The sequence below is a fragment of the Durio zibethinus genome, chromosome 10, assembly GCF_047325235.1.
Source record: "Durio zibethinus cultivar Kanyao isolate XHJ-2024 chromosome 10, ASM4732523v1, whole genome shotgun sequence".
Lineage (NCBI taxonomy): Eukaryota > Viridiplantae > Streptophyta > Magnoliopsida > Malvales > Malvaceae > Durio > Durio zibethinus.
The window spans coordinates 15,209,013-15,353,191 of record NC_143171.1 but is presented as its reverse complement, the minus strand read 5'-3'; the positions used below and the strand labels follow the sequence as shown (position 1 = coordinate 15,353,191).

The 144,179-nt window shown below is 40.1% G+C and overlaps 1 non-coding gene and 22 pseudogenes across 1 annotated transcript; 19 read left to right on the top strand and 4 right to left on the bottom strand.

Annotated features, from left to right (window-relative positions):
* Positions 1-1,294: 1,294 nt before the first annotated feature.
* Positions 1,295-3,064, top strand: LOC149516469 (18S ribosomal RNA; annotated as a pseudogene).
* Positions 3,065-3,346: 282 nt separating this feature from the next.
* LOC149516468 (5.8S ribosomal RNA) lies at positions 3,347-3,502 on the top strand (annotated as a pseudogene).
* Positions 3,503-19,822: 16,320 nt separating this feature from the next.
* LOC149516467 (18S ribosomal RNA) lies at positions 19,823-21,630 on the top strand (annotated as a pseudogene).
* Positions 21,631-21,920: 290 nt separating this feature from the next.
* LOC149516466 (5.8S ribosomal RNA) lies at positions 21,921-22,076 on the top strand (annotated as a pseudogene).
* Positions 22,077-30,046: 7,970 nt separating this feature from the next.
* On the bottom strand, positions 30,047-33,386 carry LOC149516465 (25S ribosomal RNA; annotated as a pseudogene).
* A 232-nt stretch (positions 33,387-33,618) lies between these two features.
* LOC149516464 (5.8S ribosomal RNA) lies at positions 33,619-33,774 on the bottom strand (annotated as a pseudogene).
* Positions 33,775-34,063: 289 nt separating this feature from the next.
* Positions 34,064-35,844, bottom strand: LOC149516463 (18S ribosomal RNA; annotated as a pseudogene).
* A 9,629-nt stretch (positions 35,845-45,473) lies between these two features.
* Positions 45,474-45,630, top strand: LOC149516462 (5.8S ribosomal RNA). Its single transcript, XR_016346028.1, has one exon. It is a non-coding gene; the product is annotated as a 5.8S ribosomal RNA (ribosomal RNA).
* Positions 45,631-45,861: 231 nt separating this feature from the next.
* On the top strand, positions 45,862-49,039 carry LOC149516461 (25S ribosomal RNA; annotated as a pseudogene).
* Positions 49,040-70,208: 21,169 nt separating this feature from the next.
* On the top strand, positions 70,209-72,025 carry LOC149516460 (18S ribosomal RNA; annotated as a pseudogene).
* A 290-nt stretch (positions 72,026-72,315) lies between these two features.
* Positions 72,316-72,471, top strand: LOC149516459 (5.8S ribosomal RNA; annotated as a pseudogene).
* A 231-nt stretch (positions 72,472-72,702) lies between these two features.
* LOC149516458 (25S ribosomal RNA) lies at positions 72,703-76,043 on the top strand (annotated as a pseudogene).
* Positions 75,028-85,527, bottom strand: LOC149516456 (uncharacterized; annotated as a pseudogene).
* Positions 83,934-85,448, top strand: LOC149516457 (25S ribosomal RNA; annotated as a pseudogene).
* Positions 85,528-87,795: 2,268 nt separating the features above from the next.
* Positions 87,796-89,265, top strand: LOC149516455 (25S ribosomal RNA; annotated as a pseudogene).
* Positions 89,266-115,255: 25,990 nt separating this feature from the next.
* On the top strand, positions 115,256-117,057 carry LOC149516454 (18S ribosomal RNA; annotated as a pseudogene).
* A 290-nt stretch (positions 117,058-117,347) lies between these two features.
* Positions 117,348-117,503, top strand: LOC149516453 (5.8S ribosomal RNA; annotated as a pseudogene).
* A 671-nt stretch (positions 117,504-118,174) lies between these two features.
* On the top strand, positions 118,175-118,329 carry LOC149516452 (5.8S ribosomal RNA; annotated as a pseudogene).
* Positions 118,330-118,540: 211 nt separating this feature from the next.
* Positions 118,541-121,662, top strand: LOC149516451 (25S ribosomal RNA; annotated as a pseudogene).
* An 11,321-nt stretch (positions 121,663-132,983) lies between these two features.
* LOC149516450 (18S ribosomal RNA) lies at positions 132,984-134,740 on the top strand (annotated as a pseudogene).
* Positions 134,741-135,016: 276 nt separating this feature from the next.
* Positions 135,017-135,173, top strand: LOC149516449 (5.8S ribosomal RNA; annotated as a pseudogene).
* A 166-nt stretch (positions 135,174-135,339) lies between these two features.
* On the top strand, positions 135,340-138,461 carry LOC149516448 (25S ribosomal RNA; annotated as a pseudogene).
* Positions 138,462-141,354: 2,893 nt separating this feature from the next.
* LOC149516447 (25S ribosomal RNA) lies at positions 141,355-142,402 on the top strand (annotated as a pseudogene).
* The last annotated feature ends 1,777 nt before the right edge of the window (positions 142,403-144,179 follow it).

The window sequence follows — 144,179 nt, the reverse complement described above, 5'->3', positions numbered from 1 at the left end:
ATGGAAAAGGCTCTAGAACTTACTAGTTATAGATGGTCAAAAAAAGTGCCTGAACTCTTCTAGACTTAATGGCTTAATAGAGAACCTAAAACTAGCATATCTTTAAAAAAGCCTTAGCCAACCTTGTTACAGCTTGAGCATGCTAGAACTGTCTAGAAGGCCCTTAATGGCCATATACTTGGATTCATTGTAACCATAAGTACCAAGGGTTCTCAAGTATAAATAAGAAAGCCTTTCCTTTATTTGTACATAAGTAATAACCAGGTGACAACATAAAGAAGCAAGAGTGTGAAGCAATAAGGACTTAGGCCTTGAGAGCTTTTGTAAAGAACACTTAAGGACCATGTTCCAATAGCAAGTGTACATACCACACCAAGTAAATAAACTACTCTTGTCTTAACCACTTCCTTCTTAGCTTTCTCTTAAACTCCTAAAAGGTTAGTCAAGTTCCAGCACAAGTGCATAGCACAGAGTTAGTTTAAAGGTTGACTTAGGCATACAGATGGTGGTTTTTTACCTATGGCCATACGGCAACTAGGTTTAAGCTCTTGGCCTATGACACATGTAGTTGATGCTGCCTAAGAACCAAGGAATATGTTCTTGAATTGGGCAACATCCCCTTGAGGTAGTGATAATAGAGTTTATGTGTGTGGTCTTAGCTAGACCAAACATCAAGGGTGTCATGCCATTGTTACCTATTGGATAGTAAAGGCAGTCTCATGGCCCTTGCTTGTGTTTTTCCCATGCCAAGCAATTATGGTATGTCCTCATACGTCAATTTCTCCACTCACTCATCAAGTAATTGATTGAGTGGGTTATAGACCGACGTGCATGGATGTTGCCAATGAGTGGTGCTATGATTGTGTGTATTGGTAAACTTCATGCTTGATGCATCAAACTATAGACCCTTCATCTTTTTTAATCTCTCTCCATGTGGTTATTGTACCTTAGGGGCACAATCAGGATCCTGTGTTGCATTGCTAAATCAATGGAAATAAGATATTTTTGCCATCCTTCTTCCATCTTATGTTTTTAAGGGCTACGAGTCGAACCTCAATTGTTCCTTGTATCCAAAGTGTGCCAACTAAACCTTCGTGGCTGTATTGGTGCACTAGTGTTTGATTGTGCTTTCAGATGTAAAATGTTTTATGGGCATAGTTTCTTGGCCTTTGTTTGTTCGATGTTATGCACTTTACATGCTCGACACATATGATGCTTGTGCTTTGTGTTGGCTATCTCTACCACTCAGTTGATGTGTTAAGGCCTATGTGGTGCCAACATTCTAAAAGAATGCTACCTGGTTGATCCTACTAGTAGTCATACGCTTGTCTCAAAGATTAAGCCATTCATGCATAAGTATGAACTAATTCAGACTGTGAAACTATGAATGGCTCATTAAATCAATTATAAATTATTTGATGGTATCTACTACTTGGATAATTGTAGTAATTCTAGAGCTAATACATGTAACAAACCCTAACGTTTGGAAAGGATGCATTTATTTGATAAATGGTTAACCTAGGCTTTGCCCATTGCTCTAATGATTCATGAAACTTAACGGATTAGACAACTTTGTGCCAATGATGCATCATTCAAATTTTTATCTTATCAAATTTTGATGGTAGGATAGTGGCCTACTATGGTGGTGACAAGTGATGGAGAATTAGGATTTGATTATGAAGAGAGAGCCTAAGAAATGGCTACCACATCCAAGGTAGTAAGCACGCAAATTACTCAATCTTGACATGGAGAGGTAATGATAATATATAACAATATTGGACTCTATGAATTTAGTGATTGGAATGAGTACAATCTAAATCCTTTAACAAGGATCCATTGAAGGGCAAGTCTAGTGCCCGTAGCCATGGTAATTCTAGCTCTAATAGCATATATTTAAGTTTTTGTAGTTAAAAAATTCATAGTTGGAACCAGGGTTAGGTCATCTAGTCTACCAGCGATGTGCTCTTGGCCTTAACTAGCTGGGTCATTCCTCTAGTGCTATTACTTTGAAGAAATTAGAGTTCTTAAAGCAGGCCTTTGCTTATATACATTAGCATAGGATAACATTATAGGATTTTAATCCTATTGTGTTGGCCTTCGAGATCGGAATAATGATTAATAAAGATAGTTAAGGGAATTTGTATTTCATAGTCAGAGGTGAAATTCTTGGATTTATGAAATGAACAACTATGAAAGCATTTGCCAAGTATGCTTTAGTAATCAAGAATGAAAGTTGGAAGCTCAAAGACGATCAGATACCATCCCATTCTCAACCTTAAATAATGCCAACCAGGGATAGACGGATGTTGCTTTTAGGACTCCATCGATTGGCACTTTTTAAGAAATCAAAGTTTGGGTTCCGAGGGGAGTTTCATCTCATGGTTGAAACTTAAAGGAATTGATAGAAGGGCACCATCAGAAGTGGAGCTTATAGTTTAATTTGACTCAGCATGGGAAAACTTACCAAGTCCAGACATAGCCAGGATTGATAGACTGAGAGCTCTTTCTTGATTTGAAAGCTTGTGGTGCATGGCCATTCTTAGTTGATGGAGTGAATTTTCTGGTTAATTTCATTAACGAATAAGAACTTAGCCTACTAACTAGCTACATAGAGGTGATCCTTCATGGCTAGCTTCTTAGAGGGACCATGGTAGCTTAGGATAAGGAAGTTTTAGGCAATAATAGGTTTGTGATGCCTTTAGATTTTTTGGGCCTCACACACCCTACACCGATGTATTCAATGAGTTTATAGCCTTGGCCAACAAGCACGAGTAATATTTGAAATGTCATCATGATAGGGATAGGTCATTGCAATTATTCATCTTCAATGAGTAATTTCATCTTCGTAAGCACGAGTCATCAGCTCACATTGACTATGTCTCTGCCTTTTGTACATATTGCCCATCCCTCTTATCGATTAAATGGTCTAGTGACGTGTTCAAATCATGTTGACATGGACGGTTTGCTACACACAACATTGTAAGAAGTCCTTTGAACCTTATCATTTAGAGGAAAAGAAAGTCATAACAAGGTTTTTATAGGTGAACTTATGGAAGGATCATTGTCAAAACCCACTCAACGAATAACACGCAAATGTGTTAATGAAACATTGAGGGAGGCTCCATGCCTCAAGCTCTTTTTAACCTCAGGTGGGTGCGACGGTCATTTCATTCTGCCTCATAAGAGAGCAAAACAATTTGTGTGATCGCCTATAGTTGAATAACAAACCCTCAACACAAATCATGCCAAGAAAGTGAAATGAAAAAGAGAAAGTGTGCCATCACCATCCCATTCGTGGTGCATGCACAGGTGCATCATGACTTATTTTTTCATGAAAAACCAAAATGACTCTTGGCAACTGATATATTAGCTCTCGCATCGATGAAGAATGTAATGACATATGATACTTAGTTTGAATTGCAGAATACCATAAACCATTAAGTATTTGAATGTAAGTTGAGCCCTAAGCCATTAGGCCAAGGGCATGCCTACTTAGGTGTCATGGATTGTTGCCCTTTGCAACCCCTCACCCATCAGTCTCCAGTGAGGGGGCAGAATATGGCTTTTCATGATCTCATCAGTCATGGTTGGCCTAAAAGTGAGTCCCTAACAATGATAACATCGTGACCGTCAGTGGTAAAGCTCCCAATATGCCTCATTTTTGGTGTGATGCATGCTCGTTGTCCATCTGGACCCCTTGCATTGCTCGATCGATGCTCACATCATGACCTCAAATTAGGTAAGATTACCCACTAAGTTTAAGCATATCAATAAGCAAAGGAAAAGAAACTTACTAGGATTCCCCTAGTAAGGTGAGTGAATTAAGAAGAGCCCAACTTAAGAATCTAGTGCCTTTGGCATCCGAATTATAGTTTGGAGAAGCGTCTTTAGTGGCAAATTGGGCCTAAGTCCCCTAGAAAGGGTTACCGAGACGGTGAGAGCCCTGTTGTGGCTGGAACCTCTCTGGCAACTACAGGGGTTTAGGTCTTTAGTGACATTTTTTATCATTTAGTGATGTTTATAAACGCCACTAAAAGATTTGCAATGTTTGCAAAAAATGCCACTAAGAGTGTCGGCTATACACATGTCGGGGAAAATAATGGCATTTTTTATAAAATGCTGCTATTTTGGCGGTGTTTATATATAGAAAATGTTACTTATTTAGTGGCGTTTGTATCAGAAAAATGTCGTTAATATGGTGGTGTTTATATCATAAGACGTCACTAAATTAGCAGCGTTTGTCAGGACAAATGCCTCTAAATTAGCGACGTTTTTTAATAAGAACCCTGCTACTTTTAGTGTCATTTTATGGTACAAACGCCACTAAATTTAGAATTTAGTGGCATTTTTGAACACGAACGCTGTGAAATTAAGAAATTTACTTTTTTTTTTAAATTTCTTTTAATATTTATTATTTTCATTAACAAAAAAAGTTAAAAGAAATAAAAATGAACTTAAATTCAAAAATTGAAATTAATAAATACTTAATTCACGTTCAAATATGCATGTAATTAACAAAAAGTTTAATAATTAGTATACAAACATCGCTAATTTAGTGACATTTTTTTTATAAGAACACTACTACTTTTAGTGGCGTTTTATGGTATAAATGCCACTAAATTTAGAATTTAGTGGCATTTTTGAACATGAACGCTGTGAAATTAAGAAATTTACTTTTTTTTAAAAAAATTATTTTAATATTTATTATTTTCATTAACAAAAAAAGTTAAAAGAAATAAAAATGAACTTAAAGTCAGAAATTGAAATTAATAAATACTTAATTCATGTTCAAATATACATGTAATTAACACAAAGTTTAATAATTAGTATACAAACATCGCTAATTTAGTGGTATTTTTTTATAACACTACTACTTTTAGTGGTGTTTTATGGTATAAATGCCACTAAATTTAGAATTTAGTGGCATTCTTGAACACGAATGCCGCGAAATTAAGAAATTTATTTTTTTAAAAAAAAATTCTTTAAATGTTTATTATTTTTATTAACAAAAAATGTTAAAAGAAATGAAACAAACTTAAATTTAGAAATTGAAATTAATAAATACTTAATTCACGTTAAAATATACATATAATTAACACAAATTTTAATAATTAGTATAATAACATTCAAATTTTTTGTACATTAACCAAAACATTTAAAATGTATGAAATTGATGACTGCATAGATTTGAAAGATTGCCATTTGATGAAGAAAATTTTTCACCTTGGTCACTAGCTTGCTCAAGAACCTACTGAATAATATCATACAAGTTTTAACACTTAATAATAAGCTATTTTTTATATTAAAATATATAAATATTTACTAAATATAATACCTGAGTTGGTGGAACACCGAGATTAGTTCTTGGAAATTATTGTTGCACAAAATTTATAAGATGATCGAATCAATCATGCAACTACTAAAATTTTGCATGCTTTTGGTCCATTCTAGCACATTTTTCTTTAATTTTGGCACGTTCCTGTTATCTTTCCTTCCATTTGCTGGAAATGTTGTTGCATAGTTTGCAACTCGTCTTTCAATATGGAAATGTCTTATGAAGAGTAGCTTGCTAAGAATGTACATTGCTGAGAGTTACATCCATAGTAGGTAGATGGTGTTGGACCCAATCCAAGGCCTCAGACTCGCCCATGCCTTTCTTTTCTAGCAACTTCTGTGAAAATCTGATTTTCCAATTCTTGCATGTTGATAGAACCATCAGATGCTACTTCAATCTCAGCAGCCATTTTCGCTTTCACTTTCTCCTGTAAATTAATCAAATAAAACTATCAAGTTTAACGATTAATTTAGAATATGTTAAAAAGAGTAAATATTTACTTTTTATTAAAATAGATGTTATAAATTACCATAATTTCTTGTGTTTCAACATTTAGGTAAGAGTCATCTTTTTTTGTGTGTGTTAAGCAAAAAAGTTCTACATGTCCAATTTTGCCACCCATCTCAATCTCTTATATAAAAATATATGTTATTGTTAAATACATATCAATTGCAACTTATTCATGCATATCAAGCTTGTCAATCAAGTTCAAAATTTCAAATAAGTTTAATATCATGTATTTAATCTATCAAAATTGTTAAAATAGAAATATAAATATAAAATTATATTTTGACCCTTTAACAATACAAAAGTCTTAAACAAATGTAAATAATAAAAGCATTTTGGCCTTTCACACATATCGATAATGGAAACCAAATTCAATTATTTGGATGAGTTTAATATCATAGATTGAAGCCATCCAAATTGTTAAAAGCCATCAAGAAGTTTAATTTGTATTTTTGCCTTTAAAAGGCAAAAATAGTCCCAAATAGATGTAAACGACAATTTTTTCACACATATTAACCATAGAAACCAAGTTCAATCATTCAAACAAGTTTAATATCATGTATTAAAGCTATTCAAATTGTTAAAATAGAACAATAACAACAATTTTGTATTTTTACCTATTAACGACACAAAAAGTCCTAAAAAAGACATAAACAATAACTTTTTCATACATATCAATCATGGAAACTAAGTTCAATACTTTGGATAAGTTTAATATCATGTATTGAAACTATTAAAACTATTAAAACAGAACAACAATTGTTAATTTGCATTTTTACCTTTTAACGGCACAAAAACTTCATTCATTTGAATAAGCTTAAAATCATAAACTTACTATTTCTTTTTGCTTTCTTGCAAAACTTTTTGATCCACTTGTGTGGCTATGTTTTTGTTGCTTTCTGCTACCAATCCCGATCTGTTCTCTTTCTTGTCGTAAAAAATAATTGTGTATATGGTAGAAATACAAATATTACCAACTTAAAGGATAAAACAATTTTATTATTTAAAACTAATATTAAAAGTTATAAATTAGTACCTCCAATTTTCTTGAGAACCAAAATCTAACTAATTGTTCATATTGCCACCTAATCACATTATGAGATAGATTTTCCATTGTGGCCCTATAGTAGTATTTCGATCGAAATACTTATTCTTCAAATTATGCTTATAGTCTTTCCATTTCTTTCCCAATGACTTAAGCACAAATGAAGTTGGTATTTCAAGTACAAATTTTGACTGTAATAATACAATAAGAAAAGTTTGAATCAATAAACTAATTGCAAAATAATTATATTTTTATATGTAATTAGTTATACTAATACCTCAATAAAAGTTTAAAGCATTAGCCTTAACTTCTATTGGAATTGTATGCCATGTTTCATAATGAATAGGCAATTTCATTCCATTACAGGCCATCATGCCTAGAAATCTAGCAATAGTTGAACCTCTTCACCAATTGGTTGCCTATCAAAGTTTGTAGACACTACATACGCTTTTTTAGAGGTAGTGCAGATAATTCCTTTAAAGTTGTCTGGCCTCTGGTCCTCTGTTGACCATTGTTATCAATTGTAAAAAAATAAAAAATCAATTTGTAAAATGCCAATACTTTAATCATTATAATCAAATTCTACATATAGGGTATACGATATTTGCATTCAAATTTGAAGCAGAATCAATTGATAGGATACTATGTAAACCTAGTCTTTCCATATTGCCAAATCCAATAGCAATTGAAGGTTAAAAGTGACTAAGTTAGAACTGATAGTACGTTCATTCCTCTTCAAAGGATTCAATCCATAGCCACTATCAACAGGTGCTGCGGATGGTTCTGAACTAATATCTCAGATATGTATTCCTTTCAATCAACTCCTCTGTAATGTAGCTTACCTACATCATAAAAGCGAATATATAAAAGATCTTAGTTTAGAACATATATAAAGACATTGAGAAGTTAAGAAATCATAACCAACAATATATAAAGAACATATCGATTTAATTAAATCAAAAGATAATATATGATTTACAATACAATAAATATACAATAGCGAATGTGACATTAATTACATGCAAACATTTATTACATTACGTCTTAAACACTCGAATTACAAAATATAGATGATCTATCATGGTTCATAAATGTTTTCATTAACATCTTTGTGAACCCACTGAGCAGAGGTACTGGAGATATTCTCATCCAAGTTTTGTTTAGCAAAAGGATAGCCTTCAGTTCCATGTTCAACATCATCTTTGGTATCTAACTCCATATCAAATAAGTCCTAGGTGTGTTTCAAAGAAAAACAAACTAACCCAATTTTGTGGGGTCTTCAGAATAAAAAACTTATTTGACTTGAGATGAAAAAACATATGGTTCATTGATGAGCTATTGTCCAACGTGAATTAATTGAAAAAAATTCACAAGTGTAAATCTAAACTAATCTTTCTTAATACCCTTCATATTATTCACAAAATCCTAATCACATCGAAATAAGACAACTTTCCACTTGCCATAATAATCCAACTTAATGATGTCAATAATCACACCATAATCGTCAACATTTCCCTCTAAAGGGTTTGTGTCCCTAGCACTAGCATAGTTAGTAGTTGATGAAGTAACAACAACTCCTGAATTTTGTGTACTTCTAAATCTCTCACGAGATTTAATGTGAAATGTATCATTTCACAATCCTATTCGGACCTTGTGAAAGACACTTCACCTCTTCACTAACAAGCCTTCCACTCCAAACGTATAAATGTGGAATAAATATATATATGTTATTAATGCTAGTTATACCATAAGCATTCTATGTATATTTCTCATAATGGGAAGTATGGCATTACTTACAGTTGCTTCTAACCATTCATGAAAGTTTTCAACAAACAACTTATTAAGCTCTCGAGGGTTTGATCGTCAATAATGTGCATAAGCTCTCAAATTATTTCTATGCTCACTACAAAGCATCATGATAAAGTATTAATAATAACAAAAAATACAATAAATTATGCTTAGTGGAAGGAATTATTTCCTTGCAAAAAACTTACGTGTGAAGCCAATTCAATTGAGTCAGATGGGAAAGAACATATCGATGTGCTTGTGCCCAAGATTTATCATCTAACTCCATCATTTTAGCTTTACCTATTGGTTGCCCAAAACTTTCAAAAAGATAACTATAGGCAAAGTCAATATGCTGCATACCAACACTTCTCGATGGTCTATTAAATCTCGTTTCAACATCTTTCAAATAATGAGAACAAAATATCATACTCTCTTTTGCTAAATATCCTTCAACAATAGAACCTTTCGGATAGCGTTTGTTGCGACAATAAGACTTTACCTCTCCAAAAACCTATGGCATAAAACATTTGTCATATATCTTTTTAAGTAAAGTGATATGATCAACACTAACAACCTAATCAAGCTATTAACAAATAATACCTTTTGATAGAATACATCCATCGATAATAAATCGATCCATTGACTTTTGCTTCATATGGAAGGTGGATAACTAAATGCATCATAATAGTGAAAAAGTTTGGAGGGAAAATATTCTCTAAATGGCATAAAGTAATCGCGACTCAATCTTTAAGTTTGTCAAGCTCTTCCATATTCAGACATTTCCCATATAGAGCTTTAAATATGTTACTCAATTCCATTACCAGAGAAGTGACTTGCTTTGACATTGATGAACGTAAAGCAATGGGAAGTAAGTCTTGCATCAAAATGTGATAATCATGTGACTCCAATCAAGAAAGTTTTCACTCTTTTAGATTCACACATCTTGATATATTTCATGCATAGCCATCCGAAACTTTCACTTTTTTCAAAACCTTGCAAAACATATCTTTCTCAGCTTTAGAAATCCAAAAACAAGTAGAAGGCAATTGATATTTGCCATTAGGAAGCAACTTCGAATGAAAGTCAAGGTGAATCGTCATATCAACTAAGTCAAGCCAACTCTTTAAGTCATCCTTTGATTTTTTATTCACATTGAGAATTGTCTTGATAAAATTTTCTCAAACATTCTTCTCTATGTGCATCAAATCAAGGTTATGATGTAATAAATTATATTCCCAATAAGGTAATTAAAAAAAGATACTTCTTTTTTTTTTGTAACTCAGACTCATTAGGGTCATTTTTTTCATCATCCTCCTCATCACTTTAAACATCAAGATCACCAACTTGAGTATCAGTATAACCAACTTACATAATATGAGGCCAGACACCTTCAAAGATGTCCTTCACTCTTTTCCTTGATAGAGTCCTTTTTCTATAAGTGAAATTGATATCTTTTGACTTTGACAAGATATTAGACTGACTAGTTGGTAAAGATGATCTCTTTAACTCTTTAGTTCAATCAAAAAGATGTTTTTGAAATCTAAATTAATGATTATGATCTAACCATCAATGATGTGCCATATAATAGAACTTCCTACCATTAGGTAACCACTTTGAACATGTCTACGTAGCACAACATGGACAAGCATAACGACCTTTTGTGCTTCAACCAGATAAATTTACATAAGTAGGAAAATCATTGATAGTCCATAATAAAGCAACACGCATATTGAAGTTTTCTTTTTTTAGTGCATCATAGGTCTTAACTCCTTCTCATAATTACTTGAACTCTTTAATAAGAGGTTGTAAGTAGATGTCTATATCATTACCTGAACCTTTTTCCCTAAGAATTATCATAGACAAGATAAATGACTATTGCTTCATGGCAATCCATGGTGGCAAATTGTACAAAATCAATACAACTGGATAAGTACTATAAAAAGTACTCATCATTTTAAATGGGTTGAATCCATCAGATGTTAGTCTAAGCATAATATTTTGAGGATCAGATGCAAAGTTTGGAAACCTTAAATAAAATTATTTTCATGCCAAAGAATCTGTAGGATGCCTTAATGATCCATCATCCATCAACTTCTCATGATGCCACCTCATTGAATCTACAATTTTGGAAGACATAAAAAGTCATTAAAGTCTTGGTATTAATGAAAAATAGCATAAAACCTTTACAGGCTTTTTTTTTGCATAGACCTCATCACCATCCTTGTTGAACCTTTCATTGGGATTTTTGTCCACGCAATGAGAAATACCACACAAATGATAAACATTTTTTATTTTTTTTATCACCCAAATACAATATGCAATCATTGGGACAACTATGAATTTTCTCATATCCGAGATCAAAATCTTTGATCATCTTTTTTTATTCCTTACAAGATTCAAGGATTTTTGCAAAAAGAAATATTTCTTGCATAAACTCTAATAATAAAGTCAAAGAGTTTCCCATCCATCCACATAAGCATTTCAAGTGAAAAAGACGAATACAAAAAGATAACCTTGAATGCTTTGATCCCTCATAAAGTTTTTCATTCATATCCTCAAGCAACCTATAAAACTTTGATGTTTCTTGTCTAGGTTGTTGGTCACCTACACCTATCCCATGTTCACCAAATTTATTCATTTCAACATTAAACTGATTAAATCCATCATTTTGGAGAGACAGATTATGAAAATGTTGGTTATGAATTTTAAAAGCATCTCACAACATGCCTTCAATGTCATATGCTATAAAAGGATCATGTTGATGTTGAGGAGCCCTTGAAATTTAAGAAACTCTAGTGGAAGACCTTGACGATATAGACTCTTCATGAAAATATCAATTAACATATCCCAAGATAAATCCAATACAAATTAAATGTTCAAAAACAACTTCACGCATTTGCCAATCGATATTAGCACACTTCACACATGGGCATAATATCATATTATCTTCACTTGTATTCTCAAATGCTAAATTAAGAAAATTTTCCCCTCCATCTTTGTACTCTTGACTTAATCTTGACTTTTGCATCCAACTCTTATCCATTTGGTACTTGCTACATTATCAGACCAAATTTATATAAATAATTTATATGAAAACAAACCTGTAAAATACTTAAGTTTACTACGTTTTAAACCAAAAATAATAACAAGACCAATACTTACAAAAGATTAAAACTCCTTATCATGAAGTATTTTCTCAGCTACCTGATATTAAGCATTTAAAACTTTATTGCTAACCTAGGCATTACCCCAGAGTATTTGTAGTTGGGGTTGAAATAAGGTAAAACTGGTTCAGAGGAAACCCAAAAAAAAAAAATGAAAATGAAAGGGAAAGGGAAGTGGATGATGGGCTCGAAATGGGTATTTGAGAAAGATGGGTTTTGGAGAAAAATTTTAAACTAAAAAGAATATTGCAAATTGTAAAAGCTGAAGGAATAGTAGAATAAGGAAAAGGCTAAAGTAAATAACTAAGGAATAGTCAAAATAGGGTTCTAAAAGATAAAGCTTGAATACTAAAAGCTGAAGGAAAGGGAAAGTAAATTATAATTGTCTAGAAATAAAAATAGTAGATTAATGAAGATGAAGTTTAAAGTTAGGGATTGGATGTGCTAAGTTTGGGGATAATTTTATTGGAGTTTGTAAGACACATACATATACATCGACAAATAGAGGTGTTTTCAACAAACAAATGCCTTCAATAATCTTTGTAAAATTATTTTGGGATTATTAAAGGCATTTTTTAGTAAAAACCCTTCAATAATATTTTATTAAAGGTATTTTTGGCAAAAAATGCCTTTATTTATTTTTTTATCAATGAAGGCGATTTTCTACCAAAAATGCCTTTGATGCTTGTCATAAATTTTGACTAGGAGATTATTGCAAGCATTTTTTACTACAAAATACCTTCACTAATTCTCTTAAATTTTTAATAGCTTATTTATTGAAGGCATTTTTTGCATAATACGCCTTCAATAATCCCTTAAATTTTAACTAGATAATTTTTGAAAGTGTTTTTTTGTATAAAAATCCTTAAATAATCTCATCTTCAATATTTTTTAAAAAAATTATTAGAGGCATTTTTTTTTTATAAAATGCCTTTAATAATCCTCGTAATATTTTTAGACAAGATTATTGAAGGTATTTTTGGCATAAAATGCCTTAAATAAACAAGGTATTGAAAAAATGGACTAGATTATTAAAGGTATTTTCTAAAAAAAAAAAAGCCTTCAATAATTTACTTTTAAAAACTTTTTTGGATTATTAAAGGTGTCTTTTAGTAAAAACGCCTTCAATAATCTCATAATAAAATTTTAAGGGTTTATTGAAGGTGTTTTTGACTACAAATGCCTTCACTAATTCCCTCAAATTTTTTGAAAGAATTTATTGAAGGTATTTTTTGCATAATATGCTTTCAATATTCCCTTTCATTTTTATCAGAAGAATATCAGTGAAGGCTTATTTCTACCAAAAATGCCTTCAATAATCCACTGAAAGTTTTTAAAAGAATTTATTGAAGGTATTTTTTGCATAATATGCCTTCAATAAATCCCTTCCATTTTTATTAGGGGAATATTAGTGAATGTTGATTTCTACCAAAAATGCCTTCAATAATCCACTAAAAATTCTTAAAGGAATTTATTAAAGGCATTTTTTGCATAATAAATCTTAAATAATCCCCTTAAATTTTAACGAGGAGATTTTTAAAGGTGTTTTTGACTAACAACGCCTTTAATAATCTCCTCTTCAAAATTTTAAAAAGAAATCATTTGAGGCATTTTGTTTATAAAACGCCTTTAATAATCTTCGTAATATTTTTGGATAGGATTATTGAAGGTGTTTTTAGCATAAAAGGCAATTAATAAGAAAGGTATTGAAAAAATGGATTGGATTATTGAAAGCATTTTTACTACAAGATGCCTTTAATAATCCAAAAAAAATTTAAAAAGTAAATTATTGAAGGCAATTTTTTTTTTTTTACAAAATGCCTTCAATAATTTGGTCCACTTTTCAATACCTTGTTTATTGAAGGCGTTTTCTAAAAAAATGCCTTTAATATTTTCTTTTTAAAAATTTTTTGGGAGTATTAAAGGCATCTTTTAGTAAAAACGCCTTCAATAAGCTCATGTCAAATTTTAAAAGGATTATTGAAGGCATTTTTGGCAAAAAAACACCTTCACTTATAATTTTTATATTAATTCCCCTATCTTGAACTTCGGAATCACAAATTGCTATCATAGAGAATGATTAAAAGCTACATTAATCAACCAAACCAAACCCCCAAAACACTTTTAGTTTGACTTTTGGTTTCTTTATCTCTATCGTCGCTGCCAACCTTCAATAACTCAATGCCGCACACTTTTTATTTATCGATATGTCCTTATTTTATTTATTTATGGTATTATTTATATTCTTCGATAGAGGTATTTTTTTCAATTCCTTACTATTTACATCTACATATATAATTTTATTCATCTCACCGTAACCTTTGTCATCCAAGCACCTTTCATTGCATGTATAGTGTTTCTGTGTAGTTTGGTTTAAATATTGTGGTTTGCTGAATGGTATTGTATGATATTGTTTTGCTTAATGGCATTGTATGGCATTGGTTTGTTGAATGGCTTTTTTGAATACATTATTGATCGGTTTGTTGAATGGTGTTTTTGTAGTACGATATTGATTGTATTTTATTACGTACAGTGTGAAATTTAGACAAATAGTTTAGTGTATTTCATATAATTATGATCAAAATCACAGGTATTACGGACTCCAAACAATATACTTCTTTTACTAAACATGCATAATACACATTTGTAGGCCAAAAAAAAAAGAGGAAGGGGATGAAATAAACAGATTAAAGTGAGTGACCTAAAAATTCATGTAGACTTTAATCAAAGTGGGCAGCTTATGTCTAATAGAATTGCCAAGTTGGCTACTCATATTGGTGCAGTCGTCTGTAGTAACATTTCAATTATGTACCATAATTGGCATTGAGTTCCTGATGATCTAAAGAATGGTATATGGGACTTGGTTGTGGTATGCTTATTCAACTATTTCATAAAATTTGTTAAATAATTATTTAATTGAAATTCAATGTGTTCATACTAATTGGGTTAAATTATTTAGGAATGGTTCGATGTCCCAATTCAGTGTAAAAAGCTTGTGTTGCAATCTGCTAAAAAAGCATTCAGAGATTTTAAAAGCAAATTGACAACCCAATATATTTTACTGCTCATTGATCAAGGTGATGTTTTAGCTGTTCCACCAACATCATATGCAAATGTTATAAGTGTTTAAGATTTAAGAAATTTTGTTCGAGATAGACTATCAGAAGATTTCTCAGTATGCAAACCCATTACAAAAAAAATTATTTATAAGATTTTATGCAATATATTTGATATCTTCATATGTGATTTACATAATTTCTTTCTTTTGTAGAAAATCAAAGAAAACTAAAAGAACATTCAGGCCAAACAAATATATCACCATCGGAAAGTGAGAAAGGGATATGCAAATGTCAAGTATGAGTTTGTAAGTATTCGTACACTTGTTTTATACTCATAAATGAATATTTATGAACATTCATTTCATAAATTTTGATTCTTATATTAAGGTAATTTATTATGAATTAATGAGCTCTGGCACTGAAGTTTCCAGATGAGATGTCTAGAAATAAGGACATCTAAGAAAGGATGAATCCTTTGTAGATGAAGTAACCAAAAATTGGTTAAAAAGATTGTATATAGAACTGCTCATTAAATCATGTATGATTGGCATTATGGTTGTATGCATGACTCTATACTAGCTTGTATAGATTTGTTATTATAGCCTATCTTATTATTGTCTTTCAAGATGATTATGCTATCAAAGTTAAATCTAGTGAACTGGAAGCCTAGTATGGTGAAGATCTATTGTATTTAGCATTAGGAGCTAAAGAAAGGCATGGTCAAGTTCATGGGGTTGGTAAATTTGTGTTGCCATCAAAGTTTTTTAGTAATCAACCCAAAACCTCTTGAATGACAAATGCACAATATAAAGCAATCATTGAGCAACAACAGCAATGACTTGATGACTAGGAGCAATGCCTCAATGACCAATAGTAAAGACTCACTGTTTTGGAGGCCATGTTGGCAGCAATGTAGCAGAGCATGCTTGTAGGCCAATCGGATAGCATCATCCACCTAGGATAAGCTTCCATTACAAGTTAGAGAGGGAACCCAACCTCCGCTACTAGCCATTAAGTATGATTTTGTTTATAAGTTTAATATTTATTTGTTTATTATATTTATTGATTTGGTTTTAATACTTATATTTCATTATATATTATAACAAGATGTTGGGACTAATTATTCACTTGATCATTTATTCAAAGAAAACTACATAACCATTAAGTCTGAGGATGGGTTATTTGATAAACCATCATTTTCTTACATTGGTGTGGATAAGGTTAAAGAATTTTGTGAACTAGATGAAATATTAGCTATTGATATTGTTGTTTATATGAGGTTAGCTTATAAATACAAATATGCAAACTTAATATGTATTAATCTATATTACAGTATATTACTAACTAGTATTATTGATTGTTATCATGCAACTTCCTATATAGAGAGGTCAAGGCGAGGCAAACAACCTACATATTTAGATTTGTTGACCCCAATTTCATTAGTGAGCAAAGTGGCACAGTCTCTTTTCATGCTAATCATGTGATTAAAATGCATGAAAAAATAGGTTGATTATTATTTGCTCCAGTATAATGCATAGTAAGTAATATTCATACAAATAATTATTCCAACCTTACCCGAATCTGATATGATGCCTAATCTGAGTATATCATTCTTATTATTTTGCAATTATCATTGGCAGCTAATTGTGATTCATACCAATTCCTTAATGCCATACATACTTAATTCTACTCAACCAACGGTGATGCCTAACCTCGAAATTAAAATTTTTATAAAAAGGTATTACATGTTATTATATTATATATCTTCTATTTCTTCATAAGTAATTTTATTTATGTATTAAGTAATTTTTTTTCAATTTAGGGTAATATCTGCATTTGATAATAAGGCAAAGATAAAATGAGTGTCATTACCAGTAAATGTGAAATTTATTCTTTTATGTTGAGTTTGTTTAGATAAATGTTTCCTAAACCCACTAAATTTAATTTTCAGTTTCCTTGTCAACCCGGATATATTGAATGTGGATATCATGTCCTTCATTTTATGAGATAGATAGTTTTATATGATTTTATGACCAAACCATTCAAGGTTAGTATAAATTTCATAAAGTCATTATATCTTCAAAAAAAAAAAAAAAGAAGCTAAATCATGTTCTCGTTTATTAACATTTACTTCTGATTTTTTTTAGTGAAAGAGTAAAGAAAGCTTCACGGTAGATGAACTTGATGAAGTTCGTATGGAGTGGTGTGAGTATGTATTACATTTATTGCTAAACTTTGAGGTTGGACATTGTTGGTTGAGTGTAAATATATAAGAATCATTTGTTATAATGTTTTTAACATGCCATGTTGAATGGATAATTTAAGTTCGTAGATTGGGGTATTGGTTTAATATTATTGATATATATTTGTTTTATATGAATACACACATATTGAGTAAAAATATTTGAGAAAAGTATATTTATATGGCAACATTATCTGTTTTAAATTTGGATGTGTGGTCAATTTATTGAAATATAACAATGTTCATAATGTAAAATCCAAAATTTAATTCGTAGTATCACATATATAAACCAAATGTTTTCTGGGCATAAACCTACAACTGACTTCAAATGTTTTATGGGCATAAACCTATAACTAACTTCACATATAAAATTAAACCAATTTTTTTATGGGATTACTAAAGGCGTTTTTAGCCAAAAATACCTTGAATAATCACTAACAAAATGTTATTAAAGGCAGTTTTGACCAAAATTACCTTTAATAATCCCTCATAAAAATTTATTAAAAGGATTATTGAAGGTGTTTTGGGCCAAAAACGCCTTTAAGAATTTGTTCCCAAATTTTTGTATTGATTATTGAAGGCGTTTTTGACCAAAACCACCTTCAATAATCCCTCATGAAAATTTATTGTGTGGATTATTAGAGGCGTTTTTGGCCAAAAACACCTTTAAGAATCTATTCTAAATTTTTTTTTCTGGATTATTAAAGGCATTTTTTGCTAGAAAATGCCTTGAATAATACCTTACAAATAATCCCTTCAAAACCTCAAAAAATACTAAAGAGAGGGATCGAACCTACGACCTTATAGTTAACAACTGTATAATCCTTAAAATTTGTAAGATATTTATTGATGGCATTTTTTACCAACAACGCCTTCAATAATCCTTTGTAATTTTTTAGCAAAATTATTTAAGGCATTTCTTGTAGAAAATACCCTCAATAATCGCTTATATTTTTTTATGAGGGGATTATTTAAGGCATTGTTTGCCAAAATGCCTTTAGTAAAGGTATATACATTACCTAAGTCTACGAGCCAAGGTTAAGGCTGGAGTGCAAGAGTACACTAGAGGTGAGTTGAATGGTGGCATAGATAAGGACGACTCATTAGAATGCTTTAGAAAGCCCCAGGATGTGGTATAGGCAATTAGGCACAAAAAGGCCTAAAACTACTTGGAGACAGGCCATGCACGCAGGCATGGAAGCTTTTAAATCAACTTGGAAACAAGCCAAGCATGTTGACATGGAAGAATCTAAAAAAGCTTGGAGGCAAGCCAAGTACATGAGCACTAAAGTTTTTAAAAGAGCTAGGCATGGGCACAATGATAGGGACTATAGCACCTAGATGAAGAAGCCTTTAAAAGACCCTAGTTGCAGGTAAAGTGGCACCCAGATGAAGAAGGCTCTAGAACTTGCTAGTTACAGACGCTCAGCAAAAGTGCCTGACCTTTTTTAGACCCAGGGGCTTGATAGGGAACCTAAAACTAGCATATCTTTAGAAAGGCCTTAGTTGACCTTGTTAAAGCCAGGGCATTCTAGAACTATCTAGAAGTCCTTTAATGGCCATACACTTGGAATCATTGTAACCACAAGTATCAATGGGGCTCAAATATAAATAGGAGAGCCTTTCCCTCATTTGTACATAAACAATAACCAAGTGACAATATAAAGAAGTAAGAGTGTGAAGTAATAGGGACTTAGGCCTTGAAAGCCTTTATAGAGAACAATTAGGGACCATGTTCTAAGAGCAAGTGTACATACCCCACCAAGTAAATAAACTACTCTTGCTTTAACCATTTCCTTCCTAGCTTTTTTCTAAACTCCTAAAAAGTTAGTCAAGTTCTAACATAAGTGCATAGCACAGTTGATTAGTGCACAGCTTAAAGTTAGTTTAAAGGCTGACTTAGGCATACAGATGGTAGTTTTTTACCTAAGGTCACAGGTACCTAGGTTTAAGCTCCTGGCCTATGACACATGCTATCGATGCTGTCAAGACCCAAGGAATATGTCCTTGAATTAGGCAATATCCCCATAGGGTGGTGATAGCAGAGTTTAAGTGTACGGTCTTGGCCAAACTAAGCATCAGTTATGTCATGCCATTATTGCCTATTGGATGGCTAGAGTAGTCTCGTGGCCCTTACTTATGTTTTTCCATGCCAAGCAATTATAATGTGGCCTCATACGTTATTTCCTCTGCTCACTTATCAAGTAATCAATTGAGTGGGTTTTGGACTAGTGTGTATGGATGCTGCCAATGAATGGTGCTATGATTGTGTGTGTTGGTAAACTTCATGCTTGATGCATCAAATTGTCAACCCTTCATCCTTTTCAATATCTTTCTATGTGGTCATCATACCCTAAAGGCGCAATTAAGATCCTGTGTTGCATAGCTAAATCGATGAAAACCAAATATCTTACCACCCCTCTTCCATCTTATGTCCTTAGAGGCTATGGGTCAAACCTCAATCGTGCCTCATATCCAAAGTGTGCCAACTAAACCTCTGTGGCTGCGTTGGTGCACTGGTGTTTGATTGCACTTTCAAATACAGAATGTTTTATGAGTGTAGTCTTTTAGCCCTTATTCATTTGATGCTATACATTTTACATGCTCGACACATACAATGCTTGTGCTTCGTGTTGGCTCTCTATGTTAAGGCCTATTGGTGCCAACATCCTGAAAGAATGCTACCTGTTTGATCCTGCTAGTAGTCATAAGCTTGTCTTAAAGATTAAGCCATGCATGTGTAAGTATAAACTAATTCAGACCATAAAACTATGAATGACTCATTAAATTAGCTATAGATTGTCTAATGGTATCTACTACTTGGATAACCATAGTAATTCTAGAGCTAATACATGCAACAAAACCTCAATTTTTAGAAAGGATGCATTTATTTGATAAGTGGTCAACGTGGGCTTTGCTCGTTGCTTTGATGATTCTTGATAACTCGATGGATTGCATAACCTTTGTGCTAACGATGTATCATTCAAATTTCTACCCTACCAACTTTCAATGGTAGGATAATGGCCTACTATAGTGGTGATAGGTGACGAAGAATTAGGATTTGATTATGGAAAGGAAGCTTAAGAAAGGGCTACCATTTCCAAGGTAGTAGGCATGCAAATTACTCAATTTTGACATGGGAAGGTAGTGATAATAAATAACAATACTGGGCTTTATGAGTCTAGTAATTGGAATGAGTACAATCTAAATCCCATAACAAAGATCCATTGAAGGGCAAGTCTAGTGCCAGCAACCATGGTAATTCTAGCTCTAATAGCATATATTTAAGTTGTTGTAGTTAAAAAGCTTATAGTTAGAACTAGGGTTGGGTCATCTAGTCCATCTCAAGGTAAGCATTAATTTACTATTCCTTACTGTCGGTGATGCGCTTTTGGCCTTAACTAGCTTGGTCATTCCTTTAACACTATTACTTTGAAGAAAATAGAATGCCTAAAGTAGGCCTATGCTTATATACATTAGCATAGGATATCATCATAGGATTTCAATCCTATTGTGTTACCTTCAAGATCAGAGTAATGATTAATAGAGATAGTCAGGGGCATTTGTATTTCATAGTTAGAAGTGAAATTCTTGGATTTATGAAAGACGAACAACTGTGAAAGCATTTGCCAAGTATGTTTTCATTAATCAAGAATGAAAGTTGGGGGCCTAAAAACAATTAGATACCATCCCATTCTTAACTTTAAACAATGCTAACCAGGGATAGATGAATGTTACTTTTAGGACTCCATTAGTTGGCACTTTATGAGAAATCAAAGCTTTTAGGGTCTAAGGGGAGTTTGGTCACAAGGTTGAAACTTAAAGGAATTGATAGAAGGGCACCATCAAAAGTGAAGCCTGCAATTTAATTTGGCTCAACATAAGGAAACTTACCAAGTCCAGACATAGTAAAGATTGACAGACTGAGAGCTCTTTCTTGATTCAAAGGGTGGTGGTGCATGATCGTTCTTAGTTGATGGAGTGATTTGTCTGGTTAATTTCATTAACGAATGAGAACTTAGCTTGCTAACTAGCTACATAGAGGTGATCTTTCATGGCTAGCTTCTTAGAGGGATTATGGCTGCTTAGGCTAAAAAAGTTTAAGGTAATAACAAGTATGTGATGCCTTTAGATGTTCTAGGTGACACATGCGCTACACTGATGTATTTAATGAATTTATAGCCTTGGCCGATAGGCCCAAGTAATATTTGAAATTTCATCATGATGGGGATGGATCATTGCAATTGTTCATCTTTAACAAGTAAAACCTAGTAAGTGTGAGACATCAGCTCACATTGACTATGTTTTCTACCCTTTATACATATCGCTCATCACTCTTACTGTTTAAATGATCTGGTGAAATGTTCGGATCACATTGACATGGATGGTTTATTGCCCAAATATTGCAAGAAGTCCACTAAACCTTATCATTTAGAGGAAAGAGAAGTCATAACAAGGTTTTTGTAGGTGAACTTACAGGAGGATCATTGTTAAAACCCATTCAATGAATGACATGCGAATGTGTTAGTGAAACATTAAGGGGGTGAGGGTGTCTCTGTACCCCTATCTCTTTTCGACCTTGAGTGGGTGCGATAGTCACTTCATTCTGCCTCCTAGATGAGCAAAACGATTCGTATTATCGTCCATGGCTGAATAACAAACCCTCGACACAAATTATGCTAAGAAAATAAAATAAAAAGAAGAAAGTGTGCCATCACCATCCAATTCATAATGCATGCATAGGTGCACTGCGACTTCTTTTTTCATGAAAAAGTAAAATGACTCTTGACAATACATATATTAGCTCTCGCATCGATGAAGAACATAACAACATGTAATACTTGGTGTGAATTAAAGAATACCATGAACCGTTGAGTCTTTAAATGTGAGTTATGCCCTAAGCCATCAGGCTAAGGGCACGCTTACCTAGGTGTCATGGATCATTGCCCTTTACAACCCCTTACCCATCGAGCTCCAGGTAAGGGGGTAAAAGATGGCTTCTTATGATCTCATCGGTCATGGTTGGCCTAAAAGTGAGTCCTCAGCAAAGATAACACTGTGATCATTAGTGGTAAAGCTCCAGTATGCCTCGTCTCTAGTGATGCATGCTCGTTATCCATCTTGACCCATACAGTGCTCGATCGATGCTCACATTATGACCTCAAGTTAGGCGAGATTACCCGCTGAGTTTAAACATATCAATAAGCAAAAGAAAAGAAACTTACCAGGATTCCCCCTAGTAAAGTGAGTGAATCAAGAAGAGCCAGGCTTGAGAATCTAGTGCCTCTAGCATTCGAATTATAGTTTGGAGAAGTAACTTTAGTGGCAAATTAGGCCCAAGTCCCTTAGAAAGGTTGCCAGAGAGGGTGAGAGCCCTATTATGCGTGGACCCTCTTGCACCATATGGTGCTTTTTGTGAGTTGACTTGTTTGGGAATGCATCCCCAATCAGGCGATAAATTCTATCTAAGGTTAAATATGAATTAGAGACCGATAGCAAATAAGTACAATAAGGGAAAGATGAAAAAAACTTTGAAAAAAGAGTCAAAAAGTGCTTGAAATTATGTCAAGAGAGAAGTGGATAGGGGCTGACGATACGTCTTGATTAGATGTGGAATGGCAAGAGCCAATTTGTCGATCAACTTAAGGCATGGATTGACGTGGGTCATGACAGTAGCCCAAGCCTGGGTGAAGATGCCCCAATTTGTCTGGGGTTGTAACTGTTTGTTTTTTAAATGTTAAAAAAATGAAAAAAATTAGGAAAGTTTGGGGTGGTTGAGTTTATTCAGGATTTATTTTGGCAATACAAAGTTAGGGTTAAAATCAAAGTCTAAAGTTTAAACTAAAATGAGGTTGAAACTCTTTTTGGTTTAGGGATCTCATAATTTAAACCCTATAAATATCCTATTAGATTCAACACAAAAGAATAATAAAAAAGAGTAAAGATATACACAACAAAAAAGCAGAAAGAAAGAGTAAACAAAAAAAATTAAGAGTTTTTTATAGTTTTTTCTAGTGTTTTGGGTTTAGATAATTAGGATTTTCTTTTGAGAGTTCTACGTTGGATAAAGGAGATGAGAGGAAACACAAAAGGAAAATATTCAACAACAAGTTTTCTTAGCAAAATTTTTGAGGGTTTCAGAGAAATAAGAAAGAAGACAAGGTAATTTCTATTTTTTCCTTCTTTATTTGTATATTTATGTATGTTACTTAGTTGTTTCTCTTTCTTCTTTATGTAAAATAAATTTTCATAATAAAATAAAAAGAACCTTACCAACATATTGGAGGGTTCAAATTTTCTAAAATGCCTTACCAACATATTGAAAGGCAATTGGATCTTTAAAATAAGGTTTTACCAACATATTGGAGAACCTTATTAATTTAAAAAAAATAAATTTTAAGAAAGAAATAGTTTTCAATAAAGCCCTACCAACATATTAGAAGGCAATTTGATTTTTAAGATAACGTTTTACCAACACATTGGAAAACCTTATGATTTTTAAATAAAAATTAATTTTTAGTGAAGAAAGAATTTTCATAAAATCCTACTAACATATTGGAGGATAATTTCTAGCAGAAAATCTTACCAATATATTGGAGGATATTTTTAAAAATAAAGATTTTTTTTAATTGGATTTTAAAAAAATTAAATGAGTTTAACGACAGAGCATCTTCAAAGCATGATAAATAGTCTTCTTGAATACTTTTGAGGTGAGGGAATGTTCTTGAATTATTACTAACATATTGGAGTAATTTAGGGATAATTGTTTATATTAAATTTCATGGTAAGTGTTTTAAGCTTTGGATAACATGAAATTAAACTAGTACCATCCTTTAGGTGGGCGATGTAGGGGTGCTATAACCTTTCTCACATGTAACCATACTCTCTAACCTAGTTATGGTTTTGTAGACATGAATGAATTAGGTGGTCAATCACACCTTAATAAAGGATTGGTGGTGACTCCTCTTATTAAGTCTAGCTATAGATTTTCATATCTATACATCATGACAATTTGGTGACTCCACTGGAGATGTCTAAGAGTCAGGCTAGTAAACTTGTGTTGTTGAAAGTCGAAGTTAAAATTAAGAAATTTTCTTTGAATGTTTTATCCGTTTCTAATTATCACATGTTTTGGCATTCACTTGCATTTATATAACATGAGCTCTACACCTGACCTCTATCTTTTAGGAGAGAGTAAAATACCTATGCTCTCATGAGATTTCATGTCTTTGCTCAGGCTAGCAAAACACTCTTAATCAAATTGAACCATATACATTTATAAGCTGTAATGGGCGAGAATTGGGGTGTCTTACTAGTTTATGATGGACAATGACATAAAGAACAATTTGAGAACCTTTAGATTTAATTGAACCACATATAGTTAACCTTAGAACCCTAACCCATAAGTAGAGCCATGTTTCCCTTTACCTTTTAGAATTAACCCGGAGTTTAGGAATCATGCTATTTTATTTGCTTCCTATGTGCTAATTAATTTGTTTCTTTGGTTCCATAATATTGAAACTAACCAATTTCTTTCCTTGTTTCTTTTCTTTGCATATTCATAAATCATGCATAAAGATAGCATATAAAAACCTACCCTAAAGTTATTTTCAACAAAACTTTCACTGAGTCCATAGATCATTTGGTTTGTGCCTCATCCACCTTTGCTGAATGTGAATCACCCAATGATCTAAAGATTAAGTTAGAAAAGGTTCAACAAAAGGAGGGAGATTGCTTACCACTAGACTATATCTCTACTTTACCAAAGGAAGTTCATTAAACCAAATAACTTGGAAGAGTTGTCAAAGATATGGAAGAGTATGGGTTAGTCTAGACAATGAACTTTTTGGGAAAAGTAAGGTTATATTGCATATCTCCTTTTAGTAGTAGTTGAAAATTCCCTCATTAGAGCAGTTGTGCAATTCGAGATCCTTCATATAGGTGCTTCATTTTAATAAGGTAGACATGACATCGACTATAGAAGAGTACTCTACATTGATGGGTTTGCATCTTCAATTGCCAGATAAGATATATGTTAGAAGATAGAAACTAGCATTTCATAAGAAATTAGTTGATCTCATGGGAGTTAAAAAAGAAGATATGAATGTACAAGTTCAAGAACAAAATAGTCATATCTGTCTGTCTTGGGAGGTTTTTCATGATTTCATCACAAAACATCTGAATGATGACCAAGGATTGGATATATTTGCTTTGACGATCGGTATGGTGGTTTTTCCCAGGATCCTAGGTCATATTGAGATATAAATGATTAATTTCTTCTAGCATATAGAAAAAGGTTGTAACCCTTCATCTGCAATTTTAGCATAAACAATTAGATCTATGAATTATTACCATCAAAAGGGGAAAGGACATTTTCTTGGATGTGTACCATTGCTATATTTATGGATGAAGATTCATTTTGAGTGCAAGAAGAATGCATTCTCAAAGTTTTACCTAATAATCGAACCCTAATCAAGGAGTCCAATGAAAGTGAGTGGCCGAAACACAAATCTAAAGAAGGATGGATGGTTTTATTACAAAGTTTTACTTGTACCCAAGTAAAATGGATGGTTACATGGATAAATTGTGAATCGATGTTGTATTAGTGTGAAGATGAGATGGGGTCCTACTTTTGGGTTTATAAAGAGCAATAAGTTATGCACTGCTCATGGTACGAAGACAATTTGGGGTTAAGCAATTTGTCCCTATGACATACAAACTCACTTAATCAAATTTTTTACATACTGAGCCAAAGATGCTGCAAAGGGTGGATAAGATGATTAAGGCTTGAAAGAATCCCAAGAGGGTAAGTCTTGAGTTTTTCACTAATAGGGTCACCCTAGGATTTGTGGTATAGAGGCAAAAAAATAGCAAAAAAGTTGTGTTCACTTCTAAAGATAATTGTCAGTTAATGGATTAGCATATTAAAAAGGTACCTTCAGAGTTGTAACTTACAAGAAAAGAGTTTGAGTATGAGAGAGACAAATTGAAACAAGAAATCCATAAACTCCAAGAAGAAAAAGAGAAAATGAAGGAAGAAGTAGTGAAGCAAGAGGCCAAGATGAAAAAGATCATCAAAGAATGAGAAACAACTATTAGTGACTTGTCAGAGCTACACCAAAAATGCAAGGGGCAAGGGCCTAAAAGATGGCTAAAAAACATGACACTACCTTGAATGAGTTGATGGAATCACATCGAGAACACAAAAGGTTACGCATCCAAGTAGCAGCCAAAAAGATAAAAATCATTGATTTGGGTTGTGAAAATGAAAGATTTAAGAGGGAATATTCTCATATGGAAGATGGCTACCCTGAAGCTTAAAAAAAGAATGAAGCATTCAAAGAATATATTTAGGTTTTGAAATAGAGATTGAATAAGCAAGGGAATCACATTGCCGCACTCATAAAGGAGCAAAATGAGTTATCATATCAAGTTTGGTGTGGCAAAAGGGAAAACTTAGGACGGCAAAGTTATATAAAACATCTTGTGATCTAGATAAGTATGGCAATGATCAATGTTGGGGACATGGCTGATGAGGTTAAAGTTCTTAAGGAAGTAATTGACCCAATAGGAAAGTATGGCCAACATTTGTTAAACTTCATTAAGGAGGCCAAAGACCAATAAGAACAAGTAAAATATCTTTTCAAATTAAGAATAATAGATTCTATGTAAACAAACTTTTGTGGAATAAATGAAAGTTTATTTTTTGTTAGAAATCCTTCAAGAGCAAATATCATCTCTCATGCATCATATCTTATACATTGCATTCATAATAAGTTTTTATTTTTCACATTAAGTCATAAACAAGTCCCTTAATTAACAATTGTGGTACTTAAGGTTCAAGGATAGCTCTACCATCCAAAAATCTCATTCATCACCAATACAATATAAGAGCTCGAGCTAGACTAATGAAATAAGAAAATTCCAATATTTTGAGAAGATAGAGAGAGCTTAAAAGAAGCTTGAAGAAGAGTTGAGTAAGATTTTGGAGGCCTTGAATAAATTGAAGAAGGGAAAGAGTATAGGAAAAAATACTAGCCAATAGAACCATCTATCATAAGATGTTGTTGATCATCTTTATCCTCTTAGTTATGGGTCGCATCAAGCCCAGTTCACACAAGATGCACCTCTTTAGCAGTTCATATGCCTTATAAGGTATACATACCTTGAAATGCCATCAGCTTCAAATCCAAGGCATTACTAGAGTTATATAAATCCTATCTTTACTGGGAAGGTAGTAGAACCAATCTAGGTCCCTGATTTGGATGATCCAAAAAAAAAAGAGAAGTTTAAAGCAAAAGTGGTCATGTTGCTGAAGGACTTAATAGTTGATAAGAAGATGAATATGCTTGAAGACAAGTTATGAGCAGCTTAGAGTATTGGTTTTTATGGTTTGTGGATGCTGCTGGGCTTTGTTTAGCTCCAAATGCCATTATTCCTTTAAAGTTCAAACTACCAGAGTTTGAAAAATATAATGGTACAAAGTGTCCAAAGACCCACATCACTATGTATTATCAAAAAATGGCTACTTATACTAATAATAAAAAGCTACTAATGCAAGTATTTCAAGATAACTTTACTAGTTCTATTGCTAGATGGTATGTCCAGCTAGATAGGAATAGCATTCATTCTTAAAGTGAGATGCCTAGCAATTCCATTAGTTAGTATTGGCATATAATAGATTTAGCTCCTTATCACCTTTTCATTCAGAATATGAAAAAAAATGTGACTGAATCATTTAAGAAGTATACTTAAAGGTGAAGAGACATAGCTACTCAAGTTCAGCTACCTCTGACTAAGAAAGAGACCACATTATTGTTTGTGAACATTTTAAAATCTTCCTATTATGAAAAGATGATAAGGAATGCAACAAAAAATTTTGCCAACATGGTGATCTCAAGTGAACTCATTGAAAATGCCATTAAGAATGGCAAGTTGGAATGAGGAGAAGTTTCCACAAAACAAGCATCGAGGAAAAAAAAGACTAAAGCTCAAGCTATAAGCTTTGAAAGACAACAGTTCAGGGGTTACCAACCCCATTCACCACAAGCCTACTCCACATACTACCTTGTTGTGAACCATACCTCACCTTACCCATACTAGCTAACCCTACAATCATCTTACCCACCAACATATCAACCTGCTTTTAGACCATAAGCTCCATACATAGTCCCAACACCTAACCTCTTACAAGACACTCAATTCATTTTACTAACCCAACAAGTGGTTCATGAGAGCCATAACATACCCAAGAAAAAAGTGTATTTAACCCAATCCCTATGACTTATACAAACTTATATCAAGAGCTCTATAACAACTATTTAATTACCTTTAATCGTCTAGAGCCATTTAAGCCCCTTTATACCAAATGGTATGATCCTACAACTCATTATGACTAACACTATGAAATTGTTGGTCATTACACTGAGAATTGCACCACCCTAAAGCATAAGGTGCAACAATTAATCAAAGCTGGAATGATAGCATAAAATGCAATGATTGATCAAATATGGAATGATAAATTTGGATACGGCATGGATGCCAAATGTTATCGGTAATCCATTACCCAATCATAATATAAATGCTCTGAATGAGAACTAGGCTCTAAGCAAGATGTTGACTAGCAATGAAGTTGTGCATTTGGGTTCTAAGCATGAGAGCTTACATATGATGTGGGTGGACATGGTGTTGGATTCTCACAAAGCCAGAATGAGATAATAACATGAGAATCGGGGCGTGCACCTTTATGAGCAAGGCAAGTTAGTGATTGAGACCTTGATGACTGTGGGTAGAGATAGGTGCTTGGGGCCAGCCTAAAAAATATGGAATGATGAGATGATAGGAGTTGCGTTTATCCCTATTGAGTTTGGGAATATTGTGTGTTACCCTACAGGGTCTGAACTAGGAAAAGCTCATGAGTATATACCTTGAAGGATTGATAATGATCTATTCATGGAAAAATGGACTCAAGAAAGGTTGACCTTGACTATGAGTGGTCTTGGTGCGACACAAATGTATGGTTTTGCTAAAGGAACGCATGGCTCATGACACTAGCCCAGGCCTAGAGGTTTTTTTTAAGTCAAAGAATAGCTCTAATTTTAGTAGAAAAGGGTCCAACTACCAGGAGGACCAAGACTTGAGGCCTATTAGAGGCCTAGGTCATAGGCACTAGCCTAAAACAATGGTATAGGCTGTGATCAAGACTCCAAAGGCTCAGGCACAGTGTACAAGTTTAGCAGAATTAACCCAGGCTCAAGTATAAGTGCTAGTGAATGATTTGTGGGCACACGGTCAAATGTAAGAGTGGTTACTGATGATTGAGGTGCCAATATACAATTAGACCTGGGTGCAATCATGCCTAAATGTAGTCTTAAGAAGATTAGATTTGTGGGCTTTTAGAAAGCCCGATACTATAGCATAATCTTTGACAAGCTAGAATTATGTTGAGCACTTGAGTTTTATAGGCTAACTTAGGTAAACAAAGTCAATTCCCTATCCTAGACCACACGGAGTATTGTTCAAGACCAAAGCCCATGAAACATGCATCATGCACCATTTGGTGTCGATGGTGATTAAAGGACAAATAAGTGCATTGGATAGGAGGGTCATGATACATATGCTGCACTTAGTGCCAACATCTACCAAAGAGGGGTTTGAGGCAACAACCTACATTAAAGGCTCGCTTATGCCAACAGTGGTTGAGATAGGTGCCTACTCTAAGTGCCAACATCTTGTGATGGTGTTAAAGGCAACATCCCAAACCAAAAGGCCAGCATCTGTTAAAAATGTTCAAGGCAACAATGGGCCAGCACTTACCGATGGTGTTGGATGCAATTGCCTACATGAACCAAGGGCTATAGGGAAAAAAATAAAATGAGAAAACTTCAATGGTTCTAGAAAGTAGGGACAAATTAAAGTAACAAAGGGCTGAATCTCTGTGGATCATGGCAGCAAGGCCTCTCTACCACTTACAATACCTTATCACATATTTAAGTCATCTACAAAGGATTTTACCCACCACTTAGTAGGAATTGAGCTCCAAAGAGGCCTGCATAGCTTGTTAGCCTCGGGAACTACACCTATGACATGTGCCCTTAAGGGTTATGGGCCTCTACTATAGGTTGGCAATTAAGTGACAAGTGTGTGCATTGCTTCTAGCCTAAATTCTGACTTATAGGTGTTTAGTCATAATCTAGCACACGATAGCTCTATGCCACTAGCTTTTCAACCAAACACATGACCAATTATGCGAATCAATTGTTCCTCTCGTACTAGGTTGAATTATTATTGCAATGCTACCATCAATAGGGTAAAACTAACTTATCTCATGATGGTCTAATCCCAGTTCATGTTCTTTATTGCTGGGTGAACAATCCGACACTTGGTGAATTCTATTTCACAATCATAAGAAGGCTAACATTGAAGAATAAAAAAGTAACATCACTATGAACGCTTGGTTACCATAAGCCACTTATCCTTATGGCAACTTTTCTGACACCTATAGCTTCAAATTTCAAAGGTCTAAATGATTACTAGGCCATGCTTTTATGGTTCATATTTGTACAAATTAGTATCAAATGAGCTTTTACCCTGTTGTTCCACACGAGATTTCTGTTTTTGTTGAGCTCATCTTTGGACACTTGTATTATCTTTTAATAAATATGTTGCCTTAGCCAAATTTCATACTTAACAATGTCTTCCACTTGGATTAATCGACTTAGGCCAACCTTGGGTCCAAAAGAAGGGGTCTTGCCCTGCCTTCAATTCACAGAATAAATAAAATAATGTTAAAAGTAGTGGTATTTCAATTCTTCTTGAAGGCTCCCACTTATCATACAACTCTTAAGTCATTTCACAAAGTCACACTAGAGTCAAGCTTAACAGTGTCTTTTCCTCACTAATTCTGTGAAACCTATTCTTTTGGCTGTGGTTTGTCTGGATAGTAGACAAGGACAATGGGAATCTTTTTAATCCATTCATGCGCATCACTAATTATATGACAAAACTTTTGGCTACCTTAAGAAAGTCATAGTTACTCTTACCATTTACCCGCACTTGGTTGAATTTCTTCACTTTGACATTCAGAGCATTGGGCAAAAATCAAATTATATGAGCATCCATAGAGACCATTGCAATGCTTTGTTTTAATTAAATAGTCATATTCCCCTTGTCTGTACCAATTTTGAGTCGATTATTTGTTGTCTGGGAAGGCCCATAAGGGAGCTGTTCTGAGTCCATCCCTCAGCTAGCACATGATGACCCACTCTCATCGTGAGAATAGATCGAATAGTGCATCGATAGTTGATGGGTTTAGGACTAGGACCCCCATGCTTAACCCTCAAAGCCAATCTTTTTCCTGAGGTTACGAATCCATTTTGCCAACTTCATTTGCTTACATTATTCCATCAATCAGAGGCTATTCACCTTGGAGACTTAATGTAATTATAAATATAACTGGGAATGGATGGCACTCAGTCTTTTGACTTTTTAAAGGCCACCAGGGTTGCACTAGATACGACATGATGTGCGATGCTATTCCAATTGCTAGAACCTACATTCAGTTGAGCCATTTCCAGGGTAGGTGGGCCATTAAATAGAAAAGATAACTCTTTTCGAGGCCCCTATTGACATCTTTGGACTCCCTAATGTTGCCATCAACCATTGCATCCTAGTTCAAAAATTTTAACTTGATTCCCTTTTTATGCATGCATTGGATACATTATTAGATGGGCTTTCCCCATCTCTTAGGATTGACTAACCTATGTGTAGGTGTCATACATATGGAACTTTTCCCCCCTTTGGCCTTTAAAGTTCTCATTTGAATATTTACTACTATCACTAAGATCTATACCAATGGTTGCTCCACCCGAGCTCGTGCCTTGGGCTTTATGACAATCATCATGCCCTCTTTCTCATCGAGGCCTAGACATTACCCTGACACTAGGTATGTGTAGCACGCTTAAGCACCATACATTTTTGGGACTAGTTGATTTGGTAGGTGAGTTGTTACACATTTTTTAGTAGATTTTGACTTCTATGACCACCATCCTACTATCTTAACAACCAACACCCTTTGAGGGTTTTAGGTTAGCATGCAGTTGGGCACCGTAACTTGATGTCCGATTTATGTTGTATCACCAGTTTTGGTTACCAAAAATGGCCCTCTTAGAGCTCTCTATTCTATGATGAGGCTTAATGAAGTAGCCATGCCATCTTACCTATTTAAAGTTTGAGGATAGGTCAAGGGCATTGCGCACTTGTTGCCTCTAATCATTGGCTTTACTCGATACAACTTACTAAGGGCTACAGCTATCTTGAGGAAAACTTCAGAGTGAACTTGCTACTAAATGATTCAATTAGTCTTTTACCCCAAATGATTTGCATGTTAGTATTGTTATGGGCCTCTATTAGAGTTTTTCCTAGCTTTGCTCTGCTCAAGCATAGTTTACCATTTTTGGGTCCTAATAGGCATGCTCACACTCAAACTCTTCTTAAAAGATCAAGGTCAGTCAGTGGTGCACCCATGAGGGATCCTGCCAATCAGCTTCCTTGCACTTTATGAGTTTTCTAGCCTATTGACTAATACACATGTTAGACTCTTTGGATTGTATTTCAAGACAGACCAAATGGGAAGCCCGTAGGTCAACATCAAGGTATGTCTCAACATTTAATGCTGCATTCTATGATCGTAGCAATGATGTTTCTGTAGGCCAATAAAAAGCCCAGCTTGGGTCACCACTATAACCTATTTCGATTCATGCCCTAAGTTGATCAATGGATAGGGTCTCCCTGTTCCACATCTAACTAGAGCACATAATTGGCCCCCATCTGCTTCTTTTCTGATAATTTCAAACACTTATTAATTCTCTTTTCAAAGTCATTTTCATCTTTCCCTCATAGTACTTGTTCACTATCGATCTCTTCCTCGTATTCAGCTTTGGATGGAATTTACCACCTGATTGGGGATTGCATTCCCAAACAACTTGGCTCACAAATAACATTTTTTGTTGTGATAGGGTCCAAGCACAATGGGGCTCTCATGCTCTATAGTGCCTTATTCCCAAGGACTTGGGTCCAGTTCACCACCAAGAATGCGTCTTTAAACTATAATTCAGACATTGGAGGTGCCCGATACTAGGCTATTCACGATTCACTTGCCATTACTAACGGAATCTTGGTAAGTTTTTTTTTATTCGCTTATTGATATGCTTAAACTTAGTGTGTAATCCCACCTAACCTTGCATCATGATAAAAGTAATGATTGAGTGATGTGGGGGGTCTGATGGGATTCAAATGGACAATGAGAGCACATCACTGGAGACGAAGCAAGCTGGAAGCTATGCCACTGAAGGCCACAACACTATCATTGTCGGGGACTCACTTTTGGGTGAACCACAACCAACAAGATCATGAGAGGCCATCTTCTAGCCCTTCACCTAGAGCCCAATGGGCAAGGGGTTGAAAGTGGTAATGGTGTATGACACCTAGGCTGGCGTACCCTAGGCCTAATGGCTTGGGGTGCAACTTACGTAAAAAGAATCGATAGTTCATAAGATTCTACAACTTACACCAAGTATCGTATTTCGTTATGTTCTTCATTGATGCAAGAGCTGAGATATCCATTACCAACAGTCATTTTGGTTTTTCACAACAAAAGGCATTACGATGCCACCCATGCATGCATTATGAACATGATGCCGATGGCACATGCACTCTTTTTCATTCTGTTCCTTGGTATGATTTGCATCGAGGGTTCATTATTCAATTATAGGTGGTGATATCGATCATTTTGTCCACCAAGAAGGCATAGCAGAGTGACCGTTATAGTCGCCCAAAGCCAAAAGAGGCTCGAGGTGTAGAGGTACCCTCGCCTTATTGGTGTTTCATTAATGCGTCCATAGGTGTTCATTGAGTGGGTTTTGACAATGATCCTTCCACAGGTTAACCTATGGAAACATTGTTATGACTTTTCCTTCTTCTAAATGATAAGGTTTAGTGGACTTCTCATGATGTCATAGGCAACGAACCATTCATGTCACGATGATTCAAACACTTCATCGAACCATCAATTGGTAAGAGCGACGGGCGGTGTGTATAAAGGGTAAGGATATAGTTAACATGAGCTGATAACTCATGCTTAGTAGGAATTCTTCATTGAAGAGCAACAATTACAATGATCTATCCCTATCATGATGAAATTTTAAAGATTACTCAAGCCTATCGGCTAAGGCTATAGACTCATTAAATATAACCCAACATCTAAAGGTATCATAGACTTATTATTACCTCAAAATTTCTTAGCCTAGTAGCCATAGTCCCTCTAAGAAGCTAGCCATAAAGGATCACCTCATGTAGCTAGTTACAAGTTGAAGTCTCATTCGTTAATGGAATTAAGTAGACAAATCGCTCCATCAACTAAGAATGGTCATGCAATGCCACCCATAGAATCAAAAAATAGCTCTTAGTTTGTCAATCCTTACTATGTCTGGACTTGGTAAGTTTCCTTGTGTTTAGTCAAATTAAGTCACAGGCTACACTCTTGGTGGTGCCTTTCAATTAATTTCTTTAAGTTTTAGCCTTGCAACCGTCTCCTCTTGGAACCCAAAAACTTTAATTTATCATAAGGTGTTGACAGAGTCCTAAAAGTAACATCTGTCGATCCCTAGTCAACATCATTTATGGTTAAGACTAGGATGGTATCTGATCATCTTTGAGCCCTTAACTTTTGTTCTTGATTAAAGAAAACATCCTTGGAAAACACTTTCATAGTTGTTCATTTTTCATATATCCAATAATTTCACCTCTGAATATGAAATATGAATGCCCTTGACTGTTCTTGTTAATTATTACTTCGATCCTGATGGCTAACACAATAAAACTAAAATCCTATGATGTTATCCCATTCTAATGTATACAAGCGTAGGCTTACTTTAGGCATTCTAATTTCTTAAAGGTAATAGTGTCGGAGGAACAACCTAGCTAGTTAAGGCCAAAAGTGCATTATCGATAGTAAGGATGAGTAGACCATTGCTTACGATAAGGCAAACTGGATAACTTAACCCTAGTTCTAGCTACTAGCTTTTTAACTACAACAACTTAAATATACACTACTGGAGTAGGACTTACCATGGCTGTAGGCACCAGACTTGCCCTCTAATGGATCCTCATTAGGGGATTTAAATTGTACTCATTCTAATTACCATGTTCATATAGCCTAGTGTTGTTATTTATTGTCACTACTTTCTTATGTCAGGATTGGGTAATTTGGATGCCTACTACCTTCCTTGGATGTGGTAGCCATTTCTCAGGCTTTTTCTCTGAAATTAAACCCTAATTCTCTATCACCCACCACCACCATAGTAGGTCATTATCTTACCATCGAAAATTAATAGGGTAAAAATTTGAATGATGTGTCACTGACATAAAAACTGTGAGATTTGTTGAGTTATCATAAATCATCAAAGCAATAGGCAAAGCACATGTCAACGTTTTATCTAATAGATGTATCATTTCCAAAAGTCAGGGTTTGTTACACGTATTAGCTCTAGAATTATTACGCTTATCTGAGTAGTTGATACCATCAAACAAACTACAATTGATTTAATGAGCCATTCATAGTTTCATAGTTTGATTAGTTCATACTTACATATACTTGGCTTTATGTTTGAGATAATCATATGACTATTGGTAGGATCAACCAGGTAGCATTCTTTCAGGATGTTAGCACTGTATGGGCTTTAATGCATCGACTAAGTAACAAAGAAAGCCAACATGGAGCACAAGCACCATGCTTGTGGAGCACGTAAAATGTATAAAATGAAACGAACAAGGGCTGAGAGCCCGTGCCTACAAAACATTCCATATCTAAGAGCAAGATCAAACACCAGTGCACCAATATGGCCATAGAGGTTTGGGTGGCATGCTTGGGACATAGTGCACGATTGAGGTTTGACTCATAGCCCTTAAAAACATAAGATGGATGAAAGTTTAGACCAGCTTGTAGATCGTGACACATGTGCATGCCTCAATAACCATTGGGACATGTTGGCCCTTGGTCTTCGCACATGTTTCGACCATTATCGACACATGCTAGCCTTTCGTATGAGTAGTTTCAAAAACCATTAGAACATGTTAGGCCATGCACCAAACACGGGTATCCTAGGCTTAGGCCATACACTAAGCACACCAATACCTGGCAGTAGGTGGGTTTAGGCACATCACATTTTTGCTATAACAATGCCATTTTTATGGCTTGTAAATTCATATATCACTCACAAACACCCACACTTATGCTTGGCTCAATTTTACCAAACTTGAACATTAGGCTTAAGCCTCTGGAGTCTTCATCACAACCTATACCACTATTCTAGGCTAGTTCCCCACAACTTGGAGTTTTAGTACACCTCAAGGCCTGGTCCCCCTAGTTGTCAAACTCTATCTCGCTAGAATTAGAATTGCTTCTTGACTCAAAAAGAATTTTTGGGCCTAGATCAACTTATCGACTATGACATATGCACATGCCTTAACCACCATCAGGACATGTTGGCCCTTGGTCTTGGTGCATGCTTTGACCACCATCGGTAAATGCTAGCCTTTGGTGCAGGTAGTTCCGTCAAACACTAATGGCACATACTGGATGTGCACCATATGCAAGTATCTTGGGCTTGGGTCATATACCATGCACACCACGACTAGGTAGTTGGTGGGTTTAGGCACATCTTCATATTTTTGCCATGCCAATGCCATTTTTATGGCTTGTAAATTCATATAACGATCTCTGAAAACTTCATGTGAAGTTTCATGGCAAGATGGCTCATTTTCTATTTTTCATAATTTTTAAAATTTTTTGTTATTTAAAATTTTTTAAGGAGTTTTTGCCCAAAATTTGGTATAAGTGATCCTTGTATTTTTGTTGGCATCCACAAAAAAAAAAATCAACTAAAAAATTGAAGTGTAGAAGATTTTATGCCCATTTGAAAAAATTATCCCTATTTTAGACACTTGAATGGCTACTAGCTATAAACCTCTAAAAGCTCTTATTCTTTTTAAATGGGTGTGAGTTGTTGAGGTTCTTTGGGGGATAGGGGGCTAATATAAGGGCCAAGGACTAGCACCCATTGCACATCATGTGTGCACACCCCCAGCCCCCTCTCATAATCATCGAAACCCCTAATGCTGTTGATTGTGTTATCTGGAGATGCTCCAATGATGGTGTCCTAGGCAAAAAAATGTAGCACCAGTACATGCTTGAGCCTAACATGTGCACTATATCCCAGAATTAAACTTTAGCCAAGGGCTTGACTATCATCGACACATGCTGGTGCATGGTGTAAATGTCACAGGCTCCGACCTTAGACTTAGAATTCATGTGGCCTTAGGCTTGGAATCTCCTCCTTTATGCCTAAGTCAGCCTAAAACACAAACGTACGGGCACTAGAACAATGGGAAGGGCTGATTACGCAAGTTAAAGAGAAATAGGATAATAAGGCAGAATGCTAGAAATATGCTCTGTATTCATTGAAACAAAAGTGTTTGATGATGTACAAATAAGGGTGGAGCAGCCCTTTATTTATAGTTGAGGCTCTAGCTACACTTAATGGCAATATCCTTAGAATAAAGGCTAAAATTAAGGAATTACAAAGATTACAATCAATCAGGATTCTAACTCCTGAATTCTAGTGTCAACCAAATCTGCCAGGAGGCTCCTGCTGATCCTACAAGCTTCCAGAAGATTCACTTGCGTATCTCCCACCTTGGGCCGCTCTAGATGTGGTGCAGTTAGCTTGCAGGCCAGGCCTTGGCCTCACGAGCTGGCCTACAAGCTAGGTGGGCGTTCTAGCCTTATCTCATAGGCCTTGCGCATAAATACCCGCCAGCGCGCCTGGTGTGCGGGCCTCAACCTCTAGCTCACGTGCTGGTGCATCTGATGTGCCTGGCACGCCCACCCAAGGCATGACATTCTCCCTCACCTGATTGTGCAACACCCTCGTTGCATCTTTTGCATGGTACTACCTGATCTAGTCCCCAAACTGCCATAAGTCCTCTACTGGTTCCCAGTTCGCCTCACTATCTGGAAGTCTCTTCCAGCACACCAAGTACTCTTGTCTTGGTTGGTAGTTTTTTTGTCTCACCTCTGGATCAGCTATGATGCTGTAGGCCTCCTTCTCATATGAGGCCCTTGCTCTCGATGGCACACGCTTTGACTCTACCCGTCATAGATCTCTTTCATCCTCATGAAATGGCTTGAGCATGTTTATATGGAACATCGGGTGTACCTTCAGCTTGGGTGGCATATCCATCTTGTAAGCAACCCTGCCTACCCTCTTAACTATTTGGAAAGGTCCCTTATACCTCTAGACTAGGCCTTTGTGCAGCCCCTTATGGCATACAATGGGATGTAGCTTTACCAATACCAAGTCTTCAACCTGAAACTGCATGTTTCGCCTTTTCTGGTCTGCCCACTTTTTTGACCTCTTTGTCGTCTTGTGTAGACAGACTCTAGCCAACTCAGTTTGCTCTTGCCATGCCTTGGCAAACTTGTATGCTGCTAGATTTGGCCTTACATAACCTGCAGCAATTGAACTGGGTGTTAGTGGTTGTTGCCCTGTCACAACCTCAAATGGGCTCTGGTTTGTTACCTCGCTTCTTTGCAAGTTGTAGGAAAACTATGTAACATCTAGTAGCTTTGGCCAGTCCCTTTGTGTGGCATTCACATAGTGCCTGAGATAGACCTCCAATAGTCTATTCACATGCTCAGTCTGCCCATCGGTCTGTAGATGCATACTAATGGAAAAGTTTAAGTTTGACCCCAATAGCTTGAACAACTCAGTCCAAAACCTGCCCGTGAACGCTCATCCTGATCATTAACAATGGTCCTCGGCACTTCCCAGTACTTAACCATGTTTTTTAGGAACAATCAAGCTACCTCCTCAGTTGGGCACTTCTTGATTGTTGGAATGAAGATTCCATACTTGGAAAACCTGTCCACCATTACCATGATGCTTTCAAACCCCTCTGTCTTGGGTAGACCAACTATAAAGTCTAGAGAAACACTCTCCCATGGTCACTCTGGCATTAGTAATGGCTCCAAGAGACTACCTAATTTCTTAAGCTCCACCTTGTCCTGTTGGCGCACAAGACAAGTCTTCACATAGGCCTCCACATCATCCTTCATGTGTGGCTAGTAGTACCGATCCTCTAGCAACGCCAAGGTACGGCTCACTCCTGGGTGTCCAACCCACCTTGAATCATGGCACTCTTGTAAAACTTTCTTACGGAGCTTCCTATGCTGCGACACAAATAGTCTATTGCCCTTGGTGTACAACAAACCATCCTGCACCCAAAATCGCCTAATTTTACCTTGCTAGTTGTATTCCATAAGAGCCTTGGCTGTAAGATCATATGCAAGTCCCTCATTGATGTACGGTACCAGTGACCCATCTGGTTGGCTAATGGCAGCAAGGTTAGCCTTCCTGCTCTGGGCGTCTGCCACTAGGTTCACCCGCCCTAGCTTGTACTCCATCTAGAAATCAAATTTCGTAAGAAAATCTTACCATCTTGCCTGCTTAGGGGATAGCTTTTTTTGTGTCTGAAAGTAGCTGGTCGTTACATTGTCTGTCCTGACCACGAACATTGACCCCAACAAGTAATGATGCCAACTGCACAAGTAGTGCACCATTGTACTTGTGCGCAATCTTGTTCAGCTTCCTGCTCTTGAATGTGACTGGATGTCTCTCTTGTATCAACACACCCCCTATGGTAAAGTCTGATGCATCTATATGCACCTCATACGGCTTGGCATGGTCTGGTAAGGCCAAGACTGGCTCCTCGATCACAGCCTACTTCAACCTGTCAAAGGCTTCACTCTCATGCTCTCCCTTTCTTAAGCAAGTCAGTCAATGGCATGGCTATTGTTCAGTGACCTTTGATGAAGCACTTGTAGTAGTTAAGCAGTCTAAAGAATGACCTCAAGTCAGTGACCTTGGCTGGCAGTTCCCACTTCAAGATGGTTTGCACCTTGCCTTCATCCATGTGTTTCCTGCCACCTCCCACTATGTGGCCTAGGAATAGGATCTCTTGCTGGGCAAATGAGCACTTTTCCCTCTTGACAAATAGCTTGTGCAACCATAACACCTCAAACACTTATCTTAAGTGGTCTACATGCTGTCTTAAAGTCTAGCTGTAGATCACAATGTCATCCAAATAAACCATAATAAATCAATCAAAGAACGATTGAAGTACCTTGTTCATAAGGGTGTAGAATGTTGCTGGGGCATTCGTGAGTCTGAACATACTGAGTGACACATGCTGTCTTGGGCTCATTTCCTTTCGCGATCTTGACTTGGTAGTAGCCCGACCTCAAATCCAACTTGGTGAACCACCGTGCGCTTCCAAGTTGGTCGAACAAGTCTGCAATTAGTAGGATAGGGTACTTGCTCTTGATGGTTAGCTTGTTCAAAGCTCGGTAGTCTATGCACAGTCGTAACGACCCATCATGCTTGCATTAGAATAGAATCGGTGCACCATATGGTGCCTTCAATGGCCTAATAAAATCAGCATCAACTAAGTCTTTGAGCTACTTCTTTAACTCTTCCAACTCTGGTGGGGACATTCGATAAGGGGCTTTAGCTGGTGGCTTGGCCTCGGACACCAGCTCAATCTTGTGGTCCACTTCCCTCTTAGGTGGTAGCTGACTAGGCAGCTTTACGGGCGTCACATCACTAAAGGTCTTTAGCACCTTTAGCACCTCCAAGGGTGACTCAGTGTCCTTCTCCCTTGGCTCCTCATACTTCAGGACTGCCAAGAAGGTGTCTTCTTCTCTGGTTACCGCCTTGGCAAATTGGATGGTTGACACCACCCGCGACCCAACTCTAGACCTTCTCCTCAATGGTACTAGGCATTGGCAGTGTGCATCCAAGATACAAATACAATTGGCAAAAGGCACAAGAAGGGCATTAATCCGAACAAGGAAATCCAACCCAATCACAAACTCATAGTTGTCAAGGGGTATTACCTTTATGGTCTCCTTGCCTTTCCAATCTCCAAGCTATAACTCTACTCCCCGTGCTACTCCAATGGCTGAAACCTCCATGGAATTCATCGTTTTAATGGTACTAGTCTCTTTCTGCACATTTAGTTTGAGCTTTTAGGCTCTATCACCTGAAATAAAAAGATGTAAGGCATTTGTGTCCACCAGTGCGCTCACCGTCTGACCCGTAACCATTAGATCCACAAACATCAAGCCTTTTGGCTCGTGGCTCCCTTTACTCTGGACAGCATTGAGCACTAATGACCCAAGCTTTGCTGCCTTTGTCTTTGGCTCCTCGTCAGACTCCTTGTCTACAGTAGCCAGCTTGCCCTTTTATGGGTAATTACGCACTATGTGGCTCCCTCTATATAGGTAACATTTTAGTGACTCGCGATCCCCCTTTGCTTTTCACTTACTTGCTGGTGGCTTCCTCTCACCATCCTTGGTTGAATGATCTCGGTCCCCATCTTTGGATTTTTGGTCATGGTCCTTCCCCTTGGACTGTTTTTTCTGGTCCCTCTCGTCCCTGCCCTTACCCTTGGGCTTGAAAGAACCGAACTTGTTCAGAGGCTTAAACTCTATCAAAGACTTAGCAGTAGTCATGGCTTTAGCCAAGTCATGAACTTCCCTTCATTGTAGCTCATGCTTCACCCACAGCTGCAGCCCATTCATGAAAGCAAATAAGGCATCCTTCTCACCTAGATCTGAGATCTGTAGCATCAGTTCAAAGAATTTCTAGACATACTCCCTTATGTCCCCTTGCTGGTTCAGCCTACATAACTTTACCCGTACCTTATCATCGGTATACTCTGGGTAAAATTGCTCTCTGAACTCTTTTTGGAACTCTGCCTAGGTTCTAATCTTGGCGCTCTCATGCCTAACATCATCACACATGTGCTTCAACCATAACAAGGCTACATCAGTGAGATACATAGTAGCGGTGCTTACCTTTCTTGTCTCATCCTGCATGCCCATGGCTTGGAAATACTGCTTCATACCCCATAGGTAGTTGTCTACTTTCTTGGCCGCCCTAGTCCCCTTAAACTCCTTAGGCTTGGGGACGTTAATCCTAGACTTAGACACTCCAGCAAACATGCCATTCCCAATGGCAGTCTTGCATGCAACAAGCTCATTGGCAAGCTCCTCCATCCGCTGTGCATGGCCTCAATGCCATCATGCAAGGTCAGCACTTCAGCCTCCAAGGCCTCATTCCTTTGGGTGATCACGTCCATGCCTTTATTGAAAGTAGCTTGTAGCTCACCTTAGATCTCCTCCCCCATGGAGTCTAGCGATGCAATGCGAGTCTCCACTTTCTCAAGCTTCTCCCTTCTGTCGCCCATGGTCACCTCGACCTTGGCCAGCCTACCGTCCATGGTAGACCATATATCTCTTGAACTGGCTTTCCTGCCTCTTCCACACCCCTGCTCTTAGGCCTATGGTTATTGGCTAACAACGTCATTTTGGGATGCCATCATCTCAATCATGATCTAACCTGCACAACATAAACACGCAGAATCGAACTTGCTCTGATACCAACTGTCACGGGCTCTGACCTTAGACTCAGAATTCATGTGGCTTTAGGCTTGGAATCTCCTCTTTTATGCCTAAGTCAGCCTAAAACACAAGTGTGCGGGCACTAAAACAATGGGAAGGGTTGATTACGCAAGTTAAAGAGAAATAGGATAACAAGGCATAATGCTGGAAATATGCTCTATATTCACTGAAACAGAAGTGTTTGATGATGTACAAATGAGGGTGGAGCAGCCCTCTATTTATAGTTAAGGCTCCAACTACACTTAATGGCAATATCCTTAGAATAAAGGCTAAAATCAAGGAATTACAAAGATTACAATCAATCAGAATTCTAACTCCTGAATTCTAGGGTCAACCAAATCTACCAGGAGGCTCCTCCTGATCCTGTAAGCTTCCAGAAGATTCACTTGTATATCTCCCACCTTGAGCCCCTCTGGATGTGGTGCGGGTAGCCTACAGGCCAGGCCTTGGCCTCACATGTTAGCCTGCAAGCTGGGCAGGCATTCTAGCCTTGTCTCCTAGGCCTTACGTGCAAATACCCGCTAGCGCGCCTAGTGTGCCGGCCTTAACCTCTGGCTCACATGTTGGTACGCCTGATGTGCCTGGCACGCCCGCCCAGGGCGTGACATAAGCACACCCTTGACCATCATTGCACATCATAGCTTTGGTACAAGAACTTGCCTTGACTGCCATTGGCACAAACTGGCCTTTGGTATCGCCACCTATCTTGTCCATCATCGATAGATGCTACTTTTAGTAAGAAGACATGCCTCAATTAGCATTGGCATAATTTGGACCTCGTACAAGCACATGCCTTAATCAACATTGGCAAAAGATGGCCTTTGGTGCAAGTAGTTACCTCAAACACCATTGACATATGTTGGCCCATACTGTAGGCACTTGCCTCGAACACCATTGACACATGTTAGGCCTTAGTTTGGCATATGCCTTAACCATCATTTGTACCTACGAACCCTTGGTATAGGATTTGGTTATTTGAAAAAAGTGTCCCCATTAAGACACTTTAATGTCTACTATTAGCATATCCATAAAATCTTTTATGCTCTTTAAAGGGTTGTAGTTTAGCCCCCTTCATCCCCTATGAGGGAATAGGTGTACATGATGGGCTTGCCATTACGTACATCCACGATAATGTCCCTGGAGCAAAATCTAAGCTGTGCATGCCTTCCAATCATGTTGTCTATCAACTAATTACTCTAACGACCCGTAAGTGCCTATAGCCTCAATGTATTGGTGTGCATGCAGAGAAAAGGGCTTGGCTTTACTAAACTCAAACTTGTGCCTATGGCACCAAGTCCTTGAATTAGGTAATGGCTCCTTAGGGTGGTGCAAGTAGAAGCTATGGTCACGAGATTGGTCTAACCAAGTCTCTCGAGTATTTGGTAGTCTCGTAGTCTTTTCTTATCAACCACAAAAATGCATTGGCTTGGCCAAGCCTATGCATGTAGCCGATGTTGCACAAGACCTAGGAACAAGTACTTGAATTGAGCAAAGTCCCTATGAGGTAGTAACAACAAAGTTTACCTGCACGGTCATAGCCTAACCAAGCATTGGTGGTGTCTGTAGTTGTTTCCTATTAGATGGCAAGGGCAATCTCATGGCCCTTGCTTGTATTTTTCCCTTGCCAAGCGATTGTGGCATGGCTTCATATATCTTTGCCTCCACTTATTAAGTAATCAATTGGGTGGGTTGTGGATCGATGTGTATAGATGCTGCGACTTGGATGCAATAGGCATATAAGTGTGCTATGGTTGTGCGTGTTGGTAGGCTCTATGCTAAATGCATCAAACTATCAACCTATCATTTTTTTTAATCTTTCCCTATATGGTCATCATACCTTAGGCGTGCCATTGGGATCCTATGTCACATGCCTAAATTGATGAAAATCGAATGTCTTGCCATCCCTCATTTATGTTGTATCTTTAGGGGCTATGGGTCAGACTTAGTTGGTAGAGTGATTTGTCTGGTTAATTCCATTAACGAATAAGACCTTAGCCTACTAACTAGCTAATGGAGGTGATCCTTCATGGCTAGTTTTTTACAAAGACTATAGCCACTATGCTAGGGAAGTTTAAGGCAATAATAGGTCTATATTGCCTTTAGATGCTCTGGGTTGCACATATGCTACACTAGTGTATTCAACAAGTCTATAGCCTTGGCTAATAGGCTTGAGTAATCTTTTAAATTTCATTATGATGGGGATAGATCATTGCAATTCTTAGTCTTCAATAAGGAATTCCTAGTAAGGGTAAGTCATCAGCTCACATTGACTATGTCTCTACCCTTTATATACACTACCAGTCACTCCTACTAGTTGAATGGTCTAATGAAGTGTTTGGATAATGGTGATGTAGATGGTTCACTGCCCGTAACATCATGAGAACTCCACTGAACCTTATCTTTTAGAGGAAGGAGAAATCATAATAAGGTTTTCATAGGTGAACTATAGAAGGATCATTGTCGAAACCCACTCAATGAATGACCTGTGAACTCGTTAACAAAACATTAAGGGGGTGAGGGTGCTTCTATGCTTCAAGCCTTTTCTGACCTTAGGTTGGCACAATAGTCGCTTCGTTCCACCTCTTGGGTGGGTGAAACAATTAGTATCATTACTTGCAATTAAATTACAATCCCTTAGTGTGAATCACGCCAAGGAACTGGAATGAAAAAGAGCACATGTGTTATTGCCATCCTATATATGGTGCATACACAAGTGGCACCAAGACACCTTTTGTTGTAAAAGACCAAAACAACTCTTAACAATAGATATCTCAACTCCTGCATTGATGAAGAACATAGCAAACTATGATAATTGGTGTGAATTGTAGAATTCCATGAACTATTGAGTCTTTGAATGGAAGTTCCACCCCAAAGCCATTAGGTTTAGGGCACACTTACTTAGGTGTCATGCATCATTACCCTCTCCAACCCTCTACCCATCAGGCTCCTAGTGAGGGGGCAAAAGATAGTCTCTCATGTTCTTATCAATCATGGTTGGGCCAAAAACAAGTTCTCGGTAATGACAGTGTCATGATCATCAGTGGTAAAGCTTTAAAATGCCTCATCTTTGATGATGCGCACTTATTATCTATCTAGATCCCATTGGACCTCCCACATTGTTCAATTGATGCTCGCATCGAGACCCTAGGTCAAGTGAGATGATGCACTATGTTTAAGCTTATCAATAAGTGGAGGAAAAAAAAACTTACTAAGATTCCTCTAGTAATGATGAGTGAATCAAAAAGAGCCTATCTTGAGAATCGAGCACCTTCAGCATCTAAATTATAGTTTGGAAAAACATCTTTAGTGACGGACTAGGCCCAAGTCCTTTAGAAAGGGGCATCAGAGAGGGTGAGAGCAAATAGGAACCAAATGGGGGCTAGCAATAAGCCTTGTTCAGATATGGAATGGCAAGAGTTGATCATCGATTGGCTCAGGGAGTGAAGCGATGTGTGTCGTAGTGATAGCCCAGGTTAGACTTTTGATATGCCCATGGAGACATCATCATTGTGATCATGGAATGTGACATGCACCATCTCGGTATGCCTTATCATCAGCATGCTGGTAGCATGTGCTTGTGGGCTTCCAATCTGACTTGTCTTGAAACATGTACTAAGAAGTTTGACATGTATACGAGTCAACAAGCTAGAAAACCCATAAGGCATAATGAAGCTTATTGGCAAGATCCTTCATAGGTGTACCTCTGACTGACCTTAACCTTTTGAAAAGGGTTTGAGTGTGAGCATACCTATTGAGATCCAAAACATGGTGAACTATTGTTGAGCAGGGCAAAGCTAGACGAAACTCTAGTGGAGGCCTGCAGTGATACTTATGTGCAAATCATTTGTCAGACTTAGGAATAGGGGCAAAAGTCTAATTGAACTATCTAATAGCTGGTTCTTTTCTAAGTATCCTTTAGGATAACTAGAGCCCTTAACGAGTTTTATTGGGTAAAGCCAATGATTAGAGGCATTGGAGGTGCAATGCCCTCAACCTATTTTCAAACTTTAAATAGGTAAGATGGAGCAACTGCTTCATTGAGTTGCACCGTGGAATTGAGAGCTCTAAGTGGGCCATTTTTGGTAAGCAAAATTAGCGATATGGGATGAATCAAAAGTTGGGTTAGAATGCCCAACTGTGCACTAACCTAAAACCCACAAAGGGTGTTGGTCAATTAAGACAGCAAGATAGTAGTCATCGAAGTCAAAATCCACTAAGGAGTATGTAACAACTCACCTGCCAAATCAACTAGCTTTGAAAATGGATGGCCTTTAAATGTGTGACCTATAACCAGTAGTCAAGGCAAGGGCTAGGCCCCAATGAGTAGAAAGGCACTGTGGTCACCATAAAACCCAAGGTGGAATGGCTATCGATGCAGATCTTGGTGGTAGTAGCAAATATTCAAATGAAAACTTTAAAGGTTGAAGAGGGGGAAGACTCCATGTGAATGGCACTAACACATAGATTAGAATATCCTAAAAGATGGGGAAAACCCATCCAATAGTGCATCCAGCATGAGCTTCAAAAGGGAATTAGGTTAAAATTCTTGAATTGAGATGCGACAGCTAATGGCAACATTAATAAGTCTGGAGACATTGATAAGGGCCTCGAGAAGAGTTATCTTTTCTATTTAATAGCTTGCCCACCCTAGAAACAACTTAGTTGGTGAAAGGGTCTAACAATCGAAAGAACACTGCACGTTCATAGTGTTTGATGTATCCCTAGTAGCCCTTGAAAATCTAAAGGATTGAGTACTATCTGCACCTAGTTGTACTCATAGTTGCATCAAGTCCCCAAGGTGAACAAGTTTTGGTTGATTGAACAATATAGGCAAGGGAAGTTGGAAAAATAGATTTATAACCTCGAGAAAAAGATTTGCTCTGAGGGCTAGGCATGAGGTCCCCAATCCTAAACCTATTGGCTACCATTACATTGCACATGCTATTCCCATAATGAAAATGGGTCACCATATGCTAATCAAGGGACAAACTGGGAATGACTCCCTTAGAGGCTTTCCCTAGGCTATATGAACAATTGGCTCAAAACTGGTATGGATAAAGGGATTTTGATTATTTAATTAAAACAAAGAATTACAATGGTTCCTGCAGATGCTCACACAATGTGATTTCTACCCAGTGCTTCGAATGTCAAAGTGAAAAAATTCAACCAAGTGTAGGTAAATAGCCGGAGTAACTATAACTCTCTTAAGGTAGCCAAATGCCTCATCATCTAATTAGTTACACATATGAATGAATTAATGAGATTCGTATTGTCCTTGTCAACTATCCAATGAAGCCACAGCCAAGGGAACAAGCTTGGCAAAATCAATGGGGAAAGAAGACCTTGTTAAGCTTAACACTAGTCTAACTTTGTGAAATAAGTTGAGAGGAGTAGGATAAGTGGAACCCCTCAAGTGAAATTGAAATAACACTACTTTTAACATTATTTTACTTATTAAATGAATTGGAGGTGGGGCACGACCCCTTCTTTTGGACCTAAGGCTGGCTTCAGTCAATCAATCTGGGCAAAAGGCATTGTTAGGTGGAGAGTTTGCCTAGGCTAGCACATTTGTTAAAAGATAACGTAGGTGTCCTAAAATGAGCTTAACGAAAACATAAATCTTGTGCCGAACAAAAAGGTAAAAGCTCTTTTGATTTTGATTTCTAGTACGAATACAAATTGTGAAAGCATGACCAATCAATCCTTTAGACCTTCAAAATTTGAAGCTAGAGGTGTCAGAATAGTTGCCATAAGGATAACTAGCTTGTGGTAGCCAAGCATTCATAGTGATGTTGGTTTTTGATCCTTTAATGTTGGCTCTTCCTATCATTGCAAAGTAGAATTCACCATGTGTTGGATTGTTCACCCACCAGTAGGGAATGTAAGTTGGGTTTAAACTATCATGAGACAGGACCATACTAATGGTAACATCACAATAGTAATTCAACCTAGTACGAGAGGAACCATTGATTCCCATAATTGGTCATCGCATTTAGTTGAAAAGCTACTTGCATGAAACTACCATGCATTGGATTATGACTGAACACCTTTAACTTAGAATCTGGGCTAGAAGCAATGCATGCACCTGTCACTTGATTGTTGACCCATAGTATGGGCCCATGGCCCCCAAGGGCATATGTCATAGGTGCAACCTCACAGAGGACAAGCCTTACAAGCCTTTTTAGGGCTCAATTCCCATCGAGCTGTGGGTAAAATCCTTTGCAGTGGACTTAAAATATGTGATAGGGTATTGTAAGTGGTAGGGTGGCCTTCATGTCATGATCCATTGAGATCAACCCTTTGTTGCTTTGATTCATTCCTTTTCCCACCTATTAAAGTCCTTTCACTTCATTTTTTTACATTGCACCCCTTGAAGTTATGGATGAATGGTGTTTTCCATTGTAACCGTTTGGTCGGGCAATGACATCCTTCCCTTGAATGTCCAACTAAATGATAACCAAATGCCCTTGGTATTTGTTATAAGGCCAAGCTCACCCTTGGTATAGGCGCTTGCCTTGAACCCCATCAACGTATGTTAGTCCTTGGTGTGAGCTATTGTCTCAAATGCAATCAACAACATCTGGCTTTAGTTACTATAGGTAATCACATCTAACACCATTGGTAGATGCTGACAGAATGTTCCCTCATCAGTAGATCTGGCCCCTTAGTGCAAGATGTTACCTTGGACACCATCACTAGATGCTAGCACTTGGTGCAAGTGTCATGATTTACGAGAACGACCAAGCCTAAGGGTTCTTATCGAGATAGAGAGTGATTTTAAGGCAACTAAGACTAAGCCAAAATGCAGAGAAGACTAAGCCTAAAGGCATAAAGGTGGTCATAAGGGTAAGACCATGACCCGAATGGGTGCTCAGGGGCTAAAATGAGCTTAGGGAGCTCAGACCAATGGATCCAATTCAATAGCTTTCAAATTAATCTAGGTGCGAGCACGAGAGTGAGCCTAGGCATGGGCAAAACTGATCCAAGCATGGGCTCCAAGTGAGGCCCCACATGAGCACTACTAAAGAAAAAGTCCAAGCTGGTTCAAACTCCTTTCTTGATAGAATCAATGTAAAACTAGAACTCTCCTATGTAATTCTATTATAATCTCTTATTATATATTGGACTTTTTTTAAGCCCCAAAATAGGAACAAAGTTAGCCACTGATTCAAAAAGGCCTTAGCTATAAATAGGAGGTGCCTCTACCCTTATTGTACATACCACAACTTGAGTAATACAAGTTTACTCTTGCTTGTCTCTATTGTTCTCTTTAGCTTTCCATCAAATAGTTCATGCACAACATTGTCTAGCAGTAGCTTAGGGTGGTTGGCTATAGAGTTTCAAGTGTCCATAGACTAGTCCAGTTGAAAGCTAATTTGGGATGTTGAATGAGTTCATTCCTTGGTCTTATAGTCACACAAGTCAGAGCTTGAGTCTTAGCCTATGACAAGTGGTATCAGAGCAAGTTTGAAGCTAGTTTAGAGTTAACAAAAGCTGGTCTAGAGGAGGTTATAAGTGCTAGGTGCTACTAGAAATAGAGTTAACCTTGGTGAAGGTTTGGATACATTGTTGTGGGCATTTGATTATATGGTGTAGGCATCCTAGGTTGTTTTTCTACTTATGTGCTAGTGGTACACCCCCTAGTGTACATGGTACAGCTATGTAGGAGTGCAAACCAAGTGTTTGATTTATTGCTGCTATGGTGCTGTAAGAGTGTTAGGCATGCTGTGTAGGTGTGCAGACTAGTGCCTGACTGAGAGTGCAGGATGTGTTAAGCCAGTGTGTAGATTGGTGCCTGTAGTCTATGTGTGCTGATGTGTTGTGCTGATGACAAGTCTGCTAGTTTGTGGAAACTAGGACGAGATCACTAGAGTGCATAAAAGGTTGAGGTAATCTCTTTGGTTTTGTGCATTCATGACTAATAGTGTGCTTTGGGGTTATGGCATGGCTAGGGATAACTAGACTAAGGCCACAACAAAGGCCTTGATGAGTGCCCACCTATAGACAAAGGAAAGAAGACTAGATCAAGAGACATAGTGATGTCCTTGGACACTTAACTGTAAAAGTGCAAAGTGATCATTGCTAATTTGAGGGATAGGTTTGAGGACAGGGAATGATCCTTGAATGAGGCATTAAAGGTGCTTATAAAGTATAATAAAGCATTAGATGCCATGGTGTGAACCTTGCAAGAGGAGTTGATAAGGCTTAGGGTTGATCACGCTATGTTATAAGCTGTCGTAGTTACTAGCTTGGGCTTAGGACCTAATGTGGTAGTGCCTAAGCATTTCTTAGATGGTTAAAAACTAAGAGTAAAAACTGTGCTACAACAAAGGGACATGTAGGAGTCAAGCCAAACCAATGTTGCTATGGAATCAAAGACTTAGGTCAAGTGCACCAAGTCTCCAAAGCCTAGGGAAATAGCCAGAGTAGGGGAGACATCGGTGTTTATTCCTCATGGGAGGAAGGGGCTATATGAAGCCTCGATTTTGCAAGGCTGATAGTGCTACCAGTAGGGGCAAGGATAAAAAGACCTTGAGTTGTTTTTTATGTGGTAGTTACCACAGAGTCAATGAGTGCCAAAGATGTGCAAAGTTTTCAACCATTAATAGGTAGAAGAGCTATCCATCGATAAGAGTAGTAGCGATGATGAACAGTAGGGGAGTCGAAGGTAATGTGACTCAGTGCTTTTCAATTCTATCGAGAGGGCAAAACTTTTCTAGGAGATGAGGGAAAAGTGATAATAGAGTGCCATAGCATGTGTCCTAAGGTGCAGCCAGATCCCTTTAAAAAAATGTGAAATGGGCAACTTAAAGGAAGTAGAGGAAACATCAGGCATGTAGGCAAAAAAGACCAATATAGCATGGGGTTGATGATACTCAAAAGAACAACTAGCAAAGTACTTGTTCAGATATGGGACTGACATATGGGAAATCAGGTTTGAGAGGTAGAAGATAAAGCTATCATGTATATAAGCATGTAATCTGGGCATAACATCCCCTTAGCAATGAGGCCATTGCTAGAATGAGTGGGGTAGAATGTCATGGTTAATGAAAAAGACTAGGCCTAGGGGTTCTCGCCAAGATAGGGAATGGTTCTAAGGTAACACAGACAAAGTCAAAATGCAATGGAGACCTAGCCTAGAGGTGCAATGGCAATCTTGGGGGCATGACCTTGACCCAAAATTGGTGTGTGAATGGTAAAATGAACTTAGAGAGTAAGCCCAACCAATGGCGAAATCGATACAAGCACAACCTAAGGAGGGGTCCTATACAAGCACTACTGAAGAAGGAGTCCAAGCTAGTTCAAACTCTTTTCCTAATAGAGCCGATGTAAAATTTGAACTATCCAATGTAATCGTATTGTAATGTCTTATATATATATGACTATTTGTAAGCCCTAAGATAGGAACAAAGTTAGCCATTGATTCAAAGGGACCTTAGCTATAAACAGGAGGTGCCCATACTCTCATTGTACACACCATAACTTAAGTAATACAAGTTAACTTTTGCCTACCTTTATTGTTCTCTTTAGCTTTCCACCAAATACTTTATGTGCAGCCTAGACTAGCAATAGCTAGGGGCAGTTTCAGAGTTTTGAATGTCCATGCACGATCTAGTTGAAGGCTGATCTAGGATGCCAAATGAGTTCATTCTTTGGTCCTAGAGTTGAATGAGTCATAAATTGAGTCTCAATCCATGACATGGGCACTTGTCTTGACCACTATCGGCACAAGCCAACCCTTGGTCTAGGTTGTCAACTCAAACATCTCTTTGGCAGATGCTAGTGTCACGTCCTGGGTGGGTACGCTAGGCACATCAGGCACACCAACAGGCGAGCCAGAGGTTGAGGCCAGCAGACTAAACGTGCTGGCGGGTATGGACGCGCAAAGCCTAGCAAACGAGTTCAGAATGCCTGCCCAACTTGTAGGCCAGCCCATGAGACCAAGGTCTGGCATACAAGCTACCCGCACCATATCTAGAAGGGCCTAAGGTGCTGGACACGCAAGGGAAGCTTCTGGAAGCAGGCAGGATCAACAGGAGCATCCTGACAGATTTGGTTGACCTTGAAAATCAGGAGTTAGCATCCTGATTGATTGTAATCCGTATAATCCCTTGATTTTAGCCTTTATTCTAGGGATATTACCATTAAGTGTAGCTGGAGCCTCAACTATAAATAGAGGGCTGCTCCACCCTCATTTGTACACCATTAAACACTTTTGTTTCAGTGAATACAAGAGCATTTTCAGAATTCTACCTTCTTATCCTGTTTCTCTTTAACTTGCGTAATCAGCCTTTCTCGTTGTTCTAGTGCCCGCATACTTGTGTTTTAGATTGACTTAGGCACAAAAGAGGAGATTCCAAGCCTAAGGCCGCACGGTTTCTGAGTCTAAGGTCGGAGCCCGTGACAGTTGGTATCAGAGCAAGTTCGATTCTGCGTGTTTGTGTTGTGCAGGTTAGATCGTGATTGAGGAGATGGCATCCCAAAGTGACGCTGCTAACCAACAACCAGAGACCCAGAAGCATGGGTGTGGAAGAGGGAGAAAAACCAGTTCTAAAGATATCTGGTCTACCGTGGACGGTAGGCTGGCCAAGGTGGAGGTGACCATGGGTGACATGGGGGAGAAGCTTAAGGAAGTAGAGACTTACATTGCATCACTAGACTCTATGGGGGAGAAGATCCAAAGTGAGCTGAAAGTTGCTCTCAACAAAGGCTTGGACGTGTTCACCCAAAAGAATCAGACCTTGGAGGTTGAAGTGCTAACCTTGCACGATGGCATGGAGGCCATACACTAGCGGATAGAGGAGCTTACCAGTGAGCTCGTTGCTTGCAAGACTGCCATTGGGAATGGCATGTTTGCTGGACTGTCTAAATCCAAATTGGATGTCCCCAAGCCTAAGGAGTTCAAGGGGACTAGGGCGGCCAAGGAAGTAGATAACTACCTTTAGGGTATGAAGTAGTACTTTCAGGCCATGTGCAAGCAAAACGAGGTGATAAAGGTAAGCACCGCTACTATGTATCTCATTGATGTAGCCTTATTGTGGTGGAAGCACATGTGTATTGATGTCAGGCGTGGGAGCGCCAAGATTGGAACCTGGGCAGAGTTCCAAAAACAATTCAGAGAACAATTTTACTCGGAGTATGCCGATGATGAGACGTATGCAAAGTTGCACAAGTTGAGCCAGTAAGGGGACATAAGGGAGTATGTTCAGAAATTCTTTGAACTGATGCTACAGATATCGGATCTAGGCGAGAAGGATGCCTTATTTGCTTTCATGGATGGGCTGAAGCCGTGGGTGAAGCATGAGTTACAAAGGAGAGGAATTCATGACTTGGCTAAAGCCATGACTACTACCGAGGCATTGATAGAGTTCAAGCCTCTAAACAAGTTCGAGTCTTCCAAGCCTAAGGGTAAGGGTAGGGACGATAGGGATCAAAAAAAGCAGTCCAAGAGGAAGGACCGTGATCGAGAGTCCAAGGATGGAGACCGAGACCGTTCAACCAAGGATGGCAAGAAGAAGCCACCAGCAGGCAAATGGAAAGTAAAGGGGCATCGAGAGCCACTAACATGCTACCTATGTAGAGGGAGCCACATAGCATGTAATTGCCCGCAGAAGGGCAAGCTGGCTGCTGGAGACAAGGAGTCTGATGAGGAGCCAGAGTCAGAGGCAGCAAGGCTTGGGTTGTTGGTGCTCAATGATGTCCAGAGTAAGGGGAACCACAAGCCAAAGGGCTTGATGTTTGTGGATCTAATGGTTACGGGTCAAAAGGTGAGCGCACTGATGGACACAAGTGCCTCACATCTTTTTATTTCAGGTGATGGAGCTCGAAAGCTCAGACTAAAAGTGCAGAAAGAGATTGGTACCATTAAAACGGTGAACTCTAAGGAAGTTCTAGCCATTGGAGTAGCACGAAGAGTGGAGTTACAGCTTGGAGACTAGAAAGGCAAGGAGACCATAGAGGTAATACCCCTTGACGACTATGAGTTTGTGATTGGGTTAGATTTCCTTGTTCGGATTAATGCCCTTTTTGTGCCTTTTGCCGATTATGTTTGCATCTTGGATGCACGGTGCCAATGCCTAGTACCATTGAGAAAAGGGTCTGGAGTTAGGTCACGGGTAGTGTCAGCCATCCAATTTGCCAAGGCAGTAAGCAGATAAGAAGACACCTTCTTGGCAGCCCTGAAATATGATGAGCCAAGGGAGAAGGAGACCGAGTCACCCTTGGAGGTGCTAAAGGTGCTGAAGACCTTTAGTGATGTGATGCCTACAAAGCTGCCTAGCAAGCTACCACCTAAGAGGGAGGTAGACCACAAGATCAAGCTGGTGTCCGAGGCCAAGCCACCAGCTAGAGCCCCTTACCGAATGTCTCCACTAGAGTTGGAGGAGTTGAAGAAGCAGCTCAAAGAGTTAGTTGATGTTGGCTTCATCAGGCCATCGAAGGCACCTTATGGTGCACCGGTTCTATTCCAGCGCAAGCATGATGGGTCGTTACAGCTGTGCATAGACTACCGGGCTTTGAACAAGCTAACCATCAAGAATAAGTACCCCATCCCACTCATTGCAGACTTGTTCGATCAACTTGGGACTGCAAGGTGGTTCACCAAGCTGGATTTGAGGTCAGGCTACTATCAAGTCAGGATCGCAGAGGGAGATGAGCCAAAGACAGTATGTGTCACTCGGTATGGTTCATATAAGTTCTTGGTGATGCCTTTCGAACTCACGAATGCCCCAGCAACATTCTGCACCCTTATAAACAAGGTACTTTAGTCATTCCTTGATCGGTTTGTTGTGGTTTATTTGGATGACATTGTGATCTACAGCCAAACTTTGGAAGAGCATGTAGACCACTTGAGACAGGTGTTCGAGGTGTTACGGGCGCACAAGCTATTTATCAAGAGGGAGAAGTGCTCATTCGCCTATAGGAGATCCCGTTCCTTGGCCAAATAGTGGGAGGTGGCAGGATACGCATGGATGAAGGCAAGATACATGCCATCCTAGAGTGGTAATCACCAGCCAAGGTCATTGAGTTGAGATCGTTCCTTGGGTTGGTTAACTACTACATGTGCTTCATCAAAGGTCACTCAGCAATAGCCACGCCATTGACTGACTTGTTCAAGAAAGGGAGAGCATGGGAGTGGAGTATAGGGTGCTAGGAAGCCTTTGACAGGTTGAAGCAGACTGTGATCGAGGAGCCAGTCTTGGCCTTGCCAGACCATGCCAAGCCATATGAAGTGCATACAGATGCACTAGACTTTGCCATAGGGGGCATGTTGATGCAGGAAGGACGTCCAGTCATGTTTGAGAGCAAGAAGCTGAACGAGACTGAGCGTAAGTACATGGTCCAAGAGAAGGAGATGACTGCAGTGGTGCATTGCTTGCGCACTTGGTGCCATTACCTATTGGGGTCGAGGTTTGTGGTGAGAACGGACAATGTGATGACCAGCTACTTCCAAACGTAGAAGAAGTTGTCCCCCAAGCAGGCGAGATGGTAAGATTCTTGCAAATTTGATTTCCAGATGGAGTACAAGCCAGGACAGGTGAACCTAGTGGCAAATGCCCTGAGCAAGAAGGCTAACCTTGCTGCCATTAGCCAACTAGAGGGGTCACTGGTGCCGTGCATTAAGGAGGGACTTACGCATGATCCTACAGCCAAGGTTTTGATGGAGTACGCCTAGCAAGGTAAGACTAGGAAGTTTTGGTTATAGGATGACTTGCTGTACACCAGGGGCAGTAGATTGTTTGTGCCGTAGCATGGGAAGCTTCGCAAGGAAGTTTTGCAAGAATGTCATGATTCAAGGTGGGCCGGACACCTCAGAGTGAGTCGCACCTTGGCACTGATCGAGGATCAGTACTACTAGCTGCACATGAGGGACGATGTGGAGGCCTATGTGAAGACTTATCTTGTGTGCCAACAGGACAAGGTGGAGCTCAAGAAACCAGGCAGTCTCTTGAAGCCATTGCCAGTGCCAGAGCGACCATGGGAGAGTGTTTCTCTGGACTTTATAGTTGGTCTACCCAAAGTAGAAGGGTTTGGAAGCATCATGGTAGTGGTGGACAGGTTTTCCAAGTATAAAATTTTCATTCCAGCAACCAAGGAGTGCCCAGCCGAAGAGGTAGCTCGATTGTTCCTGAAGAACATGGTTAAGTATTGGGGAGTGCCGAAGACCATTATTAGTGATCGGGACGGGCGTTTCACGGGCAGGTTCTGGACTGAGTTGTTCAAGCTGTTGGGGTCAGACTTGAACTTTTCCACCAGCATGCATCCGCAGACCGATGGGCAGACAGAACAAGTGAATGGACTATTGGAGGTCTACCTCAAGCACTATGTGAGTGCCACACAAAGAGACTGGCCAAAGCTGCTAGATATTGCGCAGTTTTCCTACAACTTACAAAGGAGCGAGGCAACGAACTAGAGTCCATTTGAGGTTATGACTGGACAACAATCACTAACACCTGGTTCAATTGCTACGGGTTATACAAGGCTGAATCCAGCAGCATACAAGTTTGCCAAGGCATGGCAGGAGCAAACTGACTTGGCCAGAGTTTGTCTACACAAGACGGCCAAGAGGTCGAAGAAGTGGGCAGACTAGAATAGGCGGGACGTGCAGTTCCAGGTTGGAGACTTGGTGTTGGTGAAGTTGCATCCCATTGTACGGCACAAGGGGCTGCATAAAGGCCTAGTCCGAAGGTATGAAGGACCTTTCTGAGTAGTCAAGAGGGTAGGCAAGGTTGCCTACAAGCTGGATATGCCACCCAAGCTGAAGGTACACCCAGTGTTCCATGTGAGCATGCTCAAGCCGTTCCATGAGGATGAGAGAGATCCAGGACGGGCAGAGTCAAAGCGTGTGCCATTGGGAGTAAGGGTCTTGTTGAGAAGGAAGTCCATAGCATCATAGCTGACCAGGAGGTGAGATGAAAGAACTATCAACCAAGAGAAGAGTACTTGGTGTACTGGAAGGGACTTTCAGATAGTGAGGCAAGCTGGGAACCAACAGATGACTTATGGCTGTTCAAGGACCAGATCAGGTAGTACCATGCAGAAGATGCAACGAGGGCATTACGTAATCAGGTGGGGGAGAATGTCATGCCCTGGGTGGGCATGCCAAGCACATCAGGCACACCAACAGGCGAACCAGAGGTTGAGGCCCGTAGACCAGGTGTGCTGGTGGGTATCTGCGTGCAAAGCCTAGCAAACGAGTTCAGAACGCCCGCCCAACTTGTAGGCTAGCCCATGAGACCAAGGCCTGGCATACAAGCTACCCGCACCATATCCAGAAGGGCCCAAGGTGCTGGACACACAAGGAAAGCTTCTGGAAGCAGGCAGGATCAGCAGGAGCATCATGGCAGATTTGGTTGACCCTGAAAATCAAGAGTTAGCATCTTGATTGATTGTAATCTGTATAATCCCTTGATTTTAGCCTTTATTCTAGGGATATTGCCATTAAGTGTAGTTGGAGCCTTAACTATAAATAGAGGGCTGCTCCACCCTCATTTATACACCATCAAACACTTTTGTTTCAGTGAATAGAAGAGCATTTCTAGAATTTTGCCTTCTTATCCTGTTTCTCTTTAACTTGCGTAATCAGCCCTTCCCGTTGTTCTAATACCCACACACTTATTTTTTAGGCTGACTTAGGCACAAAAGAGGAGATTCCATGCCTAAAGTCGCACAGTTTCTGAGTCTAAGGTCGGAGCTCGTGACACTAGCACTTGGTGCAGGTTATTGCCTCAAACACCCCTTTGGTAGATACAGGTGTCATAGGCCTAAGACTTATGCCAATGCTCTATGTAGCCTTAGGCTAGACTCTTTCCTTGTATGCCTAAGTCAATCTAAAAACACTTTTAAAAAGTGAGCACTAAAAAAAACACTAAAAAGCACTCTAAAGCTAGAAAAGGCTAGAAAACAAGAGATTCTTGGAAATTTGGTAACTTGTATTCACTCAAGTGTTTCTATACATCAAATAAGGGGAGGGAGGCCCTTTTATTTATAGTCGAAGCCCCCATGAATCAATTCTAGGATTAACTCAATCCAATGGCTATTATAGAGTCCAAGATTACAAAGAAAGCACATGAGATATACATCAAGAGTATAAATTGTACAAAGAACTATGCTATCCTTGGGAGTCTCTAAATCCTTCTAGAAAGTTTTATCTATTAGGTCTACTTGGCCCTGGTATTCTATTAGGCTACAGTGGCTTGGTGTGCATATATTTAGGCTTGGTCAACCTACACCAAGGCTTGATTCATTAGGGCCTTTTTAAAAGTGTTAACCTCGATCTCTATTGTACTTGTGCAAGCCTTCACTCTTTCCCCCACTTGATTCCACGATGCCCTTAATGTGTGTTTTGAATATAACCAGTTGATCTAGTCCTCAAATTGCCAAAGATCTTTGGCTTGTTCCCAACTTGGCTTACTGTTGGAAAATCCTTTCCACTGTACAAAATATTCATGCATTGGCTTATAATTCTGCTGCCTTAGAGCCCTATCTGTAAAAATGCATTAGAGCTCTTTGAAATATGAGGCCTTATCCCCATGGGTGCACATTATAACTCTACCCATATTGGATCCTCCTGATCCTTATGAAATGGCTTTAACATTTTGACATGGAAAATTGGGGGTGCTTTAGGCTTCAATGGCATTCTACCTTGCCTAATCTCTTTAAAACACTAAAAGGTCCCTTATATCTCTAGACTAGGCCCTTTATGCACACCTTTATAATGCAAGACTGAGTGCAGCTTCACCATCACCGAGTCCTTAACCTGGTACTACAAATCTCTTTGATTGTGATCTACCCACTTTTTGCTCTTCTTGGTTGCTTTGTGTAGATAGATTCTTGCAAGGTCTACTTAGTCCTACCAAGCACTGCCAAACTTATAAGCCATTGGACTAGGTTCAGTGTAGCCTACTGTAATAGCTCCTAGAGTGAGTGGTTGCTACCCTGTCACTAACTTAAATGGACTCTAGTTTGTCACCTCACTCCATTGCAAGTTATAAGAAAACTGGGCAACATCCAACAACTTAGGCCAGTCTCGTTATATTGTACTAGCATATTGCTTGAGCTCCATTAAACCATTAACCCTTTTAGTCTATGCATCAATTTCTGGATGCATGTTAGTGGAAAAGTTCAAGTCTAACCCTAACAGCTTGAACAACTCTGTCTATAACTGCCTAGTAAAATGCCCATCCTAATCACTAATGATGGTTTGTGGTATGCTCCAATACTTCACCATATTTTTCAAGAATAAATGGGCTAACTCATTGGTTGGGTACTTTTTAGTTGCTAGAATAAATGTATCATACTTGGAAAATCTATCCACCATTACCATAATGCTCCCAAACCCTTCTGACTTAGGCAATCTAACTATAAAATCCAATGAAATGCTTTCCATAGGCACTTCAATATAGGCAATGGCTTCAATAGATCGGCTAGTAATTTTTGCTCCATCTTGTCCTACTGGTAGACAAGACAATTTCTGACATAAGCCTTAATGTCATCTTACATGTGAGGCCAATAATATCAATCCTGCACCAGTGCTAAGGTATGGGGCACTCCAAGGTGGGTAGCCCACCTTGAAATGTAGTATTCTTGCATAACTTCTTTATGAAGTTTCCCATGCTGAGGCATAAATATCTTATTCCTTTTGGTGAAAAGTAAGTCACCTTACAATAAAAAATGTTTAGTTTTACCTTGTCGGGCATACTCTATGAGCATCTTGGCTGTAAGATCATAAGACAGTCCCTTTTTAATGCATGACACCAGAGTACTATTAAGTAGGTTGATGGTAGCATGCATCTCCTTCCTACTGAGTGCATCAACCATTAGGTTAGCCTTCCCAAGTTTGTACTCTATGCTGGAATCAAACTTTACAAGAAAATCCTACCATGTAGCTTGCTTGGGATATAGCTTCTTCTAAGCTAGAAGTAGCTTGTCACAACATTATTGGTTCTAACCACAAATTTGGATCTCAGCAAGTACTATCTTCAGGTGCACAACTAGTGCACCACTACTGCCATCTTTTTTCTTAGACCATGTACCTACGCTCAGTCTTATTGAGCTTGTGGCTCTTAAAGGCAATTGGATGGTTCTCCTACATCAACACCTCTTTGATGGTAAAGTTTGATGCATCTATATGCACCTCATATGGTTTACTGTGATTCAGCAAAGCAATAATGGGCTTTTTAGTCATTGTACACTTCAGTTGATCAAAGGCTTGCTAGTACTCCTAACTCTAATCTTACACTTTCCCCTTTTTAAACATGTTTGTCAATGGTGTGGTGACGGTAGAATGGCTTTAGATGAAGCATTTTTAGTAGTTCACCAATCCAAGAATAATTTTAGCTATGTAACCTTGGTTGGTAGCTCCCAATCTAGTATTGCCTGGACTTTACTTCAATCCATCTAGATCTTACAACCTCTAACAATGTGGCCTAAGAATGGCACCTCCATCTGAACAAAGGAACATTTTTCTTTCTTCACAAGTAACTCATTTTCCTGTAATACTTGGAACACTTGTTTAAGGTGCTCCATATGCTCCACTAATAACTGATTGTAAATCAAAATATCATCAAGATAAACCATAACAAAATGATCTAAGAATAGCTATAGTACTTTGTTCATGAAGGTGCGAAAATGTTGCCAGCACATTGGTCGAGCCGAAAGGCATTACCAATAACTCATAAGATCCATAACAAGTAACACAAGCTATCTTGGGCTCATCCCCCTTAGCAATTCTGACTTGGTAGTACTATAACCACAAGTTAAGCTTGGTGAACTACCTAGCATTTCTAAGCTAGTCAAAGAAATATACAATGAGTGGGATTGGGTACTTATTCTTCACTGTTAGCTTGTTTAGTGCCCTATAATCTATACATAATTGCAAGGACCCATCATGCTTTCATTGGAACAACATTGAGGCACCAAATGGGGCTTTTGATGGTCTAATATAGCCTGCATCAGTAAGTTCATTGAGCTATCTTTGCAACTCTTCTAACTCCAAAGATGGCATTCGATATAGGGCTTTGGCTAGTGGGATAGCATTTAACACCTACTCAATTTTGTGATCCTCTTCTCTCTTTGGTAGTAGTATCTTAGGCAATTTAACAGGCATCATGTCTTTGAATGACTATAGCAATTTTAATATTTTCAAAAGGGTGTCAACATTATTCTACCTGGACTCCATCTTTAAGGCTATAATGAAAGTGTCTTCATTTTTGCTCAGTCCCTTGGCTAATTGTATAGCAAATAGCATCTTGGTCTTTAAGCCCAATTCTCATCTCATCAGCATAATGCATGGGTATCGATGGTCCAGTATACAAAAACAATTGGCAAAAGACACGACAAGTGCACTAATACAGTCAAGGAATTCTAAACCAAAAACAAGATCATAATCATCTAGAGGAATTACCTTAACTGATTCCTTATCTTTCCACTCACTGGGTTGTAGCTCCACTCTATGTGCTTTGCCAATTGTTGAGACTTCTTTAGAGTTGACTATTTTGATCATACCAGCCCTTTTATGCACTTTCAGGTTTAGCTTTTAGGCTACATCTCTAGATATGAACAAGTGAGATGCTTTTATGTCCATAAGTGCATTCAGTTTTTTGTTTATAATCATCATATCTACAAACATCAATCCCTTTTGCTTGTAGCACCTTTTAGCCTAGACTGAATTCAACATAATCAAACCAAGCTTCATGGTCTCTTTTTTTGACCCCTTGCCATCCTCCTTGTTGATGACAAATAGCTTAGTTTTCTTAAGGCAGTCTCTCGACGGGTGTAGACCTTCACAAATGAAACAAGCCATTGGCTCATGATCCATGTTATTCCATTACCTTGGCTTTCACTTCCTCTATGGTGGTTTGCCTTGACCATTCTTGGTTTGTCAACCATTGTCCCGATTTTTGGACTGTCAGACTTTATTTCCCTCTTTAGACTATCATTCTTTTCCATTACCTTTTGGCTTGAATGACTCAAACTTCATTTATGGCTAGATCTCCACTAAAGATTCATTAACTATCATGGCTTTGGCCAAATCTTTGATGCCCCTTTGCTGTAACTCATTCTTGGCCTATGATTAGAGTCCATCCATGAAACAAAAGAGACCTTCCTCCTCTCCAAGGTTTGAAATCTAGAGCATCAGTTTTGAAAACTCATGAACATGCTCCCACACCTCTCCTCTTTGATTGAGTCTATAAATTTTTGCCCTTGCCTCATCATTAGCATACTCAGGGTAGAACTACTGCCTAAACTCTTTCTTGAACTTCTCCCAAGTGTAGATAGCAGCATCACTATGGCTTGCATTATTACACTTATGTCTCCACCATAATAGTGCAATGTCAACCAAATACATTATGGCTATGCTTACCTTGGTGGCAACCTAATTGATGCCCATGGCTTGGAAGTACTACTCAATTCCCTTCAAAAAGTTATCCACATCCTTTATGGACTAAGCTTTCTTGTACTCCATTAGCTTAAGAACTTCCACTCCGTAAGCTCCCTTTTGAGCTCATTCATCTCCTTGTGCATCACTTTAACCAAGGCCTTCAAGGCCTCATTCTTCTAGGTGAGTATGTCAGTGGTTTCATTAAGGGCACCATGGAATCCTTCCTTGATCTCTCTTCTGTCTCCTCAAACCTCTCTTTAAGGTATGGTACTATCACCTCCACCTAGGCTAAGTGGCCATCTAGGGTCAACATCATGTCTTTTTGAGGTAACCTTATTTCCCTTTCCATAGGTTGGCTTTTATACCTCTGGCTGTCGACTACCAACATAATTTTGAGATGCCATTTTGTCAAATACTTTAAGTGCAAATGGAATATAACCTGGAAGTAGAACCTACTCTGATACCAGCTATCATGGGCCTAAGACTTATGCCAATGCTCTATTCGACCTTAGGTTGGACTCCTTCCGTATATGCCTAAGTTAGTTTGAAAACACTCTTGAAAAGTGATAACTCAAAAGAACATTAAAAGGCACTCTAAAGCTAGAAAAGGCTAGAAAATAAGAGATGCATGGAAATGTTGTACCTTGTATTCACTCAAGTGTTTCTATACATCAAATAAGGTTGGGGAGGCCCTCTATTTATATTTGAAGCCCCCATGAATCAATGGCTAGGATTGACTCAATCCAATGGCTATTACAGAGTCCAAGATTACGAAGAGATTATATGAGATATACATTAAGAGTTCAAATTGTACAGGGAACTAAACTATCCTTGGGAGTCTCCAAATTCTTCTAAAAAGTTTTATCTAATGGGTCTACTTGGGCCTGGTTCTTTATTAGGTCTATTATGGCCTTGTGTACCCACACCTAGGCCTGGTTTGGCTGCACTAGGGCCTGGTCCATTTGGGGCCCTTCTAGAAGTGTTAACCTTTGTCTCGGTTATGCGCTATGGGCTGTGACACTAACACTTGGTGAGGCATGTGTATTGTGACCCTCCCACCCAAGGCACTTGTTTGCCTTTCTATCGCTATCAACACCAAATGACGCTCAGTGCATGTGTCATCGACTTTGATTTTAAGCCAAACTTCATATGGCCTTGGATAGGGAATTTACTTTGTCTGCCTAAGTTAGCCTACAAAACTCAAGTGCTTAGCATAATTTTAGCTTGTCAAAGATTGTGCTACAGTACTAGGCCTTCTAATAGCCCACAAATCTAATTTTCCTACGACTATGTTCAGGCATGCTTGCATTTAAGTCTAACCATGCACCCATGCCTTGATCATTAGTGCCTATACCTAGGCCTGACTATATGCCCGCACATTATTCACCAATGCTTGCAGTTGGGCCTAACTCAATTCTGTCAAACCTTAACTCCATGCTTGAGTCTCTAGAGTCTTGATCACTGTCTATAACACTATTCTATGCTAGTTCCCTACAACCTGGGCCTCTAATAGGCCTCAAGGCCTGGTCCCCTTCGTCGTCAGACCCTGTCTTGCGAGAATTGGAATTGCTCTTCAACTTAGAGAGAACCACTAGGCCTAGACCAACTTGAGGACTGTGACTCATGCACATGCCTCGACCACAATAAAAAATGTTGGTCCTTGGTCTTGGCACATATTTTGACCACCATCAACACAAACTAGGCCATGCACCATGCGTAGGTATCCTGGGCTCAGGTTGTGCACCGCACGTACCACAACTGGGCAGTAGGTGGGTTCAAGCAAATCTTTATATTTTTGCTATGCAAATGCCATTTTTTATGGCTTGTAAATTCATATAATTGCTCACTAGCACATGTACTTGAGCTTGGCTTAATTTTGCTAAACCTAAACACAGTTCTTGAGCCCTAGAGTCTTGATCACTGCCCATATCACTGTTTTGGGCTAGTTCCTCATGATTTGGGCCTTTAATAGGCCTCAAGCCTGGTCCCCATGGCAATCGGACCGTGTCTTGCTAAAATTGGAATTGCTTCTTAACTCAGAGAGAACCCTTGAGCCTGGACCAGTTTGCAGACTATGACACATGCACATGCCTTAATCACCATTGAGACAAGTTGGTGCTTGGTCTTTGTACATGCTTCAACCACTATTGGCACATGCTGGACCACCCACCTTGTGGTTATTTTAGGCTCGAGCCATGCATAATACACACCATGATCAAGCAATAAGTGGGTTTAGGCACATCTTGATATTTATGCCATGCCAATGCCATATTTTATCACTTGTAAATTCAAATAAGCACTCGCTAGTGCCTGTACCTAAGCCTAGCTTAATTCTACCAAACTTAAACATTGCGTCTGAGCCTTTGGAGTCTTGATCATTACCTATACCAATATTTTAGGCTAGTTCCTTATAGCTAGCACCTCTAGTATACCTCAAGTCATGGTCCCCTTGCCTATCAAATCCTATCCCACCAAAGCTAGAACTACTCTTCCACTTAAAGAGAACCCTTAAGCCTAGACTAGCTTGTGCACTATGACACATGCACATGCCTCAACCACCATTGGGACATGTTGGTCCTTAGTCTTGGCACATGCTTCGAGCACCATCGGCACATGAAGACCTTTTATGTGGGCAATTCTCTTGAACACCATTGGCACATGCTATGTTGCATACCATACGCACCATGATAGGGTAGTAGGTGGGTTTAAGCACATCTTTATATTATTGCTGTGCCAATGCCATTTTTATCGCATGTAAATTCATATAATGCTCACCAACACCTGCACTTAGGCCTATCTTAATTTTGTCAAACCTAAACACTATACTTGAGTTGCCAGAGTCTTGATCACTACCCCATACCACTATTCTAAGCTAGTTCCACGTGACCTAGACCTCCAGTATGCCTCAAAGCCTAGTCCCCCTAGTTATTAAACTCTATCCGCTAGAATTGGAACTACTCCTTGACTTGAAGAGAACATCTAGGCTTAGACCAACTTGCAGACTGTGGCATATGCACATGCTTTGATGACCATCGGGACAAGTTGGCCTTTGATCTTGACAAACGTTTTGACCACCATCAGCACATGCTAGGCCAAGCATCATGAATAGGTATTTTGGGCCTAGGCTACAAACAACGCACACCAGTAGTATGTAAAAGGTGGGTTTAGGCACATATTCATATTTCTACTATGCCAATGCCATTTTTAGAGCTTGTATATTTGGAATGACATGCACATGCCTCGACCAATATTGAGACATGTTTGCCCTTGGTTGTGGCACATACTTTAACTATCATCGGCACATGATGACCCTTTATGCAGGCAATTCTTTTGAACACCATTAGCACATGCTAGGCTTTGCAACATGTGAACCACAATCAAGTAATAGGTAGGCTCAGGCACATATTCATATTTTTACTATGCCCATGCCATTTTTATGGCTTGTAAATTCATATAACTCTCACAGAGCCTACATCTGGGTTAGCTTAATTTTATGGAACCTGAACATCAGCTTGTGTCTTTGGAGCCTTGATCATTGCTCGCACCACTGCTTTAGGCTAGCTCTCTATGACCTGGACCTTAATTATGCCTCAAGACCTGGTCCTCTTAGCTATTGGACTCTGTCCTACTAAAACTAGAATTGCTCCTCGACTCAGAGAGAACCTTTAGGCTTGGGCCAACTTGTGGACCATGACACATGCATATGCTTGACTAGCAATGAGACATGTTAGCTCTTAGTGATGGCACTTATTTTGACTACTACTGGTACATGCAGGCTTTTAGTGTGAGTAATTCCATCAAACACCTCCAGCACATGCTACTCTATTCACCATGTGTGAATATCCTAGGCTCAAGCCATGCACTATGCGCACCATGATCGGGTAGTAGATAGGTTCAGGCATATCTTCACATTTCAGTCATGCCAGTGCCATTTTGAAGGCTTGTAAATCCATATAAAAGCTCACTAGCACACACACCTGGGCCTGGCTCAATTCTGCCAAACCTAAACACCATGCCTGAGCTTTAGGAATCATGATCATTGCCTATACCCATGTTTTGGGCTAGCTCCCCATGACCTGAGTAGCCAGTATGCCTCAAAGCTTAGTCCTTAAGGCTATCAGACCCTATCCCACTAAAGCTAGAACTGTTTCTCGACTTGAAAAGTACTTCTATGCTTGGACTAACTTAAGAACCATGAAACATGCATATGCCTCAATCACAATCGGGACATGTTGGCCTTTGGTCTCAGTACATGCTTTAACCACCATTGGCACATGCTGTGTCTCGCACCAAGAGTGGGTATCCTAGGCCTAGGCCCTACATCATGCATACCATGATCAGGTAGTAGGTTAGTTCAGACACATATTTAGATTTTTGCCATGCCAATGCAATTTTTATGGCTTGTAAATTCATATAACTCTAACCAATGTATGCACTTAGGCCTAGCTCAATTCTATCAAACATGAGCACTAGGCTTTGAGACTTTGGAGTCATGATCACTACCTGTACCATTATTTTAGGCTAGTTCCTCATGACCTGAACCTCTAGTATGCTTTAGGGCCTTGTCCTCCTAGTTGTCAAACTATATCCCATTAGAACTGGAACTGCTCCTTGATTAGGGAAAACACTTTGGCCTAGACTAGCTTGTAGGCTATGACACATGCACATGCCTCAACTACCATTTGTTGGCCCATAGTCTCGGCACATGTTTTGACCACCATCAACACATGCTAGCCCTTTATGTGGGTAGTTCCTTTGAACACCATTGGCACATGCTTGGTTATGCACCACATGTAGGTAATCTGGGCCCAAGCCACACATAATGCACACCATGATCAGGCAGTGGATGGGTTCAAGCACATCTTCATATTTTTACTATGCCAATCCATTTTTATGGCTTGTAAATTCATATCAGTGATCGCCAGGGCTCACACCTAGGCCTGGCTTAATTCTATCAAACCTAAACATCGTGCTTGAGCCTCTAGAGTCTTGGTCATTACCCATACCATTGTTCTGAGCTAGTTCCTCTTGACCTAGGCCTCCAATATGCCTTAAGCCTAGTCCCTTTGGTTGTTAGACCTAGTCTCGCTAGAGCTAGAATTACTTTTCAACTAAAAAAAAATCCTAGGCCTAGACCACCTTGTAGACCGTGACATATGCACATGCCTCGACTGCCATCAAACATGTTAGCCTTTCATCTCTACAAATGCTTTAACCATCATCAGCACATGTTGAGTCGTGCACAACTTGGCAGTTTCTTAGGCCTAGGCTATGCATCATGTGCACCAGACTAGGTAGTAGGTGGGTTTAGGCACATCTTTATATTTTTGCCTTGCTAAAGCCAATTTTATGGCTTGTAAATTCATATATTGATCCCTTAAGCCTTTATGTGAAATTTCATGGCAAGATGACTCATTTTCTATTTTTCATGATTTTTAAACTTTTTTGTAATTTGAGATTTTTTGAAATTTTTTAAGGAGTTTTGGCCCCAAATTTGGTATTCGTGATCCTTTTATTTTTGTTGGCATTCATAAAAAAATTAGCAAAAAACTTAAAGTGTGAAAGATTTTATGGCCATTTAAAAAAGCATCCCTATTTGAAACACTTGAATGGCTACTGATTGTGAACTTGTAAAAGCTCTTGTGCTCCTTAAAGGGATGTGAGTTGTCGAAGTTCTTTGGGGGATAAGGGGCCAATATAAGGGCCAAGAACCAAGACCTATCACACATCATATACGCATACCCCCTCCTCTAATCGTTAGAACCCCTAATACCACCGGTCAAGTTCTTTAGCGATGGTGCCCTAGGTAAAAACTTATGGCACCAGCATGTGCATCATGGCCTAGAATAGAACTTTGGCCAAGGCCTCAACCATCATTGACACATGCCTTAATCATAATCAACACAAGTTGGCCTTTGGTAAAGGCATCTACCTTAACCACCATTGGCATAAGTTGGCCTTTGGTATAGGCACTTATCTTGACTGCCATCGGTATAAACTTGCCTTTTGGTATGGCCACCTGCCTTGACCACCATCAGCACATGCTAGCTTTTGGTGTGGGCACATGCCTCGATTAGCATCGATAGAAAATAACCCTTGCTGTGGGTAGTTACCTCAAACACCATCGACACATGATGATCCTTACTGTAGTCACTTACTTTGAACACCATCGACACATGCTGGGCCTTAGTGCAAGCATATACCTCGACCACTATAGGCACTTGTAGACCCTTGGTGCAAAATATGCTTGTTTGAAAAAAGTGTCTCCATTATAGACACTTTAATGTTTACTGCTAGCATATCTATAAAATCTCTTATGCTCTTTAAAGGGTGGTTGTCCAAGCACCAAGGTCGTGCATGCAATTGCTACTACCCAAGACCTTAGGAACAAGTCCTTGAATCAAGCAAGGTCCCTTTGGGGTAGTGATAGCATAGTTTACATCTACAGTCCCAACCAAAACAACTATTGGTGGTCTCATGCCATTATTGCCTATTAAATGGCATAGGCAGTCTAGTGACCTTTGATTGTGTTTATCCTGTGCCAAGTGGTTATGGTGAGGTCTTGTATGTTGTTTCCTCCATTTGCTCATTGGGTAATTGATTGAGTGGGTTCTAGACTAGTGTGCATTGATGCTACCACTTGTATGAAATGGGCATATGAGTGGTGCTACGGTTATGTGTGTTAGCAGGTACCATGCTCGATGCATCGAATTGTCAACCCATTATCCTTTTTAGTCTTCTTCCATTTAGTCATTGTACCCTAGGGGCACAATTAGGATCCTATGCTACATACCTAAATTGATGGAAACTAGATGTCTTGCCATCCCTCATCTATCTTATATCTTTAGGTGCTATAGGTCAGAGTTTAATCGTGCCCTATATCCTAAGCGTGCCACACAAAGCTCTATGGCTGCATTGGTGCATTGGTGTTTAATCATGCTCTTGAATGTGGAATGTTTTGTGGGTGTAGGCTCTCAGCCCTTGTTCATTTTATGCTATGCATTTTACATGGTTGACACACATGCTACTTGTGCTCTGTGTTGGCTCTCTCTGTTGATTAGTTTGTGCATTGAGGCCCATGTGGTGCAAATGTCCTAAAGGAATAATGGGTTGATCTTGCCAGTAGTTATATGCTTATCTTAAAGATTAAGCCATGCATATGTAAGTATGAACTAATTCAGACTATGAAATTGTGAATGGCTCATTAAATTAGTTACACTTGTTGGATGGTATCTACTATTTGGATAACCATAGTAATTCTAGAAGTAATACGTGCATCAAACCCTAAGTTTTGGAAATGATGCATTTAGTAAATAAAAGAATGATGCAAGCTTTGCCCATTGCTCTAATGATTCATGATAACTCGATGGATCATATGGCCTTTATGCTAATGACACATCATTCAAATTTCTACCCTATCAACTTTTGATGGTAGGATAGTGGCCTATTATGGTGGTAATAAGTAATAGAGAATTAGGGTTTGATTTTGGAGAGAGAGCCTCAGAAGTAGCTACGAGATCTAATGAAGGCAGTAGGCACTCAAATTACCCAATCCTAACATAGGGAGGTAGTGACAATAAATAACAATATCAGGCTTTATGAGTCTGGTAGTTAGAATGAGTCCAATAAATCCCTTAACAAGGATCCATTGGAGGGCAAGTTTGGTGCTAGCAACTGTAGTAATTCTAGCTCCAATAGCATATATTTAAGTTGTTGTAGTTAAAAAGCTTGTAGTAGGAACTAAGGTTAGGTTGTCTGGTCTTCCTCATGGTGAGCATTGGTCTACTCATTCCTATTATTGATGATGCACTTCTGGCCTTAACTGGCTAGGTTGTTCTTTTAACGCTATTACTTTGAAGAAATTAGAGTGCTCAAAGTAGGCCTATGCTTGTATACATTAGCATGGGATAAAATCATAGGATTTGGTCCTGTTGTGTTGGTCTTTGGGATTGGAGTAATAATTAATAGAGACATTTAGGGCATTCATATTTCAAAGTCAGAGGTGAAATTCTTGGATTTATGAAAGACAAACAATTGCAAAAGTCTTTGCCAAAGATGTTTTCATTAATCAAAGATGAAAAGTTAGGGGCTCAAAGATGATCAGATACCATTCTAGTCTTAAGCATAAATGATGCTGACCAAGGATTGATAGATGTTACTTTTAGGACTCCACTGACAACTTATGAGAAATCAAAGTCTTTGGGTTCCATGGGGAGTATGGTCACATGGCTAAAACTTAAAGGAATTGATAGAAGGGCACCATTAGGACTATAACTTGTAGCTTAATTTGACACAATAAGGAGAAACTAACCAAGTCCAGAAGTAGTAAAGATTGACAAACTGAAAGCTATTTCTTGATTCTATTTATACATGGTCATTCTTAGTTGATGGAGCAATTGTTTGGTTAATTCCATTAATGAAAGAGATCTTGGCCTACTAACTAGCTACACGGAGCTCATCCTTCATGACTACCTTTTTAGAGAGACTATGGTCACTTAGGTGAAGGAAGTTTGAGCCAATGATAGGTCTATGATGCCCTTAGATGTTCTAGGCTGCATGAGCTCTACACTAATGTGTTCATTGAGTCTATAGCCTTGGTCAACAAGCTCAAGTAATCTTTGAAATTTCATCATGATGGGGATAGATCATTGTAATTGTTGGTCTTCAACAAGGAAGTCCTAGTAAGTGTGAGTCATTTGCTCATGTTGACTACATCCCTACCCTTTGTACACATCGCCCATCGTTCCTACCAATCGAATGGTCCAATGAAGTGTTCAAAAAGTCTAATAAAGTGTTCAAAAAGTAGTGACATGGACATTTGCAGCCTATGATGTCATGAAAAGTCTACTAAACCTTATCGTTTAAAGGAAGGAGAAGTCATTAAAAGGTTTTCATAGGTGAAACTACAAAAGGATCATTGTCAAAATTCACTCAACAAATGACCCACGAATGTGTTAATGAAATACCAAAGGCACGAGGGTGCCTCCATGCCCAGAGCCCTTTTCTAACCCTAGACAGGTGTGATGGTCACTTTGTTTCACCTCTCAAGTGGGCAAAATAATCAATATCGTCACCCGTGGCCAAATAACGAATCCTTAGCATGAATCACACCAAAGAACAGGAATGAAAAAAAGCATGTGTATCATTGCCATCCTATTCACGGTATATGCACAAGCGGCACTATGACTTTTTGTCTTGAAAAACCAAAATGACTCTTTGTAATGAATATCACAGCTCTCGTATCGATGTAGAATGTTGCAAAATATGATACTTGATGTGAATTACAGAATCTGATGAATCATTGAGTCTTTAAATGCAAGTTGCAACATAAGTTATTAGGTTGAGGGCAAGCTTGCTTAGGTGTCATACATCATCTCCCCTTCTAACACCCCACCGATCAGGCTACAAGTGAAGGGGCAGAAGATGGCCTCTCATAATCTTATTGATTGTGGTTGGCCCAAAATTTAGTCCCCAACAACTATAGTGTTGTAACCATTGGTGTAAAGTTCCCATTGTGCCTCATCTCTGGTGATGCATGCTTATTGCCCATTCAGACCCCATTAAACCCCTCACATTGCTTGGTTAATGCTTACATCGTAACCCCAAGTCAGGTAGGACTACTTGTTAAGTTTAAGAATATCAATAAGTGAAGGAAAATAAACTTACCAAGATTTCCCTAGTAATGGTAAGTGAATCAAGAAAAGCCCAACTGGAGAATCAAGTGCCATTGTTGTTTGAATTATAGTTTGAAAAAATACCATCAGCAGTAAATCAAGCCCATGTCCTTTAGAAAAAGGTGCCAAAGAAGGTGAAAACCCTACTGTGCTTGGACCTTATCATACCATAAAAGTGCTGTTTATGAGTCAAATTGTTTGTGAATGCACCCAATCGGGTGGAAAATTCCATCCAAGGATGAATACGGGTGAGAGAGTGATAGCAAACAAGTATCATAAGAGAAAGATGGCAAGGACTTTGAAAAGAGAGTCAAAGAGTGCTTTAAATTGTCATAAGGGAAGTGGTTGGTGGCCAACGATGTGCCTCGGTTAAATGTGGAACGATGAGAATTGGTTTGTTGATCACCTTAGGGTGTGGACTAATGCGGGTTATGACGGTGGCCTTAGCTTGGGCTTTTGATATGCCTATGCAAACATTATCAGTACAATCATAGAATGTAGCACACACCATCTTGACTTGCCTCAACACCAACATGCTTCCAACGTTAGCCTATGAGCATCCTATATTACCCGTTTTGAAACACAAACCAAGGAGTCTAACATATGTATGAGTCAATGGGCTAGAAAACTCATAAGAAGTAAGGAAGCTAATTTGTAAGATCCCTCATGGGTGCACTATAAATTAACCTTGATCTTTAAGAAGGGTTTGAGTGTAAGTATGCCTATCAGGACTCGAAAGATGGTGAACTATGCCTAAGCAAGGTAAACCTAGGGGAAACTCTCGTGAAGGCCCATAGCAATACTGACGTGCTAATCATTCGTCTGACTCGGGTATAGGGTTGAAAGGCTAATCGAACCATCTAGTAACTTGTTCCCTTTGAAGCTTCCCTCAGGACAGCTAGAGCCTTTAGTGAGTTTTATTGGGTAAAGCCAATGATTAGAGGCATCAGGGGTGTAATGCCCTTGACCTATTCTCAAACTTTAAATAGGTAGGATGGCATGGCTACTTTGTTGAGCCAGCTATGAAATCTAGAGCTCCAAGAGGACCATCTTTTGTAAATGAAATTGATGATGCAAGATGAACATAAGTCAGGTTATAGTGCCCAATTACATGCTAACCTAGAACCCACAAAGGGTATTGGTCAATTAAGATAGCGGGACAATGGTCATGGAAGTTGAAATATGCTAAAGAGTATTTAACAACTCACTTGCTAAATCAACTGGTCTAAAAAATGGATGTCGCCTAAGAGCGTGACTTATACCAAGCAATCGAGGTAAGAGCTAGTTCCAAATGAGTAAGAGGGCATAACAGTCACCATAAAACTTAAGGTGTGAACTTGAGCAGAGTGACCATCGATGTAGATCTTAGTGATAGTAGCAAATATTCAAATGAGAACTTTGAAGGCCAAAGAAAGGATAGGCTCTATGTGAACAACACTTGCACATGGGTTAGTTGATCCTAAGAGATGGGGGAAGTTTATTTGATGTGCATCTAGCATGAGCTTCAAAAAAAAATTGGGTTAAAATTCTTGAATCAGGACATGACAACTAATGGTAATGTTAGGGAGTCCAGAGACGTTGGCAAGGGCCTCAAGAAGAGTTATCTTTTCTATTTAATTAGCTTGCCTACCTTGGAAATGACTTAGATGAAGGTAAAGTCCAGTAGTCAAAAGAGCATCATATGTCGTGTGGTGTTTGGTGCACCCTAAGTAGCCCTTGAAAATTTAGAGGACTGAGTGCTTTCCATGCCTAGTCATGCTCATAACTGCATGAGGTCTTCAAGTTGAATAGCCTTTAGTCAATGGAATAATGTAGGTAAGGGAAGTCAGCAAAATGGAACTGTGACCTCAAGAAAAGGATTGGCTTTAAGGGTTAGGCATGGGGGTCCTAGTCCTAAACCCATCAGCTACCAATGCACTACTCGTCTATTCCCACAACAAGAGTGGGTCATCATATGCTGACTGAGGGATAGACTAAGAACAGTTCCTTCAGGGGCCTTCCCTAAGTGACAAACATTTGACTAAATAAACAATATGAACAAGGGGAATCTGACTATTTAATTAAAACAAGCATTGTGATGGTTCCAGTGGATGCTCACATAATGTGATTTCTGCCCAATGCTCTGAATGTCAAAGTGAAGAAATTCAACCAAGCACGGGTAAATGACAGGAGTAACTATGACTCTCTTAAGGTAATTTAATGCCTATTCATCTAATTAGTGACGTACATGAATGGATTAATGAGATTCTCATTGTCCCTATCTATTATCCAGTGAAACCATAGCCAAAAGAATGGGCTTAGCAAAATCAGTAGGGAAAAAGACCTTGTTGAGCTTAACTATAGTTTGACATTGTGGAATGAGTGGGAGCCCGAGGGTAAAATTGAAATACCACTACTTTTAACATTATTTTACTTATTTCATGAATTAGAGGAAAGCACGAGCCTTTTTTTTTTAGACCTAAGGTCAACCTTGGTCAGTCAATCCAGGTAGAAAACATTACTAGGTGAGAAGTTTGGCTAAGGTAGCACATCAGTTAAAAGATAATGCAAGTGTCCTAAGATGAGCTCAATGAGAATAGAAATCTCATGTGGAACAAAAGGGATAAAGCTTGCTTGATTCTAATTTATAATACAAATACAAACCATGAGAGCGTGGCCTATCGATCTTTTAGACCTTTGAAATTTGAAATTAGAGGTGCCAGAAAAGTTACCACAATAATAACTAGATTGTGGTAGCCAAGCATTCAAAGCGACATTGCTCTTTGATCCTTCAATGTTGGCTTTTCCATATCATTGTGAAGTAGAGTTCACAAAGTGTTAGATTTTTTCCCACCAATAGGGAATGTGAGTTAGGTTTAAACCATCATGAAACAAGTTAGTTTTACCTTACTGATGGCAGCGCTGTAATAGTAATTCAACCTAGTACGAGAGGAATCATTAATTCACATAACTAGTCATTGCACTTGGTTGAAAAGCCTATGGGTAATGCACACCTCTAAGTTAGAATCCAAGCTAGAAACAATGGAAGTACCCACCACCCAATTGTCAACCCATAGTAGAGGCACATAGGCCCTAAGGGCATATGTCATAGGTGCAGCCCTCGTGGTAGACAAGCCATGTAGGCCTTCTTGGAGCTCAATTCCCATTAAGTAATAGGTAAATTCCTTTGTAGATAACTTGAATACACGATAGGGTATTGTAAGTGGTAGAGTGGCCTTATTGCCTTGATCCACTGAGATTTAACCCTTTGTTGCTCTGATTCATCCCTGCCTTCCGTACCTATAAAAGTCCTTTTCATTATTTTACACTACACCTTCTAGGCATTAAGGATGAATGGTGTTTTCCATTGCAATTGGTTCGACAGAGGATGACATCCCTCCTTCGAGCATCTAAATAAATGACAAGTAAATACCTTTAATATTTGTTATAGGAATATGTTTGCCCTTGGTATGGATACTTGCCTAGAACCCCATTGACATACATTGGCCTTTTGAGTGGGCTATTGCCTCAAACACCATCGACAACATCTGGCCCTTGGTTGGTGCAGGCAATTAGATCCAACACCATTGGCAGATGTTGGCTTGTTGTTAACTTGAACACAATCAGTAGATGTTGGCCTTTTTGTGTAAGATGTTACCTTGGACACTATCACCAAATACTAGTACATGGTGTGAACACTTGCCTCCACCATCGTCGACATAAGAGAACCCTTGGTATGGGTTATTACATCATATAGCTCTTTGGTAAATGCTGGCACTTGGTGCAAGTTGTTACCTCAAACACCTCTTTGGTAGATATTGGTGTCATAGGCTTTAGTCTTAAGCTTTACAATTGTGAGGTCTTAGGTGGGAAACTACCTCTTACATATGTTTAAGTTAGCCTTTAACCAGGTTAAGTGAGTGTGCCACCCACCAAGAACTAGTCAGACCCTAGAAACAATCAAACACTATCGCACACTAAAAAGACATTAGTGAAAGAATACAAGATCCTTTCAATTGCTAGAACAATTGGTCTATGTACAAATGCGCTTGAGTAGCTTGTTCATTCACACGTTCATAAGTTGGTCCTATAAGAGAGGAGGCACCCTTATTTATACTTGAGCTCCCATAGCCTATGTGGTCACTAAAGTGCCAAGTGTGTGGCTCTTATATACATTCTATAGGGTTCTAAGACCTCTAGACATGTACAAGGTTGGTTAAGGAATTTCTAGAAATGAGTTGATTCCAAACACTCTGTGGCGCATCAGGTCCAGAAAGTTCTAGGCTCTTTCATAGAGTGCCCATGCCTTGGGCCTTCCAAAAGCTTCCTTACCTAGGCACTATAGTCCCCATGCCTATTTTTTTATTTGGCTTTTCTAAAAGGTTCTACGTCTGTGCACTGGCTTATGTCTAGGCTTATCTAAAGCCTTCACACATACAGTGCCCATACCACCTTTTTAGGGCTTTCCATAAGCTTATCCTAAATGGTCCTTAGGCTCAACATCAGGTAACTCTTACAGGGATTTGTTCTCATGGCTTGGTGCTTAAGTAAGCATTTGGCTTCTATGCACTAGCACTCAAGCCTTGGACTCAATGATGCTCACACAAGGTTAGACATTCTCCCTCACCTGTTCTATTGATGCCCTTGTCGCATCTTCTTCATGGAACTTGTCAATCTGAGCTTGAAACTGCCATAACACCTCAGCTGGCTCCTAACTTATCTCACTATTTGATTAGCCTTTCCATTGTACCAGTACTTATGCCTTGGCATGTGTTGTCTCTATCTTACCATGTAGTCGGCTATGATGCACTCAACCTCTCGATCATAAGAGGCCTTAATGCCCATGGTACTGTGTTTGATTAACTTTAAAAGGGATCATCTGAGTCTTTGTGGTAGAGTTTAGGCATACTTACATGGAAGACCAGATGTACCTTAAGCCTTTAGGGTAGTTCAAGCTTGCATGAACCTTGCCTACTCATTTAAGAACTTTAAAAAGACTTTTGTACCTATAAGTAAGCTGCTTGTGCATCCTTAGATACTATAGCACCAAGTGTAGCTTGATTAGTACCAAGTCCCCTACTTGATATTGTATATCCCACCACTTTCGATTAGCCCACTTTTTTTATCACTTCACTACCTTGTGTAGACATACTCAAGCTAGATCGGCTTATTCTTGCCATGCCTTAGTAAATTTGTAAGCAGTTAGGTTTCGTCCTGTGTACCCTGAGGCAATAGCATTGGGTGTATATGGCTATTGCTCGATCACAATCTCAAAGGGACTTTGATTCATAGCCTTGCTTCATTAAAGGTTTTATGAGAATTAAGCTACATCCAATGGCTATCTCATTAGAAGGCTCTAGTATAGTGCTAAAGGTACACCTCTAATATAGCATCCACCCTATCGGTCTACCCATCTATTTGATGGTACATAATGGTGGAATGCCTCAAGTCTGACCCTAAGAGCCTAAATAGTTCCTACCATTTCAATCGCTAATGATAGATTAAGGAACAACCCAGTACTTCACGATGTTCTTGAGGAATAATCAAGCTGCTTCTTTCACTGGGCATTCTTTAGTTGCCATAATAAAGGTTTCATTCTTGGAGAACTGGTCCACCACTACGAATATATTGCCATACCCATCCACCTTGGGCAATCTAATAATGAAGTCGATAGAGACACTCTCTCATGGGCACTCAGGAATCGATAGTGGTTCTAAGAGATCGATCGGGGACTTTTGCTCTGTGTTGTCTTGTTGGCACATAAAACAAGTCTAAAATAGGCTTCCACATCATCCCTTATCCTAGGCCAATAATATCGATCTTTAATAAGGGTTATGGTGTGGTGCTTACCTAGATGGCCTACCCATTGTGAGTTATGATACTCTTTCATGACTTCTTTTTGTAGCTTGCTAAACTATGGGACAAAGAGTCAGTTTCCCTTGGTGTAAATAGATAACCTTTGAGCCAGAATCATCTAGTCTTCCCTTGCTTCATGCACTTTATCAAGGTTTTGGCTATGGGATCTTGGATCATCCCTTCTTTGATACATACAACTAGAGAATCATTTGGCCTATTGATCGCTGTTAGCTAGACCTTGCAATTAAGTGCATCTACCATGACATTGGCCCTTCTTGGCTTATATTGTATGGTAAAATCAAACTCGGCTAGGAAGTCTTACCAATGGGCTTGCTTGGGAGTAAGCTTATTCTAACTTTGGCAGTAGTCGGTTGGCATGCTGTCGATCATCACCAAAAATTTATTTCCTAACAAGTAATGGCTCCACGTGCACAAGTAATGCACTAAAGAGATCATCTCTTTCTCTAAGACCATATATCGATGATCAATCTCATTGAGCTTTTTGCTCTTAAAGATAATTGGATGCTAGTCTTACATCAATACACTGCTAATTGTAAAGATGGATGCATTAGTGTGTACCTCATATGGCTTGGTATAGTCAGGGAAAGCTAGGATTGGCTCTATTGTGACAACTTGCTTTAGGTAATCGAAGGCCTCTTGGCTTTAGTGTGTACCTCATATGGCTTGGTATAGTCAGGGAAAGCTAGGATTGGCTCTATTGTGACAACTTGCTTTAGGTAATCGAAGGCCTCTTGGCTTTCGAGACTTCATTCCCTAACTCATCTTTTCTTAAGCATGTTGGTTAAGGGAGCTATAATGGCTAAGTACCTTTTATGAAGATCAATAATAGTTTGCCCAGGTAAGGAACAACCATAACACTGTGACTTTAGTTAGTAGTTCCCACTCTTGGATTGCATGGACCTTGTCACCATTCATCCAGATCCGACCATTCCCCACAATATGGCCTAAGAATGAGACCTTATGCTGGGCGAATGAACATTTCTCCTTCTTTATGTATAGTTCACTTTCTTTTAGTGCTTGGAACACTTACCGTAAGTGATCCACATGTTCCTCAAGCGTTTGACTATAGATAACAATATCATCAAGGTACACTATAACAAATCGGTCAAGGAAAGGTTATAATACCTTATTCATCAACATACAAAATGTTAGGGGTGTGTTCATCAGACTGAAAGGCATGACTAAGAACTCATACACCTTATAGCGAGTCACACATGTTGTCTGTAGTTCACCACCTTCGACTATCCTTACTTGATAGTATCTCGATCTTCAATCCAGCTTGATGAAGCACCATGCTCCTCTAAGCTAGTCAAACAAGTTGGCAATGAGGGGAATAGGATACTTGTTCTTCACTGTAAGCTTGTTTAGCACTCAGTAGTTGACACATATCTATAAGGACCCATCATGCTTTCATTGAAATAGGACCGATGCACCATATGGAGCTTTAGAGGGCCTAACGAACCTTACATCCAAAAGCTGATTGAGCTACCTCTTTAGCTCCTCTAGCTTTGGAGGTGACATCCTATATGGGGCTCGAGCTGGTGGCTTGGCATCAGACACTAGCTCAATTTTATGGTTTACCTCCCTTTTAGGTGGTAGTCTCTTAGATAGTTCTACTGGCACTACATCCTTGAAGGACTCCAACACCTTTAGCACCTCCAAGAGGGTGTTATCTTTCAGTTTCTAAGGCTCATCCTTTTTTAGGGCCCCTAAGATGGTAGGCTCTTCCTTTCGCACACCCTTGGTGAGTTAAATGGTGGATAGTGCCTTGGTTCCAATCCCTTACTCTCATTTCACAAGACAATATGTTAGCATTGATGGTCCAAGATGCAAATGTAATTTGCGAAGGGAATAAAGAGTGCAATGATTCTATTGAGGAAATTTAAACTGATAGCAAAGTCATAGTCATCGAGAGGGATTACTTAGATGGATTCTTTCATTTTCCATGCTTCGAGTTGTAACTCGACTCCTTGTGTCATGCCCATGATTGGAACCTTTTTAGAGTTGATGATCTTGATCCATCCAACCCCTTTTCTTGACCTTAACCCTAGTCTTTTAGCCACTCCTTCAGACATGAAGAGATCAGATGCACCTGTGTCCACTAGGGCGTTTAAGTGCTTACCGAAAACTATAATTTCAATGAATATAAGCCCTTTTCTTTTGCTTTTTTTCTTTGCTAAGACAAAATTTAGCATGATTAAACAAAGCTTCACTTCTCGAGTTACTTCTCATACCCCTTGACAATGATCGTGAGCTTAGCTCTATTAGGACAATCCCTGGCTCAGTGTTGACCTTCACATAAAAAATAAGGCATAGGTCCATCGCTAGTCACTAGCCATTTGTCATTCTTCTTGTCTTCCTCATTGGAGGGCTTCCATTTATACATTGATGTCCTACCACTGCTACTCTTGTCCTTGTCTCCCCTATTTTTGCCCTTGCCCTTAGGATTGGAAAACACGAACTTGTCTTGTTTCTTGAATTCCACTAAGGATTCAGCAAGGGTCATGGCTCGGGTGAGGTATTGGACACCCATTCTTCTTAACTCTTGCTTAGCCCATGGTTTAACCCTGTCCATAAATGAGAAAAGGGCCTCATCCTACCTAAGTTTGGAAATTTGGAACATGAGTTCTGAGAACTCCTAAACATAGTCCCACACCTCTCTATGTTGGGTGAGCCACCATAGTTTGGCACATGCCCTCTACAGTGTACTATAGGTAAAATTGTTATCAAAACTTCCTTTGGAATTCCTCTCATGTTCCAATGGTAGCAACCTGATGCCTGGCCTTCTTGAACCTATGATGCCACCATAGAAGTGCGATGTCTAAAAGATATATAGAGGTGGTGCTTACCTTAGTGGCATCCTCATTGATGCCCATTGCATGAAAATACTACTTTATACCCTATAAGAAGTTATCTACATCCTTTGTAGACCATGTCCCTTTGAACTCCTTTGGCTTGGGAACCTTCACCTTAGTCCTAGGATTAGTTGCAAGTATGCCTCATCTTATGGCTGCCTTACATGCAAAGCACCAATCTTGAGCTATTCCATCTCATCCCTTATGGCCTCTACTAGGGCTTCTAGGGTAGAATTCTTATGGGTAAAGCTTTTAATCTCTTTGAAAAGAGTTTGCTTTAACTCTTCCATGATCTCTTTACCAACCAAGACCAATTCCTCCATTTGGTCTTTATACTTGTCCAACATTTTAGCTATGGCCAACTCCACCTTGGCCGATTGGGCATCAAAGGCCAAGATCATGTCCCTACTGGTGCCTTTCTTACCCTTTCCAGTAGTGCGTGTCTCACGAGCCTCTTACCTCTCAACATGCTAGTGGCTCATTTCGAAAATAGACATTGTCTTAGATAGGGATCACACACTAAACCATGCTCTGATACCAATTGTGATGGGCTTCAGTCTTAAGCCTTGCAACTATGCGGCCTTAGGTGAGAAACTACCTCTATGTATGCCTAAGTTAGCCTTTAGCCAGGTTGAGTGAGTGTGACACTCACCAAGGACTAGTTGAACCTTAAAAACAATCAAACACTATAGCACACTAAGAAGGCATTGGTGAAAGAGTACAAGATCCTTTCTATTGCTGGAATAATGTGGTTATGTACAAATGTGCTTGAGTAGCTTTTTGGTTCACAAGTTCACTAGTTCATGAGTTGGTCCTATGGGGGAAGGGGCACCCATAATTATACTTAAGCTCCCATGGCATATGTGGTAACTAAAGAGCCAAGTGTATGGCACTTATACACATTCTAGAGGGAACCAAGGGCCCTAAACACATATATGGTCGGTTAGGGAATTTTTAGAAATGAGCTAGTTCCAAACACTCTATGGTGCATTGGGTCCAAAAAGTTCCAAGCCCTTTTGTACAGTGCCTACACCTCAGGCCTTTTAGAAGCTTCCATACCTAGGTGCTATAGTAACCATGCCCATTTCATATCTAGCTCTTCTAAAAGGTTCTATGCCTATGCCCTTGGCTTATGCCCAAGCTTATCTAGAGCCTTCGCGCCTATAGTGCCCACGCCACCTTTCTAAGGCTTTCTAGAAGCTTCTTCCAAATGGTTCTTAGGCTCAGCATTAGGTAACTCTTACAAGGACTTGTTCTTATGATCTGGTGCTTAAGAGAGCATTTGGTCTCTAAGCTTTGGCACTCGGGCCATAACTTCAATGGTGCTCACGTGAGGTGTGACATTGGCACTTGATACGACATTTATACTATGACCCTCCCACCCAAGGCACTTGTTTGCCTCTCAATCTCCATCAGTACCAAATGATGCTCAATGCATATGTCACGGTCTCCAGTCTTAAGCCAAACTCCATGTGGCCATGGATAGGGAATTGACTCTGTCTGCCTAAGTCGGCCTATGAAACTTAAGTGCTTAGCATAATTCCAACTTGTCAAAGATTGTGTTACAGTACTAGGCCTTCTAGAAGCCCACAAATTCGATCTTTCAAGAACTGTATTTAGGCATGCCTACACCTAGGCTGACCATGCACCAATAGCTCAATCATTAGTGCTCACACCTAGGTCTGACTATATGCCCACACATCGCTCACCAGCACTACCGTACGAACCTGGACCTGGCTCAATTCTATCAAACCTGAACACCATGCCTATGTTTTTAGAGTCTTGATCACTACCTATACCACTATTCTAGGCTAGTTTCCCACATCTTGGGCATCTAGTAGCCCTTAAGGCCTAGTCCCTATAGCTATCAAACCATGTCTTACTAGAACTAGAACTACACCTTGACTTAGAGAGAACCCTTGGGCTTGGTCTAGCTTACAGATTGTAACACATGCACATGCCTCGACCACCATCAAGATATGTTGGCCTCTAGTCTCAGCACATGCTTTAAATACCATCAACACATGTTAGTCCATTCTGTAATTAGTTTCCTCAAACACCATTGGCACATACTAGAACGTACACCACATGAGGGTATCTTAGGCCTGGGCCATGCACCATGCACACTACAACTAGGTAGTAGGTGAGTTCAAGCACATCTTTACATTTCTGCTATGCCAATGCCATTATTGTGTCTTTTAAATTCATATAACCACTCACTAGTGCCTGCACCAAAGCTTGGCTCAATTTTGCCAAACATGAACATTGTGCTTGAGCCTCTAGAGTTTTGATCACTGCCCATAGCATTGTTCTAGGCTAGTTACGCCATGACCTAGGCCTTTAATAGGCCTTAAGGCCTGGTCCCCCTAGCAGTTGGACCCTATTTTTCTAGAGCTAGAATTGCTCCTTAACTTAAAGAGAACCTCTAGCTTCGACTAGCTTGTTGACTGTTATACAAGTTGGCAAAATGGATCTATAACCTCGAGAAAACGATTGGCTCTAAGGGCTTGGCACATGGGTTTGAGTTCTAAACCTGTCAGTTGTCAATCGATGGCTTAAGCTACTCTTATGGCGAGAGCAAGTCATTAAGTGCCAGCAGAGGGATGGACTAGGAATAACTCCCTTAAGGGTCTTTCTCGAGCAATGAATAGTCAACTTAGAATTGGTACAGACAAGGGGAATTCAACTGTCTAATTAAAATAAAGCATTTCGATGGCCCTAGTGGATGCTCACGCATTGTGATTTCTACCAAGTGCTTTAAATGTCAAAGTGAAGAAATTCAACTAAGCACGGGTTAATGGCAATAGTAACTATGACTCTCTTAAGGTAGCCAAATCTTTGTCATCTAATTAGTGATGTGCATAAATGGATTAATGAGATTCCTATTGTCCTTGTCTACTATCTAGCAAAACCACAGCCAAGGGAATGGGCTTGGCAAAAGCAATGGGGAAAGAAGACCCTGTTGAGCTTGACTCTAGTTCAACTTTGTGAAATGAATTGAAAAGTGTAGGATAAGTGGGAACCTTCTAGTGAAATTGAAATTCCACTACTTTTAGCATTATTTTACTTATTTTATGAATCAAAGGCAAGGCATAACCCCTTCTTTTGGACCCAACGTCGGCCTTGGTCAATCAATCTAGGTGCAAGACATTGTCAAGTGGAGAGTTTTGCTAGGGCAGTGCATTTGTTAAAGATAGCACAGGTGTCTTACGATGAGCTTAACGAGAAAAGAAATCTTGTGTGAAATAAAAGGGAAAAAGCTCATTTGATTTTGATTTCCAATACAAATATGAACCATGAAAATATGGCCTATCGATCTTTTAAACCTTTAAAATTTAAAGCTAGAGGTGTAAGAAAAGTTACCACAGAGACAACCTCGTGGCAGCCAAGCACTCATAGCGATGTTGCTTTTTGATCCTTTGATATTGGCTATTCCTATCATTGTGAAGTAGAATTCACCAAGTGTTGGATCATTCACCCATCAATAAGAAACGTGAGCTGGGTTTAGACCATCATGAGATAAGTTAGTTTTACCCTATTGATGGTAGTGTCACAATAGTAATTCAACCTTATACGAAAGGAACCATTGATTAGCACAATTGGCCATTGCACTTGGTTAAGAAGTCAATGGTGCAAAGCTACTGCATATTGGATTATGATTGAATGCCACTGGATTATGACTGAATGCCTCTAAGTCAGAATCTAAGCTAGAAGTGACACACGTGCTCGTTAGCTAGATAGTCGACCCGTAGTAGGGGCCTATAGCCCCCAAGGGCACAAGTCATAGGTGTAGCCGCCACTGTAGATAAGCAATGCAGGCCTTCTTGAAGCTCAATTCCTATAGAGTGGTACATAAAATCCTTTGTAGATGACTTAAATACGTGATGGGATATTGTAAATGGTAGAGTGGCCTTACTACCACAATCCATTGAGACTCAACCCTTTGTCACCACTAGCCCCTGATGCAGGCTATTGCCTCGAATGCCATTTACAACATCTAGCCCTTGGTTGGTGCAGGCAATCACATCCAACACCATCGGTATATGTTGGCCAATTATTACTCAAACATTATCAGTAGTTGCTAGCCCATCGGTGTGGGATGTTGGCTCAGACACCATTGCTAGATACTGGCACTTGGTGCAGGCACTTGCCTTAATCATAATTAGTACAAGCTAGCTCTTGGTGCTAGTTGTTGCCTCGTACACCTCTTTGGTTAATGCTAGCACTTGGTGTAGGTTGTTGCGTTGGACACCTCTTTGGTGGATGTTAGAGCATAGTACGACATGTGTACCATGATTCTCCCACCTAAGGTACTTGTCTACCACTTGATCACCATCAGCACCAAATGATGCTCAGTGCATGTGTCATGGGCTCTAGTCTTAAGCCAAAGTTTGTACAGCCGTGCATAAGGAATCAACTTCATCCGACTAAGTCAGCCTATGAAACTCAAGTGCTCAGCATAATTCTATTTTGTTAAAGATTGTGCTACAGTACTAGGCCTTCTAGAAGCCCATAAATCTAATCTTCCTGGGACTATGTTCAAGCATGCCTGCACTTACGTCTGGCAATGTGCACACATCTTGATCATTAGTGCCTGCACCTAGGTCTAATTATGTGCCAATGCATCACTCACCAGCGCTCACTATTGGACTTGGCTTAATTCTGCCTGGCTTAATTCTCCTGAACTTGAACACATGATTGAGTCTCTAGAGTCATGACCACTACCCATACCATTATTTTAGGCAAGTTCATCGTGACTTAGGCCTTCTATAGGCCTCAAGGCCTGGTCCCCCTAGTTGTTAAACCCTATCCTATTGGAACTAGAATTGCTCTTTGACTCAGAGAAAATGCTGGGCTTGGACCAACTTGCAGACCATGACATATGCACAAGCCTTGACCACTATTGGGACATGTTGGCCCTTCATCTTGGCAAATGTTTCAACCACCATTGGCACATACTGGCCCATTGTGTGGGCGATTCCCTTGAATACCATCAGCACATGTTGGGCTGTGCACCATGTATAGGTATCCTAGGCTCAAGTTACACACCATGTACACCATGACTTGGCAGTAGGTGGGTTCAAACACATCTTCATATTTTTGCCATCCAATGCCATTTTTATGGCTTGAAAATCCATATAAGCACTCACCAATGCTTGCACTTAAGGCTGGCACAATTCTGTTGAACTTGAACATTGTGCCTGAGCCTTGGGAATGTTGATCACTACCCATACCACTGCTTTGGGGTAATTCCCCATGACTTTGACTTCCAATAAGCCTCTAGTAGTTAAACCCTATCTTGCTAGAATTGGAACTACTCCTTAACTCAGAGAGAACCCCTAGGGCTAGACTGTGACATATGCACATGTTTCAACCACCATTAAGACATGTTGGCCTTTGGTCTCAGCACATGCTTCAAACACCATCGGAACATATTGGCCATCTTACGAGTAATTTCCCAAACATGATCGACACATGCTGGGCCACATACCTTGCATTGGTAATCTAGGCTTGAGCCATGCACAATGCATACCATGACTAGGTAGTAGGTGGGTTTAGGCACATCTTCATATATCTACCATGCTAATGACATTTTTATGGCTTGTAAATCCATATAAGCGCTCAGCAGTGCCCACACCTAGGCTTTGCTCAGTTCTAGTGAACCTAAACACCATGCCAAAGCCTCTAGAGTCTTGATAACTACCCATACCACTATTTTGGGCTATTTCATCATGACTTGGACCTCTGGTGCACCTCAGGGCCTGGTCCCTTTGGCTATCAGACACTGTCCCACTAGAGCTAGAACTACTTTTGTACTCAAAGAAAATTCCTAGGCCTAGACTAGGTTATAGATTGTGACACTTGCACATGCCTTGACTACCATTGGGACACATTAGCCCTTGGTCTTAACACATGCTTTGACCACCATTGGCACATGATGGCTCTTTCTATGGGTAGTTCCCTCAAACACCATCTGCACATGCTAAGCCACACCAGGTAGTAGGTGGGTTCAGGCACATCTTAATATTTCTACCATGCTAATGCCATTTTTATGGCTTGTAAATTCAAATAATGCTCACCAGCGCCCGCACATAGACCTGGCTTAATTTTGCTAAACTTGAACACCATGCCTATGCCACTAGAGTCTTGATCATTGCCCAAATGTTTTGGGCTAGTTCCCTAGAACTTGGACCTCTAGTATGCCTTAAGGCCTTGTCCCTCTAGTTATCAAACATTGTCCTACTAGAACTGGAATTGGTCCTCGATTTGGGGAGAGCCCTTAGGTTTGGACCAGCTTGCTAACTATGACACAAGTTGACAAAATAGATCCTTAACCTTGGGAAAAGATTTGGCTCTAATGGCTAGGCATAGGGGTCCTAGTCCCAAACCCATTAGCTGCTAATACACTACTCAAGCTGCTTCCGTAAAGGAAGTGGGTCACTGCATGCCTACTAGGGGATGGACCGTGAATGGCTCCCCTAGGGGCCATCCCCAGACGATAAATAATTGACTTAGAACTAGTACTAACAAGGGGAATCTGACTGTTTAATTTAAACAAAGCATTGTGATGGTCCTTGTGGATACTCACATAATGTGATTTATGCCAGTGCTTTAAATGTCAAAGAAGAGAAATTCAACCAAGCATAGGTAAATGATGGAAGTAACTATGACTCTCTTAAGGTAGCCAAATGCCTCATCATCTAATTAATGATGCACATGAATGGATTAATGAGATCTAACTATTAATGTCTACTATCCAACAAAACCACAGCCAAGGAATTAGGGAGGAAAGAAAACCTATTGAGCTTGATTCTAGTATGACTTTGTTAAATGACTTGAGAGGCGTAGGATAAGAGGGAGCCCTCGAGCGAAATTGAAATACCACTACTTTTAACATTATGTTACTTATTCCATCAATCAAAAGCAAGGCACGACCTTTTCTTTTAAACCAAGGCTAGGCTCAATTAGTCAATCTAGGTAAAAAACATTGTCAGGTGGGGAGTTTTATTGGGGCAACACATTTGATAAAAGATAATAGAGTGTCCCAAGATGACCTCAACAAGAATAAAAATCTCATATGAAATAAAAGGGTAAAAGCTCATTTGATTCTAATTTCTAGTATGAATATGAACCATGAAAACAGGGTCTATCAATCTTTTAGACCTTCAAAAATTGAAGCTAAGGTGTCAGAAAAGCTACCATAAGGATAACTAGCATATGGCAACTAAGCGTTCATAGCGACATTGCTTTTTGATTATTGAATGTAGGCTCTTCTTATCATTATGAAGCATAATTCATCAAGTGTTAAATTGTTCACCCACCGTAAAAGAGCATGAACTGGGTTTAGACCATCGTGAGACAGATTAGCTTTACCTTACTAATTACAGTGTCGTAATAGTAATTCAACCTAATGCGAGAGAAACCATTGATTGCCATAATTAGTCATCGTGCTTGGTTAAAATGCTAGTGGCATAAAGCTACCATGTGCTAGATTATGACTAAATGTCTCTAAGTTAGAATCTGAGCTAGAAGTGACACACACACTCATCACTTGATTGTTGACCCACAGTAGAGGCCCATGGCCCCCAAAGGCACATGTCGTAGGTGCAACCTCATTGCAGACAAACCATGCAGGCCTCTTTAAAGCTCAATTCCTATCGAGTAGTGGGTAGAATCCTTTACAGATGACTTAAATATGTGATAGGGTATTGTAAGTGGCAAAGTGGCCTTGCTACCATGATCCACTAAGATTCAACACTTTGTTGCTTTGATTTGTCCCTCCTCTCACACCCATCAAAGTCTTTTCACTTCATTCATTTACATCACACTCTTTGAGGGTTAGGGTCAATGGTGTTCTCTATTACAACTGATTTGTTTGAGTGATGACATCACTCTCTCGAGTGTCTAACTAAATGACAATGAATTGCCCATGTTATTTGTTATATAGACAAGCTTGTCCTTGGTGTAAGCATTTACCTCAAACCCCATCGGCACACGTTGGCCCCTATTGTGGGCTATTGGCTCAAACATCATCGATAGCTTTTGACCCTTGGTTGGTATGGGTAACACATCCAACACCATTAGTAGATCGTGGCTTATTGTTGCCTTAGACACCATAAGCAGATGCTGGCCCCTTGGTGTGGGATGTATCCTTAGACACTATCGCCAGATGTTGACACTTGGTATGAGCATTTGCCTCAACCACTATTGGCACAAGCATGCCCTTGGTGCAGGTTGTTGCCTTGGACACCTCTTTGGCAAAAGTTAGTGTCATGGGTTGAAACTCAAGCTCTGACATGTATAGCTCTATAACTTAGAAATGGATGCATCAACATCCTAGTCAGCCTTCAACTACACCAGTGCATGGACACTCAAAACTCTAAGGCCAGCCATCCCAAGCTACTGCTAGACAAGGCTACACATAAATTATTTGATGGAAAGCCAAAGAGAGCATCAAAGATAGGCAAAAGTAAACTTGTATCACTCAAGTTATGGTATGTGTACAATAAAGGTGGGAGCACCTCTATTTATCACTAAGGCCCTCTTAAATCAATGGCTGACATTGTTCCTATCCTAAAGCTCATAAAAATTATAATAGGATTACATTAGAGAGTTCTAATTTTGCATGGACTCTATCAAGAAAAGAGTTTAAACCAGGTTGGACTCCTTCATTAGCATTACCTATGTTGGGCCCTTCCTTAGGCCTACACTTAGGCTTACTCTTTTACCTATGCCTACGTTGATCTAAACGCTACTAAACTAAATCCCTTAACTTGAGTTCTATGATCTTATCTCAGTGCCTACGCATCCATTCTAGATCATGGTTCTACCTTCAGGACCTCCATTGCACCTTTGGGCCTGTTCTCTCTTTCATTTTAACTTGGTCCCAATTACCTTAGAATCGCTCCCTATGTTGATGAAAACCCTTAGGCTTGGTCCTTCCCACAGACCATGACATTTTCCCCCATTCATTCTATAAATGCCTTAATTGTTAGGGGTTACTACGCCCTAATTGCTAGGGGGTTGCTGCACCCTAATTACATGCCTCTGCGCATGTCGATTTCATCTTCTACTCTTCAAACTAGATGTCCCATATTAGTTCCATACCCAAACAAGTACTTTACTGGTTGTTCTCCCGAGTATCATTAACCACATATTGCATGGTCCATTTTGCCTACACACCCAATGTTTCATCCACTTCCTTTGAGTTGCCCATGGCATACTTTTTTTTAAGGGATCTGGCTGTACTTTGGGACTTATGTTATGGCACTTCATTGCCACTTTGCCCTCACTCCTAGAGAGGTTCTGCCCTCTTGATAGAATAAAAAGCACTGAGCCATATCACTTTGGGCTCCTCTTGGTGCTCATCACTGCTACTACTCTTACCTACAAATAGCACATCTACTTGGTTGATGGTAAAAAGCCTTGCATGCCTTGGGCACTCTTTGACCTTATGATGACTGCCACACAAAAAGTAACTCAAGGGCTTGTTCTCCTTACCCAATCTAGTGGCACTATCGACCTTGCAAAATTAGAGTTTTCCTATAGTCCTTTCATCTCCTGAGGAACAAACACCTATGTCTCCCCCCTTTTGGTTGTTTCCCCTAGGCCATGGAGACTTGGTGCACTCAACTTAAGTCGTTGATTATGCATAACATTGGCTTGACTTGACTCATTCATGTTATTCTATTATAGCACTATATATACTCCCAGCTTCTAACCATTTAAAAAATGCTTAGGCACCGCTACCTTGGGTCCTAAGCCCACACCAGTAACTATGGTGACTCACAACTCAGTGTGATCAACCCTAAGCCTTGCCAACTCCTCTTGCAAGGTTGACACCATGGCCTCAAATGCCTCATTCTACTGTGTGAATACCTTAAATTCCAATTTCAAGGATCATTCCCTATCCTTGAACCTCTATCTCAAATTAAAATTGTCACCTCGCACTTTTTACAATTAGGTGTCTAGGGATATCACAATGTCTCTTGATCTAGCTTCCTTTCTTTGTTTGTAGGTGAGAACTCAACAAGGTCCTTGATTTGGCCTTTGATCGAGTTATCCCTAGCGATGCCATAGCCCTAAAACACACTATTAGTCACGAATTAACAAAACCAAAGAGATTACCTCAACCTTTTATACACTCCAGTGATCCAATCTTGGTCTCCATGAACTAGCAAAACTATCTGTAGGCATAACACACCAGTACACACACATTATCAGCCACCAATCTACACACTATCTCAGTATGCCCTACACTCTTAGTCAGGCACCAATCTACACACCTACATAGTATTCCTAACACTCTCACAACACCATAGTAGCAATTGGTTAAACACTTGATTTACACTCCTAGACACCTACACCTTGTGCACCTAGGGGGCATATCACCAGCACACAAGCATAGAAACAACATAGGATGCCCACACCATATAATCAAATGCCTACACCAACACATCTAAAGCCTCCCCTAAGGCTAACTTTGGTTTTAGCAACACCTAGCATTGATCACCTCTTTAGGATATCCTAACTCTGAGCTAGCTTTGAACCTTCTTTGATACCACTTGTCATAGGCTGAGACTTAAGCTCTAACTCTTAGCTCCATGACCCAAGAATGGACTCATCTAGCATCCTAGGTAGGCCTTCAACAAGATCAATGCACAAACACTTGAAACTCGAAGCCAGCCACCCTAAGCTACTGGTAGACAATGCGTGAACACTTGGACGAACTTACGTATTATGACACAAGCACATGCCTCGACTACCATTGGGACATGTTGGCCCTTGGTCTTGACAAATGCTTTGACCACCATCGATACATGTTGGCCTTTTGTGCGGGTAGTTCCTTTTGATCACCATTGGCATATGTTGGGATATGCACCAAGCATGGGTATCCTAGGCCCCAGTCATGCACCATTTGTACCACGATTGGGTAGTAGGTGGATTTAGGCACATCTTCATATTTTTGCCATGCCAATGCCATTTTTATGGCTTTTAAATTCATATAACACTCAACAGCACCTACACTTAGACCTAGATCAATTCTATTGAACCTATTGGGTTTAGGCCTTTAGAGTCTTGATTACTGCTCGTACCACTATTCTAGGCTTGTTCCCCATGACTTGGACCTCCAATATGCTTGGCCCCTTTAGCTATCAAACTCTGTTTTGCTAGAATTGGAATTGTTGCTCAACTCAGAAAGAACCCTTGGGCCTTAACTAGCTTACAAACCGTGACACATGTGTCATGCCTTAGGCGGGCACACTAAGAGCTGAGCCTCTAGCACCTACGACCAAGGCTTGAGCACCAGAGATAGTTGTAGGGGTTGGTGTAATAAGCATGGGAAAAATGTCCAGACCACACACACAAAACTCAAGCCTATTCACATAGTAAAGGCCAGGCTTGTAACATGCTTGTACCATACTTAAGTAGACCCAAGAGAGCTTGGCTGATCTTGAATCTTTAGAGGTATCCAAGATCATCAGCATTCAATATAAGATATGGTCAACCCTAAGAATCAGGACGACGATCCTTAAAATTAGGGTGTAATATGTGTATTGATGTATAATCCCTTATTTTTAAGAATCATGTAAATCCCTTAATTTTAGGAAGCAACCATAATTAGTCCTAGGGCTTTAACTATAAATAGAAGGTTGGCCGACCCTCAGTTGTACATCATCAAACACATTTTATCTTTAGTAATATATAGCATATTCCAGCATTCTTTGTGTTCTCTCTTAGCTTGTATATTTTGCCTTTCTAGTTGGTCTAGTGCACAAACGATTGGTTCATAGGTTGGCCTAGACATAAAGAGCTCAATCCTAGTCTAAGGCTATATGGATTCAAGCTTAAAATCAAAGCTTATGATAGTTGTATCAGAGTAGGTTCTATATAGGTTCTATTCGGTAGTGTTCAGATCGTACTCAAGGTAATTACAAAAATAGCATCCCAGAATGATGTTGCTAGCCAACAACCAGAGGCCCAAGAGTAAGGCCATGGAAGGAAAAAGAAAGGTAGTTCGAGGAACATTTTGTCTACCATGGATGGCAGGCTATCCAAGGTGGATGTGACAATGGGCGATATGAAGGAAAAGCTTGAAGAGGTAAAGACTCATATTGAGGCATTGGACTCCATGGAGGAGGATCTCAAAGGTGAGTTGCAAGCAATTCTGAATGAGGCTATCAATATTATCATCCAATGGATTAAAGCCTTAGAGGCTTGGGTAGAGACCATGCATAAAGAGATGAAAGAGCTCAAGGGGGAGCTCATTGCTTGTAAGATAGCCATTAAGAATAGTGTGATTGCTAAAGTGCATAAGACACAAATGGAGATTCTTAAGTCTAAAGAGTTCAAAGGGACTAGGGCTACCAAAGAAGTAGATAACTATTTATGAGAGATAGAGTAGTACTTTTAAGCTATAAGCATGCAAGATAATGATACTAAGGTAAACACCACTTCAATGTATCTTATTGATGTTACCTTATTATAGTGGAGGCACAGGTGTGATGATGTGAGGTGTAGATGTTCTTTGATTAAAACCTGAAAGGAGTTTTAAAAAGAGCTTAGAGAGCAGTTTTACCTAGAGTACACCAATGATGAGATGCAGGCAAAGTTACATCGACTTACTTAATAATAGGACATAAAAGAGTATGTCCAAAAGTTCTCTGAATTGATGCTTTAGATTTCAGATCTAAGTGAGACTGAAGGTCTATTACCTTCATGGATGGGCTTAAGCCATCGATGAAGCATGAGCTATAAAGAAGGGGAGTTCATGAACTAGCCAGGGTTATGATCACCAGTAAGTCCTTGGTAGAGTTTAAGTCGTAAAACAAGTTAAAGTCTACCAAGCCTAAAAGGAAAAGTATGGACAAGAGGGATAAAGAATGATAGTCTACGGGTAAAGAGCATGATCGATAGTCTAAAGAGGGAGACAAAGATCATTCAGACAAAGGCATCTAAGTCAAGCCATTAGTAAGGAAGTGGAAGGCTAAGGGAGATTGAGAGCTAGTCTCATGCTATATATGTGGAGAACCACATTTAACCTAAAATTGCCCAAAAAAGAGGAAGTTGATTTCCATAGACAAGGAGTTAGATAAAGAGCTAGAGGTTGGAATAGCAAAGCTTAGATTGATAATGCTTAATGCTATCTAAGGTAAGGGAAGCCACAAGCTAAAAGGATTAATTTATACAGATTTGATGGTTACGGGTAAGAAAATAAATGCACTGGTGGATTAGGTGCCTCGTATTTGTTTATTTTAGGTGATGGAGGCTAAAAACTCAAACTGAAAGTGCACAAAGGGATTATTACCATCAAGATAGTGAAATTTAAAGAGGTTTCAACCATTGGAGTGGCACGAGGAGTGGAGATATAGCTTGAAGACTAAAGGGGTAAGGAAACCATCAAGGTAATACCCTTGAATGATATGAGTTTATGATTAGGTTAGATTTTCTTGTTTGAATTAACACCTTCCTTGTCTTTTTCGCAAACTGTATATGCATTTTGGATGCATGGTGCCAATGCCTTGTACCATTAAAGCACAAGTTTGGGATTGGGTCCAAGGTGCTATCAGCCATACAATTGGCCAAGGCAGTGAACAAGGATGAAGACACCTTTTTGGCTACCGAAAGTATGAGAAATCAAGGAAAAAAGGGATCGACACCCCCTTAAAGGTGTTAAAGTTACTGGAGACCTTTAACAATGTGATGCCTGCAAAGTTGCCTAACAAGTTACCACCCAGGAGAGAGGTGGACCATAAGATCAAGCTGATGCTAAAGGCCAAACCACTAGCCAAGGCCTCTTATCTAATGTTGCCCCTAAAGTTGGACGAGTTAAGGAAGCAACTTAGGGAGCTGATTGATGCTAGCTATATCAGGCCATCTAAGCCTTTGTATGGTGCCCTAGTTTTGTTCCAATGCAAGCATAATGGGTCTTTGTGATTGTATGTTGACTACCAGGCTTTGAAAAAGCTAACCATTAAGAACAAGTATCCTATCCCACTCATTGCAGACTTGTTTGACCAACTTGGAAATGTGAGATGGTTCACTAGATTTAATGTTAGGTTATTACTAGGTCAAGATCATGCAGGGAGATGAGCCCAAGACTATGTGTGTCACCCACTATGGCTCTTATGAGTTCTTGGTTATGCCATTTAGACTCACTAATCCTCCAACAACATTTTGCAAGCTTATGAACAAGGTACCACAATCATTCCTTAATCATTTTGTTGTGGTTTATCTTAATGATATTGTGATCTATCACCAGACATTGAGAAAGTAGGTAAACCACTTAAGGTAGGTGTTTAAGGTGTTGTGGGTACATGAATTGTATGACAATAAGGAGAAGTGCTCATTTGCCTAGCGAAATGTACTATTTTTAGGCCATATAGTGGGAGATGCAAGATACGAATGGATACAAGCAAGGTGCATGCTATTCTGGATTGGGAACCACCAGCCAAGGTAACTAAGTTTAGGTCATTCCTTGGATTGGTCAACTATTACCGATGCTTCATCAAAGGCCACTCAGTTATAGCCACTCCATTGACTAATTTGCTCAAGAAAGGGAAAGTGTGGGAGTAAAGCATCGACTGCCAGTAAACCTTTGATTAGTTGTAGTGGGTAGTGATCAAGGAGACAGTGTTGGCCTTGTTAGACCATGCTAAGCCATACGAAGTGCATACAGACACATCAGACTTTATGATAAGGGAGTGCTAATGTAAGAGAACCATCCAGTTGTATTTAAGAGCTGAAAGCTCAATGAGACTGAGCGTAGATACATGATCTAAGAAAAAGATATGACAGTAGTGGTGTACTACTTACGCATTTTGAGGCATTACCTGTTGGGGTTGAGGTTCGTGGTCAAAATGGATAATGTAGCAACCAGCTACTTCAAGACGCAAATGAAGCTATCCCCTAAACAAGCATGTTGGTAGGATTTTGTTATAGACTTTGATTACAAGTTAGAGTATAAGCTTGGGCAGGCAAACACAATAGTTGATACCTTGAGCAAAAAGGTGAGCCTAGCTGCCATTAGCCAACCAGAGGGGTTTTAAGTACCGTACATCAAAAAAGGCTTTCATATAATCCTATAACCAAGGCTCTTATTGAGCATGCCAAGCAATGTAAAACTAGATAATTTTGGTTGTAAGATGATTTGTTGTACACCAAAGGTAGTAGGTTGTTTGTGCTATAGCATGGAAAGCTTCATAAGGAAGTTTTACAAGAGTGCCATGATTTCAAGTGGACTGGTCACCCTAGGGTGAGCTGTACCTTTGACTTGCTAGAGGATCGTTGCTATTGGCCACACATGTAAGATGATGTTGAAGCCTATGTGAAGACTAGTCTTGTGTGCCAATAGGACTTAGTAGAGCTCGAGCCACCAGACAGTCTCTTAGAGCCTTTGCCCACACCAACACGACCATGGGAGAGCATCCCTCTAGATTCCATAGTTAGTCTACCCAAGGTAGAAGCGTTTGGGAGCATTATGGCAGTGTTGGACAATTTTTCCAAGTATAGAATTTTCATTCCAGCAACCGAGTGCTTAGCTGAAGAGGTAGCCCATTTGTTCCTAAAAAACATGGTAAAATATTGAGAAGTACCGAAGACCATTGTTAGTGATTAAGATAGGCATTTCATATGGTAGTTCTAGACTGAGTTATTCAAACTATTAGGGTCAAACTTGAACTTTTCCACTAATATGCATCTATAAACCATTAGGCAAACTAAACAAGTGAATAAGTTGTTGGAGGTCTACCTCAAGTACTATATGAGTGCCATGTAAAGGGACTGGCCAAAGCTATTAGAAGTCACCCAGTTCTTATACAACCTGTAGAAGAGTGAAGTAACAAACCAAAGTCCTTTTGAGATTATGATAGGTCAATAACTGCTAACACCCAGTTTGATTGCTACAAGTTATACAGGGCCTAATTTAGTAGCATACAAGTTTGCCAAGGCTTAGTTAGAGCAATCCAACTTGGCTAGAGTCTATCTATACAAAGCTATGAAGAGGTTAAAGAAGTGGATAGACCAAAAGAGGAGGGGCATGCAGTTTCAAGTAGAGGACTTGGTCATGGTGAAGCTGTACCTTATTATACACCACAAAGGCTTGCACAAAGGCTTAGTCTAGAGGTATGAGGCACTTTTCAGAGTTCTTAAGAGGGTAGGTAAGGTTGCCTATAAGCTAGACATGCCATCCAAGCTGAGGGTACACTTAATGTTTCATGTTACATACTCAAGCCATTCCATGAGGACAAGAGGAATCCAAGATGGGCAGAGTCAAGCCGTGCACCATTAAAAGCCAAGACCTCATATGAGAAGAAGGTCCAAAGCATCATTGCTAATTGAGAAGTAAGGCAAAAGAACTGCCAACCAACATAGGAGTACTAGGTGTATTGGAAGGGACTTCCAGATAGTGAAGTGAGTTAGGAACCAATGGAGGACTTATGGTAGTTCTAGGACCAAATTAAGCAATTCCACATAAAGTACACAATGAAGGCATCATGCAATTAGGTAGGGAAACATGTCACACCTTGGGTAAGCACACTAGGAGCTGAGGCTTGAGCATCTGCGACCAAGGCTCAAGCATTAGGGATACTTATGGGGGTTGGCACAATAAGTATGGGAAGAGTGTCCAAACCACCCGTATAGCCAAGGCTAGGCCTACAACATGCCTACATCACATATAGGTGGACCCAAGAGAGCTTTATTGATCTAGAATCCTTTAGAAGCATCCATAATCGATAGCATTTAGTAGGAAGATCTAGTCAACCTTAAGAATCAAGAAAAAGATCTTTAGAATTAGGGTGTAACCTAGTATTGATGTGTAATCCCTTATTTTTTAGAATCATGTAAATCTCTTATTTTAAGAAGTAGCCATAATTAGTCTTACGGCCTTAACTATAAATAGTGGGTCACCCTACCCTTAGTTGTACATCTTTAGACACATTTTATCTTCAGTATTTATAGCATATTCTAGCATTCTTTGTGTTCTCTCTTAGCTTGCATATTCTACTTTTCTAGTTTGTCTAGTGCTTGAATGCTTGGTTTATAGGCTGACTTAGACATAAAGACCTCAATCCTAGTTTAAGGCCACATGGATCCAGGCTTAAGATCGAAACCTGTGACACATGCACATGATTGGACTTTGTCCTACTAGAACTAAAACTGCTCCTCGAGAGAAAACCCCTAGGACTGGACCAACTTGCAAACTATGACACATGCACATGCCTTGACCGCTATCGAGACATGTTGGCTTTTGGTTTCAACACATGTTTTGAACACTATCAGCACATGCTAACCCTTGGTATGGGCAGTTCCCTTAAACACCATTAGCACATGTTGGGTAGCACACCACGTGAGGGTATCTTGGGCTTAAGCTACGCATAATGTGTACCACGATAATGTAGTAGGTGAGGCACATCTTCATATTTTTGCCATTTCAATGCCATTTTTATGGCTTGTAAATTCATATAATAATCCCCTAAGCCTTCATGTGAAGTTTGAAGCAAGATGACTTGCTTTCTATTTTTCACAATTTTTAAAATTTTTTTACGTTCAAGATTTTTTAAAAATTTTTAAAAGTTTTGGTCAAAACATTGCTATACGTGATCCTTGCATTTTTTGTTGACATCCATAAAAAATTCAACTAAAAAATTAAAGTGTAGAAGAGTTTATGGCCATTTAAAAAAAGTATCCACATTTCAGACACTTGAATGGCTACTAGCTGTGAACCAATAAAAGCTTTTATGCTCTTTAAAGAGGTGTGAGTTGTTAAGGTCCCTTAGGGATAGGGGGCCAATATATGGGACAAAAGCTATCACCCATCGCACATCATGTTCACACACCCTTCAGCATCCTTCTTACAATCATTGGAACCTCCAATGCAATTGGTCAAGTTCTCTGGTGATGCTCTAGTGATGGTACCCTAGGTAAAAAAATGCAGCACTAACACATGCCCAGGCTTAATGTCATGGTCGTTCCCTGGTCTACCATGGTCCTACCATGATTGAACTTGAGCTGAGTTGTAGTCGAGGCCTTACGGTCAAAATAATGTTCCTACAGCTATGCACAGGCATTATAAGTCGAGAATCATGATGCTGATAAAGTGTGCGGGCAGTATGTTCCCCAGTCTTAAGATAGACAATCAAGTGTAGACCAATGTATGGTCAACTTGGTAGCTAGTTAGGTGCTATTGATCGAAGCCATGCATGTGCACTCTCGAGTTGGTTGGTGGGACAACAAGTAGAATCTGAAAATCATGGTGACAAAGATGAAGGTCGCTAGGCCTTGAGTTGGCTGAAGAAAAAGCTTGAGATTGTTGGGGAGAAAAGTGTCTCTATTTTAGATAGTCTTACAATTCTTGGTAAGATGGCTAGGAAATCTGTTACATTCTTTATAGGGGGACAACTAGTGTTAGCTCTCTATCACCCCCTTGGCTAGTAGGCAAATGAGGCCTTGCTAGTCTAAAGTGAGCAACTTCTAGGCACATGTGTTGTCTAAGTGGGCGGGCATCATTAGGTCATAAAAGCGGCATGATGTCTCCTCAGGTCATGATAAACCCAAAGATGGTTAGGGTTAGTGGCCCTTGTATCATGTCATTGTGTTAAACTATAAGGTTAGACACTAGCATTCACTATGCCCCTTGGTTTCCCCTCATTGACCATGTTTCATCAATAACCAATGTTCATGGGATGGTGTTTGCATAGGAGGGGCACCATTGAGCTTGTGGGATGAATGGGCTAGCAAGTAGGTATACTGCTAGACCTTTGTGGTAATTTGATAGAGGTATGCTGCAACTAGGGAAGCACACTTGAGTTTCATGAGGTGGGATAGGCATGACGGAAGGTATCCATCATACATGTAGTTATCCTAAAATAAGGCTAAGGTTTGAGGGCCTAAGATATGAGTTTCATGGGATAAGACGACCCTAGTTTGGCTTTGGGCTGGTTGTGTACAAGCATTTATGTTGTGCCTTCAGGTTCTAGGCACATGAGCTTGTTGAAGATCTGAGCAAGCATGGTGTTGGGTTCTAACCATGCCAAAATGAGATAATATCATGAGAACTAGGGCTATGCACCCTTATTAGCCAGGCAAGTCAATGTTTAAGACCTTGATGCTTCTGAGCAGAGATGGGTGCTCAAGGCTACCTTAAGATTCATAGGTTGATTATGATGATAGGAGTTAGGTTCTTCCCTATTAGGTTTAAGAATGTTGTGTGTGACCCCTATGGGCTTCAAGCCAAGAAGGGCTCACAAGTATGTGGATTGAAGAATAAAAAATGACCTGTCTATGGAGAAATGGACTCGAAAAAGGCTGACCTCAACTAAGAAAGTCTTGGTGCCACACAGACGTGTGGTTTTGATCTAAGGAATGCATGGCCCATGACACATGGTATCAGAGCCTAGTTTGGCTTAGTGGTGGGACTAATGTGGCCAAAGGTATGGGCACGATGTTGAGAAATTAAGGCAGTGCTAAGCTTAAAGAGAGCTATAAAGACTAGAAAGCGATATAGTGGTTTTATGCGTAAAGAGAATGAGACATCAAGGTGATACATGGTAAAAATTGGCCTAGGTAGATAACCTTCGAATTGACTCTTAGATGCCAACTAAAAGGGCATAAGAGTCTAGCCTCACCTAGCAAAAGGTGTTGGTACGTGTAGGCATGCGATGCACTTATGGTGTAAAAAATCATGTGGAGACCATGACATGAAAGGGGCATACACCATGAAATGATGTTGTGTGAGGCTATGTGGGCCAAAAAAGTCTTGTCCTAAAGGACTTGAGTTGAGTTTATTAGGATCAGTTACTAACATGTGCACTTTTTGTGAGGTATAGGTGTCCTAACGGGGGTACGAGCTAAGTATTTACGGTCTAAGTGTGGAGCCATTCTACAGAGGTGAAAGAGTTTGAGTTGGCTAAGGATTAAAGCCTTAAGTTTGTAATGGTTCAAAGAACCATGAGTTTTGGTGATTAGAAGATCATGAGATTGTGCCAGTCAATAGATTGTGCTTGTGTTGGTTGAGAAAGAAAGCCTTATGAGATGTGGCAGTCAGTAGACCATGACAGTGTGCAGTTTAATGAAACAAGCAAGCGAGAATTGACTAGTTGACATGGCCTTCAGTTATGTGGGTCAAAGGACAAATTAAGTTGAGTAAGCTGATGGTATTGGCATTTGAGTGGATCTGGTCAGTGGACTAGATAAGTTTGAGCAAGGAAAAATTGAGATGATTGGGATTGCAAAACTTTTTGGGTACATATAAGCCAATGGGATGGCTTTGAGTCCAAGTGGGTTAGTGGACCTTGAGTATCGAGTGGGTTAGTGAACACTAGAGTCGAGCAAGTCAGTAGATAGTGTGATTGATAGGATTGGTAGATCTTAGAGCATTGTGTGGGCTTTGAGTTGCTTTTTAGAGATATGCTAGAGTCTAGGTAGATGAGTTGTGGAACCATCGTAGAGACATGGTTGCTTGCAATGCTAAGCTAAGTTTGAGTAAAAGTGGGGGAGACTTGTGATTTCTTGTGTAACTAAGCCAAGGCTATGGAGCCTATGAACTTGTTAAGCATGAGTTGAGTCCATGATAGTGAGCCTTAAGATGCCATCATAAGGGCAATTGGTTAAAGGGCCACACAGAGAGGTGACTTTGGAAGAGCTAAAAGGACCCAAGTTGTGAGATGGCCGAAGTGTTTCAATACTACCATGTTAAGGTCTATTATGGGTGGTGTCACTTGAATGCAGTTGACCTAAGCACCAAGTCTAGAGGGGTGCATCAAAGAGTCAATGCCATAGGCATGTGGTTGGTGTGATAGGTCACGTCTAGCGAGGTGCTCCATTGTGTGGGAAAGTAGGTGGTCATTCACTCGATTGAGGGTCATGATCAACAAGGGTACCTCGAGGTCATAACATTATGTGATCATGGGTGAAGCAGTGTAGTGGCACTTATCAAACAATAGTTTGAGTCTGATAATCATATGTGGAGATAGCACGGAGGTGAAATAGAGCTAGTCTGAGATCTATCGACATCGACAATGAACAAGCACTATGGGTAATGCCTTATGTGATAAGAGCTCGACCCAATCCTTAAGGGAACAAGTGAAGTTCATATAAGAAAATGTCAACTGTATGCAATAAGAGACTTGGATATGGTCTTAGCTTCCATGAAGGCATAGACATAGTAAGTGGGAAAGAGTGTCATGGTTAGGCCTTGGTGTGCCTTGATGCTACCATGATTGACCCTAAGCTAAGCAGCAGTCTTGGCCTTATAGTAGAGATAGTAGTTCTAGAGCTATGCACAGTAGTATAAGCTAAGAAACATGATGCTAATAGAGTGTGCAAGCAATGTATGCCCTAGTCTAAAGATGGGTGGACAAGTGTAGGCCAATATGCGGGCACCTTGAAGCTTGATAGCCAGTGAGGTGCTGTTAGTTAAAGTCCAGTGCGTGCACCCTTGAATTGCTTAGTGAAACAAAAAGCAAAATTTGAGAATCATGTGACCAAGAAGAAGGTCACTAGGCCCTAAGTTAGTTGAAGAAAGGCCATGAGATTTGAATTTCATGGGATGAGACGAGTCTAGTGTTGCTTTGGGTTGGCTGTAGACTAGCATTTATGTTGTGCCTTTGGGTTGGCTGTAGACTAGCATTTATGTTGTGCCTTTGGGTTCTAGGCATAAGAGGTTGCGGATGATCTAAGTGGACAAGATGTTGGGTTCTCACCATGCTAGAATGAGATAATATCATGAGAATTAGAGTTGTGTAACCTTATGAGCCAGGTAGGTTGGTGCTTAAGACCTCAATACTTGTAGGCAGAGATGGGTGCTTAGGGCCACCCTAAAAATCATGGGTTGATTATGATGATGGGAGTAAGGTTTCTCTCTACCAGGTTTGAGAATGCTACATGTGACCCTATAGGGTTCAAGCCAAGAAGGGCTCATGAATATGTGGTTTGAGGTATCAGAAATGACCCGTCCATGGAGAAATGGACTCAAGAAAGGCTAACCTTAACAAAGAGTAGTCTAGGTGCTACATGGACGTGTGGTTTTGATCTAAGGAATGTATGGCCCATGACACCCAACATGCACACCATGGCCTAAAATCAAACTTCGACCAAAGCATCAAACATCATCAATACATGCTAGCACATGGTGCGGGCACATGCCTCGACCATCATTATCACAAGCTGGCCTTTGGTATGGCCACCTGCCTTGACCACCATCAGTAAAAGTTGGCCTTTGGTGTTGCCACTTGTCTCAACCACCATTGGCATATATTGGCCCTTAGTGTGGGCACATGCCTCAATCAGCATTGGCTTAGTTTGGAACTAGTGTAAGCATATACCTTGATCAGCATTGGTAGAAGATGGCCCTTTGAGTAAGCACTTGCCTTGAACACTTTTAGCACTTGCTGGCCTTTGCAGTAGGCACTTATCTAGAACACCATTGGCACATGCTGGGCTTTGGTGTAGGCACATGTCTCAACCACCATCTACTCCGATTGACCCTTGGTGTAGGATATGCTTGTTTTAAAATATTATCCCCATTATAGACACTTTATTGTCTATTGCTAGCATATTTGTTAAATCTTTGCCCCGCTAGAACTAAAATTACCCCTCGACTTGGAGAGAACCTCTAGGCCTAAACTAACTTGCAAACCATGATACATGCATATGCCTTTACCACCATTAAGACCTATTGGCCTTTGGTCTCAGCACATGCTTCGACCACCATTAGCATATGCTAGCCCTTGGTGTGGGTAGTTCCCTTTAACACCATCAGCACATTTTGGGTCATGCACCACGTGTAGGTATCCTAGGCTCGGGCCATGCACTACGCATACCATGATTGGGTAGCAGGTGGCTTTAGGTACATCTTCATATTTCTACTATGCCAATGCCATTTTTATGTCTTGTAAATTCATATAACAATCCCCTAAGCCTTCATGTGAAGTTTCATGGAAAGATGACTCATTTTTTATTTTTCATGATTTTCAAAATTTTTCATGGTTTGGATTTTTTTGAAATTTTTTTAAGAGTTTTGTCCACAAAATTGGTATGCGTGATCTTCGCATTTTTGTTTACATCCTCAAAAATTAATTAAAGAATCAAAGTGTAGAAGATTTTGTGGCCATTTGAAAAAAATGACCCAATTTCATACACTTGAATGGGTACTGACTGCAAACTTGTAAAGCTCTTATGCTCTTTAAGGTCGTGTGAGTTGTTAAGGTTTCTTGGGGGATAGGGGGTAATATAAGGGCCAAGGACTAGCACCCATCCATATAATGTGCGTATACCACTAGCCCTCTTCCACCAATCAGTGAAACCCTAATGCTACTAGTTAGGTTTTTTGGTGATGCTCCAATGATGGTATCCTAGGCAAAAAATTATGGCACCAGCACATGCCTGAGCCCAGCATATGCACTGTAACCCAAAATCAAACTTCAACGAAGGTTTCAACTATCATTGGCATAAGCTAGCCTTTGGTCCAGTGTCACACCCTGGGTAGATATACCAAACTTATAGGCCCGAACACTAGGGACATTGGCGAGGTTTGCACACTAGGCCTTGGAAAGTTGTCCAGACCGTTCGCACAGCATGCAGGCCTGATCGCACAACCAGGGCCAGGCTCGCAAGATGCTGCACCACACCTAGGAGGGCGTAGGGGAGTAAATGCAGTTTGGGATCTTCTAGAATCAACTAAGATCGACAAGAGCCTTCAGCAAGATTTGGTTAACCCTAAAATCAAAAGGAGCTTTTTGTATTAATGTGTAATCTATGTAATCCCTAATTTTTAAGAGATATAATAATCCCTTGATTTTAGGAACTAGCCATATGTAGAGTTGGGGTCTCAACTATAAATAAAAGGTCACCCCAGCCTTCTTTGTACATCATCAGACACTTTGCTTTAGTAATATGCAATACATATTCTAGTAATTCTCTTGTTCTCTCAAACTTGTGCATTCTATCCTTCTAGTTATTCAAGTGCCTGCATGCATATTAAGCTAACTTAGGCTAGAAAGAGGTGATTCCAAGCCTAAGGCCACACGAATTTTATGTTTTAGGTCAGAGCCCATGACAGTTGGTATCAAAGTAGGTTCGGTTTAGGTTCTGCTTGTGTTTGTGTACAAGTTAGATTACAGTTAAAGAGATGGCATTTTGAAGTGATGTTGCTAGCCAACAACTAGAAGCCTAAGAGCAAGGCTACGAAAAGGGCAAAAAGGCCAGTTTGAGAGACATCTAGTCTACAGTGGATGGGAGACTATCCAAGATGGAGGTGACCATAGGTGATGTGAAAAAAAAGCTTGACGATGTAGAGACTCACGTTGAAGTGCTAGAGTCTATGAAGGAAGAGCTCAAGGGTGAGTTACAAGCTACTTTCAATGAAGGCCTCGACATGATCACCTAAAGGAACGAAGTCTTGGAAGCCCAGGTGGAGACCATGCACAATGGAATGGAGGCCATACATAAAGAGATGGAAGAGCTCAGAGGGGAGCTTACTGCTTGCAAGGCTACCATTAGGAATGGTATGTTCGCTTGAATGTTTAAGACACGTGTGGAGATTCCCAAGCGCAATGAGTTCAAAGGGACTAAGGCAGCCGAGGAAGTAAACAACTACTTATGAGGGATAGAGCAATACTTCTGGGCCATAGGCATGTAAGACAATGCTACCAAGTTAAGCACCTCTTCAATGTATCTTATTGATGTTGCCTTATTATGGTGGAGGCACAAGTACAATGATGTAAGGCACGAAGGTGCCATGATTAGAACCTGGGCAGAGTTCCAAAATGAGTTCAGAGAGCAGTTTTATTTGGAGTATGCCAATGATAAGGCATGGGCAAAGTTGCATAGGCTTAGCTACTAAGAAGACATAAGGGAGTATGTCCAAAAATTCTATAAATTAATGCTTCAGATTTTAGATCTGAGTGAGATTGAAGGTCTATTTGCCATCATAGATGGGCTGAAGCCATGGGTGAAGCACGAGCTACAAAGGCAACGAGTTTGTGACTTGGCTAAAGCCATGACTACTGTTAAGTCCTTTGGTGGAGTTCAAACCATAAAATAAGTTTGAGTCATCCAAGCCCAGGGGAAAGGATAAGGACAAGAAGGATCGAGAAAGATAGTCTAAGGGAAAGGAGCATGACCGATAGTCCAAGGATGGAGATCATGATCATTTAGACAAAGGTGTCTAAGGCAAACCACCAGCAGGGAAATGGAATGCTAAGGGTGACCAAGAACCGATCTCATGCTACCTATGTGGAAGAGACCACATAGTACGAAATTGCCTATAGCAGGGCAAGTTGGCTACTATAGACAAGGAGTCAGATGAGAAGCCAAAGGCTAAGATAGCAAAGCTTGGGTCTTGGTGCTCAATGCTATCTAGAGTAAAGGGAGTCGTAAGTAAAAGGGCTTGATGTTTGTAGATTTGATGGTTGCAGGCAAGAAAGTGAGCACACTAGTGGACACAAGTGCCTCACATTTGTTTATTTTATGTGATGGTGCCTAAAAACTCAGATTGAAGGTGCAGAAAAGGACTAGTACCATCAAGCTAGTGAATTTCAAGGAAGTTCCAACCATTAGGGTAGCATAGGGAATGGACTTATAGCTTGGAGATTGAAAGGGAAAGAAAACCATTGAGGTAATACTCTTGGATGATTATGAGCTTGTGATTGTGTTAGATTTCCTTGTTTAGATTAATGCCTTTTTTATGCCTTTTGCCTATTGTATATGCATTCTGGATGCATGGTGCCAATGCCTTATACCATTAAGGTGCGAGTCCAAGATTCAATCCAAGGTGTTGTTGGCCATTCAATTTGCCAAGGCAGTGACCAGTGATGAAGACACCTTCTTGGCAACTTTAAAGTATGAGGAACCAAGAGAGAAGGAGATCGACACCCTCTTGAAAGTGCTAAATGTGTTAGAAACCTTTAGCAATGTCATGCCTAGAAAGTTGCTGAGCAAGTTACCACCCAAGAGAGTGGTGGACCATAAGATCAAGTTGGTGCCTAAGGTCAAGCCACCAGCTAGAGCCCCTTACCAAATGTCCCCACCAGAGTTAAAAGAGTTGAGGAAGTACCTCAATGAGTTGATTGATGCTAGCTTCATCAAGCCATCTAAAGTGCCATATGGTGCCTCGGTTCTGTTCCAATGCAAGCATAATGGGTCCTTGTAGTTGTGTATTGATTACTAGGTTTTGAACAAGTTGACTATCAAGAACAAGTATCCTATCCCACTCATTGCAGACTTGTTCGACCAACTTGGAGTTGCAAGGTGTTTCACAAAGCTAGATTTGAGGTCAAGTTATTACCAAGTCAAGATCATGGAGGTAGATGAGCCCAAGACAGCGTGTGTCTCCCAATATGGCTTGTATGACTTCTTGGTCATGCCATTCGAACTCACCAATGCCCTAGCAACGTTCTACATACTAAAGTGCAAGGTACTTCAGTCGTTCCTTAATTGTTTTGTTATGGTTTGCGTTGATGATATTCTAATCTATAGCCAGACATTGGGAGAGCATGTAGACCACTTAAGATAGGTGTTTGAGGTGTTACGGGCACATAAACTATATGTCAAGAGGGAGAATTACTTATTTGCCTAGCAAAAGATCCTATTTTTAGGCCACATAGTAGGAGGTGGCAAGATATGCATGGATGAAGGCAAGGTGTACGCCATCTTAGAGTGGGAACTGCCAACCAAGGTCACTAACTTGAGGTCATTTATTGGGCTGGTCAATTACTACAGGCATTTCATCAAAGGCCACTTAGCTATAGCCATGCCATTGACTAACTTGCTCAAAAAAGGGAGAGTATGAGTATGGAATGTAGAGTGCCAAGAAGCTTTTGATCAGTTAAAGTAGGCTATGATCGAAGAACCAATCTTGGCCTTACCAAACCATGCCAAGCCATATGCGGTGCATACAGACACATCAGACTTTGCAATAGGGGGAATGCTGGTGCAGGAGAACCATTCAGTCCCATTTGAGAGCTAAGGCTCAATGAGACCAAGTAAGGTACATAATCTAGGAGAAAGAGATGACAGTAGTGGTGCACTACTTGTGCACTTGGCGGTATTACCTGTTGGGGTCAAGGTTTGTGTTTAGAATGGATAATGTGGCAATCAGCTACTTTCAATCACAGAATAAGCTATCCCCCAAACAAGCCCATTGGTAGGATTTTCTTATGGAATTCAATTTTAGGTTGGACTACAAGCCAAGGTAGGCAAACATAATGGTTGATGCCTTGAGTAAGAAAGCGAACCTTGCTACCATTAGCCAACCGAAGGGTCTTTAATGCTGTACATCAAGGAAAGGCTCACACATGATCCTAAAGCCAAGACTCTCATCGAGTATGCCCTGCTAGGTATGACTAGGCAGTTTTGGTTGCAAGATGGCTTGTTATACATGAATGGTAATAGGCTATTTATGCCACAGCATGGGAAACTCTACAGGGAAGTTTTGCAAGAGTGCCATGGTTCGAGGTGGGCTAGACACCTAGGGGTGAGCCATACCTTAGCCTTGCTAGAGGATCGATACTATTGGCCACACATGAAGGATGATGTGAAAGCCTATGTGAAGACTTGTCTTGTGTGGTAATAGGAAAAGGTGGAGCTCAAGAAAGCAAGCGATCTCTTAGAGCCATTACCAATGCCAGAGCAACCATAGGAGAGCATCACTCTGGACTTTATAATTAGTCTACATAAGGCAAAAGGGTTTGGAAGCATCATGGTCATGGTGGATAGGTTTTCCAAGTTTGGGATTTACATTCTAGCAACGAGGAGTGCCAGTCGATCAGGTAGCCTAATTGTTTCTGAAGAATTTGGTGAAGTACTGAGGAGTACTAAGGACCATTTTTAATGATCGGGATAGGCTTTTTTACGGGTAAGTTCTAGACTGAGTTGTTCAAGCTATTAGGGTCAGACTTAAACTTTTCCACCAGTATGCATCCATAAACTAACGAGCAAACTGAGCATGTGAATGAACTATTAGAGGTCTACCTCAGACACTATGTGAGTGCCATGCAAAGGGACTGGCCAAAGCTATTAAAATGTTGCCTAATTTTCTTGCAACTTATAGAGGAGTAAAGCGATGAACCAGAGTCCATTTTAGATTGTGATAGGTTAGCAGCCGCTAACACCCGATTCGATTGTTGCAACTTATACATGGTCGAATCCAATAGCATATAGGTTTGCCAAGGCTTGGTAGAAGCAAGCTAACTTGGCCAGAGTCTGTCTACACAAAGTCACGAAAAGGTTGAATAAGTGGGCAGACCAAAATAGGAGAAACGTACAATTCCAAGTAGGAGACTTGGTGTTGGTGAAGCTGCATCCCATTGTGCACCACAGAGGGCTACACGAAGGCCTAGTCCAGAGGTATAAGGGACCTTTCAGAGTTCTCAAAAGGGTAGGCAAGGTTGCCTACAAGCTGGATATGCCACCCAAGTCGAGCATACACCCAGTGTTCCATGTTAGCAAGCTCAAGCCATTCCATAAGGATGAGGGAGATCCAGGTTGGGTAAAGTCGAAACATCCACCATTGAGAGTCAGGGCCTCATATAAGAATAAGGTCCACAACAATTATTACTAATCAGGAAGTGAGGTAAAAGAACTATCAACCAAGGTAAGAATATTTGGTACGTTAGAAAGGACTTCTAGATAATAAGGTGAGCTGCAAGCGAGTAAAAGACTTATGACAGTTTTAAGACCAGATCATGCAGTTTCATGCAGAGGATGTGATAAAGGCATTGTGTAATCAAGTGGGGGAGAATGTCATGCCTCAGGCTGGCGCACCAAGTATACTGGCTCGAGCATAGGGGTTAAGGCTTAAGCACTAGGGACATTGGCAAGGGTTTGCGTACTAGGCCTTGGAGAAGAGTCCAGACTACCCGTACAGCTAGGGCTAGGCCTGTAAGATGCCCATACCAAACATGGGAGGGCCCAGGTAAGTAAATACAATCAAAGATCTTTAAAAATCACCCAAGATCGGTAGAAGCCTTCAATAGGATTTAGTTGACAATAAAAATCAGGAGAAGCCTTTATATTATTGTGTAATCTATGTAATCCCTAAATTTTAACAGATATTGTAATCCTTTAATTTTAGAAACTAGCCATAGGTAGAGCTAGGAGCTTCAACTATAAATAGAAGGTCACCCACCCTCCTTTGTACATCATTAGACACTTTTTTTTAGTAATATACAGTGCATATTTCAGTAATTCTCTTGTTCTCTCAAACATGCGCATTCTGTTCTTCTAGTTATTTTAGTGCCTGCAAGCTTGCATATTAGGTGACTTAGGCTAAAAAGAGGTGATTCCAATCCTAAAGCCACATGGATTCTAAGTCTTTGGTCAAAGCCTGTGACACGAGCACCTACCTTTACCACCATTGACATAAGCTAGCCTTTGGTATGGGCACGTACCTTGACCACCGTTAGCACAAACTAGCCTTTGGTATGGCCACCTACCTTGACCACTATCAGCATATGCTGGCCCTTGGTGTGGGTACATACCTTGATCAACATTGGCAGAAGATGGCCTTTAGTATGGGCAATTAACTTGAACACCATTGGCATATGTTATTCCTTGCTATAGGCACTTACCTCAAACACTATTGACGTATGCTGGGCCTGGTGTGGGCACATACCTTGACCAGCCTCAACACCTATGAACCTTTAGTGTGGGATATGCTTATTTGAAAAAAGTGTCCCTATTATAAACACTTTAATATCTACTGCTAGTATATTTAAAATCTCTTATGTTCTTTAAAGGGTAGCTATTCAAGTCTTTTTTTCCACCTACAAGGGGAGTAAGGTACACGATGGGCCGATCATTACGTACATCCATGGCAACATCCTTAGAACAAAATCTAGGTCATGCATGCCTTCTAGTTGTGTTGTCTGGCAATTAGTTCCTTTGATAACCCGCAAACATCTATAGCCTTGATTGGTTGGTGTGCATGCTGAAAAAAGGGCTCGTTCAAGCTCAAGCATTGTGTCATGGTATGGTCAGGCTATAGTGTGCCTCGATCCCACCATGCCTGGCCATGAGTTAAATAGTGATCGAGGCCTTGTTGGTGGGACAGTGGTTCTAAAGTAGTTAGTGTGCAGTATAAGCCTAGGAACATATTGATGATTGGTACGAAAGTAAGTATGAGCCAGTGGATGGGTGCCTTGGAGCCTGCTAGCCAATCAACACAATCAGTAAAAGCTATGCATGGGCATCCTTATGTGGGTTAGTGGAGCAACGAGTGGAATGTTAAAATTATGATGGCCAAGAGATAGGTCACTAAGCCCTCAGTTGGTTGAAGAAAGGCCCTAAGGTAACTATAGAGAAAAGTGTCCCCATTTCAAACATTCTTACAATTCCTAGTAAGGTGGCTAGGAAAGCTCTTATGCTTTTTATAGAGGATGATTGGTGTCAACTCTTCATCACCCCTTGGCTAGCAGGTAGGCAGGGGCTTGGTTAGCAGGTAGGCAGGGTCCTGGCTAAGAGGTAGGTAGGGTCCTAGCTAGTCTAAAGTGAGCTACTCCTCAGCACTTGTGTTGTCTAAGTAGGTGGCCATTATCAAGTCATGAATATGGCATGGTGTCTTCTCAGATCATGAAAATTTTAGGGATGGTTAGGGTTGACAGGCCTCATATCATGCCTTTGCATTGAACCATGGGGTTAGATGATAGCATTTGCTATGCCCATGAATTTCCTTCCTTGAGCTAATTTTACCAATAACTAAGGGTCATGGGATGGTGTTTGCATAAGAGGGAAACCATTGAGCTTGAGGGATGAGCAAACTACCAAGCAGGCACATTGCTAGACCTTTGTGTCCAACTAACATAGATGTGCTATGGTTGGGGTAGCACACCTAAGATCCTTGAGGTTGGAAGAGCATGATGTTAGGTGTCCGTCATGCGTACGGGTAGCCTAGAGTGGGGCTAAGGGCTAAGGCCCTGAGATATTAGTTTCATGGGATGAGATGAGCTAGTGTGGCTCTAGACTAGCTACTAATTAGCATTTGTGTTATGCCTTTAGGTTTTAGGCATGAAAGCTTATGGATGTTTTAAATAGGCATAGTGTTGGGTTCCCACCATGCCAAAATGGTATAATATTATGATAATAGGGGTCGTGCAACCATATGAGCAAGGTAGGTCGATGTTTGGGACCTTGATGCCTACGGACGAAGATAGGTGCTTGGGACCACCTTGAGAATCATGGGCTAATGAGATTATGGGAGCTGGGTTTCTCCCTATTGAGTTTCAAAATGTTGTGTGTGACCTTATAGGGTCAGAGCCAGAAAAAGGCTCTTGAGTATGGGGCTTAAAGGATCAGAAATGATCTATCCATAGAGAAATGGATTCGAGAAAGGCAAACCTAAAAAAGAGTGGTCTTGGTCCCGCATTAACATGTGGTTTTAGAATAAGGAACACAAGGCCCATGACATTTTGGTATTAGAGCTTGGTTTGGCTTAGTGATGGGATTAATGAGGCCCAAGTGTGGGCATGATATCAATAAATTAAGGCAATGCTAAGCTTAAAATGAACTATAGAGGCTGAAAAGTGATATAGTGGCTATGTGGGCTTGAGAATGAGCCATCAAGGTGATACATGGTAAAAATTGACCTAGGTAGAAAGCCTTCGAGTAGACTTTTGGATGCCAAGTGAAAGGGCATGAGAGTCTAGCCACACCTAGTGGAAGGTGTTGGCACGTGCGAGCATGTGATACCTTTATGGTGGGTAAATCCATCTGGAGACCATGATGAGAAAGAGGCATACACCAAGAAACAATTTTTTATGAGGCCATGTGGATTAAAAAAGTCTTATCTTAGGGGACTTAAAGTAAGCCTATTGAGATCAGTTACTAACGTGTGCACTTGTTGTGTGGTGCAAGTGCTTTAGTGGGGTATGAGCTGAGCATTTGGCATCCAAGCATGTAGCCATTCTACAGAGACAAATGAGTTTGACTTGGCTGAGGATTGAAGCCTTAAGTTTGTGATGGTCGACTGACCATGAGTTTTGGCTATCAAAAGATCATGAGATTATGCCGATCAATGGACCATGCTTGTGTTGGTCGAGAGGAAAGGCCTTATGAGATGTGGTGGTTAAGACAATGTACAATTTAGTGAAACGAGCAAGAATAAATTTGCCAGTTGATAAGGCCTTGAATTGTATAGGTTAGAAGACTAATTGAGTTGACTAAGCTGATGGCATTGGCGTTTGAGTTGTGCATTTGGTCAAAAAATTGGATAAGTTTGAGTAAGCAAAAATTAAGCCAATTGGGATTGAGCAAGATGCTAGCCAATAGGATGGCCCTGAATCTGAGTGGGTTAGTAAACCCTAAGATTAAGTAGGTTAGAAAACCTAAGTTGACCTAGTATGGGCACATGCCTCAATCAACATTGGCAGAAGATGGCCCTTAAAGTACGTAATTACCTCAAACACTATCGACACATGCTGGCCCTTACTACATGCACATGCTTAAACACCATTAACACAAGCTAGGTCTTGGTACAAGCACATACCTCGACCACTATTAACACCTACAGATCCTTGGTGCAAGATATGCTTGTTTGGAAAAGGTGTCCCCATTATAGACACTTTAATGCCTACTACTAGAATATCTATAAAATCTCTTATGCTCTCTACGAGGTGGTTGTCTGGCCCTAGGTGGTTGTTCAGCCCCCTTCTCTCCCCCATAGGGGAGTAGGTGTGCATACATCCATAGCAATGTCCTTAAGCAAAATCTAGGCCATGCATCCCTTTTGGCCATGTTGTCTGATGACTGGTTGCTTTGATGACCTACAGAGGCCCAACGCCTCAATCTATTGGTGTGCATGCAAAAAAAGGGCTTCGCTTCACTAAGCTCAAGCTCGTGCCTAAGGCTAATGCTACCCTAAACCCTAAACCAGGTCCTTGAATTAGGCAATAGCTCTCTGGGGTGGTGTAAGTTAAAGCTATGGTCGCAGGCTTAGTCTAGCCAAGTCTTTGGGTTTCTGGAAGTCTCGTGGTCCCTTTTCATCAACCATAAAAATGCCTTGGCCTTGCCAAGCCCATCCATGCAGCCAATGCTACCAAAGACCCCCAAGAACAAGTCTTTGAATCGAGCATCATCCCCTTAGGGTGGTGATAGTAGAGTTTGCATGCACAGTCCTAGCCAGATCAAGCATTGGTGGTGTCATGCCATTGTTGCTTTTTGGATGGCAAAGGTAGTCTTATGGCCTTTGCTTATTTTTTTCCCATGACAATTAGTTATGGCATCGCCTCATACGTCGTTTCCTTCATTCGCTCATTGAGTAATCAATTGGGTGGATTGTGGACTGATATGTATAGATGTTGCCACTTTACATAATAGGCATATGAGTTGTGCTATGGTTGTGCATGTTGGCAGGCTCAATGCTCAATACATCAAAGTATCAACCTATGATCCTCTTCATTCTCCCCTCATGTGGTTGTCATACCCTAGGGGTGCAATTAAGATCCTGTGCTGCATACCTAAATTGATGGAAATCAAATGTCTAGCCATCCCTTATCCATCTTGAGTCCTTACAGGCTATGGGTTAGACCTTAATCATGCCCTATGTCCTATGTGTGCCACCTAAACCTCTATGGCTACGTCGATGCACTGGTGTTTAATCGTGCTCTTGGATGCAAAACATTTTGTGGGCACAGGCTCTTAGCCATTGTTCATCCAATGCAATGCATTTTATGTACTCAACATGCACGATGCTTGCAATCCTTGTTGGCTCTCTTCACCACTCAATCAGTGCGTTAAGGTCCATCCGATGCCAACATTTTGAAGGAATGCTACTTGCTTGATCCTACTAGTAGTCATATGCTTGTCTCAAATATTGAACCATGCATGTGCAACTATGAACTAATTTAGACTGTGAAACTACAAATGGCTCATTAAATTAGTTATAGTTTGTTTCATGGTATCTACTATTTAGATAACTGTACTAATTCTAGAACAATACATGCAAGAAACCCTGTTTTTGGAAAAGATGCATTTATTAGATAAAAGGTTAATGTTGGCTTTGCCTATTAAATTGATGATTCATGATAACTTGACAGATTGCATGACTTTTATGCCAGTGACGCATCATTCAAATTTCTACCTTATCAACTTTCGATGGTAGGGTAGTGGTATACTATGGTGATGATGAGTGATAGAGAATTAGGGTTCGATTCCAGAGAGGGAGCTTGAAAAATGGCTACCACATTCAAGGAAGTCATCAAGCACATAAATTACCCAATCTTGACATAGGAAGGTAGTGACAATAAATAACAATAGCGAACTTTATGAATTTCGTAATTAGAATGAGTATAATCTAACTCCCCTAATGAAGATCCATTAGAGGTCAAGTTTGGTGCTAGTTGATGCAATAATTCTAGCTCTAATAGCATATATTTAGTTGTTGCAGTTAAAAAGCTCGTAGTTGGAACCAAGGTTGGGTTGCCCAGTTTGCTTCATAGTGAGCACTGGTTTACTTGACCTTAATACCGATGATGTGCTCCTAGCCTTATTGGTTGGGTCATTCCTCCTGTGCTATTACTTGGAAGAAATTAAAGTGCTCAAAGCTGGCCTACATTTTTATACATTAGCATGGGATAACACCATAGGATTTTGGTCCTATTGTGTTGGCCTTTGGGATCAAAGTAATGATTAATAGGGACAGTCAAGGGCATTCATATTTCACAGTCAGAGGTGAAATTCTTGGATTTATGGAAGATGAACAATTGTGAAAGCATTTGCCAAGGATGTTTTCATTAATCAATAATAAAAGTTTAGGGCTCAAAGATAATCAGATACCATCCTAATCTTAACCATAAACAATGTTGATCAGGGTTTGGTAGATGTTACTTTTAGGACACTACTGGCACCTTATGAGAAATCTAAGTCTTTTAGTTCTAGAAGGAGTATGGTCGTAAAGTTAAAACTTAAAGGAATTGACAAAAAGGCACCACTAGGAATGGAACCTATGGCTTAATTTGACTCAACATGGGGAAACTTATGAAGTCCAAATATAGTAAGGATTGATAGATTGAGAGCTCTTTCTTCAATTTGTGGGTGGTGGAGTGTGGCCATTCTTAGTTGTCAAAGTGATTTATCTAGTTAATTCCATCAATGAATGAAACCTCAGCCTACTAACTAGCTACACAAATGTGATTCTTCATGGCTAGCATCTTAGGGACTATGGTCGCTTAAGCCAAGGAAGTGTAAGGCAATAAAAGGTCTGTGATGCCTTTACATGTTTTGGGCTACATGTGCACTACACTTATGTATTCAACGAGTCTATAGCCTTGGCCAACAGGCCTGGGTAATCTTTGAAATTTCATAAAAATAAGGATAGATCATTATAATTGTTGGTCTGCAATGAGGAATTCCTTGTAAGCATGAGTCATCAACTCACGTTAGCTATATGCTTGCCCTTTGTACACTTCGCTCATCACTCTTACCTATTGAATGGTCTGGTGAAGTGTTCGAACCGTAATGACATGGATGGTTTACTTGCTGCAACATTATGAGAAGTCCACTAAACCTTAGCATTTAGAGGATGGAAAAGTTGTAGCAATGTTTTCGAAGGTGAACCTGTGGATGGATCATTGTTGAAACCCGCTCAACAAATGACCCATGAATGCATTCATGAAACACAAAGTGGACGAGGGTTCCTCTGTGCTCCAAGCTCTTTTAGGTTGTAGACATGCATGGCGGTCACTTCATTCTACCTCCTAAGTAGGCGAAATGATCGCTATCATCACCCTGGCCAAATAACAAACCCCCAATGCAAATTACGCCAAAGTATAGGAATGAAAAAGAGCATATGTACCATCACTATCCCATTCGTAGTTCATGCGTGGATGACACTGTGATTCTTTTTGCAGTGAAAAACCAAATTGACTCTCAAGAACAGATATCTTTGCACTCACATCGATGAAAAACACAGTAAAATAAGATGCTTGGAGTGAATTGAAGAATCTCGTGAACCTTCAAGTCTTTGAATGCTAGTTGTGCCCCAAGCCATTAGGCGAAAGGCATGCCTGCCTGGATGTCATACATTGTTACCCCCTACAAACCCTTACCCATTGGGCTCTAGGTAAGGGGGTTAAAAATGGTTTCTTATGATCTCTCAGATCATGGTTGGCCTAAAAGTGAGTCTCACCAACAATAGCACCATGACCATTAGTGGTAAAGCTCTTAGTGACATGTGCTTATTGTCCATCCAGACCCCATCGAACCTTTCAAATTGCTCGATTGATGTTGGCATCATTACCCCAAGTTAGGCAGGATCACCCACTAAGTGAAGTGTTCAGATCACAACGACGTGGATGGTTTGCTTCTCGCAATGTTGGGAGAAGTCCACTAAACCTTAGTATTTAAAGGAAGGAAAAGTCGTAGCAAGGTTTTCATAGGGGAACCTGTGGATGGATCATTGTCAAAACATACTCAACAAACAACCTGTAAATGCATTCATGAAACACTAAGTGGGCTAGGGTGCTTCTATGGCCTGAGCCCTTTCAGGCCCTAAACATGCACGATGGTCACTTTGTTCTACCTCTTAAATGGGTGAAATGATCGCTATCATCACCCTGGCCAATTAACAAACCCCTAGCATGAATCATGCCATGGTATAGGAAGGAAAAAGAGTACATGTGCCATTACCGTCCCATTTTTAGTGCATGCATGGGTAGCACTATGACTCTTTTTGTGGTGAAAAACCAAAATGACTCTCGACAATAAATATCTTTGCACTCGCATCAATGAAAAACATAGTGAATGCAATACTTGGTGTGAATTGAAAAATCTCGTGAATCTTCAAGTCTTTGAATGTGAGTTGTGCCCCAAGCCAATAAGCGAAAGGCACGCCTGTTTGGATGTCATGCATCATCACCCTTTCTAAACCCTTACCTATTGGGCTCCAAGTGTGGGGGTTAAAAATGGTTTCCCATGATCTCACTGGTTGTGGTTAGCCCAAAAGTGAGTCCCACTAATGATAGCACTGTGGCCATTGGTGGTAAAGCTCTCAGACGTGTGCTCATTGTCCATCCAAACCCCATCAAACCACCAATTACTTGGTTGATGTTGGCATCACAACCCCAACTCAAGTGGGATCACTCACTAAGTTTGAGCTTATCAATAAGTGGAGGAAAAGAAACTTACTAGAATTCTCTTAGTAATAGCAACTGAACCAAGAATAGCCCAGCTTGAGAATCAAGCACCCTTGGCATCTAAATTGTAGTCTAGAGAAACATCCTAAATGGCACATTGAGCCCAAGTCCCCTTGAAAGGGGTGCCAAAGAGGGTGAGAGCCCTATTGTGTTTAGACCTTATCAAATCTTGAGGCATTGTCTATGAGTTAGGTTGGTTGGGAATGCAACCCCAATTGGGTGATAAATTCTGTCTAAGGCTGAATATGGGTGAAAGATCAATAGTGAACATGTACGATGAGGGAAAATGAAAAGGACTTTGAAAAGAAGGTCAAATAATGCTTGAAATTGTCAGAAGAGAAGTGGATGGGGGTTGATGATGTGCCCTAGTCAGATGTGGAATGCCAAGAGCTGGTTCACCAATCTGCTTAGGGCATTGATTGACATGGGTAACAATGATAGCCCAAGGCTATGCTTATGATATGCCCATGGACATCACCATAATTGTGGAATGTAACACGTGCCATCTCAGTGTGCCTTAGCACCAGTGTGCTCCTAGTGTTGGCCTACGAGCTCCTTATTCAGCCTATCTTGAAACACAAACTAAGGAGTTTGACATGTGTGCAAGTTAATGGGCTAGAAAACTCATAAGGTGCAAGGAAGCTGATTGGTAGGATCCTTCGCGGGTGCACCACCAACTGACCTTGATCTTCTTGGAAGGGTTCGAGTGTGAGCGTGCCTATTAGGACCCGAAAGATGGTGAACTATGCCTAAGCAAGGCATAGCCAGAGAAAACTCTGGTGGAGGCTTGCAATGATACTAACATGCAAATCATTCATCTGACTTAGGTATAGGGGCAAAAGACTAATGGAACTATCTATTAGCTAGCTTTTTTTTAAGTTTCCCTTTAAAAAATTGGAGCCCTTAGCGATTTCTATTAGGTAAAGCCAATGATTAGAGGCATCAGGGGTGCAATGCCCTTGACCTATTCTCAAACTTTAAATAGGTAGGATGTCATGACTACTTTGTTGAGCTACATCACAAAATTGAGAGCTCTAAGTGGACCATTTTTTATAAGCAAAATTGGTGATGTAGGATGAACCAGATGCTAGACTACGGTGCCCAACTACGTGCTAACTTAGAACCATGAAGGGTGTTGGTCGATTAAGATAGTAGGACAGTGGTCATGGAAGTTGAAATCCACTAAGGGGTGTGCAACAACTTACCTACCAAATCAACTAGCCTTAAAAATGGATGGTATTTAAGTACCTAACCTATACTTGGTTATTGGGGCATAAGCTAGGCCCTGATGAGTAGGAAGGCACAACAGTCACCATAAAACCTAAGGCATGAGCTTGGGTGGAGTGGCCATTGGTGCAAATCTTGGCGGTAGAAGCAAATATTTAAATGAGAACTTTAAAGGTTGAAGAGGGGAAAAATTCTATGTGAATAGCACTTACACATGGGTTAGTGATCCTAAGAGATGGGGAAAGCCCATCCGATAGCACATCTAGCATGGGCTTCAAAGGTAATCGAGTCAAAATTCCTGAACCGAGATGCGATAGCTGATGGCAACATTAGGGAGTCTAGAGACATCGATGGGGGCCTTGAAAGGAGTTATCTTTTCTATTTAATGGCTTGCCCACCCTAAAAATGGCTCCATTAAAGGTATGATCTAGCTAGCTAAAAGGGCATCGCCTTTCACATGGTGTTTGGTATGCCCCGATAGCCCTTGAAAATCCACAGGACTGAGTGTTGTCCGCACCTAGTCATACTCATAACTATATCGGGTCTCCAAGGTGAATAGCCTCTGGTTAATGGAAAATGTTGGAACCTTGGGAAAAAGATTGGCTTTGAAGGCTAGGCATAGGGATCCTCATCTCGAACCCATTGACTACTGATGCATTACTCAAATTGCTCCCTCGATGAGAGCAGGTCATCGTATGCTGGCTAGTGGATGAACTGGGAATGGCTCCCTCAGGGGCCTTCCCTAAGTGATAAACAGTCGACTCAAAACTAGTACAAATAAGGGAAATCCAATTGTTTAATTAAAACAAAGCATTGTGATGGTCCTTGTGGATGCTTATGCAATGTGATTTCTGCCCAATGGTCTAACTATTAATGTGAAGAAATTCAACCATGCATGCGTAAATGGCGATAGGACATGACCACAACTTTTAGCATTATTTTTCTTATTCCTTGAATTTGAGGCAAGGCATGACCTCTTTTTTTGGACCTAATGTCAGCCTTGGTCAGATGATTTAAGCAAAAGACATTATCAGGTGAGGAGTTTGGCTGGGGCAGCACATCTATTAAAAGATGATGCAAATGTCCCAAGATGAGCTTAATGAAAGCAGTAATCACGTGTGGAACGAAAGGGTAAAAGCTCGTTTGATTCTGATTTCCAATACAAATATGAATCATGAAAGCATGGCCTATAAATCCTTTAGACCTTCAAAATTTGAAGCTAAAGGTGTCAAAAAAGTTACCATAAGGATAACTAGCTTGTGGTAGCCAAGCATTCATAGCAATATTACTTTTCGATCCTTTGATGTCGGCTCTTCCTATCATTGTGAAGTAGAATTCACCAAGTCTTGGATTGTTCACCCACCAATAGGGAACGTGAGCTAGGTTTAGACCATCATGAGAAAAGTTAGTTTTACCCTACTGATCGTAGTGTCATAATAAAAATTCAACCTAGTACGAGAGGAACTGTTGATTCACATAATTGGTCATTGCACTTGGTTGAAAAGCCAATGGCATGAAGCTACCATGCATTGAATTATGGTTGAATGCCTCTAAGTAGGAATCTAGGCTAGAAGTGAAACACACACCCATCACCCAATTGTCAACCCACCATAGGGGCCTATGGCCCCTTGGGGTACATGTCATAGGCATAGCCCCTATGGTGGAAAAGCTGATCAAGCTTTTTCGGAGCTTAAACCCACTGAACGATAGGTAAAATCCTTTACAGATGACTTAAATACTCGACAGTGTATTATAAGTGATAGAGTGGCCTTGTTGCAATGATCCACTGAGATTTAGCCCTTTGTTACATTGATTCATCTCTCCCCCTCACCCACCAAAGTCCTTTCACTTCATTTTTTTACATCATAGCCCCTAGGATTGGGGACGAATGGTGTTCTCCATTGCAACTGATTCAACCAGGAAATGATATCCCTCCCTCAAGTGTCCAACTAAATGACAACCAAATGACTTCAAACCCTATTGGCACACACTAGCCCCTAGTATAGGCTATTGGCTCGAATGCCATTGATAGCATCTAGCCTTGGTTGGTGCAAGCAATCGCATCAAACACTATTTGCAGATGCTAGCCCATTGTTGCCTCAAACACCATTAGTAGATAATGGCACCTTGGTGTGGGATGTTACCTCAGACACCATTGCCAGATGCTAGCACTTAATGCGGGCACTTGCATCGATCAACGTAGGCACAAGCAGGCTTTTGGTGTAGGTTGTTGCCTTGGACACTTCTTTGGCAGATGCTAGCATTTGGTATGGGTTGCTACCTCAGACACCTTTTTGGTAGATGCTAGCATTCTATGTGGCATGTGTGTCGTGACTTCCCACTTAAGGCATTTTTTTGTCTCTCGATCGCTATTGACAACAAATGATGCTCGGTGCATGTGTCAAATGCTTCAATCTTATACAAAACTTCATACGACCTTGATAAGGAATTGACTTTGTTTGCCTAAGTTAGCCTATGAAACTCAAGTGCTCAACATAATCCCAGCTTGTTAAAGATTATGCTGCAATAATAGGCCTTCAAAAGCCCACAAATCTAATCCTCCTAGGATTATGTTCAGGCATGCATGCATCTGGGTCTGACCGTGCACCTACACCTTAATCATTAGTACCAACACCATGGTCTAACTATATGCCCAGGCATCGCTCACCAGCACTCGTACCTGGGCTTAGCTCAATTTTGTCGAACCTGAATACCACGCTTGAGTGTCTGGGGTCTTGATCACTAGCCATGCCACTATTTTAGGCTAGTTCCCTGTGACCTTGGCCTTCAGTAGGCCTCAAGGCCTGGTCCTTCTAGCTATCAAACCCTATCTTTCTAGAACTAGAATAGCTTATCAACTCAGAGAGAACCTCAAGGCTTGGACTAGCATGCAAATTGTGACACATGCACAAGCTTCGACCACCATCAAGACATGTTGGCCTTTGGTCTTGCCACATGCTTCAACCACCATTAGTACATGTTAGCCCATTATACAGGTAGTTCTTTTAAACATCCTTGGCACATACTGGGCCATGCACCATGCATCGGTATCCTATGCCTAAACCATACACCATGCGCACCTTGATCAAGCAGTAGATGGGTTCAAGCACATCTTCATACTTTTGCTGTGCCAATGCCATTTTTATGGCTTGTAAATTCATATAAGCACTCAATGGCGCCCACACCTGGGCTTGGCTTAATTCTGCCAAACCTAAACACCATGTATAAACCTCTACAGTCTTGATCACTGTCCATACTATTGTTTTAGGCTAGGTCCCCATGAACTAGGCCACTAGTAGGCCTCAAAGCCTGGTCCCCCTAATAGTTGAACCCTACCCCACTAGAACTAGAACTACTCTTTAACTCAGTGAGAACCCTTAAGCCTGGACCAACTTATGGACTGTGACACATGCACATGCCTCGACCACCATAGGGACATGTTGGCCATTGGTCTCAACACATATTTTAACCACCATTGGCACATGCTGGCCCTTTGCGTAGGTAGTTCCCTCGAACACCATTGGTACATGCTAGGCTGCACATCATGCACGAGTATCTTGGGCCTGATCCATGCACAATGCGTACCACAAATGGGTAATAGGTGGGTTCAGGCACATCTTCATATTTTTGCAGTGCTAATACCATTCTTTTGGCTTGTAAACTCATATAAGCGCTCACCAACACTTACACTTGGGCCTAGCTCAATTTTGTTGAACCTGAACATCATGCTAGAGCCTTTAGAGTCTCGATCACTACTCGTAACATTGTTCTAGGCTAGATCCTTATGACTTGGGCCTTTAATAGGCCTTAAGACCTAGTCTTTCTAGCTGTTAAGCCCAATCCCGCTAGAACTAGAACTGCTCCTTGACTCAGAGAGAACCCTTAGGCCTGGACTAGCTTACGAACTATGACACATGAACATGCCTTGACCATCATCAAGATATGTTGGCCCTTGGCTTGGGCACATTCTTCAACCACCATTAGCATAGGCTAGACCATTGTGTGGGCAATTCCCTTAAACACCATCGGTATATGTTAAGTCGCTCACCATGCATGGGTATCATGGGCCCGAGCCATGCACCATGCACACCATGATTGGGTAGTAGGTGTGTTTAGGCACATCTTCATATTTTGCCACACCAATGTAATTTTTATGGCTTGTAAATTCATAGAAGTGCTCACTAACACCTGCATCTGGGCTTGGCTCAATTCTGCCAAACCTAAACACCACACCAAAGCCTTTGGAGTCTTGATCACTGCCAATACCACTATTATGGTCTAGTTCCTTATGGCTTCGACCTCCAATACACCTCATGGCTTGGTCCTCCTAGCTATTAGACCCTACCCCAATAGAGCTAGAACAACACCTCAACTCAGAGAGAACCCCTAGGCCTAGACTAGCTTGCAGACCGTTAACATGCACATGCCTCAACTGCAATCGAGACATGTTGGCCCTCGGTGTTGGTACATGCTTCAACTACCATCGACACATGCTAGCCCATTATGCAAGCAATTCCCTCGAACGCCACTATCATATGCTAGGCCATGCACCAAACATGGGTATTGTAGGCTCAGGTCATGCACCATGCACACCATAATTGGGTAGCAGGTGGGTTCATGCACATCTTTATATTTTTGCCATGCCAATGCCATTTTTATGGCTTGTAAATTCATATAATGCTGACAAACACCTGGACTTGTGCCTGGCTCAATTCTATCGAACTTGAACAACATGCCTGAGCCATTGGAGACTTGATCATTGCTCGAACCATTATTCTAGGCTATTTTCTCATGACCCAAACCTTCAGTACACCTTAAGGTTTGATCCTTTTAGCTGTCAGACTCTATTCTATTAGAATTGGAACTGCTCCTTGACCCAAAGAGAACCTGCCATAGGCCTTGCATTCTTTATATTGAAACCATGTGTTTTTGCCACACCGAGAATACTCATAGTTGAGGTTAGCCTTTCACAAATCCATTTTCCTATGGATAACTAGATATTGATCCTTCAAGTCACATACTCGTGAGCCTTTCTTGGCTTTGACCCCGTATGGTTGCACATTCGAAAATTCAATAGGGAGGAACCTAACTCCCATCAACTCATCATCCTATGATTCTCAAGGTGGCCCTAACCACCCATTTCTATTCGCAAACATCAAGGTCTTAAGCACCGATCTGTCTTGCTCAAATGGGCACTTAACCCTGGTTCTTATGATATTATCTTATCCTGGCATGGTGAGAACCCAACACCATGCTTGCCCAAAACATTCGCAAGCTCTCATGCCTAGAACTTGAAGGCATAACACATATGCTAGTCAGCAACCAACTCAGAGCCACACTAGGCTCATCTCATCCCATAAAACTCATATATTAGGGCCTTAGCTCTAGGGCACTCATCCATTGGCTTGCACTTACCCGTGCATCTTGGGTCCTAGGATTCACACCACTACACACATTATCAACAACATGTTCTCAGGCATACACTACCTGTGCATAGCTCCTGGACCATTATCCCAACCATAAGACCTCATCTGTTACTTAGCTCAAGGTCAGTCATGGTAGAACTAAGGCACACCAAGGCCTACCATGATAAAACCCTTCGGCTTAGAGTAACTTGTAGATTATGACACATGCATATGCCTTAACTACCATCGAGGCATGTTAGCCCTTTGTCTCAAGACATGCTTTGACCATCATCGGCACATGTTAGCCCTTTGTGTGGGCAATTCCCTCGAACAACATCATCACATGCTGGCCCATGCACTAAGCACATGTATCTTGGGCTCAAGCTGTGCACCATGTGCTCCACAATTGGGTAGTAGGTGGGTTCAAGTATATCTTTATATTTTTGTCATGCCAATGCCATTTTTATGGCATGTAACTTCGTATAACTCTCACTAGTGCCGAACCTAGGCTTGGCTCAATTCTACCAAACCTAAACACTGGGGCCAAGCCTCTAGAATATTGATCATTGCATGTACTATTATTTTAGGCTAGTTCCTTATGACCTGGACCTCTAGTATGCCTCAAGGCCTGGTCTTCCTTATTGTCAAACTTTGTACCGCTAGAATTGGAACTACTCTTTGACTCAAAGAGAACCCTTGGGCTTAGACCAGCTTACAGATTGTGACACATAGACATGCCTCAACCATTATCAGGATAGGTTAGGCCTTGGTCTCAGCACATGCCTAAACCACCATTGACACATGTTGACCTTTGGTGCAAGTTGTTCCCTTGAACACCATTGGCACATGTTACACTATGCACCATACATAAGTATCCTAGGCTCGAGCTAAGCACCATGTCTACCAAGACTAGGTAGTGGGTGGGTTCAATCACATCTTCATATTTCTATAGTGCTAATGCCATTTTTATAGCACATAAATTCATATAGTGATCCTATAAGCCTTTATGTAAAGTTTCATGGCAAGATGACTTTTTTTTTTATTTTTTAAGATTTTTAAAATTTTTTGTAGTTTAGGATTTTTTGAAAAGTTTTTAGGAGTTTTGGCCCAAATTTGGTATACATGACCCTTGTATTTTTTTTTGGCATCCACAAAAAAATTTAGAAAAATAATCAAAGTGTAGAAGATTTTATGGCCATTTGAAAAAAAGTCCCTATTTACGACACTTGAATGGCTGCTGGCTATGAACATGTAAAAACTCTTATGCTCTATAAGCGAGTATGAGTTGTTGAGGTTCCTTGGGGGATAGAGGGCCAATATAAAGGCCACGGACCAACACCCATCGTATATCATGTGTGCACACCCCTTGCCCCTCCCCCAATCATCAAAACCCCTAATGTGACCAGTCAGGCTCTGTAGTGATGCTCTGATGATGGTGCCTTAGGTAAATAAATGAGACACCAACATATATCTGAGCTCAGTATGTGCACTATGGCCCAAAATCAAACTTCAACAAAGGCCTCGACCATTATTGACACATGTTGGCACATGGTGCAGACACATGCCTCGACCATCATCGACATTACCTAGCCTTTGGTATGGCACCTGCCTCAACCACCATTGGCACAAGTTGGCTTTGGTATGGCCATTTACCTTAACCACCATTAGCATATGCTAGCCTTTGGTGGAGGCACATGCCTCGATCAGCATTGGCATAATTTGGACCTGGTGCAGGCATATGCCTTAATTAGTATTGGTAGAAGATGGCCTTTGGTGAGGGCAATTGCCTTGAACACCATTGAAACATATTGGCCTTTATTGCAGGCACTTGCCTTGAACACCATCAGCAAATGTTGGCCCTTAGTATGGGTATATGCATTGACCACCATCAACATCTATGGACCTTTGGTGCGAGATATGCTTGTCTAAAAAAAGTGTCCCCATTATAAACATTTTAATGTTTACTACTAGCATATCTATAAAATCTTTTATGCTATTTAGAGGGTCGTTATTTGAGCCCCTCTTCCCCATACGAGGGGAGTAGGTGCTCGTGATGGGCCTATCATTACGTATATCCATGATAATATCCCTGGAGTAAAATCCATGCCATATGTCATGGTTAAGCCCTAGTGTGCTTCGGTCCTACCTTGACTAACCCTATGTTGAGCATCAGACAAGGCATTATGTTTGGGAAAATGGTCTTGGAGCTATGCATAGACATGTAAGCCTCAAAACATGCTGTTGATAGGTGTGCATGTAGTGTGAGCCCTAGGCTCCAAGATGCACAAGCTAGTGTGAGCTAGTGGGCGGGCACCCCAGAGTTGAGTGGCCAGTTGGGTGCTATCAATCAAAGCTATGCTCGGGCACCCTCGAGTGGGTTAGTAGAGCAAAAAGTGGAATGCCAAAATTATGGTGGCCAAGAGATAGGTCACTAGGCCCTAAGTTGGTTGAAGGAAGGCCTTAAGGTGGCTAGGGAGAATAATGTACCCATTTCAAACATTCATATAGATCCTGGTATGATGGCTAGGAAAGCTTTTATGCTCTTTATAGGGGGACGACTAGTGTCAACTCTCTACCACCCCTTTTGCTAGAGGGTAAGCGAGGGCCTGGCTAGTTTGAGGTGAGCTACTCCTAGGCATTTATGGTGTCTAAGTAGGTGGGCATCATCGGGTCATGAGTGTGGCATGGTGAATCATTGGGTAATGGTAAACCTGGGCACTGTTGGGGCCAATGTGCCTTGGATTGCACATGCATTTTGGGCTTGGTTCAATTTTGTCAAACTTGAACATCGTGCTTGAGTCTCTAGAGTCTTGATCACTATCTATACCACTATTTTAGGCTAGTTACCCATGACCTAGGCCTCTAGTAGGCTTTAAGGCCTAGTCCCCTGACTATTAGACCCCGTCTCAGTAGAACTAGAATTGCTCTTCGACTTAAAAAAAGCTTCTGGGCCTAGACCAGCTTATGGACCATGACACGTACACACACCTTAACCACCATCAAGACATGTTCACCTTTTTTCTTGGCACATGATTCGATCACCATCGACACATGTTGGCCTATTATGTCAGTAGTTCCCTCAAACATTATCAACACATGCTAGGTCATGCACCACGCACTGATATCCTTAGTGCGAGTAGTGCACCATGCACACCATAATAGGTAGGTGGGTTTATGCACATCTTCATATTTCTACCATTTCAATACCATTTTTATGGCTTGTATATTTATATAAGTGCTCACTAGCAACCACACCTGGGCCTGGCTCAATTTTACCAAAATTGATCATTGTGCTTGAGCCACGAAAGTCTTGCTCACTGTTTGTACTATTGTTTTGTGCTAGTTCCCTATAACCTAGACCTCTAGTATGCCTCAAGGCATGATCCCTTTACCTATCAAACTTTGTCCCATTAAAACTGGAGCTATTCCTTAACTTAGAGAGAACCCTTAGGCTTGGACTAGCTTGCAAACCTTGACACATGTATATGCCTCTACCTCCATCAAGACATGTTGGCCCTTCATCTTGGCACATGCTTCGACAACCATCGGCACATGTTGGCCCTTTGTATGAGTAGTTTCCTTGAACACCATCAGCACATGCTAGGCTACGCATAAAGTATGGGTATCCTAGGCTTGGGTTACACACCATGTGCACCATGACTGTGCAGTAGGTAGGTTTAGGTACATCTTCGTATTTCTGTCATGCCAATGCCATTTTTATGGCTTTTAAATTCTTATAATGCTTTCCAATACCTACACTTAGGTTTGGCTCGATTCTATCAAACCTGAACATCAAGCCGGAGCCTCTGGAGTCTTGATCACTAATCATACCATTATTTTGTACTAGTTTTCCATGACTTGGACCTCTAGTATGCCTTAAGGCCTAGTTCCCTTAGTTGTCAAGCTCTATCTTACAAGAACTGTAGCTGGAACTACTTTTTGACTCAAAGAGAAACCTTGGGCCTAGACCAGCTTGTGGATCATGACACATGCACATGCCTTCACTCTATCCCCTTAGAACTTGAACTGCACCTTGATTTAGGGAGAACCCCTAGGTCCAGACTAGCTTATGGATTATGACACATACACATACCTTGATTAGCATCGAGATATGTTGGCTCTTGGTCTCAGCACATGCTTCGACCACCATTGGCATATGTTGGCCCTTGGTGTAGGTAGTTGCCTCAAACACTATCGAAACAAGCTAAGCCATGCACCACATACGAGTATCCTGGGCTCTGGCCGTGCACTAAACACACCACGACTAGGTAGTAAGTGAGTTCAAGCACATCTTCATATTTTTGTTATGCCAATGCCATTTTTATAGCTTGTAAATTCATATAATAGTCCCCTAAGCCTTCATGTGAAGTTTCATGGCAAGATGACTAATTTTCTATTTTTCATGATTTTTAAAATTTTTTACCATTCATGTTTTTTTTTTTTTAGAAAGAGTTTTGGCCCTAAATTTGGCGTGTGTGATCCTTGTATTTTTTTGGCTTTCGTAAAAAAATTTAGCCAAAAAATCAAAGTGTAGAAGATTTTGTGGCCATTTGAAAAAAGCATCCCCATTTTAGACATTTGAATGGCTACTAGCTATGAACCTATAAAAGCTCTTATGCTCTTTAAGGGGGTGTGAGTTGTTGAGGCTCTTTGAGGGATAGAAGGCCAATATAAGGACCAAGGACTAGCACCCATCACACATTATGTGCGCACACCCCCTGGCTCGATTAAATTCTTCGACAATGTTGCCCTAGGTAAAAAAATATGGCACCACCACATGCCCGTGCCTAACATATGCATCGTGGCCCAAAATTAAACTTTAGCCAAGGCCTTGACCATCATTAGTACTTGTTGGTGCATGGTTCAGGCACATGCATTGACCATTATTGGCTAATGCTAGCCTTTCGTATGTGCACTACCTCGACCACCATCGACACAAGCTTACCTTTGGTATGGCCACCTATCATGATCACTATCGACACATGTTGGCCCTTGATGCAGGCATATGCCTTAATCAGGATTCATATAATATGGACCTGATGTAGACACATACCTCGATTAGAATCAGTAAAACATGGCCCTTGGTGTAGGCAATTACCTCGAACACCATTAGCACATATTGAGCCTTACTACAAGCACTTGCCTTGAACACCATCGACACATGCTGGACTTTGGTGTGGGCACATGCCCCAACCACTATCGGCATTTTCAGACCCTTGGTGTAAGATATGCTTATTTGAAAAAAGTGTCCCTATTATAGAAACTTTAATGTCTACTACTGGTATATCTATAAAATCTCATATGCTCTTTGGTGGTAATTGTTTGGGCCTCCTTCTCTCCTCATAAGGGTTAGGTGTATGTGATGGGCTTGTCATTGTGTACATCCATGATAATGTCTCCAAATTAAAATCAAAGACATGCATGTCTTTTGGCCATATTATCAGGTGATTAGTTGTGCCAGTGACCCATAGGCACCCATGGCCTCTATTTGTTGGCATGCATATGGAAAAGGGGCTCGACTTTACTGAGCTCAAGCCTATACCTATGGCTAATACTGACCTGAACCCCAGACCAAGTCCCTGAATCGAGTAATGACTCCTTATGGTGGTGCAAGTGTCATGGCATAAGCAAAGGCCAAGGCACCAGTGATGAGGGCTTAGGCCTTAGGCTTGAAATAGGGGCACAAAGTGTATATGCAAGCATCGAAACTGTTGAACTGCCTGTGCAAGCTCCCCAGACCAAGCTTAACACTTCTAGAAGGACCCCAAATAGACTAGGCCCTTATGTAGGTAGGCTAGGCCCTAATAAATCCATCAAAGCCTAGGCCTAAGTATACCTAATAGATAGAACCTTCTGGAAAGATTTGGAGACTCCCAAGGATAGTCTAGTTCCTTATATAATTTGAACTTTTGATATATATCTTAAGTAATCTCTTTGAGTCTTAGACTCTTTAATAGCCTTTGGATTAAGTCATTCTTGGCCATTGATTCATGAGGGCTTTTGCTATAAATAGAAGGCCTCTCCACCCCTATTTGATGTGCAAAAACACTTGAGTGAATACAAGTTATAGCATTCCCAAGCATCTATTGCTTTCTAGCCTTTTCTAACTTTAGAGTGTCTTTTAGTGTTTTTTTTAGTGCTCACTCTTTGAGAGTGTTTTTAGGCTAACTTAGGTATACAAGAAAGGAGTCTAACCTAAGGCCGCATGAGCATTTGCATAAGCCCTATGCCTTTGACACAAGCAGAAGTTATGGTCACAAGCTTGGTTTGGTTAAGTCTCTTAGGTATTTAGTAGTCTCGTGGTCCCTTCTCATCGATCACAAAAATGCCTTGGCCTGGTCAAGCCCATGCATGTATCATAGGCAAGGGGCTTAAGCTTAGCACCAATACAGCTTTAGGTGGGAAACTATTGTCCATATTCCTCAGTAAGCCTTTAACTAGCTTAGTGATGTGCACTAATCAACTGTGTCATGCACTGGTGTTGGAACTTGACTAACCTTTTAAGAGTTTAAGAGAAAGGTAGGAAGAAAATGGTTAAGGCAAGAGTAGTTTATTTACTTGATGGGATATGTACACTTGCTCTTAGAACATAGTCCTTTCATGTTCTTTACAAAGGCTCTCAAGGCCTAAGTCTCTAATGCTTCACACTCTTGCATCTCTTATTGTCACTTGGTTATGGCTTTTTTTCAAATAAGGGGAGGGCTCTCTTATTTATACTTAGGCCCCCTTGGTACTTATGGTTACAATGAATCCAAGTGTATGGCCATTAAGGGCCTTCTAGATAGCTTTAGGGCACCAAGGCTCCAACAAGGATGGATAAGGCCTTTTTAGATTTTTGCTGGTTTTAAGCTCCTTACCAAGCATTAAGTTTGGAAGTGTTTGGGCACTTTTACTGAGTGCCCGTACTTAATGAGGTCTAGAGCCTTCTCTATCTAAGCATCATTCTACCCACAGCTAGGGCCTTCTAAAGAATCCTTATCTAGGTGACATATAAAGTCGATGCTACCTAAGACCCCAAGAACAAGTCCCTGAATTAGGCAACATCCTCTTGTGTTGGTGACAACAAAGTTTACGTGTGTGGTCCTGACCAAACCAACCATTGGTGGTTTCATGCTGTTGTTGCCCATTGGATGGCAAGGTAGTCTTGTGCCCTTACTTATGTTTTTCCCATGACAAGCATTGTGGCCTAGCCTCGTACATCATTTCCTTCACTCGGTCATCAAGTGGTCGATTAGATGAGTTATGGACTAGTGTGCATGGATGCTGCCACTTGTATGTAATAGGCATGTAATTGGTGCTATGGTTGTGCTTATTGGCAGGCTCTATGTGTGATGCATCAAACTGTTGACCCATCATCCTTTTCAATCTCCCTCCATGTGGTCATCATACCTTAAGGGTGTAATCGAGATCCTATGTTGTATACCTAAATTGATGAAAATAGTATGTCTTGCCGTCCTTCACCCATCTTATGTCTTAAAGGCTATGGGCCAAACTCAATCGTTCTTCATATCCTAAGTGTGCCACCTAAACCTTCATGGTCGCATTGGTGCATTGGTGTTTGATCGTGCTCTTGGATGCGGAACATTTTGTAGGCACAGGCTCTTAGCCCTTCTTTATCTAATGCTATGCATTTTACATGCTCAACACACATAATACTTGTGCTTTATGTTGGTTTTCTCCACTGCTTAGTCGATACATTGAGGCCCTTGTAGTGCCAACGTCATGAAAGAATGTTACCTAGTTAATCTTACCAATAGTCATATACTTGTCTCTAAGATTAAGCTATGCATGTGTAAGTGTGAACTAATTCAAACTATGAAACTATGAATGTCTCATTAAATCAGTTATAGTCTGTTTAATGGTATCTACTAATCAAATAACCATAGTAATTCTAGAGGTAATACATACAACAAACCTTGACTTTTGGAAGGGATGCATTTATTAGATAAAAGGTTGACACGGGCTTTGCCTATTGCTTTGATGACTAATGATAACTCGACGGATCACATGACTTTTATGTTGGTGGTGCATCATTCAAATTTCTATCTTATCAACTTTCGATGATAGGATAATGGCCTACTATGGTGGTAACAGATGATGGAGAATTAGGCTTTAATTCCAGAGAGAAAGCTTAAGAAACGATTACCACATCAAAAGAAGGTAGGCACACAATTTACCTAATCTTGACACAAGGAGATAGTGGCAATAAATAACAATACTAGGCTCCATGAGTCTGAAAATTAGAATGAGTATAATCTAAATCCTTTAAAGAGGATCCATTAGAGGGTAAGTCTAGGGCCAACAACTACGGTAATTCCAACTCCAATATCATATATTTAAGTTATTGCAGTTAAAAAGCTCATAGTTGGAACTAGGGTTAGGTCGTCCAGTCTACTTCATGATGAGCACTGGTCAAGTTATCCCTACCATCGATGATATGTTCTTGGCCTTAGCTAGGTAGGTTAATCCTTTGGCACTGTTATTTTAAAGAAATTAGAGTGCTTAAAGTAGGTCTATGCTTGTATACATAGCATGGGATAACATCATAGGATTTTGATTCTTTTGTGTTGGCCTTCGGGATCGAAGCAATGATTAATAGGGACAGTTGAGGGCATTTATATTTCATAGTCAAAGGTGAATTTCTTGGATTTTTGAAAGATGAACAATTGTGAAAATATTTGCCAAGGTTGTTTTCATTAATCAAGATTGAAAGGTAAGGGCTAAAAGACAATTAGATACTATCCTAGTCTCAACCATAAACGGTACCGACCAGGGATCAACAGATGTTACTTTTAGAACTCTACTAGCACCTTATGAGAAATCAAAGCCTTTGGGTTTTGAGGGGTGTATGGTTGCAAGTCTGAAACTTAAAGGAATTGACAAAAGGGCACCACTAAGAGTGGAGCCTATGGCTAAATTTCACTCAACATGAGAAAACTTACTAGCTCCAAACATAGTAAGGATTCACAAACTAGGAGCTCTTTCTTGATTCTATGAGTGGTGGTGCATGGTTGTTCTTAGTTGGTGGAGCAATTTGTTTGGTTAATTCCATTAATGAGCAAGACCTAAGGCTACTAACTAGGTGATCCTTCGTGGCTAGCTTCTTAGAGGGACTATGGCCACTTAGGCCAAGGAAGTTTGAGGTAATAACAAGTCTGTGATGCCCTTAGATATTCTTAGCTAGATGCAAGCTACACTGATATATTCAATGAGTTTATAGACTTGGCTGATAGGCCCAGGTAATCTTTGAAATTTTTTCATGATGGAGAGAGATCATTGTAATTATTGGTCTTCAATGAGGAATTCCTCATAAGTGTGAGTCATCAACTAATGTTGACTACCGATTGAATGGTCCGATGAAGTGTTCAAATCACGATGACTTAGATGGTTTGCTGCCCGCGACACCATTAGAAGTTCTTTAAATCTTAACATGTAGAGGAAGAAAAAGTCATAACAAGGTTTTCATTGGTGAACTTGTGGAAGAATCATTATGAAAACTCTCTTATTGAACAACCTACAACTCATTAATGAAACACTAAAAGGGTGAGGTACCTACGAGCCTTGAGCCCATTTCGACCCTAGATGAGTTTGCTTTGCCTCCTAAACAAGTGAAACAATCAGTATCTTCACCTGCGACTGAATAACGAACCTTTGGTGTGAATCAACCAAGGAATCAAAATGAAAAAAAACACATGGGCTATCATTATCCTATTCACAATGCAAGTGTAGGTGGCACCATGACTCCTTTTGTCATGAAAAACCAAAACAACTCTTGGCAATGGATATCTTAGCTCTCATATCAATGAAAAACATAATGAAATGAGATACTTGGTGTGAATTGCAAAATCTCATAAGCCATTGAGTCTTTGAATGTAAGTTGAGCCTCATGCCATTGGGTTGAAGGCATGCCTACCTTATGTGTCATGCATCATCACCCCTTCCAACCCCTTGCCCAATAGACTCCAAGTAAAGGGGCAGAAGATGGCCTTCTGTGATCTCATCAGTCATGGTTAGCCTAAAAGTGAGTCCTTGACAATGATAGCACCATGGTCATTGGTAATAAAGCTCTTCATGATGCACATTCATAGTCCATTCATAACCCATTTGTCCTCACCTACTAAGTTTAAGCTTATCAATATGTGGAGGAAAAGAAACTTACTAGGATTCCCCTAGTAATAGCAAGTGAACCAGGAAAAGTTTAGCTAGAGAATTGAGCATCGTTGGCATCTAAATTATAGTTTAGATAAGCATCTTTAATGGTGCACTAGGACCAACTCCTTTGGAAAAAGACATTGGAAAGGGTGGGAGCCGCATTATGCCTAGGCCCTATCACATCATAAAGCACTATCTATGAGTCAGGTTGTTTAGGAATGCAGCTCTAATCAAGCTATAAATTTTGTCCAAGGCTGAATACGGGTGAGAGATCGATAGCAAATAAGTACCATAAAGGAGAGATGAAAAGGACTTTGAGAAGAGAATCAAAAAGTGCTTGAAATTGTTAGGAGGGAAGTGGATGGGAGCCAACAATATGTGCCTATTGCATGTGGAATAGCAAGAGCTGGTCTGCCAATCGACTAGGGGTATGGATCGATGCAAGCCACCATGGCGGCCCAAGCTCAAGCTTTTGATATGCCCTCAAAGATGTCATTGCCATGATCGTGAAATGTAGCATGCATCATCTTGGCATGCCTTCGCACTAGCATGCTCCCGGCATCAGCTTGTAGGCTCCCCATTCGACCTATCTTGACACATAAACCAAAGAGTTTGACATGTATTCAAGTTAATGGGATAGAAAACACATAAGGTGTAAGGAAGCTGATTGGCAGGATCCCTCATGGTTGCACCTCCAAGCTATTTTAATCTTCTAAGAAGGGTTTGAGTGTAAGCATGCCTATTAGGATATGAAAGATGTTGAACTATGCCTAAGTAGGGTAAAGCTAAAGGAAACTCTAGTAGAGGCCCATAATAATAGTAATGTTCAAATCATTCATCTGAATTGCGTGTAAGGGTAAAAGACTAATCGAACCATCTAGTAGCTAGTTCCCTCTGATGTTTACTTTAGAATAGTTACAACACTTAGTGAGTACTATCAGGTAAAGCCAATGATTAGAGGCATCAAAGGTGCAATGCCCTTGACTTATTCTCAAACTTTAAATAGGTAGGATGGCATGGCTGCTTCATTGAGAAACATCACAAAATTAAGAGCTTTAAGTGGGCCATTTTTGGTAAGCAAAATTACTGGTGTGGTATGAACCAAAATCCAGGTTACGGTGCCTAACTATGTGCTAACCTAGAACCCATAAAAGGGTGTTGGTCAATTAAGATAGTAGGCCAGTGGCATGGAAGTCAAAATTCACTAAGAAGTGTGTAACAACTCACTTGCCAAATCAACTAGCCTTAAAAATGGATGGTGCTTAAGCATGTGAATTATACTCGATAGTCAGAGCAAGGGCTAGGGCCTGATGAATAGGAGGCATGATAGTCATTGCAAAACTTAAGAGACAAGCCTAGGTAGAGTGACCGTTAATGCGGATCTTGGTGGTAGTAGCAGATATTCAAATAAGAAGTTTAAAGGTCGAAGAGGGGAAATGTTCCATGGGAATGGCACTCGCATATGGGTTAGTTGATCTTAAGAGATGGGAAAGCTTGTCTGATCACACATCTAGCGTGAGCTTCAAAAGGGAATTGGGTTAAAATTCTTTAATTGGGATGCAACAAAAAATGGCAACATTAAGGAGTTCAAAGACTTTGGCAGGGGCTTTAGGAAAAGTTATCTTTTATGTTTAATGGCCTACCCACCCAAGAAACAACTTAAATAAAGGTAGGATCTAGTGTTTGAAAGAGCACACATCATGTGGTGTAAGGTACGCCTTCAGTGGCCCTGGAAAATTTAGAGAATCGAGTGCCATCTATTCCCAATTGTATTCATAATGGCATTAGGTCTACAAGGTGAATAGCTTTTTGTTGATGGAACAATGAAGGTAAGGGATGTCAGCAAAATGGATCTATAAACCCAAGAAAAGGATTGTATCTAATGGCTAGTTATGGGGGTCCCAATCTTAAACCCATCAGTTATTGGTACACTACTTGAGTTGCTTCCATAGTGAGAATGGGTCACCATGTGCCGATCGATGGATAGATTAGGAATGGCTTCCTCAGGGGCTATACCTAGGTGATGGACAATTGATTCAAAACTAGTGCAGACAAGGGGAATCTTACTGTTTCATTAAAATAAAGCATTGCGATGGTCCCTATGGATACTCACGCAATGTGATTTTTTGTCCAGTGCTTTGAATGTCAAAGTAAAGAAATTCAACCAAGTGTGGGTAAACAACAAGAGTAACTATAACTCTTTTAAGGTAGCCAAATGCCTCATCATCTAATTGGTGATGTGCATTAATGGATTAACAAGATTTCCATTGTCTTTTTCTACTATCCAGTGAAACTATAGCTAAGGGAATAGGCTTGGCAGAATCAGTGGGGAAAGAAGACCTTATTGAGCTTGGCTCTAGTCTAATTTTGTGAAATGACTTGAGAGGTGTCGGATTGTGAAATACCACTACTATTAACATTATTTTACTTATTCCATGAATTAGAGGCAGGGCATGACCCTTTCTTTTGGACCAAGGCTGGCCTATATCAGTCGATCCAACCAAAAGACATTATCAGGAGAGAAGTTTTGCTAGGGCAACACATTTATTAAAAGGTAATATAGGTGTCCAATGAGAACAAAAATCTTGTATAGAATAAAAGGGTAAATGCTCATTTGATTTTGATTTCTAGTATGAATACAAACTATGAAGGCATGGCCTATCAATCCTTTAAACCTTTTAAACTTGAAGCTAGAGGTGTCAAAAAAGTTACCACAAGGATAACTACTTGTGGCAACCAAGCATTCATAGTGACATTGCTTTTTGATCTTTCAATGTCAGCTCTTCCTATCATTATGAAGTAGAATTCACCAAGTGTTGTATTGTTTACCCACCAATAGGGAACGTGAGCTAGGTTTAGATCGTCATGAGACATGTTAGTTTTACCTTACTGATGGTAGTGTTGCAATAGTAATTCAACCTAGTATGAGAGGAACCATTGATTCGCACAATTGGTCATCACATTTGGTTGAAAAATGCCATTGTCACAATCTGTGGGAAAGACCAGGCCCATGGGTTCTTATCAAGACAAGGAGCGATTTTAAAGCAACTAGGACCAAGTTAGAATGCAAAGAAGACCAGGCCCAAAGGTGCAATGGTGGTCGTGCGGGTAGGACCATGACCTAAAATAGGTGTGTGGGCATTAAAACGAGCTTAGGGAGCTTAAGCCAAGGGCTTTGGTTTGGTAGCTTTCAGATAGACCCAAGCGTAGGCACAAGAGCAAGCCTTGGTATGGGTAGAACCAATCTAGGAGCGGGCTTAAAAAGAGGCCCCATGTGGGCATTACTGAAGAAAAAGCCTAAGCTAGTTCAAACTCATTTCTTAATAGAGTCCATGTAAAATTAAAACTTTCTAATGTAATCCTATTGTAATCCCCTGTATATATTAGACTCTTTGTAAGCTCTAAGATAGGAACAAAGTTAACCTTTCATTCAATGTGGCTTTAGCTACAAATAAGAGGTGTCAACCCCCTCATTGTGCACACCACAACTTGTGTAATACAAGTTTACTTTTACCTATCTTTATTGTTCTATTTAGCTTTCTATCAAACAGCTTATACAGCCTTGTCTAGTAGCAGGTTAGGGAAGTTGGCTTTAGAGTTTTGAGTGTCTATGCATTGGTCTGATTTAAGGTTGATCTAGGACATCGAATAAGTCCATTCTCAGGTCTTAGAGCCACATGAGTTAGAGTTTAAGTCTCAGCCTATGACAAGTGGTGTCAAAGTAGGTTTAGAGTTGGTTTAGTGTCGATAAAAGCTAGTATAGAGGATATGATCAGTGCTAGGTGCTATTGGAACCAGGGTTAGCCTTGAAAGAGATTTCAGACATGTTGCTATGAGCAATCAATTTTTTGATGCAGGTATCCAAGTTTGTTTTTATACTCGTATGCTAGTGATATGCCTCATAGTGAATGAGGTAGGGCATGCAGGAGTGTAAACTAGGTGTTCAATCAATTGCTACTATGGTGTTGTGAGAGTGTTGGATGTGCTACGTAGGTGTGTAGATTGGTGTTTGATCAAGAGTGCAAGGCATGCTAAGCAAGTGTACTGATTGGTGCTTGACAGTGTATGTGTACTAGTGTGTTGTGTTGATAGACAGGTGTGCTAGTTCATGTAGACCAAGACTGGATCACTAGAGTGTGCAAAAGGTTGAGGTAATCTCTCTAGTTTTGTGCCTTCATGATTGATAATGTACTTTGGGGCTGTGGCATGGCTTGGAATAACCAGACTGAGGGCTTAATAAGTGCCCACCTACAAATAAAGAAAGCAAGGCTAGATCAAAAGACATTGTGATGTCCCTAGACACCTGACTACAAAAAGTATGAGGTGACCATTGTTAATTTGAAGGGCAGGTTTGAGGCCAGTGAAGGATCTTTAAACCAAGCATTGAAAGAGTTCATGCAGTGGAATGAGGCATTAGAGGCCATGTGTCAACCTTGCAAAAGGAACTAGCAAGGCTTAAGGTTGATCACGATATGTTGCAAGCTACTGTAATTGGTGTAAGCTCAAAAACCTAGGGTGGTGGTGCCTAAGCATTTTTTAGATGGTCAAAAGCTAAGAGTAAAGACCATGTTGCAATAAAGAGGCATGTAGGAGTCAACTTAGGCCAGTGTTACTACGAAATCAAAAACTTAAGTTGAGTGCACCAAGCCTCCAAGGCCTAAGAGAAACTGCCAGTCTATTCCACAGGAGATGAAGGGGCTACGAGAAAGCCCAAATTTGCAAGGCTAACAATGCCACCAATAAGGGCAAGGAGAAGGAGCCCTTGAGTTACTTTTTATGTGGTAGTCACCATAGGGTCAAGGAGTGCCTAAGGCATGCAAGGCTTTCAACCATTAACTAGGTAAATGAGCTATCCGTGTGTGAGAGTAGTAGCGGTGATGAGCACCAAAAAGAGCCTAAGGTGATGCAGCTCATAGCTTTTCAATTCTGTCAAAAGGACAAAACCTCTCTAAGAGATAAGGGCAAAATGGCAGTGAGCTGCCATAGCATGAGTCCTAAGGTACAACCAAATCCCTCTAAAAAGAATGTGCAGTGGGTAACTCAGAGGAAACATCAAGCATGTAGGCGAAAGGGACCAATGTAGCATAGGGCTAATGATACTAAGGAGAACAACTAGTAGAGTACTTGTTCAAGTATGGAACCAACATATGAGAAATCTGGTTTGAAGGGTAGAAGATAAAGCTGATGTGCATAGGGGTATGCAATCCAGTTGCAACATCCTTATAACAATGAGGGTGTTGCTAGAATAAGTGGGGGAAAATGTCATGGTCCATAGGAAAGACCAAGCCTTGGGGTTCTCACTAAGATAGGAAGTGGTTCTAAGGCAACAGAAACCAAGTCAAAATGCAAGAGAGACTAAGCCTAGAGCACAACAACGATCTTAGGGGTAGGACCATAACCCAAAATAGGTGTGCAAGTGCTAAAACAAGCTTAGGGAGCTCAAGCCAAGGGATCTTGTTCAATAGCTTTTAGACAGACCTAAATAGGGGCATGGGAGTAAGCCCAAGCATAGGTGGAATCGATCCAAGCACGAGCCCAAAAAAGGGTCCCATGTGAGCACTACTGAAGAAGGAGTCCAAACTGGTTCAAACTCTTTTCCAAATAGAGTTAATGTAAAATTAGAACTCTCTAATGTAATTTTATTGTAACCTCATGTATATATTAGACTCTTTGTAGGCCATAAGATAGGAAAAAGTCAGCTATTGATTCAAGGGTGCCTTAGCTATAAATAGGAGGTGCCTCCACCTTCATTATACATGCCATAACTTAGTAGTACAAGTTTACTCATGCCTATCTCTATTGTTCTATTTAGCTTTCCATCAAATAGTTTATATACAGCCTTATTTAGCAGTAGCTTAGGGTAGCTGGCCCTGGAGTTGCATTAGATGAGTCCATTCTCAAGTCTAGAGTTGCATAAGTCAAAGCTTGAGTTTTAGCCCATGACAAGTGGTATTAGAGCAAGTTCAAAGCTGGTTCCCTATCTATGATCCAATAAAATGATAACTAAGGGAATAGGCTTGGTAGAATCAAAAGAGAAAGAAGACCTTGTTGAGCATGACTCTACTCTGACTTTGTGAAATAACTTGAAGGGTGTAAGATAAGTGGGGAGCTTTTAGGCAAAATCAAAATACCACTACTTTTAACATTATTTCACTTATTCCATGAATCAAAGACAAGCCATGACCCCTTTTTTTGGACCTAAGGCTATCCTTAATCGGTCAATCGAGGAGTTTGGCTAGTGTGGCTTGTTTGTTAAAAGATAACACCAGTGTCCTAAAATGAGCTCAACGAGAACAGAAATCTCATGTGGAACAAAAAGGTAAAAGCTCATTTGATTTTGATTGCTAGTGCAAATATAAATCATGAAAACATAGCCTATCAATCCTTTAAACCTTCAAAAGTTGAAGCTAGAGGCGTTAGAAAAGTTACCACAAAGATAATTGGCTTATGGTAGCCAAGCATTCATAGTGATACTACTTTTTGATCCTTTGAAGTCAGCTCTTCATATCATTATGAAGCAGAATTTACCAAGTATTGGATTGTTCACCCACCAATAGAAAACTTGAGCTAAGTTTAGACTGTCGTGAGACAAGTTAGTTTTACCCTACTGGTGGCAACACCATAATGTAACTCAACATGGTATGAGAGGAATAGTTGATTAGCAAAATTGGTCATCATGCTTCGTTGAAAAGCCAATGTCATGAAGCTACTATATGCTTGATTATGATTGAATGCCTCTAAGTCAAAGGGCTAGATGTGATGCATGCGCCTGTCACTCGATTGCCAACCCATAGTAAGGGCCTATAGCCCCGAAAGACATATATCGTAGATATAGCCTTTATGGCAGACAATCCTTATGGGCCTCTTTGGAGCTCAATTCCCACTAAGCAGTGGGGTAGAATTCTTTGCATACGACTTAAATACCCAATAGGGTATTGTAAGTGGCAAAGTGGCCTTACTGTCATGATCTGTTAAGATTCAACACATTGTCACTTTAATTCATCCCCCCTCATGCCTTGCCTATTTAGAACCTTCAGTGCCCATGCACTTGGCCTACCTCTAGGCTTCTCCAAATTCTTTTACACTTGCATGCCTAGCCTTTCACTAGGCTTGCTTAGAAGTTTCTAATCTTGAGCACCTAGCCTATCTCTAGGTGGTTCTAGGCCTTTCTATGCCTAACTACCTGCACCACATCTTGAGGTGTTCTAGAACCTTCCAATGAGCAATTCTTATCCCTGGCACTGTGTAGCTCACTTTGAGTGTACTCTTTCACTCTGGCCTTGGCCTGTATACTTAGGTAAAGTAGTGCTTTTAGGGCCATAGTTTTGATGTTTCTTAGTTTGTTGCCTGTACCATTTTGAGCAAGTATTGTCACACAACACTTTTGGTCTTAGACTCATGCAAGGTCCAACACTCTAGCAATGAGTAGTAACACTCTTATTGCTAGGGGAATGCCAATCCTTCATCACACATGCACACTAGATTAATATCCATCCCTTATCTCGATAGTCATTAGCATGCCTTCATGATCACCCCTTTCTCTTGCCTTAACATTGATGTGTTTACTGTTGAACTGACTTTCTCCTAAGAGTCAACCATTAGGCACACTGATCAGAGGGATATGGTTGATCTTTTTAGTTTGATAGGTGGCTCTCTTCGACCACACTCTACTGATCCTATTAGCTCATCCTTATTGGAAGCTTAAGAGATCTCTTTCTCTTGGCTCAATTGAATAGCACCAAGCCTCAATGTTCTTGTAAAGTCCTCAAGGTGCTAATGACTACCATTATTCTCGCCATTAGACTACTCATAAGTCTTCACAATGGCTATAAGTGTTTTCTGTTGTGGGCAATCTTTAGGCTTATGTGATCCCAAATACAAGAAGCAGCTAAAGGTAATGGCCTTCTTACCTTTTTTTTTATCAAGGTCATTGACCTTTGCCTGCAATGTCAAGGCTTCTTCTCAACCTTATCCTCTGAAAAAAAGTGGTTACTCTTGTCTCCCCACCAAAACGTAGTTGTCACACCCTAGGCGGGCGCACCACGCACTCAAGCCTGAGCATCAAGAACCTAGGCTTAAGCACCAAGGATAATTGTAAGGATTTATGCAATGAGCTTGGTAGAACAGTCCAAATTGCCTGCCCATCACTCAGGCCTACTTACAGAACCAGGGCCAAGCTTACACCACACCTAGGTGGACCTAAGAGAGTTGGACTGATCCAAAACCTTCTAGGAGCACCTAGGATTGGCAACACTCAATGTAGGATCTGGTTGACCCTTCGAATCAGGAAGAGCTTTATGTAATCTATGTATTAATGTGTAATCCCTAATTTTTAAGGTTCTTATAATCACCTTGATTTTAGGAGTAACAATACGATGCTGGGGTTATAAATAAAAGGCTACCCTTCCTTTCTTTGTACATCCTCATCAAACACTTGTCCTCAGTAATATACAGAGTATATTCTAGCATTCTGTTGTGTTCTCTTCTAACTTGCATATTCTACCTTTCTTTGTTGTTGCTTGCATGCACGTTTTTTTAATAGGTTAAATTTAGGCTAAGCAGTTCATTTCCAAGATTAAGGCCACACGAATTTAGGCTTAAGACCAAAGCCCATGATAGTTGGTATCAAAGCAGGTTCTACTTATTTACGTGCAGGTTGCATCCAAAACATTACGAAGATGGCATCCTAAAGTGATGTTGCTAGCCAACAACCAGAGGCTCAGGAGCAAGGCCATGGAAAAGGTAAGAAATCTAGTTCGAGGAACATCTGGTCTACCA